This window comes from Diplotaxodon limnothrissa, linkage group LG2, assembly GCF_057381915.1.
Source record: "Diplotaxodon limnothrissa isolate DT_005_m linkage group LG2, D_limnothrissa_male_GT1.1, whole genome shotgun sequence".
Classification (NCBI taxonomy): Eukaryota; Metazoa; Chordata; class Actinopteri; order Cichliformes; family Cichlidae; genus Diplotaxodon; species Diplotaxodon limnothrissa.
The window spans coordinates 32695037-32801680 of record NC_140597.1 but is presented as its reverse complement, the minus strand read 5'-3'; the positions used below and the strand labels follow the sequence as shown (position 1 = coordinate 32801680).

Sequence of the window (106644 nt, the reverse complement as noted above, 5' to 3'; positions counted from 1 at the left end):
CCGATGTTCCTATCCACTAGTGGATCTGAACTGCTGTGACAGTGGGAGGAGATGGAGACAGATTGCATCGTTCCCTCTCCCAACTCCTTATCACAACAGCCACACTTATCTAGTCCCAGTGGAACAATGTTATTAGAAGCCTGAGTGAGCAGCAGAAAGAGAGACAAATGAGTGGAGATGCAGAGAAGGAAAACTATGAGAGGTGGATGGATAAAAGTTCATAGTCAAAGTCATGAATCAGGGATTAAGTGCTGGCAGCGAGAGAGAACACAGTGAACGAGTGTTACTATAAAAATCTATTGCCGGATCTTACAGCAGGTTAGCCAAAGAAGTAAGCCATGGTGACAAAAGGGTGACATTTGCTACCAGCATTACCGCTTTAAGTGCCCTTGCTGTCAAATGAAAAGTATGTGAAAAGCTGGCCAAAATGAAGACGGAGAATCCAAGCTGCACACAAAAACATCCAAGCAATGCCGTGATCAAAACCAACTGGACTTGATTTGTTTGTTGTGGTAACATCATTTTACTATCTGCAAATACCTCTCAAAACAATTTAACGCTATTTCATGCAAAACAATTGATGCATACAGTAAACTGCAAATAAACCGCATTTTATTTTCACCCAAATTCTTTCCAGCGCCTTGAATATGAGGGGACCCCCGCCCAACTCAGCACAGCGACACAAGCTGAACATGTCAGCACATTTCTACTCATGACTTTCACTTTATTAAGTCTATCTTTCTACTTAACTGGCACTATTAGTAAAGGCAGAAGCTGTAATAGACTATTTTTGTATTCAAAAATACAAAACCTGGGATAAGGGGGTATAAAAATGACCAGTAAGCATCCAGTGACTTAAAGCATATGTGCAGTATTTATAAAATACCCCAAAATGCTGCAAATCTAATTCCAGTAGAAAAAAATGTAAAATTGTATCTTAATAAATATGTTACATGGTGTGGTCATCAATCTTTAGCCCACATTGTTTAAAAGCTTCTTGTTTTAATGAAATATCCAGTCTGGGGAATCACATTTTTCCCCGACCCTTGTTAGAACAACACATAGCCATCAAAAACAAGAAAGAACTATTAGCCATAGTAATGCACACTTCATGGGAAAGAAATTGTGGGTGTAGCCAAAGTCCACATCGTTTGGGGTGTTTTTGCAGTATTTTTGCTCTTTCAATATATCATGTGATGTCAAGGAAATAATTGTTATAATTTCCAATTTCTTTTGCAGTAGTTAGTTTCCCTCCGGGCTTTATTGAATTGTTTTGAAAGCTGCAGCGAGAGTTGTGGTTCTGTATGATTTTCCAGCTGACTGTTATTCACGAGAGGATTGTTCTCAGCGGTCTGACAAACAAGCAAAACTTCTGCAGCTTTCCATAATTGGAATATAACTACAGCAGTGACAGAGCACATGTATTTTCTGTATTTTTAATGATTTTCCTCTAGTACCAAAAGGAGATTCAAATAATTTGTATTGCAATGCCCTTTGGGTTTCCCTCCCTTTATGTTTGCATGAGAGAAACTTTATAAATGTGAACCAAAGACCACAATATTTATGTCATTAATGCAAATGAAATTCATCCTCTATGCATGCCAAAGTGAAGAAAGAATAAAATGCCTTGAATTTCTGTAGTTCTGCCGATGTCAGCCAAGTCAAGAGCCACTCAACAAAGTAGTGCACTCATTTTTTCCTACCTGTCAGTGGGAGGCTTGTGACAACAGAGGTCTGATCGTACTGAGGTAACACCCCCTTTTTAAATCTCATTTATCCCCACAAAGCACACCCACAAAGGGGTGTTGGTGTTTCAAGGAAAATCTTTAAGAAGTGAATATATGTCATTGTTTTTCACTTTTTAAAAAAATTTGAAAGTTCTGTATCATTTCTTTTAGGATCAAATCCAGTGTGTCCTTCACTACTAGTAGCACAGCCCATATTGTTTATATTTGTGTATTCATAAAATGCTTTTTTGTTCTATGAGTTTTGTGCTTCAGTACACTGAGGTTGAAAAAAAGGCTACTACAAATAAGGAATACTTGTGCCACATATATGTGTGCATTCATCAGTATAAAAGAAGTATGTGGGGGATGCTTAAAGTTTTGCTCTATGAGTAATTGGCCAGATAGACCTGACCTTAAACACTCATCGCACTGTGGAAAGGCTTTTGCAGTCATAAAGTGTTTGAAGTCTATGACACAGAGACATCACACCACACTTCCATCAAGCCATCATTGCAGCCACCTTCAGATCTTGCTTGTTTTGGAGTCTTTAGTCTTGTCTTCAGCCAGTGGAATACGACTCAGTTGGTGGGGTGAGGTGATTGGTGAGACAGAAAAATTTCAGATTTCATCTGTTATGGCTCGGAAAGGTCTGTGGTAGACTTGTCTGCGTGTTAGTGATTCTTATCCTTGTTACTGAAGAAATTTTGTAAATCAGGAAAAATGCGACAGTCAGTATTTTCTGCATTTGTAGTGTTACTGTGAAGAGATGAAATCATCAGTAAATGGATGTGTGGAATTCATATCTGTACAAGCAATAGAGGTATAGTCAGTAGATAAGGTGGTTTGTTTTTGGTCATTATGTCCTCCTCCTTTTTTTTCTTGACACTTCTCTTTTTTCATCAGTTTGGCAGATTCCTTTCCACAGCTCTACATTAAAAAAAAAAATCTATCTATCTGCAGTGTCTCTGGGGATTGAAAGAGGTTTGCATTTTAGCTTGATCATGAAGTTTTCTCTTGATTGACAAAGAAAGAGAAGAATATCTACGTCCTGGAAAATATGCCTTACTTTCTGTGAAATAATAATTTTTTTTCCACAGTCTAAATTATTTTCTTTTCATTCACAAAGATTGAATGAATAAAAGAAGCAGAATACTTCTCTCAAAAGCTGTCAAAAGCTGCCAAAATATGCGCTTGCACAGAAAATTGAGAAATTACAATCACATGTGATATCTGATCAGAATTGTGCTGCTATAAAACAGGAGATCAGATATGATTCACTTGTGTATATAAGTAACCCTGATCTGATTTGAAAAAGAATCTGATTTGTAGCATGTGACAAATGTGTTGAAAGAGCTATATCTAGCACATAGTTGTTGTTTTTTTTACAAAATTGTCAGGCGAATAGTGCAGTCCTGGCCCTTGAGTGTAGAATCTGTTATTATATTAGAAACTATGTCACTATGCATTATGTGAGTTTTCTGAATGATATGATTTCTAAATCTTGTTTTATAAGGTATATTTTTAGACTTTGTATCCTGTGTAAAACAAAGACACTAACATACTGAAGTATATTTTTGCTTTCACCTAAGTTTTATTTATAACAGGAAAGTCTAGTGAACAATTGTTTGTTTATGTGTACAAGCAGTGTGCGTGTTTGTGTGTCTCTGCATGTGTGTATTGGCTACCTGACTGTGGTAATGGCTGTCATAAATTAGCAGTAGGTCTTCATAGGGCCTGATAGCTGGTTAATCAGCTGTTATATTCCTCCCTGGGGGGGTTATGAGCACTTACAAATGATTACTTCAGCTGAGTGTGTGTGCCTGTGTGTTGGTATACACAGAAATGTGTGACTTGTCTATACTGCATGGTGATAACTATGGTGTGTACGTTCAAAATACCTGTTAACCTTTAGATCATGCATACAGTAATAGTGTGTGTGATGTCTTGCTTTCTTAATTATTGCCCTGGTAATTACTTCCTGTTTATATTTCCCTGTGCTTTGCTGCTTTCTCTGCATTTTCATCTAAGTGAATAATGAGGTTGTCAGCTCAGTCATTCTGTCAAGTATGCATGCTTTTTCTAAATGTCATTTATTTATGAATAACCATCTGGAGCATGTAAATATACTATAACACGTCAGTATTATAATCTAGTCTTTTGTGTGCATAGAGCCATTGGCAAATCTGAACAGTCCAGTGATGTATACTGGTTGTCTGTTCACATCTGTGGATTTTCTTCCTTGCCTTACCCATTGTCAGTGGATGCCCGTAGGTAAACTTTGTCTTTGAAAATATGTGTTTACAGCTTGCACTTAAGGTTCTAAGTTTGTTTAAAACATGTACGTTGGCATTCTTCCCTCTTGCACATCTGCATTTGTTCCTAATGAATCTTTTTTGTTTGTTTGCTTGTTTGGGTTTTTGGTTTTGGACTGGTAATCCATCTATGTAACAAGAAATGGAGAAAGAGAAGGCAACGGGTTCAGGTGCAGAAACATAAAGTAGCTTGATTTGTATTCTGCGTGTGTGAGTTTACGTTGCTGATTTTCACATATTTGTTTACACTGCGCACCCTGTGAGTCAGAGTGCTATGCAGGATTTATGCATTAGCAGGAGACTAATGAGCAGTCAACCTAAGAGCTGCTAAGGTTCCTTAACCATGGAGCTGATGTGACATTTACTTTGTTTGTGTTGTCTAATCAGATAGTTTGCCAATACATTGCTTTAGTAGTCTCTCGCATGGTTAATGAATAACTATGGGAGCATATGGGTGAAAGTGAAGCTTATAATTTACAATGAATACTATCACACTTGTTGTGTTATGTCAGTTAGACTGCTATACATGCAGGAGATTATCAAATATTTACTACATACAGCGCACAAAGCCATATATCAGGTACGCTGGTAAATGTGGACAATATGATATTAACTTACAAATGTAGACATGATCGTTTTTGCATGTTATATAGAGATAATTTATCAGAGTAAGTGCTTGGAAATACTCCTACTCGTTAAAGATAAAAGTGCGTGCCTGTACCCACACACATGCTACAGATACATCTTCATTAGACTTGTTATTAAGAAATGAGGCCTGGGGGTGTTATTGGTATCACTGGTACTGCTCTCTGATGTCTTTTCTTTTAAACCGGGAGATATGCCCCTTTCATCTCTGCTAAACTATATCTGCTCCTTGTGTCTCATGTCTAAGTAATACTAAAATTACATTAACCCTAGCTAACATCAGACCAGATAGAACACATCACTGACTTTCACTGTGGGAGTTGAATACGGCCTATGGGGCGATCGTGGCTCAAGAGTTGGGCGTTCGCCTTGTAATCGGAAGGTTGCCGGTTCGAGCCCCGGCTTGGACAGTCTCGGTCGTTGTGTCCTTGGGCAAGACACTTCACCCGTTGCCTACTGGTGGTGGTCAGAGGGCCCGGTGGCGCCAGTGTCCGGCAGCCTCGCCTCAGTGCGCCCCAGGGTGGCTGTGGCTACAATGTAGCTTGCCATCACCAGTGTGTTAATGGGTGGATGACTGGATATGTAAAGCGCTTTGGGGTCCTTAGGGACTAGTAAAGCGCTATATAAATACAGGCCATTTACCATTTATTCATCTTAGGAAAGTTCCCATTCTGTTTTATGCTGGCTTGCATTTCAGCCAGCTAAAGCAGACAAATGTTACTGGCAGAAGGGTAATCAGGAGGACTGGGAAAACTCTGTAGTGCATCTGTCACATTTTGGCCTGATTACTAACAATATTTCCAAGGCCTGGAGCCAGGAGCTTTATGCTGAGCTGCTGACTCTGGCATAGCTTAAAGACTGGAAACAACGTGCAGCTGGTGTGGTTATGGCCAAACATAAAAAAGCTCACAAATTAAGACATATCATATTAAACGGTTTCTCTTTTCTTAAATCTGTGCAAAATCCAAAGCATAAATGTAAAAAATAAATAAATAAATGTTTTAAAGAGTGCTAGCTGCTGGAGTTTTTCTTGGCCACCTTAATACACTGATTTTGACATGTGTTTAGAAAGTTCAGTAACTCAATGAATAAAAACGTACTTGATTTATGATTGTGATCTTTTGTCAGCCTTTCACGGCAAGAATCTACCTTGTATGTACAGAGCAGAGGTTTTGCATTTATATTCATAAATATATAAATGCAGTAACTTTAAGCCAGGAATACTGACAAATGAATTAAATGAAATTAAATAAGTGATAGTTAATCATCTTGTCACTATGACTGCTGCATTATAAACAAATTGGATGATTTGCATAGGAGCAAATAGCTTTAAAATTGCTTGCAGCAGGCAGGGAAAAAACTGACCAGGAGATAAGGTCCCCTTCAGTGAGAACCTGTTCTGGATGCTAAGATAAAAATGTTTAGATTGTTTCTAAACAATATAGCTCCTTCTTATCTGCTTACCCAGAATCCCTCTTTGTGGGTGCTAGATTATAATATGGTGTGATTTTACTAAAATATTGGAGTGGTGTGAACAAACTGAACTATAAGAAGTCTCAGAGCCAAAATGTCACTTTTATGAAAGTGATTTAAATTGTGTTTTTTAAATTATATAACTAACTGCGTTTTTGCACTGCAGTGGACACTTTAACTTCTCATTATATGTCCTTTCTGGCAAGGACACATTACGCAGTCATAGATGTATCCAAGTTCTAACAAGTACAGACGGTAACGGTATTCTGTTATTGTTCCAAATATTTACATAAATGTATAAGCCAGCAACGGTGGGGACACAAGCCAGTGTACTCTTAGTGTCAGTCCTAAACCTGGATTAATACAGAGGGCTGTGTCAGAAAGAGCACCTGGTATGAAATTTTGGCAAATCAAACAAGCAAACATGCAGATAATCAAGTTAATCATTTGTGCTGTATATTGTATTGCATCTATTTTTTTTCTTACAGATTATTTTTTACATTTATAAGATTGTGTGTTCTCATATTGTTCATCAGATATACACAGAGTAGACACCTGCTGTGAAGTGGTCGGAACAAAACTTTCAGGGAAACTCAACACAGCAGGAAGCCATCATATCCGTACAAGCATTAAGTGCTGCAGAGTCCCCATGAATGTCCTCTGTGCAATAACGGGTTGTGCCATTTGGGAGAATGGTTACTTTGTCTTTTTATTTGTTTTATGTAGTTTTATGCTGTTTTCACATAGTATGTTATGGCTGTTGTGAGTAATTTTTATACTGTTAAGACCACAGAAAAGATGTTCTATTCTATTCTATTCTATTCTATTCTATTCTATTCTATTCTATAATTTTGTGACTTGTTGCATGGAGCTTTTTCACAGGTTATGATTGGAATGATTAGCTATGATTGAAGAGATTAGAATGAGACTGAGAAAAACAATCTGAAAGTGTCCCAAATGTTGATTCTGTTCATCTGGATGTAGCGTTTTCAGTGGGAGAAACGTTTCGTCACTCATCCAAATGACTTCTTCAGTCTCAGCTGACTGCAGGTTTCCCCAACCTTATAAACAGTACATTTGCATAATGAGCACCATTGACGGACAATGGGCTGGTAGTTTCTTGATATTTAATATGCAAATTGTCATGACTACTGATCACTGATCAAGGGCTATGAGTACCATTGACAAAGAGTTGGGGAATGGCTGAAATCACAGCATGGATGGTGAAAGATGTACCCTTAGGCTCCCTTCTCAATTCAGAAATGGTCTTGCTCAGCATCTTTTTAGTACATTTTGACTGCACATTTGTGAGCTTTTTGTTATACATGAAAATAACATTGTTTTATTTTATTCATGGAGCATTATTATGTAATAAATGCTGATTATTTATTTCTGAGTAATTTTTGATATATTAACATACATGTATATTAACATACATCTACGCTGTATGTTAATAAAAATGCCTGTGTGACATCCGGGACACAGCTTTGACTAAGAACTCTCTTTTTGTTCTTACTTTATGGGTTTAAAAAAATACTGAGATGTATATCGTAGCCAGTTAAAGAATATCGAGATATGAATTTGGGGCCATATCACCCTGCATTAGCGCAGCGTGTTTTGGGGTTTGAAAGCCACAGAGACGCGGTGAAAGTACGTCTCAGCTGTTCTGATACTCCTGACACATAAGGGATCACTAAGGGTTTTTACTTAGGTAGCAGTTGTCTTTCTTCTCTCCTGGATCACCTGGAGCATGAAAAGAGCATTAAGACAAATCCGAAAGTGTAATTTTAATAATGTTTTGTTATCACTGTCTGTTTCTATGGTGGCAAGGTTACTCAAAGGAAATACAATTTGGGAATATAATGGTACCCATGGAGATTTGAGAAACAGTGTTTTTTTTGTTTTGTTTTTTCTAAAAAGATGTGTATTTTAATAAACTGTCAAGCATGCTTGTCTGTTATGAAGTTGAAGAGAATCCACACACAGAGAAACACACTAATAAACAGTGTGAACCAGTGTAACTATGGCCACTGGCTTTCCTGTACAAAGTGATTTCTGACCTCGTTAATCTCCCTCTTTCTCTCCCTTTCATCAGGCTGCTTTCCCATTTATAAACATGTTTTTAATATGAACACACTCGTGCTTTGTTTGTACAGCTCTGTCCAATTTCCCATTCATATTTGATGACTCTCCTTGCTTAAACGATAAAGGTAATTATGGCCGAAGGCTAGCTTTGGCTCTGGTTCTGCAGTGCAACTGGAGCTGCCTTCAGCAAACAATCCTCTATGAGAAATGCGAGATAAAAGCCCGTTCAAGCCATCGGTACAACACAGTCTTTAGTCTGTTCGCTTTAGAGTTTGTTTCGTCAAATAATCTTTGACGAAAATGAAATGGCCAGATTTATATGCTTGAACGTGATTTTCACCTGCTGTCAACTCACACACAACCAGTGTCCTGTGCAGAGAAGTAAGGTTGTTCATGTTGCTGTTAGAACATTGTGTACGCTAATCATATGCATACTGTACCTGGAGAAATATGAACTTTAAATTCATAGACGATGTGGTGATCATATACAGCACAGTGCGCTCAGTCGAAGTCTCAGCTAACCAAAGAGACATGAAAATATTTATATTTAATAGTTTTTTTTTTCCTGCACTAAACTGAAAGTGAAGAAATGATAGTTAGATACCCATCTCCAAGCCACCATTCACTATTGATTATTTGTCCTATTGATCCCCTTGTTTTCCAGTGTCTCTGTGTATTTGCCCTTAAACATAAATTTTGTTGCTGCTGCAGGGGACTGACTGAGTGACAGTTAACTTCAGCAACCGTCATAAATAGAAACATGAGATGAGCTCTTAATGAGAAGGTGCAAGGGTTCAACACCGACAGATACTGGATACTTCCAAGCTTGGAGGTGTTGGATAACGCTATTATTGCACTCATGTAGTGCTATTTATCACCGTGGGAGGCTGTGATTGTGGTTATTGGTGTCTTCGCATCGCCTGTGTTTCCTGTCTATATATTTTTTAGATGGTTTCCTAAACTACTTCTCCTTAGAGTGATGATGCTATATATAAAACTGAAGGCCTTGTTTCTTATCCCTTCTCACCTTATCTTCTTTAGTGCAGTGGCTCCCACACAAGCTAGACACTGACACGTCTTTTTCTGAAGAGGCTATTTGTGTTTATTCTCCCATGAGAGAGATCGTACATCTCGTTAATTAAGATATGGGGAGCCTATGTATGCATGTCTTGGAGTAGTTAAAGAAATGTGCAAAAGAGTGGAAATGAGGAAAGGACAGGTTGCCAGCGAATCATAAGTCTGTGATGAGGGCTAATGAAAAGTAATTCCAGCTTAAAATAAGATGGGACTATAGACAAGACACAGCAAGCGCTTGTTTTATCCCCTACCTCTTTTGTCATTCCTCCCATGTTCCCTTCTTACTTCCTTCCTGCCATTATCATAAAGTCCTTCCGTTTTTGTCTCTAGCTCTCTCTTTGAAGGCCAGAAGCAGATAATGGGGAAAGTAGCAGCAAGCACTGAGGGTTTCCTAATACCCCTGAATGTGTTATTATATTTATCAGGCTGGAGACCAAGCTTGACAAATTTAATTAACAGCGAGGAAAGACCCTTTCAGTGCTTAGTATAAATGCTGTTAATGCTATTTTTCTCTGCTTGCATTGAGGAACTGCACTTCACTTTCTCCTTTGATGTGGTTTTAAATCCCCTTTTTGTTTCTCAAAGAAGCATCTACATTATTACATAAGGTAACAATCATAATTCCTGCCTAAATTTCCCACAAGAACAATATAGTGCCTGCCTGCCTGAATGAAACTGCACACTAATGACTACTATTGAAGGTGAATAAATAAAGGGTGCGCAGCAGTGAATAGTAGCAATGGTGTAAACTACCAGAGACATAGATATGTCTTTGGTCGCTTATGTACAGTACTGTGAAATATTCTTGAGCTAACCTGTATTTCTTTGTATTATGCTACGAAATTGGGAAATGTGTGTGATTTATTGAAACATGCAAACATACATGGAAGGACAAAAACAGAATCTGCACAATTTTAACAAACTTGAAGGTCAGTGTTTAGTATGACCACCTTTGTTCTTCAACACAAACTGAATTCTCAAGCCTTCTTTAAGCAGTCTTCAGAAATTGTTTTCCAGGCCTCTTAAAGGACATTCCAGAGCTCTTCTTTGGATGCTAGTTGCCTTTTAGTCTTTCCTCTGTCACTGCTTAGTAATGTTGAGGTCCAGAATGTGGGTCCAAACTTTCTCTGCATTGGCAACATCCATCCATCCATCCATCCATCCATCCATCCATTCATTCATTCATTCATTCATTCATTCATTCGCTTCTGCTTATCCTTTTCAGGGCTGCAGGGAGTCTGGAGCCCTGGACAGGTCGCCAGTCTGTCACAGGGCTAACTCACAGAGACAGACAACCATTCGTGCTCACATTCACTCCCACATTCACACCCATGGGCAATTTAGATTAATCAGTTAACCTATCCCCACAAACTGCATGTCTTTGGACGGTGGGAGGAAGCCGGAGTACCCGGAGGGAACCACCTGAAACACGGGGAAAACAAGAAAACTCCACACAGAAAGACCCCGGCCTGATGGTGGAAGTGAACACAGGACCGTCTTGCTGTGCAGCGCATTGGCAATGTGTTTGGGATAATTATTGTACCAAAAAATGAAGCCTTTGCCAGTCAGGTACTTTCCAGGCGGTATTTCATGGTGGATCAATCTGTCTGAACTTTTCTGCATATATCTTCTTCAATTTTTAGATCTACAACAACAACAGTGGATCTACAACACCACTGGCTGAAATGAAGCTGCAAACCATGACAGAGCCTTGCTTTATAGGTATACAACACGCTGTGACATGTTTTTCCTAACCTCTTCTGTGCATACTGACATCAGCTAGTGAAAAAACATTAGGATTCACTATAGGGCTGGGCCATATCATACCGTTCACGGTAATACTGGTATAATGTTGGGCAACGATAAGAAAATGAAATATCGCGATAGAATATGGGTAAAACCCGCATGCGCAGTGCCTTTGTTTTCATACGCACATGGCGGAAAAAGCATGGCGGCAACGGAGAATAAGAAGGGCGAAAGCAGATGAAACAGATGAAACAGATGAACCAGAATTGGTTTGTAAAAATGCTGCAACTTCAGCAGCTTTCGTCCGTCAGATACACAACAAAGCACTATTTTTGGTAGAGCATACTAGCGGGCCGTCATTATTACCGTGTTTTTTGGAAAACACAGCACACTTAAAATCAGTCCTTTGATTTTTCTGAAAATCGACAGTGCCCTTTTTAATCCAGTGTGAATTATGTATGAATTCTGGTTGTGTTTACTGACTTCGAAATGATTTTATGTGGCACACGGCGCTCGAAAATCTGTCAAATGTTTTAGTACGACTTTGCTAAGCTACAAAGCCGCACCACTTGATGGATTGTTGGAGCATTACGGCTATCTTAGGCAGGAGCCTCGCGGAGTGATACGTACTGTGCTTCAACATAATATTACCGTATTGTGTGTGTGTATAACCTCTTTTTAAGTTTTGTGGATATTATACATGGTTATGCTGAGGATATGTCGGCCAATTTCCACTGGAAATGCCTTTTGATTAAACTGTCAGCAAGGAATTTGCATTTGCACTGTTAAATTTTTATATAACTTTAATGCACATAAAAAAAAAACAGCTGCTTGTTTAAGTGAAAATACATTAAGTACATTGCTTTCAGATACTGCTCATGCATTGCAGATGGGTTTTTTTTATTTTTTATTCTTTTTAGACGTGGCACTTCTTTTGTCTTTCACCTGTCCAGTTTCCCTGCAAGTTTAAGGACACACACACACAATGCATTTTGACTCAATGCAATCAATGTCCAAAAAAGGCCTTTAGTGCTATTGCTCACACTTTAAAAAAAAAAAAAAAGGATAATTGAAAGCAAAATATAAAGAAATTAGAGGTGGCTCAAGACTTTTGCACAGTACTCTATATATCTCAAAGCAGTCCTCTATAAGACTGATAGCTATATTCATATGACATTTTGCTCTAAATCAAGCTTTTCTTACTACCTGTCATCACCCAGACATATAAATGGACAATTGCTGTAAGAGAAATGCATGACTGATATTGCTGTCATTATTGTCATTAAATATGCATGCTGACCCCCACAGGAGACAAAATAGGATATTTTTTTTACCCTGGTAACATGTCCACATGTTGTTTGTTATATGATAGATGACATGTCATATGCAAAATAAACAGTACCTCCAGGAAAGAACATTTCTGACTTAGTCAAAGTCGTCAAAGTTAGTCTTTTGCTTGTTTGATGAACCTAATTGCTGTTCAGTAGTGTAGTATGCAGCTCAGATATTTGGTTTCTTATACTATAGATAGCAACTAAAGAAAAAAAATTACCACCAGCATATTTCTTGGCAACCCTGTGCAATTTTCAGTAATCTGTGCTCTGGATTTGATGGGGTGGGGGCGGGGGGGCTTTCTAGTCTTTTTATACTAGTCTTTTTATACTTATCTAGTCAGTTAGCAGTAATTACAGATTACAGATGTAGGTAACTGCATCTCACTTAAAAAAAACCCAGGATGACAATTACCATAATTCAAAGCTCTGAGCTTAAAAATTAGAGTACACAGAATAATGGATGATACAGCCAACTCTCATATGTTTCAGGTTAAAATTGCAAAAAAACAAAACAACTTTTTTTAAATACAATTTTCCTTACATGTGGTAGAAAACAACCAACATGAGGACAAAAAAAAGATGTCAACACAAATCATTAAGAACTTGTGCTGGACTCAAGCTACGTGTCATGAATTTGAGTTTTGTAATTTTCTTTTATCAGAATTTTGTGGTTACCGTCTTTATATTTCGATTCTCAGGTTTTCTTGGTTCATGATCATTGTTTGCATTAATGTCTGTTCCTGCCTCTCCCGTGTTTCCATGCTGTGTGTAGCTTCTATGTGTTAGGTTACATCCGGTTTTTATGTTGGTAATTATTTGTCTCTTCTGCTTTGTTTTAGTTTTACTTCCTTTTGAGTCATTATGTTTGGTGTCCTCAGCTATTTTCCCACCTGTTCCCCTTTTCACTTGTTATCTGGTGTGTCTATATTGTTTGAATCTCCACAGGTACACATGATTGGCTAAATAATATATAATTTGGGTTTTGGCCTATATATCATAAATTGAAACATGAGAGGATATTAGACTGAAGATCTAGAGGATTCTAGTTTGATCCATAAATGTGATGCACATTAAATAAACAAACTGTGAAAGTGCATATCTGTATGCAGATGGCAGATGAGAGAGTCCTTGCCCTCCACCTTCTAATCTTTCCTTGTGTGTTGTAGATAAAAATGACTAATATATGCTAGTTGTCTTTCTGGCTATGAATGAGCTATTTTGGTTTTATTTTTGGATAGAACATCTCGCATGGATAGGACCGGTAATATTATGTCTCCAAACTAGATCTGGCTACAGATGACATCACTAGCTTGAGATGGAAGCACTCATCTGCCAGGAGAGTAAATCTAGAAATGCAACAAAAGGAAAGTCTTTCCTTGTGTAATGGAAAACTAAACATCACCTCATGTCACGAGCCAGAGTGGCAAGTCATTCAGTCTCTCACAAATTGATTGACCTCTCTGAAGGATTTTATTTAGCAACAGGCACCTGGGTCCACCAAGGGCCACTTAACAGTCGGGGTAGCATAGATTATAAAGCATCAGACATTACGTTTGAGGGTTCAGGGTTAAAAACAAACAAACAACCAAAAAAACCCATTGAGGAATTAAAGCTCTTTTCCATAGTATTTAGAGAAATTATTCACTTTATAACATTCCTGCCATACAGATCCACCTCTGTCATTTCACTTGGTGGAGATAGAGATGGGACCAATTTACATATTTATAGCTCTGTGCATACCGAAGAAGGGAGTGTACCGTCTATTAGAAAACATTACACTGGACTTTTTGTTATTGTAGCAGCACACACTGGATTCTTAGAAATATCAGTTTACAGCAGAGCCTGGAGCAAACACTCTTAAAGCCTAAACACTGTTTGCAGCAAGGAAATGTTGCTAGATGATAAATTACTGTGATGGATATTTACCATTAAAGATAAATTGGGATAGATACCGAGTAGGAAGAATGAAGAAGTGGTTCATTATGCATTAGCTACTCTTTATATTCTGGGTTACTTTGTTTAAATCCTAGATGCCAACCATAACAATATCCAATAAGAAAATTGTAATTTTTACATATTGTGTCCTTACACTACCTTGCATTGACACCATAAAGATAAGGTACATTCTGCAAACTTCTGTGCTCTTTATTTGCCTCCTGGCGCTTGGTGTAACTGTAAACTCTATTAAATTCATTTATGTGACCACTTATGTGACAAGAGGCAGAGGATTAGCTGTAGTATTCATCATCTATCTCATCTTTATGTTGAACAAGAACATTTGGAAATGTAATGTTTGAGCATTACTAAGAGGAGACAAAAGAGGAAGCAATGAAAAGGTTTAATTTCCCAGCTTGGCAGTGGCAAACCAAGTTAATTAAACTTTGCGTCCTGTGTAACATTTTAAATAATTTATTAAGGCTATTATAAAATGAGAGACAAATAGAGAGAGGGGCATGAGGTGCTGCTTCACTTTATTATTCCAACAGTCATTTTCTGAGGGTGGGGGTGAGGGGATAGGTTTGTTGGCTCCAAAAAAGAGCAATTTCTGCAAATGTAACAGGGAACAAGCGGTCTTTTGAGCTCAGACAATTCTAATATTGCTTAAAGATAATGACATGCATTATTTTGGGAGGTGTGCAAATAAAGCAGAAGGCCACTCATTTTGTTTGTGACTATATTTTCAATCAAATATTCTTTTTTGAGCAAAATTACAGTTTCAACAGTTCTTAACAGTGTAGAATGAAAGGAGTTGCTTTCAATATTTAATGGATGTGTAATTAAAATACCTTTTGGCATTTAAATATTGATCTTAAAATGAACACTTTATATCAAGGTAAAAAAAAATATTTTTGGACGTACTGATTACTAAGTACATATTTTTTTTCAAAAACCTTGGAGGTTTCCATTTGTCTATACTGTAGGCTGGTTTGTTATTTCTGGGAGGCAAGAAGATCGTTTAAATGCTGCTAAGTAATGCAGAGGATTTAATAAAAGACTGAAAGCCTGAGCGCTTGTATTTTTGACCACACACTCTTTATCTGGGAACTAAGCTTTTCTCTCTTAAAATGTCAGAAGTTTGATGTCCTACGGTGTCAGCCCCTGGAGTCATTACAGGTTGGCAGCTGCCCACTCTGTAAATCAATACATTTGAAAAGATCACATTGTGCGTGTGTGTGTGTGTGTGTGTGTGTGTGTGTGTGTGTGTGTGTGTGTGTGTGTGTGTGTGTGTGTGTGTGGCTGTCATGCAGTGGATATACGTTTCATAACCCTAAATCATGCATTGCTCTCTCCTTACTGGCTTCTTTCACCTTCGCTATCTCTTTGAGAGGGTGTCACTCTTGCTAACTATCTAAAGCGGTGAAAAATGAAGGTGAGCTGAAGGCCCGCTTGAGGTCAAAATGTGCAATTTATCATTTCTCCAGGAGAATTATGTCTACTTTAAGAGTGAGGCTTGGTTTTGGTGCCATTCATTTTCTTTGTGTCATAAAATTATTTCACATTTTTAACTGCTGTGTTTTGAGCTCTAGCTGTGGATACATGTGCTCAAGGTTGAATGACAAAGCCATGCTAAAAAGCCATGCTGGTGGTGGCCAAAATAATGCGCTTTGGTGGTAACTGCTTAGTGCAACATCAAAACACATTCCTCACTTCAGTGTCACTGAAAGACAGCAATAAGAGACAGTTGGATTTATACATGAGGAGACACTGTGACACTTGCAAAACAAAGTCAGGCAGAGAAAGAGAAAATGTGACACAGGCAAGTGAGTGCACTGCACTATGATAGATAAACTATGTAATTCTTTGCCGCATCCCTGTATCTCCGCTTATGTCTGATTGTGGGAACAAAATAACCTTTCGGGAGTATCCACTCTTTCATTTCAGCCTTCAATCTAGACCTGAATACTGAATCTTGTAATACACTTGAGAGCTACTTGGATTTAATTCCTTGTGCCTTAGTCTAGTTTTTTTATGCTGCTCCCAATCAGCCTTTTTTCTTCTTATTGAATTTCTGACAAATGTGTTAAACTAAATCACGAACAACGTGTGAGGCGATCTTATTATCAAGGACCTTGGGGAGAAGCATTGTGGTTGAGGGATCAATGTGTTTGGGCAACTGAGAAAGAGACCGAAATGAGATGATTATTGTAATTCATAGTGAAGTAATCTTCTCCCATTAGTAATTTGCTCTTCTCAAGTTCCTGAAAGTGAAAATAAGACTGAGGGAAGAGAATAATGTTTGTCAGCCAGGATGTCATGGCTTGTGTCCTGTGCGCTGTCATATTTGTGCTTTGCTTGAGTGAGGAATTCAAGTAAAACTGCTGTTAAATGATCTACTGTTAAACAGTAGACCATTTATCAAAAGTCCCCGATTATAAACATTCAGACAGACACCAGAGGTTTTTTTTCTGCATTAAATGAAGCTTTGTTTTCTATAGATTGCATACTTTAAACTTTAGGCCATTGGCATATCTGGTTGTCAGCTCTTTAGCGTTGTTTGATTTGTGCAGGCTATTGGTAACTGTGAGCCACCAGTGAATTAAAAAAAATGGCTGATGAGATTTGCAAGTGGTTGCTAGCAGTCACTTTGAAATTAACTGCAGGCCTAAACCCCTAATAAAAACCTGTTCCTGGGCAAAATGTACATTCTCGATAACCAATTGACACAAGGTTCCTTGCTGTCACTAGGTGAAATTGCTGTAGATTAAACACACAATGCTGCAGCAAAAACAACCTTGTGATTTCTTTGATTCCCAAAAGTCTCACATATTTTGTGTGGAGCACACTAACTTGACTGCAAACACTCACCAATTATTCGCCATTATTAAACTGAAATGGAAAACTGTTACCTTCAAAGTAAAAGCTGCACCTTTCGAAATGTGTTTGCTGTAGTAGTAAGGCACAGCTTTTACCTTGCAAGTAAACTTTCTCCAGTTCCAATTTGAGTCACTAACCTTAAGTTGACAATTAGTGCATGATTGCAAAAGGACAACTTCCATTAAAACTATGGTCAACAGTGGCAATGTGCACTCAACCAAAGCAATGGCAAAGAGATTTGTTACTGTAAACTCTTGCAACCGATTTCACCAAATACCAGCCACCAGATTTGAGATAGAGAGCTGTGAAAAGTTGATAGTTGACACCTTTCTTTGTTTTGGCTTGGAAATGCAAGTGGGCTGTCTGTTAACTATAAATGGTTAATTGCTATATGCATTTTCAAATGTGCTATATAAATAAACCTATTCATATTATGACAACGTGTTAGGGGAGATTCACATTTTTGTCATGTAAAACATATGCTTTTCCTTCTTTTGTCTTTCAAGCTTGTAAGTCTTTCTTGTTTCTATCCATGCATCCTTTTTGTGGTTGAGCTTCTACTACCTAACTCTGATTCAGCCAAAAGGCTTCTGTAGATTATAGCAAGTATCACCTGGCTTAAGGAGTAAGTCTTACATTCTTAGGTTGTTATATTCTCCGTCTTTCTTTTCCTTTTAGCCTCCCCTGTGTTATATTGGATAGACTCAACCTTCACAGCATGATCTCATCCATATTTTACAAAACACCCTGCCTTTGTCCAGTGGTGTCTCAGTTCAAGGGCTCGTTGAGGACAATGAGAAGGAGAAAGAACAGCATGGATGCTTTGTGAGTGTGATAGACACAGGAGGCTTAAGGGGAACCACAATAGAACCTGGAGGAAGAGGGAAGGTGAAGTAAAGATAAAAGGGTTGAAAAGCACTGAAGGTTTGTATGTTTGTTGTTCCTTTGCCTGAAAGTATGTGAGAAAGGTGCTTTCCCATTCTACTTATGTGTCACGATCTGGTACAGGGATTCAAGCGCAGAGCGGTAAGGTATCTCCAAGGTGTGGTTTATTTACAGTGCAGTGCAATATATGTACAGTGAAGGGATCCAAAACTCCGGGGGGGAAATCACAGGGTAACTCGCTCACGTCTTCTTCTCTCACACTCACACACTTTCCCGCAGCAGGGAGGTCGCAGGTCCGGGGGGGGGGATCTGAAGCAGACGAGAAGGCAGGTCACCAACTAATCACAAGTCACGGATATGAAGCACAAGAGCTGTGAGAACACTAACGTTAGGGGTACAATCATCCAGCGACGAGAGGATCTGTGTTCCAGCCTCAAATAGTGCTCCCGGTGATGATGGGTGAGTGTTGTCAGGTGTGTGTGTGGGCCAAGGGCGGGAGCCCACAGTGAGCTCCGCCCAGGCAGAGAGGGAGAAAACAGCAACAGCAATTGTAGCCTTGTGGGGCCGACCGGGCAGGCACGGAGACCATGACAGTACCCCCCCCTCAACGGGAGCCTCCCGGTGACCCACCAGGCTTACCTGGATGCCTGCGGTGGAAGTCCCGGAGCATGGCACCATCCAGGACAGCAGCTCGAGGCACCCAGGAGCGTTCCTCTATCCCGTAGCCCTCCCAGTCAACCCGGTACTGAAAACCCCGACCCCGGCGCCGGGAGTCCATGATGCGGGTGATATTGTAGACCAGCTGACCATCCACGAGCCGGGGGGGCGGCGGGGCCCTGGAGGGAGGGCACAACGGGCTGGAGAGCACCGGCTTGACCTGAGACACATGAAAGACATTGTGAATGCGCATGTTGCGCGGCAGCTTGAGGCGGACAGACACAGGGTTCACAATGGCCTCAACGGGAAAAGGGCCAATAAACTGAGGAGACAGCTTCTTCGACTCAGTCCGTAGCGGCACAAAACGGGTAGCCAGCCATACTCGTTGACCGATGGTGTACACGGGGGCCGGTGTCCGGTGACGGTCAGCGAGGGTCTTGTTCCGCTCCTTAGTACGGAGCAGGGCAGCCTGAGTCGCCCGCCAGGCACGACGGCACCCGCGGAGGTGAGCCTGTACAGAAGGAACGGAGTGCTCACCTTCGATGGCCGGGAGCAAAGGTGGTTGATAGCCCAGGGACGCTTCGAAGGGAGACTTGCCCGTGGCGGAGGATGTGTGGCTGTTGTGGGCGTATTCGATCCATGGAAGCTGTTCACTCCAGGTCGATTGGTTGTGCGAAGTGACACAGCGGAGGGCAGCTTCCAGCTCCTGGTTGGCCCGCTCCGATTGCCCGTTACTCTGTGGATGGAAACCGGAAGACAGACTGACCTTGGCCCCCAGTGCGGAGCAGAACTCCCTCCAAACACGGGACGTGAATTGCGGCCCCCTATCCGAGACGATGTCCTCGGGGATCCCGTGAAGACGGAACACATGGGAGGTGAGGAGCCGGGCCGTCTCCAAGGCCGAGGGGAGCTTCGGGAGGGCGACGAAGTGTGCAGCTTTGGAAAAACGATCGATAATGGTAAGTATGGCGGTGTTACCAGCGGAGGGCGGCAGGCCCGTGACAAAGTCCAAAGAAACATGGGACCATGGTCGAGCTGGTGTAGGGAGAGGCTGCAGAAGACCCGGTGGAGGGCGGTTCGAAAGCTTATTCCGGGCGCAGGTCGAACAGGCGGCTACATACTCCTTGGCATCCCTAGTCATAGCAGGCCACCAGAAGTAACGTCGGAGGAACGAGCAGGTGCGGAGGACCCCAGGATGGCATGAAAAGCGGGCGGTGTGAGCCCACTGGAGAACCTGAGAGCGGACGGCTGAAGGAACGAAGAGGCGACCAGGTGGACCAGTGCCAGGATCCGGTTCGGTCTCCTGCGCCTCTTGGATGAGCCCCTCGATCTCCCAGGAGATGGCTCCAATTACGCAGGCGGCCGGGAGGACAGGCTCAGGGTCCGAGTCCTCCCCAGTGATGGAGAATTGCCTGGACAGGGCGTCTGGCTTTACGTTCCGTGTTCCTGGCCTGTAGGTGATAGTGAAGTCAAAACGAGCGAAAAACAGTGCCCACCTGGCTTGCCGGGAATTGAGACGTCTAGCCGAGCGCAGGTACTCCAGATTCTTGTGATCCGTCCAGACGATGAATGGTTGTGCTGCTCCCTCCAACCAATGTCTCCACTCCTCCAGGGCCAGCTTGACGGCCAGAAGCTCCCGGTCCCCGATGTCATAGTTACACTCTGCTGGGGAGAGATGGCGAGAATAAAAGGCACACGGGTGCAGCTTACCGTCCATCTGTTGAGACAGAACTGCCCCAACCCCGGAGTCCGACGCGTCCACTTCCACAACGAACTGCCGTGTAAGGTCCGGTTGCCGGAGTATGGGAGCGGTGGTGAACCTGTCCTTGAGCAGGGCGAAGGCTCGCTGAGCGGCAGAATCCCACTGGAAGGGAACCTTGGGAGAGGTGAGTTTAGTGAGAGGGAGAGCGATTCTGCTGAAATCACGAATGAACCGTCTGTAAAAGTTGGCGAATCCCAAAAAACGTTGCACTTGGCGGCGATCAGGAGGAGTAGGCCATTCCACCACAGCCCGCACTTTCTCCGGATCAGTCCGCAAGTCCCCCTTCTTGATAATGTGGCCCAGAAAACTCACTGACGCCACGTGGAAATCGCACTTCTCCCCCTTCACAAAGAGCCGGTTCTCCAGAAGGCGTAGCAGGACCTGCCGGACATGGACCTTGTGCTCCTCGAGTGTCTTAGAAAAGATCAAGATGTCATCCAAGTACACAAATACACAACGGTTAACAAAATCACGAAGGACATCATTAACCATCGCCTGAAACACTGCGGGGGCGTTAGTCAGCCCAAACGGCATCACGAGATACTCAAAGTGGCCCCGATGCGTATTGAACGCGGTCTTCCACTCATCCCCCTCCCTGATGCGCACCAGGTGGTAAGCGTTGCGCAGATCCAGCTTGGTAAAGACGGTCATGCCTTGAAGCAGTTCAAAGGCGGAGGAAAGCAACGGCAAAGGGTATTTGTTCTTAACAGTGATCTGATTAAGGCCCCGAAAGTCAATACACGGCCGCAGCGAACCATCCTTCTTATCCACGAAAAAAAACCCAGCCGCGACAGGGGAAGAGGAGGGGCGAATCAACCCTGCCGCCAGCGACTCCGAGATGTAACGCTCCATAGCATCCCTCTCAGGCCGGGAGAGGCTGTACAGGCGGCTAGACGGCAGCGGAGCTCCAGGAAGAAGATCGACGGCACAATCGTACGGGCGGTGCGGGGGAAGGGACCGCGCCCGATCCTTACAAAAAACATCCCGCAGATCATGATAAACCCGCGGAACCATCGAGAGGTCCGGGGCGTCCGACGGCGAGGCCGTGGGTGGGAGCGAAACGGGGGAAGCCGCAGCCCGGAGGCAGTTCATATGGCAGGCCACACTCCAACCTAGTACGGCACCCTTCTCCCAGTCGATATGCGGGTTGTGGAGGACAAGCCAGGGGTGACCCAGAACCAGCGGAGTGAGAGGAGCCTTAAACGAAAAAAAACAAATCCTTTCTGCGTGATTGCCAGAGAGAGATAATGAAAGGAATTCAGAAACATGAGTGATGTCAGGCAGGCGCTGGCCCGATAGTGCGTGAACGCGGAGGGGGCGTGACAGAGGCTCCAAGGCGATGTTCAGTTTGGCGGCGAGTGAGGTGTCAATAAAGTTCTGCTCAGCCCCAGAGTCAATGAGAACGGAGAGAGAATGAGAAACAGTCCGAACACGCAGAGTAGCCGGCAAAAGAAGCCTGGGGAGAGGGCTTTCACTCGACAGATCGCCCACCAGCACCCTCACGATCACTGGTGAGCGCGCCCTTTTGCCAGCATGGGCAGGAGGAGACAGAGTGGCCTTTACGGCTGCAATAAACGCACTCACCGGAGGCAAGACGGCGCTGGCGCTCCGCGGGCGACAGCCGTGAGCGCCCAAGCTGCATGGGCTCTTCCCCATCCCCGGTGTCGGCGTCACACGACCCATGGGCTGCAGTAGGGGTCCCACAAAAGTCCAGCGGGGCATGCCCCGAACGCGCGCGTGCGCTCCGATGTGCGCGCACCTGATCGTCCACCCGCATACACAAAACCAGAAGCGCATCCAGGGAGGAAGGCAGTTCACGGAGCATTAGTTCATTCTTTATTTCCTCATTAATATTAGTGAGCAATGCACTTTTAAGGGCCTCTTCCCCCCATTTCGCCTGTTCAGCCAAGGTAGAAAAGTCAATAGAAAAATCAGCCATGCTGCGTTTACCTTGTTTAAGCGCAAGCAAGCGCTGGCCGGCGGTGGCAGTTGTGGCTTTCCTGTCAAACACACCTTTAAACTTAGTAAGAAAGTCAGAAAAGGTGATGTCCGGCTCCGCCTGAAGCGCAGCTTGAGCCCAGGTTAGAGCACGGTCCTGGAGTAACTGGACGATATAAGCGATTTTCGCACCATCAGTAGAAAAGGTTTGCGGTTGCTGGCGAAACTGAAGGGCACACTGAGTGAGAAAACCAGCACATTTATCAATCTCTCCCGTGAAAGCCCTGGGAGTAGGGAGGAATCTGTCAACGTGAACAGGTGGCGCGACACTTACAGCTGGAACTGGCGCCTCCAACGGAGGAGCGGCGACCAGAGGAGCGGCCGGTAGCGGTGTTAGCCGAGCCACGGCCTGTGTGAGGTTCGCGAGCTCTGCTCGAAGGTGAATGAACATCTGCTCGTGGCGTGCCAGCATCGCGGCCAAAGTGGCGAGGGTGGGAGTTGAGACCGCTGGGTCTGCTGAATCCATTTCCGTGGCTGGATGATTCTGTCACGATCTGGTACAGGGATTCAAGCGCAGAGCGGTAAGGTATCTCCAAGGTGTGGTTTATTTACAGTGCAGTGCAATATATGTACAGTGAAGGGATCCAAAACTCCGGGGGGGAAATCACAGGGTAACTCGCTCACGTCTTCTTCTCTCACACTCACACACTTTCCCGCAGCAGGGAGGTCGCAGGTCCGGGGGGGGGGGGGGGGGGATCTGAAGCAGACGAGAAGGCAGGTCACCAACTAATCACAAGTCACGGATATGAAGCACAAGAGCTGTGAGAACACTAACGTTAGGGGTACAATCATCCAGTGACGAGAGGATCTGTGTTCCAGCCTCAAATAGTGCTCCCGGTGATGATGGGTGAGTGTTGTCAGGTGTGTGTGTGGGCCAAGGGCGGGAGCCCACAGTGAGCTCCGCCCAGGCAGAGAGGGAGAAAACAGCAACAGCAATTGTAGCCTTGTGGGGCCGACCGGGCAGGCACGGAGACCATGACATTATGAGCACCTGAGCCCAATTACAGGCACATCCTGTGATTTTTCCTGTTTGCTTGTGTACACACACACACACACACACACATATATATATATATTTTTTATTATTATTTTTTTTTAACTCTATGATCAGGTGAAGATCATTGATCAACATCAACGTGTTTAACCCCGTTGACTCCAGGAAGACAAAATAAAAACTACTAACTCAGGATATCTTTTGGAGTAACAATCACAGTAACAATACTAATTTTTCCCAGAGGCATTCGAGTAATATTTTTGCAATTACAGGGATTAATGTCACTGTAAAAAGTGATTAAATAAATGAAAACTAAATGAATGTGCATCAGCTAGTCACATCAAATAAGCCATATGATCACTCAAAAAAACCTTGTATTACACATTAGTCATCATGTGTATTAATTATTTATTTTTACTTAATTTCTCCTTGTAGAAAGTCATTTGTTACACTATTCATCACATTTCTTCTGTATTACAACATGACCTGGAATGCCATATTGTAATCACCTTAAATTGTCACCCGACAATGACAGTCAGTCTTTCATTTGTAACCAGAAGAGTTGCCTACTTCTAGCTATTATTAAAAGAAATACAGGTTTAAAGACCTTTCTCTGTGGCTTCATATGATAAACTAAATACATTTTTATCCATGCAGTCTGTGTTTTTAATGCAACAGCTCAAGTAACAAAGTAGTTTTTTTTTTGTTTTTTTTTAATTTCACAAAAAGAAATGAACTTATTTCAGGCTGCCATACTAAAATGAGAATGAAGGTAAAGTTTAATTACTGTGCTGCTCCAGTGGCTACAATACCATGCGGCATGTTTCCATGACTCAAGAAAGTCTGTCTTTCAAGTGAGAGGTGAGCATAACTTTCCACCTGAGAGGCATATAGAGTGCTGTGAAAAAGTATTTCCTTCCTATGCTTTTGCATATTTGTCACACATACATGTTTCAAATAAACAAACAAAATTTTAATATGGTTTAATATGGTTGTGCCCTCCTTAACAGCAAGAACTATAATCAAGCATTTGGGATAACTGGCAGCGAGTTTATATTTCTGTGGGGGAATTTTGTTCCACCCTTATTCGCATATTTTTTAATATAGCAATATTAGAGGATTTTTGAATGGCCTGTCATGTAATTCTGACTTTAGTCTGGACATTGACTAGGCAACTCCAAAACCTTCAGTTTGTATTTTGTCTTTTTTTTTGTTTTTTGCTCGATCCCGAAGCAGCAAAACATCCCTGGACCATCACACTACTACCATCATGCTTGACTCTTGGTATGATCTTTTTATGAAATGCTGTGTTAGTTGTATGTTATGTAACAGGATGTAGACGTTCCAAAAAGTTCAATTCTTGTCTCATAGAATATTTTCAGAGTATTCTTGGGGATAATCAAGATGGGGTTTTTTTTGCAAATGCGACGCAAGCCTTTATGTTCTTTTTGGTTAGCAGTGTTTTTTTTTTCCTTGAAACTCTCCCATGGATGACATTTTTGCCCAGTCTCCTTCTTATTGTTGAATCATAGACCCTGACCTTAACTGAGCCAAGTCAGGCCTGCAGTTCTTTAGATTCTGTTCTGGGTTCTTTTGTGACCTTTTGTTAGCCTTTCCACACTTATAGATTTCACTGACATTATTTTTTTAGATTGTAGCATGATGCCTTGCTTTTTGAGATTCTTTAGCTTGTTTTACAAGTTCTGTTCAAGTTATTTGTTGACACAACATACTTGGCAGTAATCAGGCCTGGATGGGACTGGTGGTCAATAGTATTTTTCACACAGGGTCGGGTAGGTTTGGAAAGTTTTTCCCTTAATAAATGAAATCATTGTTTTAAAACTGCACTTTGTATTTACTCGGGGCGTCTTTGTCCAATATTAAACTCAGTGTGATTATATTAAACATGTAGGTGTCAAAAATATGCAGAAAACTAAGAAATCAGATACATTTTCTCAGCACTGTAATAAGGCAGCAATTATAGTGATTGTTTCTTCAAATTAATCCTGACAGAGCCCAACTCATAAAATCTCACCTAAGTTTAAACAAGTCTTCTTTTAAAAGTTTTGTAAGAGTTGCCTTCTGACGGCTTCAGCTGCTGTCTTTTGCTCCACTGATAAACCTGCAGTGCAAACACGCACTCACAGTCATGTTTAACAAGCAGAAACAAGGCAGCAAGTTGGCAAGATGAACAATGCTGCTGTTTTATGGGGAGATGTTTACTTTGGTAAAACACACTGTGCACAGTGTGTGTGTCTGTGTGGATATTCGTGCTTTTACTGCCTCAGACAAAGGAGTCTTCATTATGGATTTTTAGACTGTGCTCATAATGTAAAATGGGTACACACATTACAAGCTGGCATATATGTTGTCAGGTATAAAGAGTGGATTTCCACTCTTTCATATGTACCCTTAATGAGCTTTTTATTTATTCATTTTAATATAATTTTGCTGCCATTATTCCAGCTAGTGCTTCTATCCAGATATTTTTCAACTTTTCTATCAAACATCTGTCTACAACTGTGTTCAAAACATTCTTTGTTTTTCGTCTCGGGTCATTATATAATTTTGTTTTTTTTAAACTCTTTTGTCCAAATATAACACTTTATCACTTATCTAACTATGCATGGTCTTCATTTGTGAAGCAACTTAAAAACTGTCCAATAAAATGTATGCATCTTCAAACGATCAACACTTTACAAAAAGGAACGTGTGATGGCAGAGATACAGTTAAATATTTAACTACAATGTGCGATGAAATCCTGCCTGCATCTGCTGATGGAAATCAGAGTCTGAAAAGAACAAAAGCCCTTTTTGTCAAAACTTAGTGTATCAGCATTTTCTATCCTTCAAAAACAGAAGCATGTTACTTCAGTTGCACATTTTTGGACAAGGATGTGCAATTGTCCTGTGTCTGTACTTAAAGGTACATTTTAGTCATGTTTACAATACATTACAGACACATCTCCTCAAAAACTCAAACCTCTGAAGGATCCAGTAGGGATGGCCTTAGAGACTCTGCTGAAGTATTAAATCCTTATTGTTTTGGCAAGTAATCAGATACATCCACATCAGGACATCAAATCATAACATTTGTTTAAAGTGCAGAAATGTTTGAACTAAATACAATAAAAAGGACTTTATAATTTCAGAGATTCACACATCTCTTTGCTTTTTAAATAAAATTCAAAGGTTGCTTTTGACAGATTCAAATGTATTCAGTTGTTCTTGGTGTGCAACTTAAAGATATAGTTGTGGTCAGAAGTTTGTATACATTCATTACGAATGTCATGGAATTTTGAGTCTTTTGATGATTTCATTGAGCTCTTCTTTTTTCATAGTGAAATGACTGAAGTTCTTTGCCAGCATAATACGGATTTATTTGACTGCACTTTGACGGGATTAACCGATACTCAGAACAATGGGAAAGTTCTAGGACCTCGGTGAAGAACTGCAGAGTTACACAAGTTGCAAAGGTCTCTTGGAGCCATTTCTGCTGATTCCGAGATCCTTGGTTCAAACAATTATATGCAAGTACAAGTTATCAGTCCTCAACATTCATCTAGCTATCCAACTTTTGATAACACTGATTAACACATCTCATGGAGTATTAAAGTTTTTCACCTCATTTCATTGATAAATTGGTAACATTCGGTTAAGTGGCGACTGTCCCATTAATTTGCCCTCAAGCCAGACTGTGACAATATGTACTACTCAGTTATAAAGTATTAGCCTTCGCTCTCTTTCATTAAATGCCTCGGACTACTGATATTGCCATTAGCTGATGGCTTTTCATCTAATTTAAATGCCTGAGAAAAACATGACATCTCGTTTGAATTTCAGTCGTCACCACAAAGTGGTTTCTTTCTGCCAGGTAGGCAGTGGAGCAGTGGCTCATGTGTATATGAAATAATTACTCAAGCTTGACATAATAACGGGTCTTCTGCAGAGAATATTGACTCTGCAGACTTTTGTCACCATATTAATGTACATAAATTTGTGTGACAGTGTGTATGTGAGAGAATTAAAATGATATGGCTTTAATATTTCATCCACTCTTAACATTTTGTTAATTTAGACTGAATTGTCTGTGTTTTGATTGACATCCCTATCAGTTGTGGTAAAAGGAGACTTGCTTTATTTGTAATTAAAGGTCCTTAAATTCCAGATGGTCCATGCGTAGATCGTAGAATGATGAAAAATGCGACAATTTTTGCAAGCAAAACATAGCATTTGTTTGTCTGTTACTTCTTTACTGACTAAAGAAAAAAATAATCTGTTATTGTGTCATAGCCAGGTGAGGCAACAATCCCTGCAGGGCTATAAAGAAGTAGACTCTCAGCTTTTATTGACAAGGAGTCTCAGAAGACAACAGTCTTTGTTTGTATTTATCTGACCCTGACTTTCAGTTCTGCACAACACTTCCTATGTACCCAGACCTAGTATATGTGTGCAAATGGCAAATAAAAGGTTTTCGCCTTATCCTGTTATAGGCCCGAACGCCACAAAGTGGGGAAGTGAGGGAAGCAGAATACTCCAACCAGAACCACATGAGACCTGGGCATCCCCTCCATAAAACAGCAAGTGAGCAAAATCAACTAAACAGAAAAATAAAACCTGACCACCCCTGGACCATGGTATTTTGTGAAGCAGCAGTTAGTTCGATCTATGGACCTTGGTGACTGTGCAGCTGTCTTCTGGTGCAAGGCATGCTACCCCCTAGTCAGGACATCACTCCACACACACATCCACACAAACTGTCAATTTGGAATCTCCAAGCAACCCAGCAGGCATGTCTTTGGTCAGTGGCAGAACACCCACCAAGGGACACACACATCCTTCTTCCTGTGAGATGACAGTGCTAACTGCTGAACCACCACAACACCCATTCATACTCAGTTGCATGATTTTTACCCCCCGACTGTTGAAATGAAGAGACTATTATAACATCAACATTTTATTTTTACAGCATTTTTTATGAAATTTTGCTGAACGATAGATTTTCATAAGCTCGCAGTTATCTAGAGATATTATCCCACTCATACTTGAGCAGGTGGAAACTATTACATTAGCTGCTTCCTGAAAGGTATACTGTATTTGCAGTGTGTTTGTAGCTCGCCATGCAAGCTGGAATGACCATCATTATCTAGCTATACCCCACATGGTAAAGTTTAATGTAAAGCAAAAATCCACATGCCTCTGGAAACCTGCACTTAGAAATTATGCATGTGTTTCAATTTGAGGATAATTCTGTCATCATTTTGTTGAAATATATTAGAAATTCCTTCCATCCCTTCTATGGAGGTATGGATAAAAAGTATGTTTATGTAACCACAGCCTGATGTAGTTTATGCTTATCATCTGTACCTCAAAACCACATTGTTGTCTAAAACAAATGTAAAAGAAAAAAAAAGCGCCAGTCTACTGAGCTTTAAATATTCTTTTTTCTGAACCATGTCTGCAGCTGCATAAAATGTCAGATAGTAGCTCAGTAGCTGACAGCATCTGTGCCTATCCTCATCAGTATGTTAAATGCAAAAGAAATGAATTGGTAATGTCAATCAGTTGGGTGGGACTCATATTTTTTTCTTTGTGTGTGTGTTTTCTCTAATCTAATAAATGCATTTAGCATGTGCCTTTTTTTCAGTATAAATTATCATGAAAAAGTCCTGTCACAGTTTTGTGTCACTTTTACACTCTAAACAAAGAAGTTAAAGGGGGAAATCTAACCAAGTCCATCATTCCCTCAGGCCCTTTTTCAATTTACAGCATGGATTTCCCATGGTTGTCAAAGCTGGGTGAGACTGAGATGAAGGGGTTTGGGAAAGAAACCTGATGTGTAACAAGGCACTGGTGAGGCTTGTGTGGGTTCACCAGGGGGTTAGAGGTGGATGTACTGTAAAGTCATTTACAGTTCAGGGAGATAGCAAGAGAACCGGCATGCTGCTGTAGGTGGGATATGTTGTGGGGAAACAGAGAATGTTGATGTGGGAAGTTTAAGTAATTCTGCACCCAAATCGATTCCTTTTGGGTCAATAACTCACCCTTCTAGTGCTTAGATTATATATGTTTGTGTGTTTGTAGGCGTACATACTGGTCTCCTGTGAGATTTTAAAACTATTACCCAAGTCATTTATTCCTTTTTTCGTTTCAGGGGAAATAGGCAAGTCTTGTAGCCATTTCACCTTGGTATAACTGTACATTTCTTTATATATGTATGAATATATACAAATGGAAAATAGCCTCACATCAGAAAACTGTTGAATACTGCCTCATTTGCTATTCTTGTTTAAGAAAAGCGGCAACTTTCAGTCTCACTTTTTATATCCTGTCATCAGTTTATGGATTTATGGAGGGTGCGTTTTTGGTTTTTGATGGCAGTATCAGCTTTTCTTTTCTTTTCTTTTTTAAAGTGTTTTATTTATACTTTCATTTATAAAAAAAAAAAAAGGATGATTTCAGCTGTATTTGCACTACCGCAAGCATTAAGAATTAAAGAGGAGTTATGCTTTCTTCTGAACCTACTGTATTCAAGTGTTCCTCTCAGGCTTTTAGCCTTACACTGGCCTTAACTCTTGCTGTGCAGCCAATAAAGATTTGGAAATTAGTTTTTTACCGAAGTAGACCTCAGAACATTTTCATTTAAGTTCAGCACAGGTGATTTGTTTACTTAGTAGGGGGCCTCCTCTCACTCAAGATGACACAGTGGGTGCATTTGGCTCTCCAGCTGTTAAGCAGAGGGAGCAGAACCAGTGCCAGAGACTGTGTTGATTGTCCCAGCACAGGTCACTGGTGGGGATAATTAATGGCAAGTTCCATGGATCTTCTCTGTATGAGGTAATGACACTGCAGTCCCCACTTTATATGGATTGCTAGTTAGAGTTCGTTACAACTCACAACTTCAGAGGGACAAAACATCAGTCAGATAAAATGAGAATGTTTCTACTTGTCAGCACGTGGTAATGTCAAGGCACATTTACTTTAAAATGATATTTGTAGATAACCTTCATTATTGATTTTTGAACCAAGAAGACACCTTCAGAGGCTCAATTTACCGTAAAGAGCAAGGAAATTCAACTTCGATTGTGTCGGTTCAAATCATTTGTCAGGGGTAGACATTTGTTCAAACACAAGTAAGAGAAATGAGACAACTGCAGACCGACTCAGAGAGTAATTAGAAAACGTGCGCACGGGTGAATGTCTCTGAGAAGACACACACACCGAGGGCAGGCTTGCTTCCTTTATTTATAGGGCAAAGCAGGTTACATAGTACTTCCTTTTTTAACAGAAGTTGAAGAGAGGTTAAACATTAAATCAGCTTATCTGATCTTTCACACACTGGGATAAGAATACAGAAGTATATCATGCTTTATCTGACATCACAGACACTGAAGTAAAGAATGCATCATTATATCATGCTTGTCAAACATCTCAGACACTGAGGTAAGGAATGCATCATGTTTTCCTTTAACAATAGACTTGGTTAGGTGATTCTTCAACAATAGGCTTGGTTATGTGAAAATATATGAACACACAAAATATAAGGCATACTTGGTTATATTGTATTATAGAGATTTGGTTATAATGTATAATGTAGAAAATCTCTAACATCATTGATTTTTTTTTTAGGTCCTTTGTCTTAGATAATGAGAAAGAGAACTCAAAAGAGAAATGCCAGACTTTGGAGAATGCAGCAAGTATCTATTGACACCACCTGAGACCCAATGTCAGCACCCAGTTTGGCCATGAGAAGGCTCCATTTCCCTTGTCGCAGCTTAAATTAAGATTTTTACTGCTCCCTTTCAGTTCCACCATCTGCCAAATTTGAACCTCCCAAGGCCAGATACTCACAAAAACACACGCACACATACAAATTGTTGAACCACAAAATACTTGCTCCCACTATTCCATAATGACTTAGAGATGGGGATCAAGATGGAAATGTATTAAATGCACTGAAGCATTGAATACATTTCACACAAAGTAACAACCACAAGGTTGTAAATAAATGTATATGTCAGCTAGTTCCATATAGCCTGCATTCTGGCATTACACTCTATGCAGGGAGTTTGGCTTGTTGGGAGCCATGAATATGATTGCTTTTAAATGATAAATAGCCATGAGTACACACAGTATATAAAACTGAAAATTCAGAATGTCTTGGTTAACAATAAGCGTATATTCACAGTGTGCAATAACAGAAGAAACAGACTAGGAGAAGAAATAATTCTTAGAGCATTTATTTGAATTAATTTGCATTGTTTTGCCTGTTTGTGTCCATGCGTGTGGTTTAGACAGCTGCATGCAACTACACAGCATCTGATATCTTTAATAAAGGCTAGTTGGAAGAATATCTCATTAAATGCTCTGTCACAAGTCATTAATCAAACTTCATCAAGCAGACTTTATAAAAGTTTTAAACATTTCAGTGCCTATCCAGCTGCTCTGTACCAATAAAATATGCATAGAGTATGCATTGACTCCATTATCTGCCAGCTATTAACAAACTCAACTGTGAAAGATCTCGCTGGTTGGAGGAGAGCAAGTGAGATAAAGAAAAAGATGTGTCCTTGCTGTGCTGCTTCCATTGATGGAATGGTGGGTGATTGACTCAGTGACCAATAAAACTATCACGAGGTCAATGGAGGGTGTAAGCAGTTGGCTTTTGTGCACTTCCTCCTCTGACACATTAACAGTGTCAATTTTGCCCAGTGAATTCACAAAGACAGGAAGGCTCTGGCAGTCTGGCCTTGTTTACCTGTGACAGACAGCACGATTGTACCACTTTTAGCCCCAATCAATCACATAGACGGCTCGAACAGTGAGGTCTGATTAGGGCTGATGACTTTTATAGGCAATTTCTTCCCTCTTTAACCCATAGATCCAATTTCCTACCACATAGAACAGAATGTTGAAACCAAAAATAAAGGACCTCCAAAAATGACTTTGAACTTTGTGCTTCTTACATTATCTTAAAGTAATTTATTGTGTCTTTCATGTTTTAATCACTTTTCACTCCACTCAACCCAAAGCACCTTCAGCAAATCTGAGAAGTCTAGATTCTAACCAAATGTGACCAAGTCTTATACCCTCAGAGTGGACATAAAAAGTTAACTAAGACAAAAAAAACCCCCAAACAGCTGAGAGTGAGCGTGTTTGACAGTGAGGGAATGAGCAGATGACAGGGTGTGAAAAAAGAGGTGACTATTCAGTACACAGGGATGGGAAAAGACACTGAAACCCACTGAATGATTGATGTTTGTCATCGTTTACTCTTCTGTGTGATTTTGATTTTGACTGTCTTATAACAAATACATTTACATGCAGCTAATTTGCATTAGCAAACATGTATAGGTTATGTTTGTAATCAACATGACAAGTTTATATTGAATATATCTTCAAACTGCCTTCCAATGCAAAATGTTCAGACAAACTGTCTCTGCAAAGCAAATTGATGACATATTTAATTTGTATCATCTTCTGGCAGATTAGCATTTAGCTGGTTATGCTCAGGCATCAAAAAGCACTGCAAATGTTGGGGAAACAGCATTCTTTTGCATAAATATTGAGATGTCCAGTGCCAACTTGGAAAATTAATTGAGAAATCTCTAACCTTAAAGTTCCTTTACAGGCTTAGAAACATTTGCAACTGTAGGATGTAAATCATGCTCTCTAGTAGAGATGTCGGTACTTTCAAAAATAAGAAGAATTGCTGCTCTTTTGCTGTCAAACGTTCTTAATAGCTAGCTCGTTCAGTAAATGCAAGTATTTCTTTACTCAAAGATGCAGTATAGAGATGTCTACAAAGATAAAGACACTGTTGATCCGCAGTCAGTGAAACCAGTGGCTGTGTTATGAATTTGACATAAATCGGTGTATTTTATTGATTGTCATGATTTTTTTTTATTTATGAATATTTTAATACAGTACTGATAACTGACCTCTTGCTCTGGCCAAAGCCTTTTTCCGGGTGCCAAAAATGCCTCTATGCATTAAAATGCATAAAAGATGATGGATGGGTGAATGTATATTGTTCACCTGAATATATGTATGTGATGTTCTACCATTGTGTATGAACATATATGTTAAATGTGGACATGTGTTTTTGCTGACTCAGGATCAAATCTTGTGAATGTGCATGTCTAAACAGTATGGATTACCTTTCTATATTTTAGTTTGTGTGCTCTTCTAATTTATATTTATTTAATCTATGGTTTTGCTATTTGTAAGTATACCCAAAGTAAAACATGCCAATAAATGAGAGCTTATGATTTTAAAATGTACAGACAGAAAACGGAGATCCGTAAAAATGTATTCAAACATTCTGAGTGGCAGAAATTAATGTGGTCTGCTACCTTCTAATTATCCGAAGAGGGAGGAAATATTGACCTGATGGGGCAGCAGGGTTGCAATTTACCTTCTTCAGCCAATGCTAGAAGCAGCTGAAGGTTTCGGAAACTATCAACTCTTTCCAGTGGACTTTCTCTCCAGATGTCACGGGTTTGTAGAGGTGAACAGCTGTCAGATGTGGAGCCCAGACTGAGAACATTTATTCTATAACTCAAACACAGTAAGAGATGCCTGGCATCATCAAACTGGCACATCTGTCATCCCCTGTCACAAGAGAATGGAGACTTCCAGACAGCTTGTCCAACAAACTGGACTGACTTGGCTGCTAGAAGTAGTATTTGTTAAAAGTGGAGCTTGTTAAAATTGGGCTGTTGTAACATTGCATCTTAGCTAAGGCGTGTTTGGATAGGTTTATTTCCAGTTTGGTCGCTTGCACAATGTAATGGGAAACATTTTTTCTGTCAGATTTTATGAAGGAAGGAGTTGTAATTTTGCAACTGTGCAAAATGAAAGGAGAGTGTTTGGGCTGCTGGGAGGAACTGGATTGGTGTTTAATATGATCATACTTGGCCTTTGTTCTGTTGCAAGATGTAATTCGATCAAACTTCTGTATTGCTGTCTGTCTGCCTTTCATCTTTGTCTTTGTCTGTTTATCTTGAACATGTGAGGAGATAATCTTAAATCTACACACTGGAGTTTACATAAGCATTTAATATACTGTTAAACTCACTATTAGCGAGTTGTGTCCTTTACTTTTTGATTGATTGATTGATTGGTAATTTATTTCAACATGTGAACAATATACAAGTACATTTAGAAAAGAAATGAGAGAAAAAAAATATATACTATACAAATTACATACAAAAAAACATTCTGATTAATTTACATGTTGAAAGGGAGTGGGAAGAAGTATACACTTATTTAATCCCACCCCTGTCCCATAAATTATCAGTGAATATTTAGTCAGCTTCCTTACTGATATAATTTGTAATAAAAATAGTGAACAGATTTCTGATATACTATATACTATAATATCACATCATGAATTTTTTGTTTGTTTGTTTTTAAATAGAGACATTCACTTAATTTAAATATTTTCCTTTTCTTTATAGATCGAGAAGATCATATTTTTATAACTCTTTTTGAACAGTTTTATGTTTGGACATTGCTTTAATTCCATATTCAGTTTGTTCCATAGTTTCACTCCTTGAACAGAAACACAAAAGCCTTTTCTTGTAGTACGTACCTTCATTGTTTTGAAGTTACAAAAACCCCTTAAATTATAACTTCCTTCTTTCAAAAAAAACATACTCTGAATATTACCTGGCAGTTCTTTATTTTTTGCTTTGAATAGAATTTGTGCTGTTTGGAATTTCACTATATCGTCAATTTTCAATATTTCAGACTGCAAAAATAGTGAGTTTGTATGTTCCCTATAACCTGCATTGTGGATGATTCGAATTGCTTTCTTTTGAAGAGTAAAAAGTGAATGTAATGTGGTTTTATAGTTATTGCCCCAGACCTCTGCACAATAGCTTAAGTATGGTGAAACCAGTGAACAGTAGAGAATATGAAGTGATGTTCTGTCGAATACCTGTTTTGCCTTGTTTAGTACTGCAATGCTTCGTGATACTTTGGAATGAATATATCTTACGTGAGCTCTCCAGTTAAGTTTTTCATCTATTATTACCCCCAGAAATTTATTTTCACTGACTCTTTCAATATCAACACCATTTATTTGAATCTTTGCATTTGTATTTAAACTACTATTTCCAAATAACATAAGTTTAGATTTATTCAAATTTAATGATAATTTGTTTTTATCAAGCCAGAACTTCACTTTACTTATTTCATTAGTCATATCCTCCAATAAATTCTGCAGATCATCACCAGAGCAAAAAATGTTTGTATCGTCAGCAAAGAGAACCATTTTTAATACTTTGGACACTTTACAGATGTCGTTAATGTACAAGTTGAAGAATTTTGGACCCAAAACTGACCCTTGGGGTACACCACAAGCAATGTCCATACATAAGGAGCAACCACCATTTATTTTCACAAACTGCTTTCTGCCACTTAAATAACTCCGGACCCAATCTAAAACTACCCCTCTGACACCATAACGTTCCAATTTTCTTATTAATATATCATGATCTATAGTGTCAAATGCCTTTGTCAAGTCTATGAATAACCCAGCCACATATTGCTTTTTGTCTATGGAATTTGTGATGTATTCTATTGAATCTAATAGTGCCGATGATGTTGATCTGCTTGATCTGAATCCGTACTGACTCTCAGTGAGTAGTTTATGTTTATCTATAAATTTTTCCAGTCTGTTTTTAAACAGTTTTTCAAGAACTTTTGAGAATTGAGGTAGTAAAGAGACAGGCCTGTAGTTTGTGAAATGGTGTTTGTTTCCAGATTTGTATAGAGGTATAACTTTTGCTATTTTCATTCTGTCTGGAAATCGACCAGTTTGAAATGATAAATTACAGATGTATGTAAATGGTTTTATAATAGCCTCAATGACTCTTTTAACCACTATCATATCAATATCATTACAATCCAAAGATTTGTGATTTTTACATTTTTTAACAATTTCAAGAACTTCATTTTCATCAACGGCTGTGAGAAACATAGAATATGGATTTCTGTCAATCAGTGTATCGGGTTTTTCCTGTGCTTTCCCAGGATGAGTGATTGTTCTTGCTAAATTTGGTCCAGCAGTTACAAAGAATTCATTGAGACTATTTGCCACAACATCCATATTGTATTCTTCATGGTCATTACAAATGAAATACTTGGGATAGTTCTTTTGTCCAGTCCCACATTTTATAACACTGTTCAGGATTTCCCATAATCTTTTATTATTATTTCTATTTATATCTAATTGCTTCTTATAGTATTCCTTTTTACTAAATCTAAGTATATTAGTTAACCTATTTTTATATCTTTTGTATCTGATTTCAGCATCTTTAGTTCTCGTTCTTAAGAACTCTCTGTATAGAGCATTTTTCTTTATACATGCATTTTGCAGACCTTTTGTTATCCATGGACAGTCCATATAGTTCTGTTTCCTACTATATTGCTTTATTGGACAGTTGGTATTGTACAGTAATGTAAATATTCTAAGGAATTTATTATAAGCACTATTAACGTCCTGTTCCTGATATACTTCACCCCAGTTTTCCTTCAATAAATCTTTTTTAAATGCATTCATTCTTTCTTCTGTTCTTACTCGTCTGTACTCTTTTTTACTGTCCATTTTATTGATCTTGTAATTCCTATCATAGATTGTAAAAATTGGAAGATGGTCACTTATGTCGTTAATCAGGAGTCCACTTACAGTCTTATTTTCAATGTCATTTGCAAAAATGTTGTCTATGAGAGTTGCACAATGTGATGTAATCCTGGTAGGTCTAGTAATTTTAGGGAATAGATTCATACAGTGCATTGTGTTTATAAATTCCTCAGTGGTTTTATGTTTATTTGGGTTTAGCAAATCAATATTGAAGTCTCCACAAATGAAAACTTTTTTGCGAGCTATTTCAATAAATGTTTCTTCTATCCAGTCTTTAAATGTCTCAATACTACTACCTGGAGCTCTGTATATACAGCTAATGATTACATTTTTACTTTTTTCTTTACAAATTTCAACTGTAATACATTCTAGTACATTATCAATCACCATCGTCATCTTTTCCACCACATTAAATTTCAAGGATTTGTCCACATACAAGGCCACTCCTCCTCCTCCTTTGTTTCGCCTAGTTATAAATGTGAATTCATAACCCTCCAGTTCAAAGTCTGTTCCTTTTTCCATATTGATCCAAGTTTCTGATAAGGCAATGACACTAAATGGATGTGAAAACTGGTTAAGATATTCTTTGATATGACTAAAATTAGCATAGAGACTTCTACAGTTAAAGTGGATAATTGATAATTTATTCTCAGTTTTAATCCTCTGATTGTAGTCTTTATTTGTATAGTAGCAGCAATTGTTATTGTTAGATGAGAAAAAGTTGTTGTCTGGATCTATTTCATATTCCAAGTCGTGTGTATTGTGATCCATATAGTTAAATGTTTTCAGTTCCAATTGATCATATTCTGCAACTGTCTGACTGATGCAGCTGATTCTTCCAGATGTATCTGAGTTCTTCCTTCCAGTGTGTGTCATAAGTGAGTGTGTGGTTGTCTGTTACCTTGTTTGCCGTCCAGTTTGAAATTGTAGTTTCACTCTGAATCAAATGGAACACCAAATCGCTCTTACACAGTTATGTGGCTTTTCTAAACACTCCCAATCAGTGATTTCACAGCAAGAGTTCTGCCTCTGACAGACAATAGAAACACCTGCAGTGACACAGTGATTGGGCTGAGGCCAGGCAATTTCAAACCCATGCAGAGGCATTACATCATGCCTCTTTTTTTAAAACCAAAAAGATAATCTACTGTTTACATACGTTAAAATAGTGTTGCATATTTATGTGTTTGTGAAAAGCTGCAGCAGGTTATTTGAATAATCAGCTTTTGTACTTGTTACTTACATTTTTATGCTTGCTCATTTCTTTCTTGAGCATTTTTATATTACAGTAGTGCTTTTTACAATGTGCGTTTACAATGTGTGTTTTGGTAAATGTCAAAACAAATGGAAAAAGTTGTTTTCACTTGTAGCTTAATTTATCTTAAAATGATATGCACACATATTTCAGTGTCATCCTTGTCTAATTAAGCTTTTATTTAACTGCTGAATCAAAAAGTATAGATTAAACTGGAGCTTTATCACTGATAATGCATTATCTATAAAATGTTCTTCAAGGTCATTGTGTTGATCATACAGACTACTTGGTAAAAAAAAAATGTTTTGGTATTTCCAAGAGAGAGGCTTGTGCTGTAGCAGTTCTACACTTTCATTAAAATCTGAATTTCTATGTGTGTAATTACTCTCGCATGGCTGCTTCACTGGCTTTTTTCATTTTAATCCCTTTACTCTAATGTGAAAAAGATGTGGAATCTGACATTAAAATATTTATGAGTCACTTAGTTTCTTAATTTTGTAGAAAAGGAAGTTATGGGTATGTAACTTTTAATTTACCCTATATGACTGTCATTAGGTTGATCGATCTCAACCTCTAAAAGAAGCCAGTTAAACCATAGCATGTGCGAAAGTTATTGGTTATCAAAGGATAAACACATAAATCTCCAGCGTGTGTCTGCTTATCTTCTTGTAACTCACGCTTAAGGAATTCAATCATTAGGCAAATATTTTTATTATTTATAAGTATATATTTAAACTGGCATTGGTAAGTTACTGTTATTTGTATTCTTTAATTTAACAAAACTCAATAACACTTTTATGCAGGATAATTCACAGACTGTAGGTTAACTGTTGTCCACCCAACACCAGAAAAGAGGGCTTGTTGTGTGTGGATGTGTTTGTTGCATGAATACAAGAATGATCTAAGATCAAAGTGCTGGGTTAGAACTGGTTAGTGTCTGTGTGGGTTTGCAGGAAGTCTCCATCGTGACTAATGTGTCTCTGCCACTAATTAAAAGACCGAACATGCACGCACAAATGGACACACAGTAACAGACTGTATATCCCTTATATCTGCCAAACCCTTGAGAAAGTAACGGCTTTTTATATGAAAGTAAAGCTCCCACTGATATTACTTGTAAGCTAAGACTCGCTTGTTTGTTCTCTAAAGCAATAACAAGATGAGATTATGCCAGTGCCAGTAATTGGTCAATAACAGGTGGGCATTCTCATTAATCCCTTCACATCCTAAACAAGCTTCCCCCCCCCCCCCCCCCCCCCCCTCTCTTTCGCCCGTCTACTCCTAAAATGAGATTTTTTTTAATTTTTATTTTAATAAACAAATTTAAAAAGCAAAGTTACAGCTTATTTGTACTTGCTAATTAGCAAATGCAATCCTGAGGTGTAATCGTCTGTTTTGGCCGGTGTTATGTGTAAGTTAAGCTACTTTATGGTGTTGCCTCTTCTTCTTTTCCTCCCATTTTGTAAAGGGTTGGCTTTTCCCTGCGCGCGCACTCGCTGCCTTCTAATTAGCGCGCGCACTCAGAGGCAAAGGTGGAGGCTTGGCTCGTCGCCACGGCGCTGCTCAGAAGAAACTTGTGCGGTGGCAACTTTGACAAATACTGTTAAATGTCTGTCACATAGCTTAAATATTTTAAAGTATATGGTGGACGGGAACTCTCCCAATGTGTGACGAGGGCGAGGAAAGCGACAGCGGCGAGAGGGGGCACCTTTCCGAGTCTCCCTCCTCGCCTCTCTCTCTCAGACTTCCCCGAGGATCTCCCTCCTCTCCGCGGCCCCTAGACCTGTTCTCCTCCGCCTCTCCGCTGCTTGGGGACACCGACCCACCTTACCTCGCCTCTCCGGAGTGTCTTCACCCGTCTCCAGAGTACCAGGAAACCGGGGGTTCCACACACTTTACGCCGCCAAAGTTCCCCCAGCGCACCGGGGACACCGGCTCGCCGTTTCTCTCGCGGCCGGGTATACACATAGATGCGGTCTACGACCAGTACGATGACCCGTTTCCCAAGTGGAGGGGACGTGGAGCGGCCAACGCTGAGCGCTTTCAGCACCGCGGACAGAGACTGCACCGGGCTCCGGAGCTCTCGGACTATGGGAACCACTACACTGTTGAGCACATAGACACCGAGTTCAACTCCGAAACCCGGCAAACGTGAGTCCTCCCCCTCACCTTATATAATTAAGCCAGAAAATTAATTCGCGTGCCCTGTGATCACTGGCCTTGTGCAGAGTCCGTGGACTTATTTCTAAACTATAACCACAAACCTTAATCCACCTGGAATGTCAACAAGTAGAGGTCAGTTTTGAAAAGCGTGGAGGCAGGCAGGATTGACACTAAACCAGGTGCACCTAGCTTGTGAGGCACAGACCGACACTGCATAGACAGCACATTAGCAGACTTTTCAAATAAATGCTTTGAGTAATGTTATTGGTGACATATCTGAACTTACTGTGCTTTTAACATCACATGCTAAGATGTGCTGTTATCTGAAATATTAGTTCACTGTAAGTCAGTAAGTGGAATTTCTAAAGCTGCCACTTTCTCTTCCATCTCAACCTCCATTAAGCTGTGAAGTCTTGTATGTGCAAAATGCATATGTGAGGAAGTGAAGCCCTTACTACCTCCTTGTGTTCAGAGATCGTTAAATAGGAAACAGGGGCAGATTAAGGCATGTGACACAGAGCTGGAGCAGGTTGCAGAGATGGATTTCCGCTATACAGTGTACAGAATTATGTTTAGCTGTTTCCTGTATAACTACATATGTATTGAATTGTTTCAAACAAAGGAACACAGTTTTGGTGTATGCAGCCCACTGCATCAATTTAGAAAATGTCCAGAGGAAAAAAGTGGGACATAAATGACAATACTTAATGGATATTAATGTTACACTGCCAGCTTAGCTATGACTATCAGATATTGAGAATAACAGGCCTCAGAGTTTGGACTTTGATCTTCCCTGGTCTGGCTTTTTGATACCAGTGTTCAGCTTAACAGGCCTAACATGGAAGAAGCTCTCTCTGATGGCTGACTAGGTGAAATGTTGGACACATGTGTGCTCAGGTTTTGTGTGTCATTACCATTAAATTATGTTGAGTAACTCGACTTTGATCTTAAAAAAAATGGCAATTTACTGTTTGAACTCTGTGTGTGGTTGACAAAAGCAGAGACAGAGAGCCAAGAGTGTAACTTTTCTCAGATGTGCATGTGTGTTTGTGTGTTTGTGTGTATGTGTGTGTTTGCCCACTGATAAAACACTAACTCATTAGTCATTTCTATAAAATTTGATTTCAAACCTGATTAATCTTTTCTTTCCTTCCTTCTTGCTAGTTCACCGGTAAATGACCTAACCTAATTGATTGCCTGCACAGATTATAAATGACTTAGTGCCTCAACCCTGGAAAGTTCAAGTGTGAAAAGAGGACACGTAAAAAACTGTTCATGCAGTTTACCTGGCTGAAAAGCTCATAGTGACAGTTATCTTATTGTATTTTCATTCTGTGTTAAGGCTTCATTGTACATTTCCAACACATTTTTTTGCTGCTTTGTGAGTAAAAAGCGTAAAAACGCCTTACGTTTGACTGTGAGTGGTTTAGCATATTTACTCCAGAAAGTAGCATTTACATTTGTTTTGTAGAGATATAGTCCAACCATGTATTTTATTTTTATTTTTATTTTTTTAATTTATGTTGTAGCTATTCATTGAGCTTGGCTTCCTGGCTTAGTTTTCCAATAATGCTTGTATAATATACATTTTTTAGCCACATATGATGTTTTTCTTTAAAAAAACCCTGGTCTGTCCACCTGTGCATCACCCAAACTACGACTGAGGTTGAACTTTTACAATTCAGTGAGCTAGACTCAAGCCAATTAAGTGTCTGAGATCTCAAAAGAACTGTAGTTTGAGACATTCTTTTGAACAAGCACCACTGCTGTGTTAGAGATACTTGCGGCAATGGTGCAAGATTGCTTTTTTCTCTTTTTCTGTCAGTTTTGTTGCTAGTACAAGAGGGAGCTGTGTGATTGGACAGCCGCTCTCAGTGATCTGCAGGAGGCTCATACTGGGATCCACCAGCAAATTGGGCAGACTCAGTAATAGCTGCAGTTTCAGGATTTAAAAAAAACAGTACTTACATTACTATAGTGAATAGTCTGATCACATTAAATGAAAATAAAATAGGTGCCATCACCACTGAATCTAAGCTTCATGATTTTGAAGCCATGTCCACTTTACAAAATGCAGAGTGTATACTTAGTATGAAACTGAGGTGGGTAGATTTAATAAAATAGTTTGAAACAACATTAAAGTACTCCAGTATAAAGTAAGTCATAGATTGATAACCAAAGCTCTTGGATAAATATTGTACTCTCCAAGAGGACAATTGTAGTCAGATGTTGGTTGTTTTAAAAAGCAGTTTTTCTTCCCTTCTTCTTCTTTTGTTAAATGCAATAAGTCTTTTTTGTCTTTCTTTAGAATTACCACTCTATGACATAGGAATTTAGTCTCAGACCCTAGATATATAAGCCAAAACACATATGTACACATGCCATGCTTTGATAATTTCTCTTCTTGTTCTGTACCTACATGTAGACATGGCTTCTCTCTGCCTGTTTATCTCAATTGTGTCTGGCTCTTCTTGTCTGCGTGACTCTCGTTCCACATTAAAATGATGACGGTAAATTTTATTTCAGAGCCGAATCACAAACAGCCAAAGATGGATGGAGAGGGAGCTAGAAAGGGACAGATAATGGCGATTCATTACCTGACTACAAGGTTATCTAAATGGGCTGGCAGCCAGCCTCTTTCTTCATTTATGAGAAATCCTCCCAATGTTTACAAATATCTCTGTAAGAATATCCCCCTCTGTATGTGTGTGTGTGTGTAAAGGTGGAGAAGACATTAGACACAACTTAGAGCGTAAAGGACTGACTCAACAAAACACACAATGACCAATAGGAAAAGATGCTTTTGTGCAGGAGTTAATAGATAGTACTTTCTTTAGAGCCACTGTATAGTGTCACCTTACATTACATTCTATTGTTAATTTAGGTTTTGTTCATATTCTGGTGCCCTAATGTGTAATTGTTCATGTTTCTGTATGGGGGGTGGGGGTTGCTTACTCCCACTGATTGGCAGTCAAGGACATGCACAACTGATTGTGTCACATTTGACTCTCTCTCTCTCCCCCTCCCTCCCTCCCAAACCCATACACACACTCACATGTACACACAAGATTTGTCCTGGTGAGCTCTCTTCATCTTCTCAGTTCCACATCCTTTGACACCCCTGGGGAATATTTCTACCTTGAACAAGTTTCCATTTTCACCATTTCCTTCAATTCAATGTCCTGCATTCTGTCCATGCACACGCACGCACGCACGCACACAATTACAAATAACTCAAATTCAAAATAACCTCACATGGTATTTTTATTACTTTTTTTCATTTTGCTGGCAGGTCTAATATGAATCTGGACCCCTAGTCATTTATAAGGTCACTGTATCATTTACAGCCATTTAACTCATAATAGCAGCATTATATTGAAAATCCTTTAACAGTCTTGTACATGGATAATACTACCCAATTATGGCTTTAAAAACGGTACCTCACCTCTGCTATCTCTCTCTCTCTCTGGGGAGTTTCAAGGTTTTTTCATTATCTGGGTTTCACCGACTGTCCAATCATACAGCAGACACAGATGCTACGGCGAATTTAATTGCAGTGGGTGGAGTACAATAGTGCTGATTTGGACAATTTGTAACAAAGTAGTTGGAGCACAATAGTCCTGATGAAAACTGTTTTGCACTAATGGACATGATTAAAAGCAGTTCTCTTCAATCTACTGGCACTGTGTTACTTCGGATGGTTGGACAAAGGTAGAAACAGACACTGTAAAGAGCAGGATGTGCATTTTTAAATCCATATCCATGCAAATTTCCAAGTGACTAACTCTTATTCACCAGTGTTCAAATGGTCACTTTGGATGACACAGTATAAGTTTGTCATTCTAAAGCTAGTTAAGCTGACAGCTTCATCTCTGCTTTGGCAATCACAGCTGTTGACCTGCCCAACAAAGAGATTTGACAACTGTCCATGGAGGACTTGGTATGATACATCATAGGCAAACAGATTTTAGCAGTCTTTCTGCTTGCCTTCAACATTTGCTTTCTTCCTCTCTAATTTTCAGTCACTTACTCTTCATCACTTTGTTGCTTCTTTCTCTGAGTCTTGAATTCCTTTGTTGTGTTCTACCTCCATTGCCATCTCAATAATCATTGTGGTTTTTAATGATGTAGTGTGTTTAACTGTCTTTACTGTCTCCAGGGTGGAAGCCATGCATCGCCGCCACACAACGTTGAGGGAGAAGGGGCGTCGCCAGGCAGTGCGGGGCCCAGCCTATATGTTCAATGAGCGTGGCTCGGCCCTCACTGCAGAGGAGGAGCGTTTTCTGGATGCTGCTGAATACGGAAACATTCCTGTGGTCCGCAAGATGCTGGAAGAGTCCAAAACCCTTAACTTTAATTGTGTGGACTACATGGGCCAGAATGCTTTGCAGCTCGCAGTGGGTAACGAGCACCTAGAAGTTACTGAGCTGCTGCTAAAGAAAGATGGTTTGGCTAGGATTGGTGATGGCCTCCTTTTGGCCATCTCAAAAGGTTATGTTAGAATCGTTGAAGCCATTCTCGCCCATCCTGCTTTTGGTGGAGGTCTGCGGCTGGCTTTGAGCACTTTGGAGCAAGAGATGCGTGATGATGACTTTTACGCCTACGACGAAGACGGAACGCGCTTCTCGCATGACATCACACCCATCGTCCTGGCTGCTCACTGCCAGGAATACGAAATTGTCCACATCCTGCTGACGAAGGGGGCTCGCATTGAAAGGCCCCATGACTATTTCTGTAAATGTTCAGAATGTGTGGAGAAACAGAAGAAAGACTCCTTCAGCCACTCACGCTCCAGGATGAATGCATATAAGGCCCTGGCCAGTGCAGCTTACCTGTCGCTCAGCAGTGAAGACCCTGTGCTCACCGCCCTCGAGCTCAGCAATGAACTGGCAAGACTGGCCAACATTGAGACAGAATTTAAGGTGAGGTGTCCTATTGGCTTTTCTTCATTCTTCTCTTTCTTCATACTTTACTAGTTTAAAAATAAAGATTTGTTTTGTAGAGATACAGATGTCATACTACAAATGTACACTAGTGTCTATAAGTTCAACCGCCAGCTATGAACCTTATTCTACCCGCTGCTTAAATTTGAAAAATGCTAAAAAGCATGTAAGTGGGTGGCAGGAAAGGGCTGAGGAGGATGAACAGATGTGTGAGCCAGGATTTGTTCAGTGATCCTCAGGCCAGAGAAGAAAAGTGACACAGAATCACAAGGGATCTCAAAGGGCTCTTTTGAAATGAGCGACTGCTCCCCTCCAGAATCCAAAAACTGACATTAGTGCAGTGGAGCACCATGGTGATTCCATGCCATATCAGTTTGAGCAGTTGGCACTAGCCCCAGTAATATTCCTCTCTCACTCTGTCTTTCTCTTGGTATCAAGGGATTGTCCTGCCATCTGCAGCTGTCAAGCCATATAAGGAATTAAAGGGAAAGAATGTAATCCAGTGTTTCTCCTAAAGTGCAACTACAAAAGCAAGAGTCAGACGCACTGCACCAAAACTCTAAAACTAAAGTAGATGGTGGTGTAAACCTTAACTGCTTTGTGGGGCCAAGGGAGAGTGGCCACCATCTAGTCATGAAACTGGGTTTTGCAAGCTTTAGCATACTTTAAATATTAGATAAGTATTTGAGATATTTTCAACTCATTAACTGCCAGTGTTTAAAGATGAGCTAGAAATGTCAACATTAACCTATTCATGTATCCGTTTTATCACAGAACACAGCAGTTATTTCACAGCTCAGGTTTGTTTAAGCATCCATTAGCTCTTTAATCACCTTGAATATGCCCTCCACAAGTCGATTCAGTAGCATTTATCAACTCTAAATCAAGTGTGAGATAAGTTGACAGTTTTAAATAGTTTAGAAAATATACCTATATTTTTGTTCCACTGAAAGTTTGTAAGCTCTTTATAATAAAATTTATAAACCCTGTCCTGAATTGTTTTTTTTAGTTTTGCTCCAAGGGGAAGCTTCTTGTTGAATGCAGCTGCATCAGTGCAGATGCTTAAGTAAAAACAGCACATTGAACATTATTTTCAGGGATCTATCTTTTCTTGAGCCTGGTATTGTGATTGACTAAGGTATTTTTATTGGTCTATTTTTTTAAAGCTATATAGATCAGGAATATGCTGCTTTAAGAAAATATATGCATCTGACTCTTCCCCGCATTCCTACCAGTGATCACATCTTGAATGTATTTCCTAGGGCACTGTAGATTTTTATTACCCTTTTGAACTACCTGTTAGTAATTCAATGTGCCCTCAAGTTGTTGGGGGGGGGAAAAGAGTTTAAAATGGAGCATTTTGCATTGTGAGAGAAAAATTCCTTTCTATGCTGCAGTCACCAAAACACACCTTGCTTCCATGATAATGAAACTGATGTAAAAATACTGACGTGAATGTACGTTAGTATTTGTGTCACTGTCTTGGTGAGGAATAATTTTAATTTCAAAAGCTTGGAAGTAAATATCATATCTCCGAAGGGATATTTGAGGTTTAAAGATTGGACGTTAGGATCAGGGTTAGAGGTGAGTGGCCTCTAAATGGATTATTTTGTGTAATATTTAATATTGTTTCTTAAAAATGTAAAGCCCATATCATTAATGCACTCCAACCCTGAACCTTTCTAAACATTACATGATGGAGATGCATGTGGAAACATCAATGTCTGACGCAGTTGGACTGGACAATAAACACCCTTTAAATCCCGAGATCAAAGTCCAAATTCAGAATAGAGCAGCTCATGCTCCTCCTGTGTACACTGCACTGGCAGCTCTCTCATCTAAATCAAAAAGAGTATTTCCACAAGTGATAACATATCTAAAGAGGACTATTATCTTCTGGGTTAAATGTAAGAAAGGAGAACTTCAGACAGTGTGCCTAACTGATATTCCCTTGTTTTCTGTAGCTTGTACGAAAATGATTTGAATTTTTTTTCATTCTTTTTTAAACAAAAAAATCAAACCTGAGTTTGTTTGCTGGCATCTCTGTCAAGGCAGGATCATTGGTTTGTGCTCACTTTACACTGTGTGGTCAGGTGGGCATGCTTTGGGTAGCAGCTTGAGGTAGAGAGAGCTTATTTCCCCCTACTGTGCCAGCTCGTGTACGAGTCCCAAATCAGTTAGCGTTGGATATAATGGGTAAGGCATTCACTGAAAAACCAGAGACACTCATCCATTAGACTCGTACATTATATGTATACATTTATACTTGATCTTTTTTTTTTAAATTTCTAACGATTTCCTTGTTTTGTCAAGTGAGATTCACTTATAAGTGAAAAACTGTCTTCAAAGAAAAGCTGTGAGAACAGTTTTCGCTGCGATATTGGATCTGTCTTGTCTAAGCTTGCTCAGACCTGTGCAAAGGAGCTAGAGGGTATGCAAGTGTCAGTCGACTGTCTTTCTTCAGAGACTGACTGCACGAGTGGCTTGTGCAAGCTATTAGTAATGGCCTATGGGTACATCTTAAAGAAATCCTAGCAGTACTATGAATAACTGCATGTAAAATGTGCACTGGTGTGATTACCATTAGATGGTACTGAAGCATCTGGTGAACCAGAAAATGGCATGCCTTTGTGCACCCATGTAGTGCTTCATTCTCTTACCCTCAACACTCTTGTTAATAACTGTCATTGTTTCTCTGGTCCTTCCGCTTTCTACCCCCCATTTGTGTCTGATATTCAGCCTTTCTGCTTGTCAGTCTGTTCTTTCTCCAGACAAGTTAATGAGAAGGGCTCACCTGAGGGACCACAGTTGTGTTGGAGCTCATCTGTCTCATTACCATCTCATTATCACCCCTCTGTCTTTTTTCTCTTTATTTGTTTTCTTGTCCCTTATCGCATCATCTTCTCATTAATTTAAAATATCAAGTAAGTAAGTAAGCTGTGTGTTTTTATGGAACGTTCAAATGTGGGCGGGAAAAGTTAGAGCATTTTGTTGCTAACACAAAATGTTACATATGAACTTTTGTATGCTATTAGGTGCAATTTTATGACTTCAGAGGTATATTTATCTATTCATACAAATCTCAGTTAATATGCCCAGTCCTCACCATTTCCTTGGTGAATTAATTTAGAATTTATGCCATAAGTTTATATTTCTTTCATCTCACTTCTAAAGCTAGTATCCTGAAAGGAGCTGAATAATCTAATCAACCTGCTTGAAGTGCTGTACAAGTATACATAATGTGTTTTTGAGATTAAGGCAATGACCATGTTAGTGCTTTTGTGAGCCTCTATGACATATGGGAATCTCTAACATATTTCTAAGCGTTTGTGGATTTATTCATGTGTATTTTCAGAGAAGCATAATTGAAGGTACGTGTTTGTCCAAGACTGAGAAATAAGCTGCCAATCAGCAGCCTATTTATTCAAGAAGCCTCTAAATTCACATTATTCAAATCATCAGACCCCATTTTCCTTATTGTTGGTTTTCTCTGTGTGTCTGTTTTCTTTGCACTTGTTTTACTTAAACAATATTCAGAAGCTATTATTAACAGCATTTTCAGTGGCTGTCGTTCCCCCCCCCCCCGCTCACATAAGAGAATAAAATACATTCGGACACCATCACAAACTGACTTAAAGATAAAACTGAAGTCGAGTGCCCCCCCCCCTCTCCCTGCATTAGGTGTTAGGTTCAGGTATCACTTCTCCTAAAGAATAACAATTGCCTGGCTTTACATCAACTGTCAGTGCTGTATATTTGTATATTGTCATTATCATTCATTTCGCCCACTACATAAGTGACAAGCTGAAATTGAACTGTTTGACAGATTCAAATAAAAGCTTTTTGCTTTGTTGACATATTGATGTTATCTACTAGCTAGCTCCCTGACTGTACACATACATTTTGAATGTAATGTAAGACACAAGTTCATTTGTTTAAATCAAACTGGATGTTCAGTGTGAGTTAGGTTAAAACTTCTCATCCACTGGAGAAGATGCACAACATGTCTCCTTGCAGGAGCAATAGTGTTAAATTCGCCGCATATTGAATTGTTATGTGGGGACTGCTAAGGATCCATCAGAACTGAACCTTACTCCACAAGAAACCCATCAGTTTGTCATCTGAGCCTCTGTAGACACACATAGAAAAGCTCCAAATACCTTTTAGAAAGTAAGTGAGCAGTAAGAGAGGATACAATCAGAGAGTGGAAAGTGTCAATTAACTTTTATTTGAAATATAATTTTGCATGTTTTTTTTAAATAATGAAATATTGAGCAAAGCTGAGACAAAAGACAACAAAAAGGAGAGTGCCTCCATCTTACATTACATTACCTCCCCTGTCCCCTCTCTCTCTCTCTCTCTGATTGTGTCACATTTGACACTCTCTCTCTCTCTCTCTCTCTCTCTCTTTTCGCGTACCCCTCAGTTCACTCATCTGTAACCATTCTCACTCGGTTTCACACCACTCTGTCTCCAATTTCAATCTCACAACACTGTCCTCAGTCTCAGTTGTCAAGGTAAAAACCCACACAACATGATTGGATTTTCATGCATGCGTACTATCTTTGTGTGTGCATTTTTGATGTCTGTTTAGCAATGAAAATACCACTGTTTAAGAAAATATTTTTTTTTTACTTCTTATAGCCTGAAGTCCTATCTTTGAATAGGTTTGAGATAATAATTGATTTCTTTCATCTAGCAGCCTGAAAGAGGAAAAAAAATGCTTTTATTGCTTGTTGCCAAAGGGTTGGCTTCTTTTATTTTTTTAAATAATAAATGTAAGCAACATGGACCAAATTTGAAAATGTATTGATATTTTGTAGCTGAATGGGGTTTAAGAATGTGAACACACGGATTCTACGGAAGGAAGGTCACAGTTTTGTATTCAAGACTGACACTGTCCAGGTTGTGCTAAAAAGACCAAACTGTGGAGGAATATAAATGATGTTCTTGATAAGTATGTATATTAATATAAGGCACAGACATGCACATAAGTACTTTATGCTACCTGCTTAAAAAGATGCACTGAAAGAAAGTTGAGAAAGGGGAGATGATAATTTCCTACTGTGTTTAATGCTAATTATTTTACTGAAAAGAACAATGTAAAAGCTTTTGCCTCAACACGGTGTAATAGTTTGCTTGAGCAGAGCACAAACATGGCGGTGAATGCATAATGATAATCATTCCTCAGGGACTCTAAATCTGCCAAATCTACTGACTGCTTCCGGTTCAACCATCTGTTGCTAAACAGAATCAAGCAAAAGTGGTTGATAGAAAGAAAGCTAAGAGAGCACAGTGAGAGCCACGGGGTAAGAGATTGAAACTTGAACTTTTATTGAACGAATCAATTGTGCTCATTTTAACGAAGCTTTTAATAAATTGTTTCAGTTTGTAATAAACTGCAACTGAAAGTTAAGAAAAATAAAACTAGCTACTTCAGAGTATTCATTTAGTGTAATTACACAGTTATTAGGGTTTAGCAGCTTTAGGAAATTCATGAACATTTCAGCTTTATCTGAGCTGAGTTCATAATTTTTGAAGTGACTTTTGAAAACACTGAAAAAAGACATTCATCCACAACTGCTATGTAAGAAAGTACAGTAATAACTTTTCTATCATTGTGCCATATTTAGAGCAATCTGTTGTTGCTTCCCAGCTGGGGCAGCACAGTATGGTCACTGAAAGAACAGATTAAAGGAGTGGATTGGCCTACTTTATCCTCATTTATGCTCTTCTTCTGTTCTGTTTTTAAGTTTTTAGTCTTATCTGAAATAAAATTGAAATGTTGTGGATTTATTTAGAAGAATTCTGTTGTTTTTTGGCAGAATTGTGTACAAGTAAAATCAGATGCGTGGGAAGGTACTGACTGAGCATTTCAAAAAATGATACTGCAAAAGAAAACATCGAGATGCCTTCATTCAGTTGTTTGAGGACCATTTATATATATATATATATATATATATATATATATATATATATATATATATATATATATATATATATATGGCTGTTCAACTATACTTCCATGTAGTACTGAGGAGAAATACCAAGGGCTCAGAGAAGAGCTCGAGAGGATGTGGAGGGTGAAGGTAACGGTGGTCCCCGTGGTAATCGGAGCACTAGGTGCGGTGACTCCCAAGCTAGGCGAGTGGCTCCAGCAGATCCCGGGAATAACATCGGAGATCTCTGTCCAGAAGAGCGCAGTCCTGGGAACAGCTAAGATACTGCGCAGGACCCTCAAGCTCCCAGGCCTCTGGTAGAGGACCCGAGCTTGAAGGATAAACCGCCCGCAGGGGCGTGCTGGGTGTTTTTATATATATATATATATATATATATATATATATATATATATATATATATATATAATATAAAAATCCCCTCTCGCCCCTGTTGGGCGGTCTATTCTTCAGCCTCAGGTCCTCTACCAGAGGCCTGGGAGCTTGAGGGTCCTGCGCAGTATCTTAGCTGTTCCCAGGACTGTGCTCTGCTGGATAGAGGATCTTTGATGTTGTTCCTGGGATCTGCTGAAGCCACTCGCCTAGCTTTGGAGTCTCTGCAGCTAGTGCTCCGATTACCACTGGGACCACTGTTACCTTCACCCTCCACATGTTCTGGAGCTCTTCTCTGAACCCTTCATATTTCTCGAGCGTCTCGTGTTCCTTCTTCCTGATGTTGCTGTCATTCGGAACTGCTACATCGATCGCTACAGCCGTTTTCTTCTGTTTGTCCGGTTGGTTAGGACCACCATTTTGTCCATCTGTATCTGAAAGTCCCACAGAATCTTCGCTCGATAACCGCTCAAACTGAAGATTTTTCCATCTGTGTGAAAAGGTAGGAAACGCCAGTTCAAGCCAAAAGATACAATGCTAACAAGCCACGGTTAAACATTGTAAAAGATTTCTAACTACCTGAGAAAACACAAAAAGAGGCAGGTGATTATTATGTAGGGACAGGGATGATTCTCAGGCTGTGAAGAATTGTACATTTTCTGCATCTATTTGTAACACCTGGTCAGAGGGCCCGGTGGCGCCAGTGTCCGGCAGCCTCGCCTCTGTCAGTGCGCCCCAGGGTGGCTGTGGCTACAATATAGCTTGCCATCACTAGTGTGTGAATATGTGTGTGAATGGGTGGATGACTGGTTGTGTAAAGTGCTTTGGGGTCCTTAGGGACTAGCAAAGCGCTATACAAATACAGGCCATTTACCATTTAACACCTATGTGAAAATTAAAATAAAACATTTTCCTTCTTTCCTCCCTTCTGAAATACATTCACATCATCCACTCTCATGCAGAATGACTACCGTAAGCTGTCCATGCAGTGTAAAGACTTTGTGGTGGGTGTGTTGGACCTTTGTCGGGACACAGAGGAAGTTGAGGCGATTTTGAATGGCGACGTGGATCAGTGCCCGCCGAGTCCCTACAACCGTCCCTGCCTCAGCCGTGTCAAACTGGCTATCAAGTATGAAGTCAAGAAGGTAAGACAAAAACAGATTAGCTCGTTAAAAAATGTAACGAATTTTACAAATTGCATTAATTTTCAACATTAAAAATTAGTGTAAAATTATTCAAAGAATTAGCAATGCAGTATGTAATGCCTTTTTTGTGGGATTAAATTATTTTTGCAGGAACTGTGAAAACATTTTCTGTAAGTAATAACTAAACAAAATGCCAACATAATACAAAAGACTACAAGAAAAAACGGTAATTGTTTGTCTCAGCAGCTTTATAGGTCTCTAAAGGTGAAGAGGCTTGTCACACAGTGTGTTTGACTTTGATACCTAATACTGGTGTTCATGTACTATGTCAACTTCTTTTTCTTTAACCTTTTCGAAAGGGCAGTACATCTGAGATATCATTGGAGCTCATTTTTTGGGTCTTTACAGTTCCAAAAATCCATACCCAACCCCCAAAACACATGGGACCACGCAAGAAAACATGACCAATAATCCTCTCGTCATTTCAACTTTAAGGTCCATTTGTTGTTTGGAAGAAGACAGTTTTGTTGTATAATAACTTTGACTGCTTTGTAACTTTGACCTTTTGGACCTGTACATTTCCATTAAGGTTATTACACACACATAGGAATTCGAGTATTATCAGCACTGCCCAGAAGTAAAAAAAAAAAAGTGGAATGAGACTCGCCACATACTTTTTAGTTGTTGTGTTAACATGGACACATTAATATAAGTGCAGATTTGTCAGTTTGGCTAAATCAAATTTTATTTATATAGTTCCAAATCACAACAACAGTCGCCTCAAAGCGCTTTATATTTTAAGTTACGGATCAAAGAAATAGTCAGACAACCCCTTTTTGAGCAAGCACTAGGAACTACAAGTAAGCCAGCAGTCTTAGAGCAAAGTGCACTGTTAGCGTGATATTGTATTATGAGGGGCCTGAACATTTAAGACCTTGTATGTGAGGTCCAGGACTATAAATTCGATTCTGGCTTTAACAGGGAGCCAGTGAATAGAAGCCAATATGGGAGAAATCTGCTTTCTCTTTCTAGTTCCTGTCAGTACTCTCACAGCAGCAATTTGGATAAATTGAAATTCAGAGAGGTTTTAGAACAGCCGATAATAATGAATTAGAATAGTCCAGAAATAATAATGCATGAACTAGCTTTTCAGTACCACTCTAAGACAGGATGTTTCCAATTTTAGAAATATTTGTAAAAATGCAAGAAAGTCCTGCATATTTGTTTATTATGGACATTTAAGAACAAATCCTGGTGAAAATATTGGTTTCAAGATTCCTCTTTCTGTTACTTAATGCCAAGGTAATTGTATCCAGAGTATCTGGTTATACATCACGTTTCTAAGATTTTTAGGGCCAAGTACAATAACCTCAGTTTTATCTGAATTTAGAAGCAGAAACTTCAGAGGTCATCGAGGTTTTCATGTCTTTAAGACATTGCTAGCTAACTGGTGTGTGGCATCATATATAGAAATAGCTGGGTATCATCTGCATAGCATAAAAATGTATACTATGCCTTCTAATGATACTGCCTAAAGGAAATATGAGCAATGTAAACAGAATTAGTCCTAGCAAGGAACAGTTTGGAAATCCATAATAAACGTTAGTGTGTGTAGTTGTGTAAAGAAGACTCCTTATTTACATGAACAAAGTGGAGTCTATTAGACAGATATGATTCAACCCAATGCAACACACTACCTTTAATTCCCATGGCATGGATAGAAATACATTATTTATTGCAGTTTAACATGTAACCCGACTTATTTCTAACTAAGCTAGTTTCTCTGATCTGTTTGTGCAGTATATTTCCAGTACAGTATGCTTGAGTGTTGTTTTGAATGTGGACTCACAGGACCCTTTTGTAAACAACTCACTGACCGGTGTGTAAAAGTTAATCCCTGCTGTGCAGAGGTGCTCAGGAAAATGTCAAACCAAATCCCTTTTCCCCATTTGGCCCTGCCATTCTCTCTCACTCACACGTGTTCCTGTCTGATCCTAATGTGCCTCATGTTTTCTTTAATCAGGTAATTCCCTGGTGTAGTTGTGCATGTGCACAGGTGTATTTGTATACATGTGTATATGTGTGTGTGTGTGTGTGTGTGTGTGTGTGTGTGTGTGTGTGTGTGTGCGCGCGCGCGCACACACGTGTGTTTTGGGCATTAAACAGGTTGCTTTTTTGTATCCTGTACAAGAGAGCATGACCAATACCAGGCAGCTAATTACACCAGGCAAGAGGAGAGGGAGGGTGTGATTGCCATGGAAACCAGGTGGAGCGTGACTGCATGTAGAGCATGTAGATGGACACAGGAGGCTTTCATGTCAGGGGTTATTGGTTTGATGGACTGATCAGTGGTAAGTTATAGTAACTGAATGGGTGGTGGTGTATGTATTACTGTTTGAGGCTTTTCAGCCATATGCAAATTGTATGTGTTTGTTTCAATCGGTGGAGGAAGCAGAAAATGTCAATTGTCAGCTCAGATAAATGTTCCTCAAACGTGATGATCAAGGGTCACTGGTGAAGTGATGGATAGGCATTGATTGACTGGGTGAACCCAATAAAGTGAACAGAAATCGAGGGAGAGCACACATGACCAGAAGTGAGGTGTTGCTGAAATCTTAGACGTGAATACAAAACACACAAACACAACGTTTGATTGTTCCACTAGCTGACTGCTGACTGAACATTGATTGCTTGGTTGTCCACATCCTTCCTCCAGCTGGAAGAAAAACATCCATCTTCTCCTGCGTTGTAAGACCTTTGCTGGCTTTCATTTATCACTGCCTTACTTAGAATAAACTCTGTAATTAATGTGAAAATGCACCACTTCTTATTGCCTTATTTATTTTGCACTTTGTATATTAAATTGATTTTCCATCCTGCTTGTTGCCATTTTTCTTTTTAAATGAATTCAAGTGGAAACCATAAACACAAATGTATTAAAGGTTGCCACTTGACTTCGTTTAGGTAGTAATATATTCAGATTTTTATGAATACACAATACTCAAGTACTAGAAATAGATATTCAGAATGGACACTAAGCTACTTGAGATACTTGGAAAAGTAAATTAGCACCAGATGCCCTTTCGCAAATATGTAATATTTAATCATGTCAATTTTACCCTCTTGGCATTTGTTAATTTAGTTGTATTGAAGTATCATGTATAGTATGCATACTTTTCATAATTAAAAACTGTAATTCCCCATAAAGGAAGTGCAGACCACTGCACCTGCTGAGGGGATTTTCCTGTTTGCTGTTGTTTATGTTTCCCTGTGGGTTATAACCCAGACGTTTTTGCTTAACATAATGGGAAACTTGAAGAAAGTTCTCCCCAATACCACCAGCATTTAGCCTTCTCTAAAACACTTTTTGGATTTGAGACATTTGATATTTATTGTGTCCTCTTTAATTTGGTAACCTGTCTCTTTACTATGCTTTCTTTACTTCTTTGTCTTTCCCACCTTCTCATTGGCTATCCAGGCTTAAATATTTCCATCTCCCCCTGTGCAAGTATAGTCCCGACATTCCATCTATCTTTGTTAATTCAATGTGCTAACCACCACCTGTTGCTATTTCTTTGCTGTCTTGTTTTGCATTTTTTAAATTTACCTGTCAGTTCATGTTATATCCTGTGATATACCTTCTTGTTAAATTAAACTTTGTCTGCATCCATTTTGACCTGCATTTAGATCAATTCTAGAACTTTAATAACAAATGAAAGGCTTAAAAACCATGAAAGCACAAAAGCTGGAATGGTGGGAGAATGAAATGTGTATTGCTTGACTAGAGCAATTTTGCTGATACAGTTCCATCAGATTCTGTGTGGACATTAAATAAGCACTGAACTATTTGAAAGCGCATCATAATAAACTTGAATCTTGGACCTTCAAGCTATTCTTAATAACACAATTTCTTTTGGATAATTTGGGATTGGATAATTCACTGGAGTTGTGAAAAGGTCAAAAACATGGCTCTGCTTTCCACACCTGTGTCCACAGAGAGACACTGACCACAAAGATGTCAAGGAGAATTTTAGATGAAGCTTGAGAAGAATACGTTTTTGTCATCCACAGTAGTCATGGCTGTTTAACATATTATCCACGTGAGATAGACAATGACCACCCTTCACACTGCATACTGAAATCTGACGGTTTTCATATTTTAAGGTGCTCTATTGATGTTTTAAACCAGGCGAAGAAGTCAGGACATTTATTGTGGACTGTTAGATCAATACTCTGGCTTTAAGTTGCTTTTTAAGTTGACATATTTGGTGACATTTTCAACTATGTAAGGAACTCAAACTGTTCTTCCAAGGAAAAGCAGTGACTGTATTTTATGTCGACAGTAAGACGGAAGCCACACTATGGAAGAGACAGTGGGAGACTTCAGAGCAGCTCTGAGTTCTTTGAAAATAGGTGTGAATTTCTCAGTAAAGAGGAGGGTTAAATCCTGAATTCCCTGACAGATGTCATCTGAGAAACCTGCAAACCCTGAGGGGCCAACTCCAGGAGGACTTCTCTGTGCTCAGTGTGCAATCCAGCTTCATACAGAATCAATTTGCCCACCGTAATGGGCAAGTTTCCATTGTATGCAGCAGGACAGCCAGGTGGAATTGTTTTTGTGGTTCTGCTTTGAAATTGATATTTGTAACTTAAAACATACTGATCTGTCGTCAAGGTATTAATGTCTCTATTACCTTTTACTACCACTGGATTTTCAGCATTTGTCACTTTAAAGACAAAGTATACGAATAATCGAAATGTTGGGCCTGATCTCGCTGATGTCCATTCTGTAATATAACACAAACCCTGTAAGTAATTTGTGTCCAGTGTACTGAGATACACTTTCTACAGGTGGTCTTTCAGAGACTAGAGTAAATCTTGTGTCAAAGGTAATATTTGGACTTTGGACTTTAATTGCCTTGTTTTATGGTTTTAAATGTCAGATATATGTGTTACACAGCAATTAGCCCAGCTGTGGTAGATTGTAAATGGTGTATACAAATGCATGTGTCAAAAGTGCTGGTTCAAATGACGTTTTCAGTTTGGGTTTTTGGGGTTTATATTAGCTTACATGTTGTAAAAATCTATACATAAAGATTTTTGACTTAGTGACTGAACGTTAAGCGCACAAAACACGTGGGCTACAGCGACTTCTTTTGACTCTCACTCAACTTTCTATTTATCATTATATCCTTTCTTTCACTAAGATAATAAGGATTAAAAAATCTTTGAAAGACACATAATTGCCATCAATTCATGATATTGAGGCAAAAAAACATTTCATGTCTTACAATGTTCCTACTTTCTTTATTTTCAAGACCCATTGCTTGAAACCATTTTTTTTATTCCATCCATTAAAGATGTAACATACCAAGAACCCACACTGGCAGAGGAAATTTATTAAAAGCTTGAAAGACATTCACACAGGAATGCTTTGCTGCTGCTTTCCTGGGACTTTAACCGGCTACTTTTTTAGATATTTACGAACACTTTGTTCATTCTTAGACATCCCTTTTTCCCAATGCATCTAAATTTGGGTTTTCCACTTTAACCAAAGGATCAGTGTTGGCCACTTGTGTGTGCCTGGGTAGCATATTTTTAATATTTGAAATATCGTTTTTAGTTATAGTCATCTTCTTTGTGTGCTAATAAAACAAACAAAACAAAACCCACATGTTATAAACTACATACATCACATCATTGATGTATCCTGCAGTCATTGAATGTTTAACGACTTTCAACATCATACAGCCTGTCCCAGGCGTGGTGAGTCAGGCCTTGGCTGAAACTATGTCCTTCAGCTGTATACCTTTGTTATTGCAGATGCACATTTTGGATGAGAGGATTTTCATGAGTGGGACTTATAACTAGATAACTAGAGCTACTGAGATTACAAGGGGTCCATCCCAGTAGATTCATGTCTAAAGTTGGAGAAAAATATTCAAGGTTTGTTTCTGGTTTAAATTAAAGACGACCTGCCTTAATGTAAAACTTCTATTCGGCCTGACTATGTAAGCAGCTTCTTGTCATATGAAGCTAGTGTGAGTTGTTCCTTGAAAATCCTGGCATCACTAGCTGTTTGCTTTTAGCACCACTCTCCCTTTCCTGTTTGTCTTTCTCATCCTTTAACCATCCTTGCCCTGTACCCAAACTGTCTCATCTTCCTTCGTTCTCCACTGATTTAAGTTTCTTGTTTATTTTCTTCTGTTTCAGTTCGTTGCTCATCCGAACTGCCAGCAGCAACTGCTGACTATCTGGTATGAGAATCTGCCTGGCCTGAGGCAACAGTCCATTGGTGTGAAGTGCTGGACAGTCCTGGGAGTAACTGTAGGCCTCCCATTCCTGGCTATTGCCTACTGGATAATGCCATGTAGCAAGGTATGGACAGATAGCTACATGCGCAAACACAATTGCAAACTACAGTTAAAATACACACACATATAGTTTAGGGAAATTATTGCTGTATCTATGCACTATTGCTTCTCAGTAAAATATTATTTTCTATTCTTGTTCCACCTATTATTTGCAGCCAACTATAGTATTTCAAATTGCACTTGAAGTCTCATCATGCAGCTTATAGGCTCATTACCCATCAGGAAACACAATTCCCAATGTTGTTCTTTGTTGCTCATATGACCTTACCACAAGTTGGGGAGAATCTAAAGTTTGCCCTGAGGTTGGAACGACAGCAAAGGCCTTAATATTAACTTAGGATTAGTTCATTTCAGGACATCTCAGACTCGCTTCTCAGCTCAACATTTAGGCTCAGCTTTTATTATTCTAATCTTAGCTTCATCATCATCTACTCTCAGACTGAGCAGAACTTGAAGTGTGACACAAAACACGTGACAGACTAGACAGGAAACAAGACACATAACCAAAGAGACATAGCTGAAACAAAAACTGTGCCCAGCAAGTCTTAAAATCAAGGAAATTTTGGAAGTTTGTTTCATCTTGAGCATTGTTGTGTTTACACAGTGCCAAGGGGTAAAGACATCACCACTGATCTTAGAGATGCAATTGTTACTACCCATGAAGCTAGGACCCCAAGCATGTTATAAGCTCATGCAGTATAAAAAAGGTTTTCTTAAATTGTGTATAACATTACAGACAGATTTTTTTTTATATTCCCTAATTATTAACTAACAACCTGTATTCTATACAATTATCCTGAATATAAAAATACAATCCTAGGTTATACAGAATTATCACAAATAAACAATAAGCACTTAATATAGGTTTTTCCAATTTCTTAAGCTGTAGTCATCTTGATTCCACCTCATCTCTGCAGTTGTACCCTTTTTACAGACATTTTTGCTACAGACAATAATCCACTTTTTCCCTAAAATACTAAATATGGTTCTACTATAAATGACACAAACCTTATAACCTTGTTAGTGTCACGGCTGCCGAGGCGAGCCGTGTGGATATAGAAGGAGGACCCAAGATGCAGGCAGTGGATGAGATACCGGTGGTTTTATTTACAGAGGTGTAGTGGCAAACAAACAGTGGGGCATAACAAACAACTAAAGACACCTAAACTGGGAGAACTAAAATAACAGACCTGGGAGCATATGACAACGGATGATGAATAGCAGAGAGACGAGGACCAGGACTCCGTGGAACACAGGGTAACAGACTGACACGGAGGAACACAGACAAACCGGCAACAGGCAGGAGAACACACAGGGCTTAAATACACACACCAGTAATCAGGGGATGAGAGACAGGAGGGCAACACAGCTGGGAGGAATCTGGGCTGACGGGACAGGGGAAACGTAAACTGATCACACTCACATACGACGCGGACCTTCACAATAAAACAGGAAACTCAGATACATGGAACCAGACAAGACATTGAACTAACCAGACAGATTCACAAACAGATGGGGTGACACCATAGACAGAGACAGACTCAAAGGCAGACCAAATATGACACACAGAACTCAAACAATAATAATCATCATCATCATAAACTAGAAAATGATAACTAAAAGCGCTGGGTCACCGACCCAGGACCATGACAGTTAGGGTATTTACAGGAATATATATGCACTAGACTCTAAAGATATGGCCAAATGAAATGTCAAAACTTACAGATTTACAGTTTCAGAACACAATATAGTAACTGTTTGATTATAGGGCATGTGGGACATTTTCTGACATTTTCTTCATTCTCATCAAGCAGATTGTATTTTCTAAAGTGACACAATATGACATCGGCCACACTCAGACACAGGAGCTGAGTAAGCGGTTATGCAAATCTTCTCATCAACCTGAATAATCCTGCACCTCATCATCACCAAGTGGTGTGTGTGTGTGTGTGTGTGTGCGTGCGTGCGTGCGTGCGTGCGTGCGTGCGTGCGTGCGTGCGTGTGTGTGTGTGTGTGTGTCTACACTCAGATTTGAGGACCTTTGAGCAGTTCATGGTAGGCGTGACTGATGAATTAGTCATTTTGTAGACTAGAGAGCGAGAGCACCGGATGTTAGCCGTGCATGAGAAGCTGGAGAACCATAAAACTTAGAGGTTATGTCACGGTTCTGGGTCAGTTTGACCCAGTATTTTGAGTTGTCATGTTAGGTGTGTTTTTTGCATTATGGATTGTTTTCTTATTCTCTTGTAGTTCGTGTTCTGGTTCATGTTCAGTAGTTAGTTGTTCCCAGTAGAGTTTAGTTCATTCTCCGGTTGCCGTTTGTCTATTTATATTTCGTGTTCAATAAACCACCTTCACACCTTCGCTACTTCCTGCAATTGGATCCTCCTTTATTATTTCCACACGGCTCATCTCACTCGCCGTGACAGGTTATCCACCAATCATGAAGCACTTGTCGCAAAAAACACTTGTGTTATGTTAATGTGTGTGTTTCTGTGTGCGTATTCACATGTGTGCATATGTGTGGATGTATGATTACATCTAATTATGAATCAATCAAATCATGACACTGCATGTGACTGCCTGACGTTTCGTGTCATGTGAGAGACAGCTGAGAAAAAGAAGCAGGGCAGAGAAGCAAATATGGGACGTACAGCTTATAGTTGTGCTGTTACTGTGTCTGTTGCTGTGTCACGTTTATTTAATTTTTTTAATGTGCATGTTGTTTTAACAGACCAGGGACATGTGTGATGTTGATAAAGCAAAACTACAGAGGGTAGAATAATAAAAGCAGCCTAATCAAAAAAAATAGCCAAGAGACAAAACAGATGTTTATGCATGCTTTGTGACCATGTGACCGCAGCTCATCAGAAACAAAAAGTAGAATGGATTTGATAATGAAATAGATAAAGACAGTGTAAATCAGAACAAAAATACAGTTCGACAGACAAACGCAGAGAGAAAGCTTTGATGTGTTCTGGTTGATTGTGTTTAGTGTAGCCTCCTGCACCTGCAGCTAATCATCTAGTTCTTCTCATCTCATCTTATCAATTGCTTGTTTTTTACAGCCCATATATATGCCCCATTTTACAACACTACAACACACAATTATTAAAATCCCACATCATATTACATTTCATATCAGCCTGGGGCGATAAAGACAGTGTTTTTGTTCCTGTAACAGAAGTAGTAAGTCATTGAGAGCAGGCAGAAAAAACATGGATACTGTAATTGCTTTGAGAATCCTCTTTGGGTGAAAAATAGCAGCGATATGCTTCAGAAGTGATGAAAAGCAGATGTGCGATCAGAGATAGAATGCTTCTTATTGATTGAAGAGGTTAAAATATGGTGAGTGACGTGAAATTTTTCAGCCTTCCGCGAGTAACTGAAAATAGATAAAAAAGTCAGAAAAAGAGAACAAGTGATGAAGAGGAAAATTGCCTTGGAGACTTGATGATGATGTAAATAAGTTATCATTAAATATAAAGAAAACAAAATTGATTATTTTTGGCACTAGACCAATGAAAAATGTATCTAAAATAAGGGTTAATGGAATTGAAATTGAAAGAGTGTACGAAAATAAATTTCTTGGAGTGATAATTGATGATAAGCTGAGTTGGAAGTCTCATATAAACCACGTGAAAACAAAAATGTCAAAAACCATTGCTATTCTCTATAAAACAAAGCATGTCCTGAACAAAAAAACATTATACACACTTTATTGTACTCTGTTGCTTCCATATATGACTTACTGTCTGGAGATATGGGGTAATGCATATAAAACGAACACTCTTCCTATTTTCAAGTTACAAAAAAGAGCTATAAGAATTATAAACCAATCAAACTATATAGAACCAACTAACATTTTGTTTATTAATCTGAATACCCTGAAATTTTATGATTTAGTTGAATATAAAATGGCACAGATAATGTATAAAGCACAAAATAACTTGCTTTGCCCCAGTACTCAGAAGCTGTTCAAAGTCAGAGAGAGTCAATATGACTTAAGGGGAACAGATTTCTTTAAAAAAAACAAGATAAGGACAAATATAAAGCAGAGATGTGTTTCTGTTAGAGGAGTTAACCTGTGGAATAGTTATGACAGTGATTTAAAAAGGTGTAGTTCATTTTCCTTGTTTAAAAATATGTTTAAAAATAGAGTATTAGAAAAATATATAAATCAAGAATGAAAAGAGCAAAAAGGAGAAAGAAAAAAAAAAAAAAAACAACCTCTTGATTCTTTTGCTTTGATGTAGTTACTTATCTAAGGTGGAAAGTTTTTTTTTTCTTTGTTTTTTTTTTGTTTGTTTGTTTGTTTGTTTGGTTTTTGCTTTGTTTTATTATTTTCTTCAAGCCCTGTGTACAGGAGCTGCATACAAAAAGATATTTTGTGAAAAGGGTTGGCGTAATAAGCAAATGCTTCAGCCAATACCTTTTGATTAGCCTTGTCTCATGCTTTCTTTCTTTATGGTAGATTTTTGTTCTGTTTTCACTGTTTGTTTGTTTGTTTTTTTACACTGTTTTCACTGAGATTTGAATTTGAATGCTAATCAATAAAATCAAATCAAATCAAATCAAAATGAACCAAGTTTCACATGTTAGTCAAGGATTCATTTGTATCACTAACTTTGCAGATTTATAGTGAAAAGGTAAGAGTACGTGTAAGGAAAGCTTATGATTCTGAAACTATGGTAAACCTCGTCCTTATTTTCACAGAGTATTTCAGGCATGACGAGGCTCTTTATTAATGATAATTATACCAACGATGACAATCAATTTGGCAATGATACGCTGACATTTCCAAATGCTACATGTTGCGCCGATATTAAGTAATTATTTTTTCATTAATTACTTTTCTGCAGTCCATCATCTACTTAATTGGTTGAAATATATTTTTGCATGCTATCTCTGACACGGCTGCCTGCGGTTTTAAAATTTTGGACACACTTTGAGATTTTTTGTTTCCGTCCTAGCTTTTCTTGGCCTCCTTTTGTCTCATGGGAGATTCAAATTCGAAGCCAGTACCAAAAAAAATCCTTATCAGTATACAAAGGACAGGTTTCTTTTTTTTTTACAGCTAATGTAGGTCAGGGTAAAGCAAGCAACATAGCAGACTTCATTTATTTTACCTCCAAGCACTGAGCAAATTCTTTCAAATATTTACTTCAGTCCAATATAAAATGAGGAAGCTATTTGATTAATATTGTATATATTAAGGCTCACTAACCAGAATGCAGTGTAGTTTGCATTGCTGGAAATATCTCTTTAGTTTGAATTAAAGAGATAGCTGCAAAGAGAAACAGAGTATAGACGTGAAAATGTACACATTAGTAAAGGTCCTCTATATGATTATATAGTTAACCCAAAGTATGCAGTGTATTTAATATATTTTAGGAAAAAATAAGATCTTTTCATGTGGCTGTGGGTTCACTCTGGGCACTCCAGCTTCCTCCCACAGTCCAAAGACATGCAGTTAGTAAGGTTAGGTTAATTAGAGATTCTGAAGTGCCCATAGGTGTGAATGTGAGTGTGAATGGTTGTCTGTCTCTCTCTGTTAGCTCTGCGACAGGCTGATGACCTGTCCAGGGTGTAACCTTCCCTCTTTTCCTTTGGTTGCTGGGATAGGCTCTAGTCTATCTAGTGACCCTGAATTGATTAGATGGGTGTAAATTTATAAATTATTCATAGTCTTTCTTTACAAAAATTTCAAAAAGTTCCAGGAAATGTCCAGAAAAAAAACACAAAAGCATTGCCATTTTTGCTTCAAGATCGTTTTCTCTTACACCTCTAAGTGGATGCCATGGTGCTGTGAAAAAGGGTTAGGTGTTTTACAGAAGGTGTTTGCCCCCTTCCTGGTGTCTTTGTTTCTGTATATTACTGATATATAAATGTTTCAAATCATCAAATAATTTTGATGTTGGATAAAGAGACCCCAAATAAATAAAAAATGTAGTTTGTAAATAATCATTTCATTTATTAGGCAAAAAAAAATCTGTCCTTTTTAAATTATGAATTAACTGTGATTAACCATATTTTTTTGAAAGCTGAGTTCAATTTCACCAGTCTGTGCCTGATTACTGATTACTTAAGTGCTTTCTATCTAACATTCACACTCCAGTGAGTGCATCAGAGAGCAACTGTATTTTGCCTATGGATACTTTAACACACAGACTGGTGCAGCCAATCCTCTGATCATCTTCTGCTCTACCTCCTGAGCTACTGCGACCCCTGTCTGACAAAGTAAAACCGGACCAAAGATCTCAAAAAGCAACACATCATGCCACGATCTAAAAAAACTCAAAAACTGATGAGAAGCAAAGTCATTGACATCTAGCAGTCTGGAAAGGGTTACAAAGCCACTTTTTAAAGCTTTGAGACTCCAGTGAATCACCATCTCCACAAATAGAGACTTCATCTGTGACGCATCCAGGAGGTCAAAAAAGAATCCAGAACAGGACTTAAAGAACTGTTGACAGTGAGTAAAGATTATGTGGCTGTGGCCAAAAATCGTATTCGCATTTTCAGTGTGTTTTTAGTAGACGTTACAGTAAAGCTCCACATTGACAGCATCTCCCTGAGGGATCAGTTCACGGTGCAGAACCCTGTGAATGTTTGGGGGAGAAAAGCATCCTTCAGATCTCTTTCCTCATCTAAAGCACTGAACCTTCAGCTAAAAACTGCTCTCAGCTGCTTGGTCGTGGTAAGAGGTCCAGCTATCAACACCAGCAGTGGACCTTCATGGGTAATACACATCAGTTTTAAAAAGAAGTTCTAGTTTGCTGTCTGTGCAGGTTTGAGATGAAATCCCAAGTGATCTTTATTGACATCTTGGGAGCTTCTGCAGCACTGGAAGCTGTCTGGGTATGCCCGAAATGATTATCTTGAACAGGAAATTAGCCAAACTTAAATTGGGTAAGGTTTTTATGGGCTAAATTTTAGAACATTTTGATCACACTTAAGAAACATTATGTATTCTCCCAGGTAAAAAGACCTTATAATAAGAGAAAAAGAAGATCCATCCTGGCTTTAGATGATTTTCACACCAGGCTTTTACTTATTTAATATGCACATACCTCCTGCTAGCAGCTGCCATTTTGTTGGAGGAGACAAGCTCTTATCACCATCACACTAAAGAAACCCATGGAGTCTGCAGTCGCCACACAGCAGAAGGTCTGATCTGAGATGACCATCTTATTTAACCTGAGGAGTGAAATGGATCGGCACAGATGCTGGGAGGGATGAAGGTGTCATGAGGAGGTTTAAAGGAGGTTTTGCAAGGTTAAAAATTACCAGACAACCTCTTCCCCCATGATTTAGCAGTGTGTGTGTGGCATGGGAAGAGCTACTGAATCTGATGTATTATTGTTCATGCAGAGAGTAGAGATATCCTGTGGGTAGTTAATATTGAACACAGCAGGTTCAGAGAGTAGCAAATGTTGGGATCTCAAATGCCCGTATGGGGTTAGAAGTGTGCGTGTGTCTAAGTGTGTAAGTGCATTTGTGTGACTTGGCACACTTATGTGCAATTACAAAAATGCCCCTCTGTGTGGTGGCTTGTTAAATGCTATTTGTGCTGTACCGTCTTGCATTACTTTTTCTTGATGCAGTGCATTTCCACAGGCTCTGCTAATGGTTTGGCATCTAGTTACTCTGGCATAATGTGTGTGTGAGAGTGATCGGTGGTTACGCACATTCATGAATTACAACAGCTGCTGTTTGTCTGCTAAAATGGTGGTGTAGTGGTGCTTTGCAGCATTTTTTGCTCTCTCTGAGGACCAAAGTCTCAGGAACTCTGCAGAAAGCATGATTCATCTCAGTAAATAAAAGCAGATGTTGAGCTTGGCTGCAATATTGTCCGTCCAAAAAGCACTCAAACATGTTTCTTTACTGTAAAACAGAATTTGTTGGCTATTGTAATCACAGATAGACAGTGAAATTTTGCTTAATGTGTCAATACCCCGCTGTTTTTGTTTTTTACAATTTGTTTTCTGATCAGTAAATGCAAATTTAAATTGATATTGTTAATCTATATCTATATTACCATAATTGATTCTTAATATTTGACGCATTGGAATAGTAAACACATTGGAAGTTCCTAAATTTTTTCACTTCCAGCTTGGTCAGATCCTGCGAAGCCCCTTCATGAAGTTTGTGGCTCACGCTGTCTCCTTCACCATCTTCCTGGGTCTCCTGGTTGTCAATGCTTCCGACCGCTTTGAAGGAGTAAAGAACCTTCCCAACGAGACCATCACAGACCATCCTCGACAGGTGTTCAGGGTCAAAACCACCCAGTTTTCCTGGACAGAGATGTTGATAATGAAGTGGGTATTGGGTAAGTCACCCTTTCAATCAAATCATACACACACACACAGTGTGGCTGTGCACAGTTACAGCCAATTAAAATGCACATCAGTTGATTAGATTAGAATAGATTGTCCCTGTCAAAGCAGATTGTCCAACGTGATAAAAAATAACCTTGATGTGCCAAGTAAGCAAGGCACAGCTGAGCGTGTTCTTTTTTTGCAATGCGTGCACTTTATTATGTTATTAACCATGAATATACTTTGTCCTAGGTTTGCACATTTTTCTATGCTAATCCAAAGTTTCTTTTCAAGTTTTTTTCTACATACACCTTCACCATAAATCAGTAAACAGTCTGGAAATAGTCAGAAAACTTTTTGCCCACCTTTGATATGAGGTGTAATTCAAGTTTAATAGAGTGCCCTACCAGGCAAGTGAATGAAAGCCAAGGTTACAGCAACACAACAAATCATGCTCTTTTATCCTCCGAAGATCAAAAAGAAATTTTCTGGTTGGTACAGCGCAGACAGTAGCCCCGCTGAGTCCTAACGATAACCTGGAGGGAAATTGGGAGGTTGACCTGGGAGGCTGTGCAGAGGAAATATAAGAGGGAGGAACGGAATGAAAGAAAAATGGAAGGAAAGTTGGGAGTAGTTGAGGGCGACAAAAGAAAGCAGAGTAGGGTGTGTGCGTGGAATACAGGAAGGCAGGCGTGAGGAATCGAAGGAGATAGAAGAGGGTGACAGACAGGCAGACAAAGACAAACTTGGTGGATAAATAGCCCACAGCAGTATCTGTCAGAGCTCAGCTGCTTCCCATCTGCTTCCGCTCATGCACACACTCTAACAATATTATGTGTGTGGTCTGTGTATGTTGGTGCACATGTGCCTCTGTTTTTATTTGTTTATATGTAATGGCAACATTTTTTTCCCCATCTACAGTAAATTTTTAGCAGCCGCTGCACATGTGACTGTTTATCTACATGAATCTGTGAGTGTATGTGTGTGCATTGAGTGGTGGCTTAGTTAGATGTGGTAATTGTAATTCCGGTAGCATGCTTTGAAGGCCCAGTAATTGTTAGAGAGATGATACTGATCAGGGCGCCTTCTCTCTAGGCAATTTTAACTGTGTTTTGGCTCCAAATAGAGAATGGAGTGTGTATGTGTTTGCATCCACCTGATCTGTAAGTGCCACACGTCTGAGTGGTTCATTTTCAATTACAAGCTTTGTTGTCGACATCTGTTTGTACGTGCTTCATTTATGCATCCCTATATAAGTGCTGGCAATGGCCTCCTTATTTTTGTGTTATTTTTGTCTATATGTGTCTTTTATGTTCAGGCATGATTTGGTCAGAGTGCAAGGAGATCTGGAGTGACGGACCCAGGGAGTATGTCATGCACCTTTGGAATGTTCTGGACTTTGGTATGTTATCCATCTTCGTGGCATCCTTCACGGCACGCTTCATGGCATTCCTGAAGGCATCCAAGGCCCAGCAATATGTCGACATGCATGTACCAGATGACGACCTCAGCAGCGCCTCACTGCCTGATGAAGTGGCTTATTTCACTTACGGTGAGTAGTCAATAAAAAGAATCATGTAAGTTAAATATAAGCTACATTTATATTATAGATATTGTTATCAATATTATATAGAGGTGCTTGAATCAGTGTTGGGCTACATCAGTCACTGATAAGGAATAGCAAATTAGATGAGTGCAAAAACGCCATTAATTACAGAAACCCGGACTGCACATGATACTTGAAGCTGAAAATGTATTTCTTTAGATCCGCAACCGTTTTCCAAAATATATTGGCTCATTTTGAATTTGATGGCACCAATCAAAAGAAGATTTGACAGGGGGTAACAAAAAGGCTGAAAAGGGAAGTGGTTGTAAAAAGAAACAGCTTGAGGAGCATTTTGCATCTAATTAGGGTAACTGGCAACAGGTCAGCAACATGAGTGGGTATAAACAGAGCATCTTAGAAAGGCAGAGTTTCTCAGAAGATGAGCAGAGGTTCACCAATTTGCAAAAAAAAAAACAAACGCATCTACAAATTGTAGAACAATATCAGAATAATGCTCCCCTGTGGAAAATTGTGAAGATGTCGAATATCTAATCAAAGGAGTCAGAGAATCTGGAAAAATCAGAGATGAGGCTGAAAATCAATATTGGAATGCCTGTGATCTTCAGCCCCTCAGGCAGCACTGCATTCAAACAAGGTGTGATTCTGCCATGGAAATCATGACATGCGTGAGCTCAATAGCCAACTACAATACAGGTTAAAGGTCTGTCATGCAAAGAAGAAACAATATGTGAATAAATGTGCCATCATGTCTGGACCAAAGTGAACTTAAAATGAACATCTCTGATGGTATGAGGTTGCTTTAGTTGTGGTACTGGCAACCTGCACATCTGGAAAGGCACCATCAGTCCTAAAAGGTATATACAGGTTTTAAATCAACATATGCTGCCACCCAGATGACATCTTTTTTCAGGGAAGGCTTTACATATTTATGAGAGAGAATATTAAAGCTATTACAACTTCATAGTAGACGAATCCAGATGCTAAACTCGACCCTCTGTAGTACAGACCTTTCAGGAACTGAAAAAACTTGGCACATCATGGAACAGAAAACTGGTCTTTTCAGTTACCAGATGTTTACTTGTTAAAAGAAGAGTGGTTGCATCCACTCTTCTTTTAATAAGTAAACATCTGGTGGTAAACATCATCCTGTCTCAGCTTTTTTGAGCCATGTTTGTTGGCATCAAATTCAAAATGAGCTAATATTTTTTCTAAAACACTGCATTTTCTCTCTCTAAAATTTGATATGTTTTGTTTGTTCCGTTGTGAATAAAATCTGGGTTAGTTCTCTTTTTAATTACGTTTTATGCAGCATCACTACTCCTTCAGAATTGGGGTTGTCACCTGGAGATCTTCACAGTAATAAAACAATCCCTGCAATGGTTGATTTGCTGCTACACACATGCTACTGCAGTCAGATGACCAGAATGAGTAAAAAAAGAATGACAAAAAAATCAACATTATCTTTAATCCCTGAATGATAAGCATGCATTCAGTTAAACACCAGAACAAAAACATGCCTCCACCATAGCAAACCCTGCCACAGGCTGCAGCCCACTGCACTGTGCACTTAGCGGTCCACTAATAGAACCTTCATCAGTGCTGTCATCTGGTGGCCTGACTCTGTCATGACATATCAATAAATCGATAAAGGTTCTATTACTGCACTCTCACATATAATCCTCATAAACCTTCCCCTAAATGTCCCAATATCTGTAAAGGTGTGAAAATGTTATACTAATAAACTATGATTTTGATAAAATAGTGAAATGGAAGCTCTTTTTCTTTTATTTGACTCATCTCTCTTGTATCTTACATTGCCACCTAGCCACATCAGTCTCCTTTGATATCTCAGTTATTTCCTGATCTCCCTCTCTCTAGCTGTCCTTACTTCTCCTTGGACACACTATCCCTTTATCCCTTCCCTTTGCCGTCCACACAGCTCAGACTAATTTCTTTCCCTCCTCTTGCTCCACTCGCTCTTCTCTTCAAACTTTTACTCTGACTTTCGTTTTTCCATTCCTCACTTAATCCATCTTCTTACTGCACCGTCTCCTTCGTCGAAATCCGTGCTTCTTAAAGCTGAGATTATTCTTCATAGAAACATATCTTACAAACATTTGGATCGCACTACAACCAGAGGTTTACTCAGTGCGTTGTAACCAGAAAGACTTTGAATAGCAAGCAATGGGACGATGAGTGACAAACTGCATGTGCACAGTAGAGTTTAAGGTAACACCGCTTTAACCCCTTCTTATGTAACGTTTAATATTTGGTTTATAAAGTGCTAGTACATATTCAGCATCAGCAACAGTTTGAAACAGTTATTAGCAGATATTTAAATCTTGAATCCCTCCAAGCTGGCTTCTGAATTAAAATATGGTAAATGGCCTGTATTTATATAGCACTTTACCAGTCCCTAAGGACCCCAAAGCGCTTTACATATCCAGTCATCCACCCATTCGCACACACATTCACACACTGGTGATGGCAAGCTACATTGTAGCCACAGCCACCCTGGGGCACACTGACAGAGGCGAGGCTGCCGGACACTGGCGCCACCGGGCCCTCTGACCACCACCAGTAGGCAACGGGTGAAGTGTCTTGCCCAAGGACACAACGACCAAGACTGTCCAAGCCGGGGCTCGAACCGAATATGAATATCATTTCAGCACTAATTACAGAGTTTGTTTAACATATCAGATTTTATTTAGTGTAGTTAATTAGGTGAAAAAAAATGGCCAAAGATCCCTTTTAATGTCTGATTTGCTAATAAAATTATAATATTACAAAGCAACCATTCTGTGGCTTATTCTCCCTTCAGCCAGAAACAAGTGGCGCCCATCAGATCCTCAGATCATCTCAGAAGGCCTGTACGCCATCGCCGTCGTTCTGAGCTTCTCTCGCATCGCCTACATACTGCCAGCCAATGAGAGCTTTGGACCCCTGCAGATTTCACTGGGGCGCACAGTCAAGGACATCTTCAAGTTTATGGTCATTTTCATCATGGTGTTTGTGGCCTTCATGATCGGCATGTTCAACCTGTACTCATATTACCTCGGAGCAAAGTACAACCCTGCCTTCACCACGTGAGTTATACCTGGCTGTCGGAGTGGAGTAGTATATGCTGGGAGAATGTGTGTGACTATGTGTGGTCTGACCATCTCTCTCCATTTCTGAAACTTTGTCCCTTTCACTTCTCCAAAACTTTTCAGAAATATGGTGCAGCATTTTAAAACAACCCCGCACTGATCATTTTACATAAGACGGCAAAAGGGAAAAAACAAATCTGTTAAAGTATTAAAGTTAAAGCACCCCAAGGACAGTATAAGACATGCCCTTTTGACTGAGGTCGTTCATTAAATCTGTGGCGTCTTATCAGAAGCAGAGATCGAACTTTAATCTCCCCTCAGGCAATCGGTCTATTTGGTTAAATATAATATTGAGAAAGTGAATTGGATACACTGTTACTAAAATCTCAAGACACTGGTGAACTGTGATTTGATTTCATAGCTTTAACAACATTGTGGATATGACACCAGTCATTTCCCTATCACCATTTTGTGTTTACTGAGCAAACCACTCTGCTACCGTGACCAAAAGAAAAATGAAATGAAACTGACATCACAGTAAGAGATATCAATGTCAGATTCAATCTGAGCTCTGGGAATTGCATCAATATTGATATCATTTCAAGGCCAGTACTGTCTGGAAGGAAAATGATACGGCAACTGGTTAATTATGAGGCCAAGCATTTCGACCTACTACTAAGATTTGAGCATATCAAAGCAACAAAAGCAGCAAGGAGAGCCTGCTCCATATTTGTGCCAAGCAAGACGCAGTGGGCTCTATTAACCAGAAAGTAGACAGTGTTCTGTCTTTATCCTTGTTCTTTATACTATATTCTTCATGCAAAGTAAAATATTTTAAGCTTTTTTGTTTTCATTTTGATGATTATGGCTTATAGCTTCCTGTAAATCATAAATCCAGTATCTCAGATTATTAGAATATTTACTATGATTAATTAAAACTGGATTTACAGTACAAGAATATCCAACTTCTGTATACAGTCAATGCTCTGTTAGGGCTTCTTTACTAAGAGTTCTTGCATTAATGCAGCATGGCATGGAGGTGATCAGCTTGTGGCACTGTTACTGATGTCCAGGCTGCTTTGATACTGGTTTTCAGCTTCTCTGTATTTGTAATTCAGCTGTTTCTCATCTTCCTCTTAATAGTGCCCAACTGATTATCTATGTGATGCCGGTCAGGTGAGATAGTTAGCCAAACAAGCATAGTAATAATATGGTCAGGAAACCATGTGGAAATAGCACCTGCCCAGTGTGCCAAACCTAAGTCCCGCTGAAAACGTTAACGTGCATCTCCATACAGCTTGAAGGATGAAATGCTCTAAAATCTCCTGGTAGCTGCATTGTCTTTGGACTTAAAACACAGCGGACCAACCACCACTAGCACCGGCAGATGACAGGCATCGCAAATCATCACAGACTGTGGAAAATTCACTCTAAACTTAAAACACATTGGATTCTGTGCCTCTCTAATCACCAGACTTTAGGACCTTGATTTCTGAATGAAATGCAAAATTGACTTTCATCTGAATAGAGGACTTCGCCAGCAATTCAGTTGTTTTCATCCTTAATCGACAGACATTTCTGGCTCAGGCTCTCATTCAGGACTGGCTTGATATGAATGCAACAGTTGTTGCCCCTCTCCTGAAGATGTCTGTGTATGGTGGCTCTTGTTGCACTGACACCAGCCTCATCCATCCCCATGAAGCTCTCCAGATTATAGGCTTTTTTTTTTCAACATTAATATTCTTCGACTGGGCACTCTCTGAACAGCCAGCCTTTTTTCAGCAATTACCCTCACACGGAGGGTGTCGATGATGATCATCATCATCTGGACAGGTATCAAATCAGCAGTCATCCCGATGATTGTGATATGTGGCGTCTACTGAACAAGACCAAGAGAAGTATAGTACTTACACCATCTGAATGAGTTGTAATCATTTAGAAATGAACCCTTTTTTAAATATGTACAGTATGTACATATCCTCTTGCACCCTCTTGCTATTAGTCCTCATTCTGCACACACAAACTAACCAGGATGAACTCTGATGTTCCATAATTAAAAATCATGCAGTTGAAATTCTGCTTTTTGAATGCACTTCACTTCCTTAAGTGCTGCATTCATGGTATTATCAGGGTCATTCATTTTAAATATGGAAATGCACCATTTAGCTGAACAACTTGTACTAACCATCTGGTGCCATAAACCACCCATACAATTTTTAAAATATGTTTTCACTTCACTTTTTCAGTATCAGCCACCCCTGTTAATTCACTTTCATACAAATCATTTGTTTTGCAGTATAAATCTGCTTATAAAGCAACTGGATGCTTCAACAAATCAGTCTCAATCTTAGTTATTCTGCCTTTTTTTCTTCATTTTAGCTTCTCCGTGTCTCTGCTCACCCATCCTTTCCTATCAGCTGCGATCAAAGTGGCAGCGGATGTTTCATTGTCATTGTCGGATATTTGGAGGAAAGTTATCTGTCTTAGATTGCTGACAGAATCATTCTGTTTATCATCACTCATCTGAGAAAGAAAACACTCTCTGAGGTCTCGCTCTGTCACCTATCATTACTCATTTTCTGAGAGAAAGACATCTACAGATTTAAATAGCTCACATTACAATATATCTGCTCAATCCAGTAAAGCAAATCATGTGTTACAAGTTGGTTTGTAATTACTCTGGTATATACTGTTCTCTTATTTACTGAAAATACAGGAAAATTCTTTCATTGCTTTTTTTGTCTTGCTTTATTCACCCTCCTAGTTTAAAGAGAGCCTGGGATATTTGTTGAGTTTTGCTAACGAGCCCAAATCTAATTTGTAGATTTAGTGCAGCATGATTTTTGCCAGCTTGTGCTGTGATCTTATTTGCTGTTGCTTGTACAGCAGTTTATCACCGCAACACAACCACAGATGAAAAATTAGACTGCATATTGTTAGGATAACCTTAGCAGAGTATTATTACCGTTTTCGTTTTGGCCAGCTGTGCAGTGATTATAATTCAGTGTCCCTGGCAGAATCAACCATGTCAGACTGTTTGATATTCATCTGCCTGCCTGCCGTCTAATCTGCTTGTACACCTGTCAGTCCACCACCGTGCTTTTAGGTCTACATGTCCATTTGGTTCAAAAGTATCAGTCTACAAAATCCAGAATGAACACTGCTAAGTGCCAAAAGCAGGTAAAAAATCTGTTCAGGGAGTAAATCTCAATAGGCTACCCTCCTGCCTGCCAGATAAATGTTTTTACCCAAATTGTAATGTAATAAAAGCTACGCTAAGAGCACAGTTCTGCCTTATTTTGAAGTCATTTACTGACACTGTTTTCATCCTCATTTTTCATTTTTTCCCTGTTTTGTTTTTTTTGACATCTTTTAGTGGCCAGAGCTGCTGACCACTGGAAAGAAAACTATTAAATTCTTCTCAACAAAGTTACACAGTGTGATTAGTATTCACAGCTTAAAGCAACATACCATACAATTTCATCTTTATTTATAGAGAACTTTAAAACAACCACAGCTGACACAAAGTGCTGTACACTGGAACTAAATAATAAAAATGCATAAGCTATAGATAAAACCAAATAAAAACAGTCAAATATCTAAAAGAAAGACTAAAACTAGCTGGGGTCGAAACATAAAAACAGATGATATCAAATACCAGAAGCAGTGATAGGAATTCCCTGTTATTTGTTTACACCCTGTCCTCATATGTCCCTATCAGCCGTGATGTATGTGTACCCGGGAGTAATTACCAACTTTATGGCCCACTGAGCATTTGCCTTAAATGCCTTACCTTAGAATCCCTGATGATGAAAGGTGTGTGTCCAGACTTCTAGTGTGCGGGCTCTGCCTCTCCATGCTGACTCACTTTACACTTCTATGCTGTGCATATACAGTAACCCCTCTGCTGAGCCTCAGCATAGGGTCTCATAAGGCTGTGGGTTCTGCTTGGCTGCATGCATGGAGCCAGAGATTCAGGCAACGTGATGAGCAGGCAGACAGAGCAAAGAGTTAGCTGACAGAAAGGCGATTTCACCTGTAGAAACAGAGTCTAATGGGGTTGAAATGGTGAAAGATGGCCACAACCCGACATGCCGACATAATGTAGACTTCTCAAAAACCCAGGAACAAGTACAAAAAAAGACACAGTCATTTCCTTTGCGAGTGTGTGATCCAGCTCTGTCCATTGTCCTCTTATCACTTCACTCCTCTGCTTTAGAGATCCACATCAAGGCTGATTTTTTTTTAAAAATCTCTCAACTTCTGCTCATTTTATCAACCTCTGACTGCATTTGGGTGGGTGGGTGGCTGGAAGGGAGCAAGGGGGAGGTTGTCCATGAATTCTGGACTCTTGATTGCATACTCTGGCTGGGGGAGCTGTATAAAGATGCTTTTCAAATGGCAAAAATCTTAAATTCTGTTGTTGTCAGTTCAGCCACCAGAGGTCAGTCTCACATTCTCACCTAGTCCAAAGAGCGCTTGTCAGAGCAATGCCAGGACTAAACTGTGCAGAGAGACACTATTTGTTTTTGTTATTATTATTATTTTTATATATATATATAAATGCCATCTATCTGTGCATTATGTATTTTCTATGCCTTTCTCTCCCTTCAAAAGACACTGCCCCATCCATGTCTTTTGTTCCTCGCCATCCAGCAGAGCACTTGCTGTTTGCAGCAGCTTGTGGGTAGTTTAACTAAATTCATAACCTTTTTTTGGACTTTTTTGCTGTTTAGTGTGTGAGCACTCTTGCTTAGTGCTCACACACTAAACATCGTCATGGATTAACAGTAGCTTGATTATAGTATGACCACCTAAAAGTAACTTAAAACTTTGCAGGGAATAGCATATGATCACCATACGACCAATAGGTGTGGGAAACATTTTAAGAACACAAACAAAACAAGTGTCTTGTGTCATATACTCCCACCATGTTATCTAATATCTATAATGATCATGTCAGTAGTATGGACCCAAATGCAGGAGGCGAAATCGCTTAAACAAAAGCAACCTTCAGTCGCTTATAAGCCCTAAATAAGCAAAGATCCAAAAAACACAAGGGTGTAAAAAGGGCGTCAAAAGGAACACCTCTTAGCAGCACACAAGGGAGTGCACGCAGACACTTTGACAAAGATTAAAGGGGAAGATGGGGCTATTTATACAACAAGGGCTGATTTGAAACAAGAAACATGAGTGGGGCGAGGCACGGGTGAAAACAAAGGAGGGACTAAAACTAATGCAAGGCATGAAAGAAAACCGAGCTTCAAAGTAAAACAGGAAATAACTAAAAACCCCATTCTAGGCATGGTAACAGAGCCAGGAAAAAGAGCCACTAACAGACAGAGAAGACAATGGGAGCCACCAAATTTACCACTAATAAAAATCAAGACGAGAACCAAAACATGAACCAAAACAGCCATTGCTAGAATAACCATACAGTAAAATCAGGAATCAAAGACTCAGTTATATCACAAGAAAAAAGCTCACAATCTGCTAGAATAAATATCAAAATAGGAATCACAAATATGACTAAAAATCCAAAACCCCAATTAACAGAACCCAAGACTTGTAACATTTTTTAAAATACAGTCACCGGCCACTTCTTATATACAGCTTGTTTGTAGGGGTTGAGCCCTGTTTTGCTTCAGAACTGCCTTATTTCTTCATGGCACAGATTCAACAAGGTGCCGGAAACATTCCTCAGAGATTTTGTAACATATTGACATGATAGCATTACATAGTTGCTGCAGATTTGGCAACTGTACTTTGAGAATGTAAATCTCTCATTAGACTCAAATCTGGTGACCTTGTCTAAAAGAGCCATTTCAGTGTATTGAGCTCATTCAAGGATTCAAGGAGCTTTATTGTCATTCGCATCACATGTTTACATGAGGTGGAACGAAATGATGTACACACGGTCCCAGAGGGAAAAGAAACAGAATAACGAAGAAACAGAACTTTTAAAAAGTGATAAAAAAATAGTTTTTTTTAAATGGATGGTCATGATTAGCAACAATGCTCAGGTGGGATGTGGTATTTAAATTCTTCAAATGTACTAAGGGCCCATAGTATGCCAAAAAAGCCCCCACATAGTTACACCACCACTGCCAGCCTGAATTGTTGATAAAAGCCAGAATCCATGCGTCCAGGGTCCTTGCAACCAGGCAACATTTTTTCAATCTTCTGTTGCTGAATTTTAGTGAGTCAGTACAAATTGTAGCCTCAGTTTCCTGGTTTAGCTGGCAGAAGTGGCATGCAATGTGTTCTACTTATGTAGCCCATCTGCTTCAAGATTCAACATGCTGTGCACTCAATGCTCTTGTGCATATCTTGGTTGTAATAAGTAGTTATCTGAGTTATTATCTTATCAGCTCGAAGCAGTCTTTCCATCCTCCTCTGACCTCTAGCATCAACAAGGATGCCAAGAGAACTGTCACCCACTGGATATTTCTTTTTCAGACCATTCTGTAAACCATAGAAATGGTTGTGCAGGAAAAATCCCAGTAGATCCGCAGTTTCTGAAATAGTCAGATTAAAAGTCACCTTTCTTCCCCTTTTAGATGCTCGGTTTGAACTTCAGCAGATTGTCCTGATCTTGTCTACATGCCTAAGCGGATTGAGTCACTGCCACATGGATGATAGACATTTGCATTGATGAGCAGCTAAGCAGGTATACCTGGTAAATGAATTTCTGAGGGCATCTCAGCATTTAGATAGTAGCAAGAAAACACTTAATCTATGTTCATATTATTAAGAGATCTTTGGCAAAAATCTTCTCTCCTGTAACTCTACACTACTAAATGGCGAGTTGACAATGGCAGCATCTTCTCCACCACGTGATGAGTGACAAGGATCTCAATTGCCCTCAAAGTAACAGCATTAGCTTTCTAAAAGGGAGCTGTTATACTCAATGGGCCTCTCTGCTTGTGTTGTGAAGCTGTACTTAGTTTACTGGTGCTTCTTAAAAATTAGAAATGGTTCTCTTTCAGCTCTCTCAGCTGGCAGACACTTGTCACCTCGAGATAATTTACATTTCACTGTAAAGTTTCCACTCAAAAACTCTAAAATGAAGCTAATACTTCAACTACATAAATGCTTTTATCTGTCCCATATCACTGGCTGAAGTACACATGTGCGCTGACACAAGAGCAAAATTGGATATCTTCTGCTTATATGGCACTATCTGCCACAAAAGAGACAGGAAAATGGGGGCAAATATTAACAGTAACAGATTTCTTTTTTGAAAAAGTATAAAACTGCTCACTTGAATTGTAAAACTATTGTGTTAGTCGTTACGACGAAAAGGTAATTTAAGTACTCTGCTAGTCTCTGCAGCAAAAGGTGTACTACTCAAGCTGGGACACAGTGGGAGGGATGTGAAAGGAAGAAGCAGCATATGAGAGAGGAGTGAAGCTGAGGATATCGTTTTTCCTCACACATATATACTCAGTGACACTAGAGCAAAAACTGACTCACATAAACACACAGCTTGATAAGGCTTAATGGGGACTGAGCTGTAATAGCCACACACCGGACCCTATCTCCTGAGGTGTGAAGACACTTCTGACTCACACATTTAAAAAAAAAAAAAAACCCAAAAAGCTCTTTGTTAAGAGCCCACACAGTTATTTTTTCACAAGTGCAAATACACTGTAACACACACACACACACACACACATCCTTGCTGTGTTTGTGTTTACATACTAGGTGCTTATACAGACATTACAAACATTTATGTACAAATCAGTTTACACACACACACACACACACACACACACACACACACACACACACACGCTTTTGATTTGGGCAGTGGTGATAGAGCCCTGGACCTGCCTCTATTTTCCAGTTAGTCATGCATGACAACACTGCACAGACATGGAAGAAAACAGAGGCGAGAAGGACAGGGAAGGTAAAAGCTGAATAAAATGAGATGGATGGAGATGGGATTAAATCTTACGGGAAAACTAAAACAGAAAGACATAGCGGTGTGTCAAGGACCTTGAAAATCAAAATCAAAATGTCGATTACAGTATACAAATGGTGAAGTAAAACAGTGGAATAAATGTAGCAGAATCACAGGGACGGCTAACAGCAGTGCAACAAAGTAAGTGAATGTAGAAGAGGAGGACAGAGGAAGATGGCAGGGATGAGAAGAGAACCATAGGGAACGTTGCAGAGGAGGGTGTTTTTGGCTTGGCTCGTTGTTCAGGCAAAACGCGGGAGACCAGCCAGAATACGTAGACAAAGGAGGAAGAAGAAGAAGGGAGAGAGACAACAGGAGAGAATGAGAGAAGGTCACGCAGACTGAGCAACCACACAGGCTTAGCAGAGACTCAGCATTATCGTTTGACAAGGTGGGAAGAAATCAGAATGCAAGTACTGTGAAATAAATCCTGTTACCTACATTTTTTTCAGCATTTGATCATTATTGCCAATTCACTTAAATTTTATATACCATAATGACCTTTAAAGGCATGTCACCATATTGAAGTTGCTTTTATAAGAGTGTGTATTTCATTTGTAATGCCACACATAAATACAAGATGAGAGGCATCCGAGACTAAACGTGTATATAAAGTGATAATGCATAAGGTATAATGCAGCGTGAACAGAGAAGAACCAGCAGTGATGAGAATCAGGCCAAAGAGGAGAGTAAAAAATAGCACTTAGATTTACATGCCTGAAGATGCAGGCAGGAGTTTGAAAACAAAGTGCAGACTGGGGGGATTTTTGGAGAGGAAGAGGAAAAAACAAAGGAACCATGAAAGAAGGTCTGAGGTGATGTACGGGAGTGGAGGGGTAGAGAGGAGAGAGGGATCTTTGTGGAAGAAAGGGGATGTGTGTATAGTAGATAAGAGGTTGTGTGAGAGACGTCAGAGTCAAAGTGAGAGCAAAAGGGAGAATTTATTAGCTCTGAAGGCGAGGCAGATGTGTCATGTTCAGCCTTTACCAGTCAAGCACATCTGAATGTCAAAATAAGAAGGGGAGACACAATTATAATTAAGGCGAGCCCGACAGAAAGAAGAGAGGCACAAAAGTAACAGAGAAAGAATTCATTCATGTGCTGTGACCAGTAAGGGATTTGAAATGTCAGTGGCAATGCTTTAGACTTTCTGGCAGTATTCAGTGTTTTTCAGTAACGTCTTCCATTATCATGACAAATTATGTCAAGCATTCAATTTCCCTCTGGTGAGATTTAGTCCATCTGAAATTTTGCTGTCTGACAATAATTGTTTGCAATGAAATTCATTTAATTTCAGCTACATTAAGAAGCTTCATTTCATTAGGCTAACGCTCCAGTATAATTTCCAGACATTTGCTATTGATTTTTAAAGAAGAAGCCCTTTTGAATGATGATGTTTCAGGCTGATTTTTTTAAACAAAGGATGTAATGATAGCAGAAATTGAATGGCCTATATCAATACCAGTAAATACTTGATTCTTTGTTATGACTTTTAAACCCCTAATTTAAAACAACACAACCAAAAGGATTATTTCACATACTTGTACATGTAGGGTTTATACCTTACTACATAAAGTGCTTTGAGGTGACTGATGTTGTGATTTGGTGCATTATAAAAAATATTCAATTGAATTTGAACAGAAAATTGGACATAAACTCATTGATTTTAAAATAATTTTAAATCAGGTTGTTTATTTAAAATATTAACATTATATTTTATTTAGAAAACACAGACTAAAATGCTGGGATGGTTGCTGAGTAGCCTCCTAATGTTACAATAGGATTTAACATTGGTACTATTATTAGTACAAAGTACTTCCTTTCTCAACTCCACTACTGATTTTTTTGATCAGTGAGTTGTGTAGGTGCTGTCGTGGCAGTTGCATTGGTCTCCATCTTCATTCTGTAGCTTTTGTTGTGCTGGTGGGTTCTCTTCTTCGTCAACAAGGACACATATTTTAATATATACAAATGTCCATACTGACTGTGCTACTTAAACAAAAAGAAAGTACTGACCAACAAAAATGGCAGGCTATTTTTTCTTATGAAGGTAATTAATTTGCTAGAGTTGTGATCATAATAAATAAAATTCTTTCTCCTAGACCTTTGTCTAATACACACTTCTATAACATGTGGAGAAACTCAAAGCTTGCCTTCTTTGCTAAGCTATGACGAGATATTTGCAGCTTCAGGGAAAGAATTAACAAACGACCAGTTCACATTTTTACTGGTAAATGAAAAGTGCAAAGAAAGAACGTAACCGATATCACACATTTTCATAACCAAACAGTGCCAATGCTTATGAAATAGTATAAACCGTACACTGACACAGAGGCAGAAAAACAGACAGACAGTGAGGGAACAAGCAAATTAAAAAAGTTGATCTTGTGCTTGATTCACTAGCAAAAGCCTCTTAATTGCTCATCTTGTGGTCTTGTATTCCCTGCTTAATAAGATTTCTATCACAGCTTGCCTGAAGATACACACCAGCACATCCCTGTTTTGCGTTGCTCACTTTCTGCCTCATTTTGTATCTCACTGTCTGTCACACCAGTGTGAACACACTCATAAACAGACACACAGATTCAGTCTGTGTTTTTGTTTTTGTTCACTTCCCCATGCTTTTTTCCCCACTGCTTTGTTGTTTGTGTATCAGAAACAGCAACAAGCACACGTACACACATGCAGGAATCTCTTAGGAGTGGCATTCGTTCAGTCATTAAAACCTGAGGTGGGAAGTGTCCCACCCTTTTGTCACCATAGTGACAGCTCTTTTGGTGTAATAGGTAGAAAGTTAAACAGAATTTTCTATTTAAAGATGTTTAATCTGTATTTGTCTGAGCACTTATCTGTTTGCAGAACAAGAGAGGATAGGAGAGAAGAAGAGAGGAGAACTGAGGAGAGTAGAGGAGTAGTGATTGGGAAGGAGAATTTAATATATTACTAATGACTGAAGGGCAGACAGAGAGAGAGAGTCAGAGAGATTCAGAGACACAGAAAGGGGAACAGTTGGCTACATTTACATTTATTCATTTGGCCAGTGAAAGTATTGCTGCAGATTAAACAACGATGAGAAATACACGAGGAGAAAAATATTGAAAAAAGAAACGTATACATCAAAAGAATAGATTGAGTGACAGAAATAGCTAAAAGCTGTAGGGATGAAAGATGGAAATAGCGAGTGGGAGGGAGAGAGGACGATGTGGAGAAAGATATAAAAGCAATGGCAATGGCAATATAATGAGAAAATAGGGGAGAGTGATAGAGCAGCTAAACAAGAGACAAAGATGATAGCAGGAGAGGAGGAGCAAAGACAACGAGAGTTCCAAGCATAACGCAAGAGAGACAGAGAGAGAGACTGAGAGCATGTCTCTGGGGCAGAGAGGTTGATTTGGGCCTGCTGGTGATTGGGTTTGGGGCTGCTCCTGCAGAGCCGAGGTGACTCACCAGTCTCCCACACACATATCCAGGCAGCATGAGTGTGGTAAGGAGGGAGAGAGAAAGAGCGAGATTGTGTGTGTGTGTGTGTGTGTGTGTGTGTGTGTGTACTTTCACTGCTGATGTTGTGGGGACATAAATCTGATTACATAGTCACACTGCGGCAAATGAGCGTCTTTCTGGGGACAAAAACTCCCGAATTTTTAGATTGAAGACTTAATTTAAGGTTAGAGCACCTCTCCAGGATATGAATGAGGTTAAATGTTAATGTAATGTCTTTTAAAGTGATGGATACAAGTCAGAGAAGAGTGTTGGCTTGATGGAAACACTGTTGTGTGTGAGTATCTGTACATGTGTGGTGTAGTCGTCATGCTGCATGCAGCCTACAGGGAGCTGCCACTCTTAATAACAGATAATAACACACAATTCATAGCCGTTTCAAGATGCCGACTGTCCCTGCTGATTCACTGCCTATTGTACAACCCTATTGTAAAACACACGCACACACACACACACATACAGACACACTGGTTTGAAATGAAATAATCTGATTCTTAGGTTGCTAAAAAATGTTCCATTATCCAGAGCACCAAGCATCTCATCCATCTCCGTAACAGGGTATTAAATAATACACACATGACTGGAACCTTAGCTGACATTAGCGAAACACAAATTCAAATTTATCAGTCCCGTTGATCTCCAAGGATACATTTAAATTCTCCATAATTGCACTTTCTCCCTGAGAGGCATCTCACACAGATTTGAGTGAATTAAATAAGCTGAAAACAAAGCAAGCAAAACAAATGAGGATGCACAGCGACACTGGCTGCCCATGCATCAGTATAATCCAGTATAAAAGAAATGCAGCTCGCTTAAATACTCTACATGTGACTCCATGTTCAATTCACATAAGGGTTGATAGAAGTGAGGGGCATGTATGTAGCTTTATATTTTTACATAGTTGACATGACAAGAAGGGGTTCACTTTCACTGACACTGTCCACTTGTAAATATCACCCACATTTTTGGATGTTATGTTAAACTCACAATCTGCCTAGGCAAACAGATGGACATGGAATATAAATAGTCTACTGTGTAACGAGTGCTAGATTTTAATTGTGTGTGTTCCTGTGAATGTCTGGTATAATGGGGCCTTAATGTTAGCTGGAACAATGCCCTTCATCATTATCTGTACTTGAATTTTAGGGACATGAAAATCTAAATCGAGTGAGCATTTCACAGCGCCAGAAAGGAGACCTGGAAGAATAATTGGAAGAATAATTTGATTTCAAAGATAATTGGGATACAATATGATCTAGAGAAGATAATTGTCCTCCTTTTTGTTTTCTTTCAAATTTCAAAGACAGGAAAGTCTGTGTGTGTGTGTGTTTTTTAATCTTGAAAGAGAGGCTTCAGATAAGTGACAAGCCATTATTAAAAGAGAGAAGGATCAAAATAACAGGTTTTCAAGGGAAGTCCACCAAAATCACCTTCCTCTCCTCTCCTGATTGCACGATTGGCTTCTGGATGTGTGTGACGTGAATAGTGAGTGAGGAGATGATACTGTTGAAAAGAGCCTTCCCCTCAGAGCAATTGCCTGTCTGATGCCTGGAGCCTCTATCGTAACAACACAAAGAAGAAAACCACCTAAGAACTGCTGTAAATGCTTTTCAATGTGTTTCTCTTTACAGACACCTTCAGTCATTGATGCCACTGCAATATGTTGATGCTTATGCCAGTAATTTGTACCCCTCTGTACGATGCACATTTTCCCAAGTACTTATTAAGTATCCTGATGAGATGGGGGCAGATATTTGCATGCTTCCACGTTGTTCCTGATATGTATATTTACATTGAGTACAGAGGAAATTGCTTACTTGATGCATAGTGATATTGTCATGAATCGCTGTGCGGCAGGCAGGAGTTGGACCCAAAATGCAGGACTCACAGACTCGGGGAGGTGAACTCAAAACACAGCTTTATTTGCTGGTAGAACAAACATACAAAACTAGACTAAACTGGGAAACCATAAACTAAGAACTCACAGGGAGACACAGGGAGATCCACACACACAGCATGAGGGACGACGCGACACTGACTCAGAGAAACACAGGGTTTAAATACACTGGGAAGTAACGAGGGGAATGAGACACAGAAGGAGGGCACAGCTGGGAGAAATCAGGACTGACGAGACAAGCAAAGCAGGACGCATTCACATGAGACACGGACCATCAAAGTAAAACAGGAAGTATCACACAGAGACGCGAACTTGACACAGTGGAGACAGCAACTAAGAAATACAGAGACATAAACCATAAGGCAGAGGTCTAAGAACCAAAATACACAGGGAAATACTCAGCTGGGAACACAAGAGACTAGACTAGAGAGAGTAACAAAAAACCAAACCATGAGAACATAATGCACAATGCAGAGTGACAGAAAACAAGAAACTCAAACATGCAAAGACACACAATTACACAGAACAGAGGGGACACAGAGAGACATGAAGGGCAAGGGATCAAAACTAGAAGCCATAGAATAAATCACACACAAGTACAATAATACAAAAATCACAAAGAACTAAAAACGCTGGGTCAGGAGACCCAGGACCGTGACAGTACCCCCCCCCCCTCAAGGGCTGGCTCCAGACAGCCCAAACACAGAAAAACAAAACCAAACAGAAAACAACCCAGGGCGGGCGGCGGGGGCCCAGGACGGAGGGCTCGGAACAGAAAACAAAAGAAGAGCACAGCAAACACCGGAGCCCAAGAAAACAACCCAAACACAGAGCCGTTCAGGGGGCCGGCCGTGCGCAAGGCAACGGCGGCGACGTGGAAACAGTTCAGGAGGCCGGCCGTGCGCAAGGCAACGGCGGCGACGTGGAAACAGTTCAGGAGGTCGACCGCGCGGAAGGCAGCGGCGGCTCTCCAGTGTCAGGCGTGCTGGCCATGGCCCGGTGGGCACAGGACCAGTCGAGGCAGGACCAGGCGACGACGGGGCCGGACCAGGCGACGACGGGGCCGGACCAGGCGACGACGGGGCTGCAGCAAGCGAAACAGAAGCCAAAGACGAAGCTGGGCCAGACGAGGACGAAGACTCTGAGGCCGGGCCAGACGAGGACGAAGACTCTGAGGCCGGGCCAGACGAGGACGAAGACTCTGAGGCCGGGCCAGACGAGGACGAAGACTCTGAGGCCGGGCCAGACGAGGACGAAGACTCTGAGGCCGGGCCAGACGAGGACGCAGAGGCTGAGGCCGGGCCAGACGAGGACGCAGAGGCTGAGGCCGGGCCAGACGAGGACGCAGAGGCTGAGGCCGGGCCAGACGAGGACGCAGAGGCTGAGGCCGGGCCAGACGAGGACGCAGAGGCTGAGGCCGGGCCAGACGAGGACGCAGAGGCTGAGGCCGGGCCAGACGAGGACGCAGAGGCTGAGGCCGGGCCAGACGAGGACGCAGAGGCTGAGGCCGGGCCAGACGAGGACGCAGAGGCTGAGGCCGGACCAGGCGGAGCCGCAGAGGCTGAGGCCGGACCAGGCGGAGCCGCAGAGGCTGAGGCCGGACCAGGCGGAGCCGCAGAGGCTGAGGCCGGACCAGGCGGAACTGCAGAGGCTGAGACCGGACCAGGCGTAGCAGAAGCACAGGCAGAGGCTGGCCCAGGCGTAGCAGAAGCACAGGCAGAGGCTGGCCCAGGCGTAGCAGAAGCACAGGCAGATGCAGCCGGACCAGGCGACGACGAGGCGGTCGCAGGTGGCGGCTGGACAGGCTCCTCGGGCCCTCCAGCTGATGCGGCGTGAGGCTGAACGGGCCCCTCGGACCCTCCAGCGGAGACGGGAGGCTGAACGGGCCCCTCGGACCCTCCAGCGGAGACGGGAGGCTGAACGGGCCCCTCGGACCCTCCAGCGGAGGCTAAAACAAAGCCAACAGGCATGAAGTCCTCTGGCGGACATGAGGACAACTGGCGCTGCACTGAGCACTGACTCTGCCCAGGCAATGCGAACATGGTGCAGTTCTTAGGGGGCTGCTTAAACTTCGGGGGTCCAGAATCAGCTGGGGACTGAGACCTAGCCTCTGGGGAAGCCCTGGAGTGGCCAACTGTGCCAACGGCGGCTAAACCATGAAAAGTACCCTGAGTAGAAATCAAGTTACCTCTCTGCATGGAGTGAATGAGCAAAACTGGCGACACAGGAGACTGAGCAGAGAGAGGCTGCTGGGCAGCTAACTGAGCTACTGGAGACACGGGTGAGAGTGGGAGCTGAGCTACTGGAGACACGGGTGAGAGTGGGAGCTGAGCTACTGGCGACACGGGTGAGAGTGGGAGCTGAGCTACTGGCGACACGGGTGAGAGTGGGAGCTGAGCTACTGATGGTGGTGAAGTAGATAACTGCACGGGAGACTGAACTGAGGGCGTCTGCACTGGCACAGGGGACTGAACTGATGTCTGTTGTAACGGAGGTGGTGAGAGCGGAGTAGGCAGGGGAGTTGATGACTTCACAGGAGAATGAACCAGAGGTGAGTGCACAGGAGACTGAGCTAGAGGTGGTAGTGATAGTTGAGGGGAAAGTGGAGCTGGTGATTGAGTGGATGACTGTGCTAAGGGATGCTGCACTGGGGACACTGGAGACTGCACTGGGGACACTGGAGACTGCACTGGGGACACTGGAGACTGCACTGGGGAAAGCAGGGCTGCAGGAGGCTGCACTGGGGACACTGGAGACTGCACTGGGGATTGCAGTGATGGTTGTAGTGGAGGTGTGACGGGTGGAGGAGTGGCTGAAGTGGCTGCGGGTCGGGCGGCTAGTGGCTCAGCTATAGAGCATATTAACGGCAGGGCTATGGGTTGAATGTCTGACTGAGTAGCAGCCTGAATGGCTGGGTGTAGTGATGGTGGTGGTGGAAGGGAAACAGGTGGTAGTGTGGATGACGGAACTAAGGGCGACTGAGTGGCAGACCGAACTGATGACTGAAGCGATGGTAGAGGTGAAAATGGAGCGTGTGGTGGAGTTAATGGCTGTGCTAGCGGGGACACAGGAGATGGAGCTAGCGCTTCTGGCTGGGCAGCTAAGTGAAAAAACACAGCCCCGGAATAAACAGTCCCAAAGTCAGGAAACTCTTGATTGTCCCTTCCACTCACCACAGCTGGCAACTCAGACGTCTCGGGGTCTGGCTGTGGCGGTGGGTGTCGGCGGCGTGAATGCCGTTTTCTTCGGGAAGCCGGAGGTGCGGTGATGGAGGAAACTGGCAACGACGGAGAGATCACGGCCGGCTCCTCATCCTCCGACCACATTGCTGTGAGAAAAGCAGCGGGTGAGTGACAGTCAGAGTGGAGGGTGGATGGAGAGGAGTCCAGTGGCAGCGGCGTGGAAACGTTTCCCGATTGTGGCGGTCGCTGTTGCGGTATGACGAGCTCGCGAGCTTGTACTGTCTCCTTGGCTTTCTGCAGATTGGACAGTAGGCCCGAAAATCCTGAGAGCTCGCGAAGATGGGGATTCCCCTTGAGAATTGCCTCGATGGCGTTTATCCCAATGGACATTGCTTTAATGTCCGAGGCATGGGAAACTCGCTCCCACAGGCTGAAGATGCGGGCCAAATCGCTTTCCCGGGAGGAGCCTGCTGGGTCCATGTCTGGTCGCGTCGTACTGTCATGAATCGCTGTGCGGCAGGCAGGAGTTGGACCCAAAATGCAGGACTCACAGACTCGGGGAGGTGAACTCAAAACACAGCTTTATTTGCTGGTAGAACAAACATACAAAACTAGACTAAACTGGGAAACCATAAACTAAGAACTCACAGGGAGACACAGGGAGATCCACACACAGCATGAGGGACGACGCGACACTGACTCAGAGAAACACAGGGTTTAAATACACTGGGAAGTAACGAGGGGAATGAGACACAGAAGGAGGGCACAGCTGGGAGAAATCAGGACTGACGAGACAAGCAAAGCAGGACGCATTCACATGAGACACGGACCATCAAAGTAAAACAGGAAGTATCACACAGAGACGCGAACTTGACACAGTGGAGACAGCAACTAAGAAATACAGAGACATAAACCATAAGGCAGAGGTCTAAGAACCAAAATACACAGGGAAATACTCAGCTGGGAACACAAGAGACTAGACTAGAGAGAGTAACAAAAAACCAACCATGAGAACATAATGCACAATGCAGAGTGACAGAAAACAAGAAACTCAAACATGCAAAGACACACAATTACACAGAACAGAGGGGACACAGAGAGACATGAAGGGCAAGGGATCAAAACTAGAAGCCATAGAATAAATCACACACAAGTACAATAATACAAAAATCACAAAGAACTAAAAACGCTGGGTCAGGAGACCCAGGACCGTGACAGATATGTTCCTGAACCTGTTAAAATTTCCATTTGCTTGAATCATGACAACTCTAAAGTGCCTCATGTAGCTTACTAAAAAGGGTATAATGTTAAATAAATGAGCCATAACAATAACACAGAAAATTGTCAGCAAACTGTAGCTTTAGGGTTTGTGATGAGTGCTCCGTGATAAACAGATGCATACATCAAAAGATCGGTACATGGCTATGACATCAGCATAACAGTGAAAATGAGCATTTATAACACTGAGTCAGACGGTTGATATATAAAATAAATAGGAAGGGGTTAACCCTGGGTACACTCTTGGCCACAATTTTTTGTTCTTAGCTGTCAAGAGTAGCAGGTGGTGTGGTCTGATTCAAGGTTTGACGTGTTGTGTGCTCAGAGACCCTCTTCTGCATACCTTGGTATGCAGAGTGGTTATCTGAGTTATTGTTGCCCTCCTATCAGGTCGAAGCAGTCTGGTGATTCTCCTCCAACCTCTGACATCAACAAAGCATTTTAACCCAAAGCTTTACTGCTCATATTTACTCTTTTTTTTTTGGATCATTCATGGTAAAGCCTAGAGATGGTTTTGTGGAAAAATCACAGTAGATCAGCAGTTTCTGAAATACTCACAGCAGCCATTCAGACACCAATAACCATGCCACATTCAACGTCACTTAAATCACTTTTCTTCCCATCATTCCCATGCCCAGTTTGAACCTAAATATGGCATCTTGACCATGTCTACATGCCTAAATGCATTAAGCTGTTGCCATGTGGTTAGCTGCTCATATATACACTATTCAGCTATCATCAGAGCAGCACAAAACAATAGTGACTGCATGCCAATATTTAGAGGCCAGCATGAAAAAACGAGTCATTAAAGAGGAGCATTTCTAATCAGCAGCAACAATGTGCAAGGTTGATCGACGCAAAACATGATGCAACAATGAGACTGTAACAGTTTCTCGTAGTATTTAAGTAATTCCAGAATGGTTTTCAGGTTATTTTTGTGCACTGGTTAATGTTTTCTGGAAGTAAGTATGGAGGGCAATGATAGAAGATATTCTTAGATATCTTCTATCTGAGTTTAAGAGATAGAGCACACAGACAAATTCACTGATCTGGTGTTGAAGGTTAAAGAGTATGTTTGGCTTTCTTCTTGAAAGGTTATTCCTGAGGTACCCAAAGGAGTCTGTTTTTTACGTGTGATAGAGAGGAGGAAAAAGTCTGTCTGTGTGTGTTTCTGTCTGCTTCTATCTTGGTATGCATGCGAGTGTCTTGTTTGCCACCAGCAGGTGCCATCACCTACCTTTCTGTGTGCCAATGAAACACTGTCTCTTTGAAAGAAGATAATTTGGATGACACCCATAGCTCTCAACCAGGAACCTACAGATCTTCTATTCCACAGCTTCCTCCCACCACCAACCCCTCCAGCAATCCAACCAGGCGTCTCCCTCCTTCCCACTGAGCCCCCCTCTGCCATCTCAAGCCCATGCATACCACTCGTGGAATATTTAACAGCAGACATGTTCATGAATGTCAATGTTCAGAGATCTCACAGCTTTGTGCTTTTTTTTTTTTTTTTACACCTTGTTTTCCTTTCTCAGCCCTCTGGCCCTTAAACACATATTGGGTCAGTGTGAGAGAATGATCCTCCAGGCAGAACTGAGAGTTTGAGTGTGGATCTCAGTAGAAACAGCAAAGCACTATACGCTTTAAATGAAACATTAGCCATGCTTCAGTTATCATACTTAAATGTCAGAGGTAGAGTCAAGTGGAGTTAAGAATTATACATCAACCACAAGAGTGAGAAGTATAATTCAGTATGACATTTAACGTGAAAAAACTTATTTCACTTCCATTATTCCTAAAAACGTTGAATGCATTTGAGTTTAAATGTTTTCTTTCTAGATATAACCTTGACACCCCCGAAAGGATCACATGCACATTCATCTTAAATCTTTTTTTTTTTTCTATTAAGTGCAGCGACGTTTCTATTTTGAATAAAGGTCGATGAAGGACTAGGCTGAGAATTTAATGAACAGAGATTTATAAACCAATCTTTCAAACTGTGGAGCTGAACTTTTCCCTGCTTTTTCGATGTGTTGCTTTGTGTGGTACATACAGTGCTATATGGTTGTATTTATAGATAAGTGTGTTTGTGTGTGTTTGTGTGTGTGAGAGAGATCTAAATGGGGTAGCAATGTGTTCAAATTGGACATGACTCACCAGGTATTTCATCAGTGCCACCTCACAAATCCCACAACATTAAAATGCATTTCATGTGTTTGCATGTGTGTGACTGAAACAGCAATTAGCTGGTAACGCGTTGGGCTTTGTATGTGTAGTCACTGGCATGTGCTGATTTCCTGACTGCTACAACATCTCTCTCTGTTCCTGCAGGGTAGAGGAGAGTTTCAAGACTCTTTTCTGGTCAATCTTCGGGCTGTCTGAAGTGATTTCGGTGGTGCTGAAGTATGACCATAAGTTCATAGAGAACATTGGCTACGTGCTGTACGGAGTCTATAATGTCACTATGGTGGTAGTTCTTCTCAACATGCTCATTGCCATGATCAACAGCTCTTACCAGGAGATAGAGGTACAAAAACAGGATAGTTGATCAATGGAAAAAGGGTGTAATATTGTAAACAAGTCAATAAGGTTCATTTGTATGAGTGTCTGATTGTGCCTGCAGGAGAATTGCACCATTACTTAAAAAAACAAAGAGATCAATACAGTGGCAACAAGTAAAAACATCAAACGCATAATAAAATGAGTATCCCAGAAAAACCCAAAAGGTTTTAAAATAATTTTTACATTTCTGATTTTTGTCACGCTTGTTCTAAAAATGAATACTTACTTTCTTACCTGAGATATTTAAGATGAAAAAAATCATTCTTCACCTTCAATAAACATTAAGCAATAATTTTGAGTGAAATGCAACTGGAATATATGAAATCAAAGTTTTATTTATTCAAATAATCATCATTCAGACAATTTGGGTTGTCTTTTTACAGTTAAACATTTCATCTGTTCTTGGAGAAAAAAGATTATTGGAATCCACTCGGATGCTTCATAACTTAAAGCCTTGTCGGAAGTTATAGGATAGGATAGGATAGGATAGGTTCTAGGATTATTATTCATCTGTTTATTGCTAAACTTAGTCTCCTTTTGAGCATTTGGTCTTTTTGATGTTCCCTGCCTTTACTGTAGACCAGCTTGTTGCATGTGTTCGCACTTCAGTTTATACCCTTTATTTTTTTTACACTGCAGTGTTGAAGTGACACACATGCTACAAAGCAAGGTCATAGACATGAAAGGCACTTAGGAGTGAGTTAATAAAGATTCTTTCTAGCAAGGGTATGCAGTCAACTCTCTTTGCCTTCTCTTTTAAAACATCTCAACTGCAGATATTAATAAACACTAAGCCCTAGCCTTTCTTTTATTGCCGTCTTTCTTACCTGAGATAGTTAAGCTGAAAAAATCATTCTTCACCCTCAATAAACATTAAGCAATAATTTTGAGTGAAATGCAACTGGAATATATGAAATCAAAGTTTTATTTATTCAAATAATCATTAACAAAAATGTGCTTGGTATATATTCCCATCGAAAATATTTCATTTGACACATTACAAAAAAAATTAAATAACAGTTATGTAAGTTACATAGTTAAAGTCAACATTTTGGGCAAATTTGATATTTAGGGGTATAACCAAACAAATTTTGATATTTAAAGGTTTTAAAGGTTTCTAATAATTTGAGATACTGGATACCTGATTTCTTTCTGTCTGCCTCTGCAGGAGGATGCCGATGTGGAGTGGAAGTTTGCTCGAGCTAAGCTTTGGCTCTCCTACTTTGATGAGGGCCGCACCTTACCCGCCCCCTTTAACCTCGTTCCCAGCCCTAAGTCCTTCTATTACTTGGCCCTAAGGATCAAGTCCTGTCTGATTCACCTCTGCAAGGCCAACGGCCATCACCGTAATGAGGTGGAGATGGGCATGCTCAACTCCCAGACCAAGGTCAGTGTTTTTACTATATTTGATTATTTTACACATGTTTGGCAAACTGCTAATGACATTGTGATTCATGGTTAATTAATGATTTTCCAAACCTAGCTGCCAAAGCCATTTAATAATAGACTATTTCTTTTAAACTGATTGTTAGTGATATGTCTGTGAAGGTTCTCAGTCATCCAGGTCATCGTAGTCAAAGGAGCTTGCAAAGGATCATCAGGGGGTCCTTTTGTCCCTCTGTGGGGGGATACTCCCACTAGGTTTATATCTGGGACTCTCCACCATTTGATCGTAGAACTGAAGAAGCCTCTCGGATGAGAGGTGAAACGTCTTCAAGTAACTTAAAGAAGTCCAGACGCTTTTCTTTGCAAGCTCCTTTGATTGTTAGTGATACATTTTGTAAGCACCTTGTTTCAGCTTTTTTAACAACTGTAGTCAAGTTTTGGTTTGGTTTGGTTTCTAGCACTAAATTTAATATTTACTGCTACAAATGCAGTGCTTTTTTTATCCATTTTTCTGCTGACAGGATCCTTTCTGGCTAAAGCGCAATTGTTATTTTCCTACATGGAAGTAGTTAAACTGCTAAAAATCAATGAAGGGGCAATAAACGCTGATTACACCCACCACAATCCTCAGTGGAGTTGCCCATATGGGTCAGTTATTTGTATAATGATCATCAAATACTGAATCTTTAGCAACTGTAATTGGAGAATGCACACAGGCAAACCAGGAACCCCAGAGGAAATGTAGGATATTCCCACTGCAAGTCTAGAAATTACATCTAGTTCCGTTTCACACTTTGTTCCTCTTATGATTTGCGCTTCTAAATAAAAATCACTGCAATGACAAAAATGCCTCGTGTGACAAAAATATTATAGACCATTTAATGCGCAATCAGTCTTGGTGCTGGTGTTTTCTGCAGGCATTTCTGCTGCCTGATCCCTAAACTCAAATGGCTCACCTCAGCACCTCAGCTAGGCTATTAGGCAGGCTATTAGCTTTACCCGCGTCTGCTCAAATGCTCAGGCAGGACAAGATGGGTTACACCCCGGTGCTTCTGTGAGCGCCTAAAGTTTTCTGACAGTTTCACAGCCGAGCCGAGGAAGTACAGCAAGCGATCGATACACGAGCTTGCACCAGTCTACAGTACTGTGTAAAATGTCAGCTGAGATTAGGAAAAGGCAGCCTGCTCTTTCTGTGTCTGTATCTTCGTAGTGGATGGTGTATGTTTTGGTGCCGTTTAAGAAACGTGAAGCTAATCACTTTAGATTCAAAAAGCATATGCTCATAAATTGTGTGTACTTGTGTTCATTCGGTAAGTGTTTGTTTTGTGGTGGTGTTCATGTTCGTTCTTGTGCTCTTTGGTTAACTGCCTTTCACAGCAGTAGGGATAATTAATTTCAATGTGAGGTAGCTGGAGGCAGCAAAAACCCACAAAGCAGGTTACTGCATGGGGACTAGATCACAGAAAACACACCAAAGAGATTTCAGCTCTGTCAGTTGGCCTTTGTAAAACCTCTGCATAAGATATGTGTTTCTCACACTCACTGAGTCTGAAACAATAGTAGATGTCTGGGTGTATGGTACAATAAAGAAATGATAAAAAATACATTAAAAAGATATTTATTTGCCTCACAATAGCGCGCAAAAATGCTATAATAATAATAATAATAATGGATTGGATTTATATAGCACTTTTCAAGGCACCCAAAGCGCTTTACAATACCACTATTCATTCACTCTCGCATTCATACACTCGTGGAGGCAAGCTACGGTTGTAGCCACAGCTGCCCTGGGGCAGACTGACAGAAGCGAGGCTGCCATTTCGCGCCATCGGCCCCTCTGGCCAACACCAGTAGGCAGTGTTGGGAAGGTTACTTTTAAAATGTATTCCACTACAGATTACAGAATACATGCCCCAAAATGTATTCTGTAACGTATTCCGTTACGTTACTCAATGAGAGTAACGTATTCTGAATACTTTGGATTACTTAATATATTATCATGCTTTTTACAACAACGTGAATGTACTATTGCTGTGTGATTTATTACTATTACTGAAGGTCCGCGACTCCGAACTGTAGTAAAGGGACCTCTGACTAATACGGCGGGTCCGTAGCCGAAAAATAGCTCTACTTTGTTGTGTGGGTCAACTTTTCTTGACAGAGAGAGGCGTTGAAAGGCTGCTCCAACGGAACTTATTGTTTTCGGAGGAAAACACGAACACGGTGTACAGTCGAGTCTTAATAGCTTACTTACAACTGGGCTCGTCAGGCTCTCTTCTTGGCTGCAGTGGTTACCGTATTATTATATTTACATGCTTCCAGCTCCCGTTTTTCCTCGATGACAGCTCGTACCTTTCCACTCCCCTTTTTCTCCCTCCTCGCTCACAGACCCATAACGTGTATGGCAGTCCATTCTCCCTGCAGCACGGACTACACTGCCCATGATGCTACATTCTTTAGAGCTATGCTTGTAGCATTCTGCCTGTTAGCTTAGCACAACAACAACAACAACGAAAAGGCGCTCTCTCACCCAGGAAACACACAGTCGCAGAGAGAGAGAGCGCGTCGCCCTGTAACCATGGCAACCGTAACGCTGCCGCCTGGAACAACAGAACGTAGCTGTCAAACAAACCCAAACAGTCCTGACCCGCGACAATATGAAACAGGAAAGTACCGCAGTGTAATCCATTTATTTCAACAAAGTAACTGTATTCTAAATACCACCTTTTTAAACGGTAACTGTAACGGAATACAGTTACTCATATTTTAAATACGTAACGGCGGTACATGTATTCCGTTACTCCCCAACACTGCCAGTAGGCAGTAGGGTAAAGTGTCTTGCCCAAGGACACAACAACCAGGACAGAGAGCCCAGGGATTGAACCAGCGACCTTCCGGTTACAGATACGCTTCCCAACCCCCTGAGCCACGGTTGCTGTTCCTCCAGTTCACAAGATGAACTTCCCTGCAAAAAAAAACAAAACATAAAGTCACTGAGAGCTCAAACTGACAACTGAAGTACCAAGCTTTTCATCTTGATAAATGCTCTCTCATAACGAACATTAGCTAAGGGGTTCTTCTGGTTTGATTTTAAAGGGAACCCATTTTTATTAAGTTACAGTAGTTATTTGCATGGTCTTATTTTTATTCAAACAATTTGGGTTGTCTTTTTACAGTTAAACATTTCATCTGTTCTTGGAGAAAAAAGATTATTGGAATCCACTCGGATGCTTCATAACTTAAAGCCTTGTCGGAAGTTCTAGGATAGGATAGGATAGGTTATTCATCTGTTTATTGCTAAACTTAGTCTCCTTTTGAGCATTTGGTCTTTTTGATGTTTCCTGCTTTTACTGTAGACCAGCTTGTTGCATGTGTTCGCACTTCAGTTTATACCCTTTATTTTTTTTACACTGCAGTGTTGAAGTGACACACATGCTATAAAGCAAGGTCATAGACATGAAAGGCACTTAGGAGTGAGTTAATAAAGATTCTTTCTAGCAAGGTTATGCAGTCAACTCTCTTTGCCTTCTCTTTTAAAACATCTCAACTGCAGATATTAATAAACACTAAGCCCTAGCCTTTCTTTTATTGCCGTCTTGCCACTATGATGCCTCCGTTAACACCCTTTTCAAATGCTTCCGTCTGACATGATCCATAGAACCTGAAATATGACATTAACACTCGACTTCTTCTATCTGTTTCTTGCTCTTGTAGGATGAACGCTTCAAGTCTTATCCACGGCCTGGAGAAGAATTCACCCAGAGAAAAGCTAGAAAACACCCCACCAGATACCAGGTAAGATGGAGACCGAACTGGATACAGAGAGCACAGGATGTGTGGAGTGATAAGGAGACAAGACTTAAAATTTTGATGGAGGCAAGAAAGGAATCAAATGGGAGACAAACAGACAGCATAAGGAATATGTAAGAGAATAGTATTAGATGGGAGGGCAAGGTTTGCTGCAGGGTGATGACAGTGAAGGAGAAAGGAGAGGGAAGCAATGAGGAAATTCTGACACAGAAGAAAGAAGAAAGAAGGTGTGAGGAAGACACAGAGATAAGGTAGAGATGGTGGAGAGGAAGAAATCTCTCAAGTTTCAATGGAAGGGCACTGACTGAAAGGAAGAGGTAAAAAGAGAAGAGAGAGAAACAGGGTAAGGCTGAAAATTCCTCTAATGAGCTGTTTGAAAGAGATCGAAGGTAGGCACTCAGTAAATGAGCTCAAAGTATAACACTGAGAAGGGGAAAGATGCTTTCCACCTTAGTCTGTTCTTCACCTCTCCCCTGAGGGAAATCTAGCTTCCTTGATAGGCTGACTCCACTTTTGTCTTAAGCCTCCTATTTTGTGTGTTTTTTACTAGACTACACTACACACACCCACACACAAAAGTGAGATGTCAATTGGTGTGGTGTGCATGTATGCTACATGTGGGGTGACCAGTACTGACCCATGTTCACAGTGCCTACATGCAGAAATTGACAGCTTGAAGCTTGGAAACAGTTGCAGCAGATCCCTGTTGGCCACAGATTTATTCTCAGTGTCTCACTTACTATCTCAAAGGCACAGTACTCACTCACTGTCCTCACAGCTTTGTGCTTATGTTTACACACAAGCGTGGATGAGTTTTGAAATATGCAATCAGAGAAGTTTACTGGGTAAATATAGCATCCGTCGTCACATCCCCTTGACACGTCCTCTTTGTCTAATCTTCTTTTTCTTCTCTTTCTCATAGAAGATCATGAAGCGCCTGATTAAGCGTTATGTGCTTAAGGCTCAAGTGGACAGAGAGAGTGATGAAGTTAATGAAGGTAAAAATTCCCTCTTCATTAAAGCCCACTTTCATTGTGTCATTATGTGCTTAAGGAACACTGGGTTCGGAAAGTTTTCAGACGCTTTCAACTTTTCTGCATATTGGTACAGTGGGGCAAAAAAGTATTTAGTCAGCCACCGATTGTGCAAGTTCCCCCACTTAAAATGATGACAGAGGTCAGTAATTTGCACCAGAGGTACACTTCAACTGTGAAAGACAGAATGTGAAAAAAAAATCCATGAATTCACATGGTAGGATTTGTAAAGAATTTATTCGTAAATTAGGGTGGAAAATAAGTATTTGGTCAGCTCAAACAAGGAAAGTCTCTGGCTCTCACAGACCTGTAACGTCTTCTGTAAGAAGCTTTTCTGTCCCCCACTCGTTACCTGTATGAATGGCACCTGTTTGAACTCATCATCTGTATAAAAGACACCTGTCCACAGCCTCAAACAGTCAGACTCCAAACTCCGCCATGGCCAAGACCAAAGAGCTTTCGAAGGACACCAGGAAAAGTATTGTAGACCTGCACCAGACTGGGAAGAGTGAATCTACAATAGGCAAGCAGCTTGGTGTGAAAAAATCAACTGTGGGAGCAATCATCAGAAAATGGAAGACATACACGACCACTGATAATCTCCCTCGATCTGGGGCTCCACACAAGATCTCATCCCGTGGGGTCAAAATGATCATGAGAATGGTGAGCAAAGATCCCAGAACCACACGGGGGGACCTGGTGAATGACCTGCAGAGAGCTGGGACCAAAGTAACAAAGGTCACCATCAGTAACACACTACAACGGCAGGGAATCAAATCCCGCAGTGCCAGACGTGTTCCGCTGCTGAAGCCAGTGCATGTCCAGGCCCGTCTGAAGTTTGCCAGAGAGCACATGGATGATACAGCAGAGGATTGGGAGAATGTCATGTGGTCAGATGAAACCAAAGTAGAACTTTTTGGTATAAACTCAACTCGTCGTGTTTGGAGGAAGAAGAATACTGAGTTGCATCCCAAGAACACCATACCTACTGTGAAGCATGGGGGTGGAAACATCATGCTATGGGGCTGTTTTTCTGCCAAGGGGACAGGACGACTGATCCGTGTTAAGGACAGAATGAATGGGGCCATGTATCGTGAGATTGTGAGCCAAAACCTCCTTCCATCAGTGAGAACTTTGAAGATGAAACGAGGCTGGGTCTTCCAACATGACAATGATCCAAAACACACCGCCCGGGCAACAAAGGAGTGGCTCCGTAAGAAGCATTTGAAAGTCCTGGAGTGGCCTAGCCAGTCTCCAGACCTCAACCCCATAGAAAATCTGTGGCGGGAGTTGAAAGTCCGTGTTGCTCGGCGACAGCCCCAAAACATCACTGCTCTCGAGAAGATCTGCATGGAGGAATGGGCCAAAATACCAGCTACTGTGTGTGCAAACCTGGTAAAGACCTATAGTAAACGTTTGACCTCTGTTATTGCCAACAAAGGTTATGTTACAAAGTATTGAGTTGTATTTTTGTTATTGACCAAATACTTATTTTCCACCCTGATTTACGAATAAATTCTTTACAAATCCTACCATGTGGATTCATGGATTTTTTTTTTCACATTCTGTCTCTCACAGTTGAAGTGTACCTCTGATGCAAATTACTGACCTCTATCATCATTTTAAGTGGGGGAACTTGCACAATCGGTGGCTGACTAAATACTTTTTTGCCCCACTGTATGTATAAAAATGTCTTAATAGATTCAGTTCACTTAAAAAATATAAATGGAGTTGTAACACTTTAAAAAGACAGAGTAAAAATGCTTGTGCGTGTGTGTGTGTGTATAAATTAAAAAATAAAAGGTTAAAATATGCTTTTAACATAAGTATTCGGAGTGTGGAGAGGTTTGCACAAGGTTGGCATACCATTATTTTGGAAAATTTCCAACAAGGTTGGATGGGGGAGCCACTTTCAGGTGTCTCTGTACTCCTAAGTCTTTGTTGAAGTAGAGCATCCCCACAGTATGATGCTCCCCCATCATGTTTGGCTGTAGGGATGGTATTAATGAGGGAACACTCAGTGCCTGGTTTCCTATACACACTCCACTGGGAATTTCAGCCAGTAGTTTAATCATCCTGTCATTAGACCAGAGGAGTTTGCTTTGCATGGTCAGAAATACATCCAGGTGCCTTTTGGCAAACTCCTCGCGGGCTGCTACGTGCCTTTTAGTGAGGAATGGCTTCTGTTTGGCCAATCTACAACAAAAGCCTAATTGGTGGCTGCTGCATTGAATTTGTCTTGTAAAGTTATCCCATCTTTGCAAAGGAGCTCTGGAACTCATTAATAGTGATCACCTGATTTCTGGTTACGTGTTGCATCGGGGCCCTTTCATCTCTCATTACTCTGTTTGGCTAAGTAGGCAGATCTAAAGAGACTGTTCATACGTTTTCAACTTTTCTCCATTAGAGAACAATGAACACTTTGAATGCTGCAGAAAATTTCTTGGATCCTCCCCCAATTGTTACTTTAGACAGGCTTTTGTGATGATTGTGCAGACAGTTCTGTGAACATAGTGGGTTGGCTTTCACTTTGACACACCATTAACTGTGAGACCTTATGTACTAATTATTTCAGGTGAATTAGGCGCAACTGTCTTCGTTTTAGTTGCAGCAACATTTGAAGCCTAAAAAAAATTCAAAATTTAATATTCATCTCTTAGTTTTATTAGATTGAAAAATGGCTTTGTCACCGTGGAGTATTGTGTGTTTACTGAAGAAAGAAAAACGAGCCTAATAACTTTTTAGATGAAACTGAAGCTTTGAAAAGGTTTTTAAATTTTCTAAATGGACTGGGAGGGACAAGAGTTATGCGTTACTGCGTTTGAGACTGCACTGTGTGTACTTCAGTGTAAAATGATGTCATTGCTCACATGGATCAACAGTTTTTGTGTGATCCTGTAGGTTACTGCCTACCTGCATGCATGTCTTTGATCATTCGTACTAATGTGCCCTAATTCCTGTGCCATACCTCAGCTCTTCTTTTGTACCTGTGTCCGTGTGTGACTGTGTTGTAGGCGAGCTGAAGGAGATCAAGCAAGACATTTCCAGCCTCCGCTATGAACTCCTGGAGGAGAAGTCCCAGGCCGCAGGCGAGCTGGCTCTGCTTATCCAGCAACTTGGCGACAAGTTTGGCAAGAACACCATGAGACACTGACAGGACTTGCAAGAAGAGATCGGGAGAATGTGAGAAAGGGTGAAATCAGGAAGAGGTTGGGGGTGGGGGGGTTGGGAGCAGAAAGCTGGGTGAGCACAGGTATTTTTAAGGCCTTGATAGTACAAGAGGGAGAGAAAAGAGACAGGGGAAGTAGGATGTTTATGAGATAGACAGGATGAATGGAGGACAGTGGAAGAAAAACATGACATAAAGAAACTGGGCAGAGTGAAACAGCTGATTTAGTTATGCAAGGACACAATTAGGGAGGAATGTGAAAAGCAGATTGTGAACACAAGAGGGTCAGAGGTGAAGTAAAGCGAGTCAGAGGGGTTTTGTGCTGACAGTTCAATTCTAATTAAAGGCAAAGTCTTTCACGAGGCGTGAGAAAGAAGAGGAAGAAAGAGCCTCGCAGGCTGGGTGGGAGGCAGAGGGAGACGAATGAGGAGGAAAACACAACTTCCATGACATATGACGAGGCACCACGGGGCATAAGACTGAGGCAGTAAAAGCCCCCACACCCACTGCCAAGATATATCAATGTATCACCAACTCGGAGAGGGAAACCCAGAAACGGGATGACACAGAGAGAGGGCTGGAGGGGGAGAGGAACAAGTGAGAAAAATATCTTTTAAAAAAAAAACCTGCCACTGTTATTTACACCGGAGAGGCTGGCATTGCTTCTGAGTCCTCACTTTGTTGGGGCAAGCATAGATGCCTGTGAGAATACTGCACACACCTTTATACAGCAGGCTGTCTAATTAATGCATATCCATTCATAGTGCACAACCTATGATCAGGACTCTATGGATTCAGGAAAAATGCACCTATTTAAAAGTCATTAAATAAACCACTGAAATATTAAACATTATCTTATTATCTTAATGTCATTTAGAATTCTGTCCTCATAGCACAGACAGTATTAGGTCCTGCAGATCCAGAAGATCCATGCTAGAACAAAATGACTGTAATTTAAGAAAAAAAAATCCACTCAGACAGTTTCTTCTTTACCTCATTCATGCTGCCAGAAAAGAAAATGACAGTTAGGATAAACAGAAACTAATCTGAGGCTTTCACAATACCTCTCTTCCATTCTTTAAAATCGAGAGGGCCATTCTTGTTTCAACAACTTTAAACCAGCGTGTTGAAGTATGGCCGAGATAATTGCTTTAGATATTCCCCTCTCCACTGTGTGTTTGGAGCACTAAGTGTCTCGAGTTTTCTAAAATGGTAACAAAAAAATGACAGGTCCACGATGTTTACAACTCTAAATCCAGAAGGTCAGCACTGAGGTTAAGCCCATGAAGGTAGCAAAACTGAGTCTGCTCCAGGGCAGCCAGACATTTGTGAGGAGAGAAAATCTCCGAGATGCAGAGATATATTTATATATGCAGTGATCTGGCAGTAAAACTGGAATTCAGCTGCAGAAGCTGTGCAGAGTTATTTTATGGTCTTTATTTTATTTTGGAGACATATTTGACATACAACAGCATAAACTAAAGTGTTGTGTTAGACATTGGTTGTAGCTGAACAATAGTTTAAACAAACAAAATAAAAAAAAGTATAAAACAGTTTGAGAAGTTATTAAATCTGGACATTATTGTAGTATATTATATAAATGGGGTGCTAAAATCGATGATGACCTGTGGGATCAGATACATCATCGTTCCCGTTTGTGACTGAGGCCCAGATTTTGATTTAAAGCAAATATGAACATACTAGGCATCCCAAAGCTGAAAGACACACCAGTAGCTCTAGTTAAGAAGCTCCTGTCCTTAAATTCAAGGTTCTTTCTTGAATCCTTGAAAATTATACTTCATTCAAAACATCAACATCCAGTGCTGGCAGTCACACCAATCTGCACATTTTTCCACATTTAAGTTTAGAGACGCCATGTCATAATCAGTGGGTTAGACTGGTTCCTCCAAGGCTTTTTCTATGAATTCAGAAAATTAGAATATACCGTTCACTTTCATCAATCCTTCTTGAAATTAATCAGATAAAATGTAAATATATTTAAGCTAACGCAGAACTATATTACCATTCTTTTATTGTGTGGCTGGTTACAGTAGTTATTTGCCCTCAGATGGAAGAGTCAAGATTGGCCTATTGCAGCCATCAGCAACAGTGTCATTAGGAATTTTTTTCATGGTTCTAGTAATTGTCCTAGCTAGTATACACTATTTCTCCTGCAAGTAGACATTGCAGGAGTTAGAGGGCTTTTTTAAGGATATTTTCTAATCTCCTGCTACAGAGTAAGTGTTTTTCCTGCTTAAGAACTATAATTGGTTCAGCAGTGTTTATTCACTAGTTCAACACATGAACGCAGCAACTGGCATTAAGAAAAAGAAAGTAAACACTGGTAAATATTAGCCTAGAAAATGTTTCTAGCCTCTATACGAGAGAGGGAATACAGCATGTTTTTAAATTGTCAAAGAAAATCTTTTGTTAGCAGGTCCTCTTAAATTTCTACTTTGCATCCACCACAGAACAAAAGCCACGTAGACAGAAAAGAGGCTGAAACAGGATTGCAGGAAAATAAAAGACCGCAGCAAGAGCTGATGATAAATTACCGACTTGCTGTTGCATCACTTTAGAGTTCCTAATAGTGGTCCAAGTTAAACAAATGCTTGAACAAACAACTTTGAAAGTGGGTGTTTGCCAGGCAGAGCCCAGGTAGTTCCCAAAACCATCAAGTCATCTTTGACAGTAAAACCTAAAACCTGCATATATATGTATAATTAAAATGTACAGTAGTGTATGTATATATACATACACTACTGTATAATTTCATTCTTACAGATAGGACTTCATTCTTATAGATAGGGCTTAAACTCGCTAGTAGGAAAATACGACCAAGTATATTTCTAATTCAAATAGATAGTAAGTATTTAATCAGAAGGCTTTAAACATAATTAAAATGCTGTTTTTACAGATATGATTTTTTAATTTGTTTCAGATACATAAAGGCTTTTCAGACAGATTTTCATTTCAATTAAATGGACTCGACCTTATTTCTTTATTTATTTGTATTAGGTGTTAAAGCTGTTAATTAGTTTCCTTTTTGTAGAACCATGCAAATGATGAAAAGACCCACCACCAGGAAGAGAACATTTCCTCAAATACTGTATTTTTAACTTCTACACAAGAATTAATAATTAAATCAAAATCTTGTATGGTATATTGTCATATTTTTGATCCTTAAATTAAACAGAGTAAGCTCTATATTGACTGTTGTTGTTGTTGTTTTTTATTTATTTACCTTGTATGTTTCTGCTTCTGGAATTTAATTATTCAGCATTTGTCTTTACCTTTACCCACTAGTGGATGAGAGGTGCTGGAGCAAGAAAATAAACATGTGGCTGCTGAATTGTTTTGTGCTCCAACAACATTGTTCACAACACATTGAACAGCTGGGAGTTCCCCAGACAGAATGTACACTTTCACACAGTGTGACAAATGTATAATACACATAATATTTTTAATAAAACATATGTATAATGAAATATATCCATATATTTTGTGTTGTGTTGTACACATATATATGAGCACCTCAACATGATAGTCTGCTTTACATCCATCCATCATCCATTGTGTTGACCACTTATCCAACCAGGGTCATACTGAAGCTGGAGCCTTCCCAGCTGACACTGGGTGAAAGGCGGGGACAAGTGATGGACAGGTTGCCACTCTTTCACAGGGATAACATGGAGAGACAGACAACTACTGGCTCCTGGACAGTGGTAGGAAGGGGTGACAGTGATGAGCACTAACAGTGTGCCACCCTTCTGTTTCCACAATTTTTTGTATTTTATGCAGCTTAGCATGCAAACTCATCTAATACGTATTTAATAGTCTTTGCCCACAATTATAGTTAATTATAATGTGATGTCATGGAAACACTAATAACTTAACTCAAAGTCCCTCTGTCAGGTATTAGAGCTTAGCTATAGTGCCAGATTGAGGACATCTTAGCCAGATTTCCACCCTCATGGTCCTACTGCCCTCAAACCTCTATAAACACCCACCTTGCTGTAATGTTTCTTTTGTGATAATGAGCTGCGCTTCAGGAACAGTTTCTTAAAACCACAGCAAAGTCTTACTACTGTAAAAGCGTTACATCAAGCTAATGCTGCCTTGATATAGACCATTTTAGACTGACTTTGAAGAGGGTTTAAAAGCCAAGGAGCCCCACTGTGACTGGGAAATTGGCTTTGCTCTAAGCCAGAGTGTGTGTGTGCTTGTGTTCCTGCACCTGTGTGCTGACCTCGCCAGCGCCTCCTGAAAGCTGCCCTCTAAAACGGCACAGCAAACACTCGGTTCCTACATACGTGCAGATGTTTATTAGGCTCTAGTCTTTCCATGATATTCAGTCAACGCTTTCTCTGCACTGTTTCAGGCTGTCACTTTTAAAAAAAAAAACTTTTACTGCCTCTACGGCAATAATAAAAACGCCAACAAACACCTTTAGTTTTCACTAAAACCTGCCTTAAATGGTCTTCTTTTAGATGACAAACAGCAGATTTTGGTGTC

General features: G+C 40.3%; 1 protein-coding gene across 2 annotated transcripts; it reads left to right on the top strand.

Moving 5' to 3' along the window:
* Positions 1–40079: 40079 nt before the first annotated feature.
* Positions 40080–102114, top strand: trpc7b (transient receptor potential cation channel, subfamily C, member 7b). 2 transcript variants are annotated; one of them, XM_085371323.1, is made up of 12 exons: positions 40080–40567; positions 44739–45501; positions 52814–52996; positions 59210–59374; positions 67486–67702; positions 69010–69243; positions 72080–72344; positions 92500–92695; positions 93899–94117; positions 97831–97911; positions 98849–98924; positions 101975–102114. In XM_085371323.1, the coding sequence occupies exons 1-12, from the start codon at positions 40080–40082 to the stop codon at positions 102112–102114; spliced, it is 3027 nt and encodes a 1008-aa protein (XP_085227449.1). The 2 variants fall into 2 exon arrangements, with proteins under 2 accessions (XP_085227449.1, XP_085227440.1); XM_085371314.1 differs by having other exon boundaries at positions 93899–94123.
* The last annotated feature ends 4530 nt before the right edge of the window (positions 102115–106644 follow it).

Coding starts and splice junctions, on each gene's coding strand:
- trpc7b (XM_085371314.1), top strand. CDS start 40,080: ATGTGTGACGAGGGCGAGGAAAGCGACAGCGGCGAGAGGGGGCACCTT. Junction 72,345..92,499: donor TACAACCCTGCCTTCACCAC/GTGAGTTATACC, acceptor CTGTTCCTGCAG/GGTAGAGGAGAGTTTCAAGA. Junction 94,124..97,830: donor ACTCCCAGACCAAGGTCAGT/GTTTTTACTATA, acceptor TTGCTCTTGTAG/GATGAACGCTTCAAGTCTTA.